At 49.8% G+C, this 144,179-nt stretch overlaps 2 protein-coding genes across 6 annotated transcripts in view; one reads left to right on the forward strand and one right to left on the reverse strand.

Annotated features, from left to right (window-relative positions):
- The window catches only part of osbpl1a (oxysterol binding protein-like 1A), a 255,127-nt gene extending 253,764 nt beyond the window's left edge, over positions 1-1,363 (reverse strand). For 2 of the 5 annotated variants that reach the window (XM_085992230.1, XM_085992229.1), the window contains exon 1: positions 1,203-1,360. The gene's annotated coding sequence lies outside the window, so the exon portion shown is untranslated. Of the gene's footprint in view, positions 1-1,202 lie in introns of all 5 variants that reach the window. The other 3 variants (XM_085992232.1, XM_085992231.1, XM_085992233.1) reach the window with 2 other exon arrangements.
- Positions 1,364-17,293: 15,930 nt separating this feature from the next.
- impact (impact RWD domain protein) lies at positions 17,294-106,378 on the forward strand. The gene is made up of 11 exons (XM_085992235.1): positions 17,294-17,469; positions 23,583-23,711; positions 24,985-25,037; positions 43,839-43,901; positions 44,610-44,695; positions 49,225-49,344; positions 55,611-55,705; positions 87,995-88,068; positions 92,292-92,382; positions 95,163-95,297; positions 100,365-106,378. The coding sequence occupies exons 1-11, from the start codon at positions 17,434-17,436 to the stop codon at positions 100,422-100,424; spliced, it is 942 nt and encodes a 313-aa protein (XP_085848361.1). The 5' UTR covers positions 17,294-17,433; the 3' UTR covers positions 100,425-106,378.
- The last annotated feature ends 37,801 nt before the right edge of the window (positions 106,379-144,179 follow it).

The following is a 144,179-nucleotide window of genomic DNA, read 5'->3' on the forward strand; positions in this document are numbered from 1 at the left end:
AGGGGCGGTGCTGAGGGAGGGCCGTGCTGTCAGAGGGGTGTGCTGAGGGAGTGCCGCACTGTCGGAGGGGTGTGCTGAGGGAGTGCCGGAGGGGCGGTACTGAGGGAGCACCGCACTGTCGGAGGGGTGGTGCTGAGGGAGGGCTGCGCTGTCGGAGGGGCAGTACTGAGGGAGCACCGCACTGTCGGAGGGGTGTGCTGAGGGAGTGCCGGAGGGGCGGTGCTGAGGGAGTGCCGCGCTGTCGGAGGGGCGGTGCTGAGGGAGCGCCGCGCTGTCGGAGGGGCAGTACTGAGGGAGCGCCGCGCTGTCGGAGGGGCGGTGCTGAGGGAGCGCCGCGCTGTCGGAGGGGCGGTGCTGAGAGCGCCGCGCTGTCGGAGGGGCGGTGCTGAGAGAGCGCCGCGCTGTCGAAGGGGCGGTGCTGAGGGAGCGCCGCGCTGTCGGAGGGGCGGTGCTGAGGGAGCGCCGCGCTGTCGGAGGGGAGGTGCTGAGGGAGCGCCGTGCTGTCGGAGGGGAGGTGCTGAGGGAGCGCCGCGCTGTCGGAGGGGCGGTGCTGAGGGAGCACCGCCCTGTCGGAGGGGCGGTACTGAGGGAGCACAATCTTTCGGATGCCCTGTCTGCCCGCTCAGGTGGACGTAAAAGTTCCCATGGCACTATTTCGAGGAAGAGCAGGGGGGTTCTCCAGTCAATATCCCTCAACCAACATCACTAAAACAGATTATCTGGTCATTATCATCACATTGCTGTTTGTGGGAGCTTGTTGTGCGCGAATTCGCTGCCGCGTTTCCTACATTACCACAGCGACCACAGGTCATCAAAACTTCATTGACTGTGAAGCGCTTTGGGACGTCGTGAAAGGCGCTATAGAAAGGCAAGTCTGTCTTTCAGATCTAAGCTTGTGATAAAGCTCTTTCTCTACAACACACACGTTTAATACTCCACGAGCAAGGCTCCTTCACAACGGGACCACTCACAACAACAACAACAATTCACCTCTGCAAGCAACACAGCAAATTAAAGCACCCGCCCCCGCCAAAAAAACACACAGCTTTGTTACAATACTCTCTGCCAGCTTCGAAGTTCTTGCACCAGATCAGTTGATTGGGCAGCAACAAAAACATCCAAAAAAATACATGTAATTATTTACTACAGCAATTGCAATGTTTGTAATGTATCTGGCATCTTGCAGCCGGGTCCTGCTTTACCTGACACAGCAAGAGCCCAGAACAACCTGCCCGGGTTGCAATCGAATGTTGCCCCGGGAGCGCGTGACCACAATGTAACAACCAATGTATCCGGCCGGGATTCCCGGGGAGGTCCCTGGCCTGCAGAGCAGCACCGAAACCGATAGAGGACAAATCTCGGATGCAGCTGACGACGCCTGAAGTCACGCCTCAAACACGAGCAGACAGCCCAATCTGCATTAAAAGCGAAAAATAAACAACGATTTTTTTTTCTGCTTATGCACAATCGTGACGCTCCCTCAGTACCGGCCCTCCGACAGTGCGGCCCCTCAGACAGTGCAGCGCTCCCTCAGTACCGCCCCTCCGACAGCGCGGCACTCCCTCAGTACTGCCCCTCCGACAGTGCGGCGCTCCCTCAGCACCGGCCCTCCGAAAGCGCGGCACTCCCTCAGTACCGCCCCTCCGACAGTGCAGCTCTCCCTCAGTACCGCCCCTCCGACAGTGCGGTGCTCCCTCAGTACAGCCCCTCCGACAGTGCAGCTCTCCCTCAGTACCGCCCCTCCGACAGTGCGGCGCTCCCGCAGTGCTGCCCCTCAGACAGTGCAGCGCTCCCTCAGTACTGCCCCTCCGACAGCGCAGCGCTCCCTCATTACTGCCCCTCCGACAGCGTGGCGCTCCCTCAGTACCGCCCCTCCGACAGTGCGGTGCTCCCTCAGTACTGCCCCTCTGACAGTGCGGCGCTCCCTCAGTACTGCCCCTCCGACAGTGCAGCAGTCCCTCAGTAATGCGGCGCTCCCTCAGTACTGCCCCTCCGACAGTGCGGCGCTCCCTCAGTACTGCCCCTCCGACAGTGCAGCACTCTCTCAGTACTACCCCTCCGACAGTGCGGCGCTCCCTCAGTACTGTCCCTCCGACAGTGCGGCGCTCCCTCAGTACTGCCCCTCCGACAGTGCGGCACTCCCTCAGTACTGCCCCTCCGACAGTGCGGCGCTCCCTCAGTACTGCCCCTCAGACAGTGCGGCGCTCCCTCAGTGCTGCCCCTCCGACAGTGCGGCACTCCCTCAGTACTGCCCCTCCGACAGTGCGGCGCTCCCTCAGTACTGCCCCTTCGACAGTGCGGCGCTCCCTCAGTACTGCCCCTCCGACAGTGCGGCGCTCCCTCAGTACTGCTCCTCCGACAGTGCAGCACTCTCTCAGTACTACCCCTCCGACAGTGCGGCGCTCCCTCAGTACTGTCCCTCCGACAGTGCGGCGCTCCCTCAGTACTGCCCCTCCGACAGTGCGGCGCTCCCTCAGTACTGCCCCTCCGACAGTGCGGCACTCCCTCAGTACTGCCCCTCCGACAGTGCGGCGCTCCCTCAGTGCTGCCCCTCCGACAGTGCGGCACTCCCTCAGTACTGCCCCTCCGACAGTGCAGCGCTCCCTCAGTACTGCCCCTCCGACAGTGCGCCGCTCCCTCAGTACTGCCCCTCGGACAGTGCAGCACTCCCTCAGTACTGCCCCTCCGACAGTGCAGCGCTCCCTCAGTACTGCCCCTCCGACAGTGCAGCGCTCCCTCAGTACTGCCCCTCCGACAGTGCGGCACTCCCTCAGTACTGCCCCTTCGACAGTGCGGCGCTCCCTCAGTGCTGCCCCTCCAACAGTGCGGCACTCCCTCAGTACTGCCCCTCCGACAGTGCGGCGCTCCTTCAGTACTGCCCCTCCGACAGTGCGGCGCTCCCTCAGTGTGCAATAGCAAAATACTGCGGATGCTGGAAATGTGAAATAACAACAGAAAATGCTGGAAACAATCAGCAGGTCAGGCAGCATCCGTGGAGAAAGAGAAACAGAGTTAACATTCTGACGAAGGGTCTTTGAGCCGATCTGAACCGTTAACTCTGTTTCTCTCTCCAGGAATGCTGCCTGACCTGCTGAGTGTCTCCAGCATTTCCAATTGTGTGTCGGGTGGGTTGTGTTTCGAACTGTTAATTATCAATAATATTAAGAAAGCCGTTTGTGTAAAGAGAATCTTCCTGCACTGATGCTGATAGAGGGTTGCCCCAGCCCTCCAGGATTGTCTTGGAGACTCGAGGAATCAAAGATTAATTCATTAATTGCAGTAACGATATCCCCGCAGTCTCATAAATCACGGGACAAGCTCTTAAAAATCACGAGATTTGGCCTAGAAATCCTGAGTTGCTATTTGTTCCAAACATAACCCAAGATAGGTTGAGAGTTGGTTTATAAACCTCATTAATTAATGGCTTTATCTATTCTAACAGATCACAGCTCTTTACTAAAACTATATGACTGCGTCTGAAAATGCTTTACAAAATACTGCTTCACCACGCTGCTACGTTTGGGTTCTCCTCCTGAGTTTCAGGCGGGTGATTTTTTATTAAGCGTCGGGTAAGCGCGGAATGATGATATTCTAAACAAAAATGAAACCTTGGAATGCCCGCTCTTTCAAAGACTCAGCGGGGCGCGCGATGCTGACGTGCGGTGGGTGGTGTTTGGGCTCGGGCCGCTGTGGGCTCGGTACACGGGCCCGTCCCTGGGGTGACAGCCGCAGTCCAGCTCCGTGGCTCACTGTGGGCTGTTGCCCATTCCCATCGCAGCGCCAACAAGCTGCCTGTGCCCTCTTCAGTGAACCAAGCAATACGGTGCAGGATGCTCGCCCAACTGCTGCGCACGCTCAGTATTTACCGAGCGCTTCAGGCCACATGCTCCGAAGTGGCAGAATAAGTTCGACAAAGGAGTCCAACGGGGCGAGCTCCCAGTTATTATAATTATAATTGTGTCGATTGGGCTTATATTCGCTGCAGTTTAGAAGAATGAAAGGGGATCTCATTGGAACTTATAAAATTCTAACAGGACTAGACAGACTAGATGCAGGAGGGATGTTCCCGATGGTCGGGGAGTCCAGAACCAGGGGTCACAGTCTAAGGATAAGGGGTAAGTCATTTAGGACAGAAATGAGGAGGAATTTCTTCACCCAGAGAGTGGTGAACCTGTGGAATTCTCTACCACAGAAGGCAGTAGAGGCCAATTCATTAAATATATTCAAGAAGGAGTTGGATATATTTCTTAAGGCTAAAGGGATCAAGGGATATGGGGAGAAGGCAGGGACAGGGTACTGAATTTGGATGATCAGCCATGATCGCATTAAATGGTGGAGCAGGCTCGAGGGGCCGAATGGTCTACTCCTGCTCCTATCTTCTATGTTTCTATGTTGATATATATTTTTTTAATACAAGTATTTTCCCTCGCGATTCGTGGAGGGGAGCTCCGGGGCCGGGTCCCCAGCAGCGCGAGCCACAGGTCAGGCTTGCGCGCCGAGAGAGCGCTGGGCGCGCACACGCCGCAGGAATGGAACACCCGCTACCGAAGGTTCCGTTCCCCATGCGCGCGTCCCCGGGGAGCGTTCCAATCCCCGGCGGCCCAAGCTGATCGGCGCTGCTGTGCACCGGCCAATCGGAGTGCTGCCATGCTCTCCGACTCCTGCCCAGCCTCAAGGCTTCCTGCCGCTTTTTGATGGACATTCGAGTCGGTCCGCTGCTGGTCGCGGGAACCAGCGGGAATTATGATGCCATGAGACGGGAACTGAGTAGGTCTGATTGGACAACGTTCCTGGGAGGACTGGAGGTAGATAAACAATGGCAAACATTTAAAGATAGAATGACAAAATTGCAAAAATTGTTTATACCAATCTGGCATAAAAGGAAATCTAAAAAGGTGACTCAACCGTGGATAACAGGGGAAATTAGAGACAGCATAAAATCCAAAGATAGGGCGTATAAAATAGCCAAAAAAAGCGCCAGAGCGGAAGATTGGGAACAGTTTAAGATAGAGCAAAGGAGGGCAAAGGGCATGATCAAGAGGGGCAAAATAGCTTACGAAAACAAGCTGGCGGAAAATATAAAAACTAACTCCAAAAGCTTTTATAAATATATCAAAAGGAAAAGACTGGTGAAAACCAAAGTTGGTCCATTGCAGTCAGATACGGGGGAATATATAATGGGAAATAAGGAAATGGCAGATCAACTAAATGCATACTTTGGGTCAGTCTTTACGAAGGAAGACACAAAAAACCTCCCTGGGATATCGGGAAAAATAGGAACATTGGCAAAGGAGGAACTGACGCAAATCAATATCTCTAAGGATATGGTGTTAAGGAAGCTAAAGGGATTGAAGGTGGACAAATCCCCAGGGCCTGATAACATGCATCCTAGGGTACTGAAGGAGGTGGCCCTAGAGATAGCGGATGCACTAAGGATGATTTTTCAGAATTCATTAGACTCGGGAACAGTGCCGATGGATTGGAGGGTAGCTAACGTTACCCCACTATTCAAAAAGGGGGGTAGGGAAAAAGCAGGTAATTACAGACCTGTAAGCCTTACATCAGTTGTGGGCAAAATGCTGGAGTCCATCATTAAGGATGAAATAGCGGAGCACTTAGCAAATGGGGACAGGATAGGACAGAGTCAACATGGATTTACAAAGGGTAAATCGTGCTTGACTAATCTATTGGAATTTTTTGAGGGAGTAACTGGTAGAATAGATGGGGGAGAGCCAGTAGATGTGGTGTACCTGGACTTCCAAAAGGCCTTCGATAAGGTCCCACATAAAAGATTAGCATGGAAAATTGAGGCTCATGGGATAAAGGGGAAAGTTTTGGCGTGGATAGGGAACTGGCTGTCAGATAGAAAACAGAGAGTTGGAATAAACGGCTCATTTTCTGAATGGCAGGCAGTAACAAGTGGGGTACCACAGGGATCTGTCCTGGGCCCCCAGCTGTTCACAATTTACATTAATGACCTGGATCAGGGAGTCGGATGCAGCATTTCCAAATTTGCAGACGACACTAAACTAGGAGGGGGGGTGGGCTCAGAGGAAGAGACCAGGAAGCTCCAGAGCGATTTGGACAGACTGGGCGATTGGGCGGATAAATGGCAGATGCACTATAATGTGGACAAGTGCGAAGTTATCCACCTTGGGTGCAGGAACGGGAGGGCAAATTATTATTTAAATGGCAATAGATTGGGAGAGGGGGAAGTACAGAGAGACCTGGGTGTTCTTGTACACCAGTCACTGAAGGCGAGCATGCAGGTGCAACAGGCGGTCAAGAAGGCAAACGGTATGCTGGCCTTCATAGCAAAAGGGTTAGAATACAGGAACAGGGATACCTTGCTGCAGCTGTACAGGGCACTGGTGAGACCACACCTCGAGTACTGTGTACAGTTTTGGTCGCCTCATCTGAGGAAGGATGTTCTTGCCATGGAGGGGGTGCAGCGGCGATTCACCAGGCTGATACCAGGAATGGCGGGAATGACCTATGAGGAGAGACTATGTAGTTTAGGGATGTACACACTGGAGTTTAGAAGATTGAGAGGGGACCTCATAGAAGTGTATAAAATTCTGACAGGTCTAGACAGACTGGATGCAGAAGGAATGTTTCCCTTGGCGGGTGAGAACAGAACTAGAGGACATAATTTAAGGATAAGGGCTAAACCATTTAGGACAGAGATGAGGGGGAATTTCTTCACTCAGAGAGTGGTGAACCTGTGGAACTCATTGCCACAGAGGGCAGTGTACGCCAGCTCATTAAATATATTTAAGAGGGAATTAGATATATTTCTACGGGCAAAAGGGGTTAAGGGTTACGGAGAGAAGGCGGGGACGGGATACTGAATTAAAGGATCAGCCATGATCTCATCGAATGGCGGAGCAGGCACGAAGGGCCGAATGGCCTACTCCTGCTCCTATCTTCTATGTATCTATGTATCTATGTAAACGCGTTTACCACGAGCTTGGAACGAAACCCCGCAAGATTTCAGTGTTGAATCAGGAGTGAGGCTTCATTTGACTCAGCAATCGCGTCCCTCACGATCAATTCGCGAGAGTTGGCAGCGGTCGGTGTTCCCGTTTAAGCTGCCCGGCTGCGCAGCGCTCCAGAGGTCCCGCGCAGGCCGCTCGCCGGCTTCACAATGGAAAGATCGCGCACGCACGGGAATTTGAATGTGCCGCCCAGACCATTAAAGGGGCCGCGCACCCAAAAAAAAATTCGAGGGAACACTGGTTGTCAATACTGTGATGGTTTTAGCAAAAGGCCCAGAGGAGAGCTGCGAGAATTAATCTTATCTTAATGATAAGCTCAAGGACCTTGATCTATTTACTTTAGTAGACTTACAGGTGACCTGATAGAGGTCTGTAGAATAACGAAAGGCTGGTTAGTGTCCCTATCAATAGATTATTCCAGTTTAACAGATTGGGGAGGACCAGGGGAGACGAGTTTAAACTGTGTAAGATTGGGAATAGACTGGGTGTTGGGCCATTCTTTCCCCCCCCCCCCTCCAGAGATCAGTGAGCCTCTGGAATATGTTGCCGGCCGGTGTGGTGGGTGCCGACTCTCTGCCTTCGAGAGGGAGCTGGACCAGTGCCTGACCGGGGCCGAGATCGCATTATGTAGAAGGCAAGTGAGTTTATAGATAACACGCGGCCCGTGTGATCTGGACTGGTTTTGAACGATTGAGGGGATCGGAGAGGACATTTCCCTTGAACTCATCCATAACTCGGCTGCCCGTGTCCCGTTCACCCATCGCCCCCCTGTGCTCACTGTCCTACATTGGCTCCTGGTTAAGCAACGCCTCGATTTTAAAATTCTCGTCCTTGTTTTCAAATCCCTCCATGGCCTCGCCCCCTCCCTATCTCTGTAATCTCCTCCAGCTCCACAACCCCCCGAGATTTCTGCACTCCGCCAATTCCGGCCTCGTGCATCCCCAATTTCCATCGCTCCACCATTGGCGGCCGTGCCTTCAGTTGTCTGGGCCCCAAGCTCTGGAATTCCCCCCCTTAGCCTCTCCGCCTCTCTCTCCTCCTTTAAGACACTCCTTAAAACCTATCTTTTTGACCAAGCTTATGGTCACCTGTCCTAATATCTCATTACGTGGCTCGGTGTCAAATTTTGTCTGATAATCGCTCCTGTGAAATGCCTTGGGATGTTTTACTATGTTAATGGCGCTATATAAATACAAGTTGTTGTTGTTACTGCCCCTGGTTTTTTTCTCTGTTTTTTTGCCTCTCTCAGGACATTACGTAGCGGGGAAGGAGGGGGGGTTTGCGGGGAGAGGGGGAGGTCGGGGAAGGGAGAAGTGTCTAGTCCTGATGCTCTGGCCATCATGAGGTGGGGAGATCGCTTGATGGACCCGCTGGTCTTTTCCTGCCTGTCAATGTTGTATGTTCGTATGTCCTGGACATTACTGCAAGTATCCCGGGAGATAAAGCGTAGGGGCATTTAAAAATAAGTGTTGTATTTTTTCATTTTCCTTCAATACTTTTGTTTATTAGTTATAAGAATATTGGAGGTGAGGGCTAAAAAGGCTGTTCGACCGAGTGGGTCAGTCAGAGGTGGGAGGTCATGTGATGCAACCTCCAGGAATACGTCCAATCAGAGCTGGCGACCCTAATGGTACATATATAGCACACATTTTATATAATCAGTGCGTGTGATGTGTTATCTTCATAGACGTTACTGCTACAAGAATGAATGTGGGAAAACAGCGTAATTTATTCATCGGAATAAAACCCAACTGTAATTTTGTAACCTAAGGATGGATATACTTGCCTCGGAGGCGGTGCAACGAAGATTCCCTAGGCTGGTTCCTGGGATGAGAGGGTTGTCCCATGAGGAGAGATTGAGTAGATTGAGCCTATACTCTCTGGAGTTTAGAAGAATGAGAGGTGATGTCTGACATGAATCAACTGAGCGGCCTGCGGGTGGCGCTGTCCAGGGAGAGTATAAATACTCGGGCATGGGCCCAGCTTGCGCAGGACATTCTTAACAGGAACTAGTGAAGGACACAACGAGACCTCCATGTTGTAAAACAGTTGATTAAAGCTTTGTTTAACGCTTAGACCAAGTGCCTAGTAGTTTTCTTATGTCAATCTCATTGAAACATATAAGATTCTGAGGGGGATTGACAGGGTAGATGCAGAGAGGTTGTTTCCCCTGGCTGGAGAGTCCAGCATCAGGGGGCATAGTCTCAGGATAAGGGGTCGGCCATTTAAGGTGGAGATGGGGAGAAATTTCTTCACTCGGAGGGTTGTGAACCTTTGGAATTCTCTACCCCAGAGGGCTGTGGATGCTGAATAATTTGTCGAGTATATTCAAGGCTGAGATTGATAGATTTTTGGATATTAAGGGAATCAAGGGATATGGGGATCGGGCGGGAGTGGAGTTGAGGTCGAAGATCAGCCATGATCTTATTGAATGATGGCGCAGGCTCGAGGGGCCGAATGGCCTCCTTCTGTGCTGTATCATTCTATGATTCTAATAGTAACTATCGGTGTACGATGTGCAACAGAGGCTACTGCTATTAAATTCCCATCCATCAGATGGGGCGAAATAATCGACCCCACTTTTGTCAGTTCTGAACCATCCCCTTTTGCCTTGCACCATCAATTTAATCTCTCCCGCCTTCCACCCTATCACAGACCTTCCCTTGTGTTCTTTCCTCCCCTCCCCCCTCTGTACTTAAAACCTGTTACATCTCTAACTTGTTTTTCATTCATGGGATGTGGGCGTCGCTGGCAAGGCCGGCATTTACTGCCCATCTCTAATTGCCCTCGAGAAGGTGGTGGGGAGCCGCCTTCTTGAACCACAGAGGGGCAGTTAAGAGTCAACCACATTTGCTGTGGGTCTGGAGTATAGGCCAGACCGGGTAAGGGCAGCAGATTTCCTTCCCTAAAGGACATTAGTGAACCAGATGGGTTTTTACGACAATCCGGTAGTTTCATGGTCACCATTACTGACACTAGCTTTTTAATTTCAGATTTATTTAATTAATTGAATTTAAATTCCCCAGCTGCCTGTGGTGGAATTTGAACTTGTGACGAAGGGTCACCGACCTGAAACGTTAACTCTGTTTCTCTCTCTCCACAGATGCTGCCTGACCTGCTGAGTGTTCCCAGCTTTTCCTGTTTTTATTTCAGATTTCCGGCATCCGCAGTGTTTTGCTTTTGTTAGTCAGGCTGTTTGACACAGCGCATGGTTGAGAACCACAGTCCAGCGGTAGAAACAAGGACAGCCATAGTCTGGAATTGAGCATGAGCCGATTGTACGGGGTACTGAGTTTGGATGATCAGCCATGATCTCATCGAATGGCGGAGCGGGCTCGAGGGGCCGAATGGCCTACTCCTGCTCCTATCTTCTATGTTTCTATGTTTTTATGTTTCTTTGCACTCTGAATGCACTGAAACGTTAGGACCTTGTGTACTATAATGTGCTTTAGTCACGTGTGCATATTGCAATCTTACACTTTTCCAGCTGGGTGGAAACGCAGGAGCTAAGTGATGGTTAAACATGTGATGTTTAATATCCTCAGTGTAAACAGCCGGGCAATTCATGAATGGCAAAATGAGTAATGGTCAATTTCACACTGGGGGAAAACATCACGTGACTGAGTCACATGACATGCCCTATTTATAATACTTATTGCATGTTTTCCGCTAAGAAAAAGCAATTACTATTTTTGTAGTCCTGAGAAAATCAATTGAAACTACTTTGTGAGATCTTCAGGGGATACATTTCTGTTTAAAAATAACTCGTGTCTAAAGAGCTGTCTACATTAGGAAAATGCTAGAAATAACAAGAGCAAAAACAGCTTGAAAACCTATTACTGCACCTAGAATCCTAGAATCATACGTCACAGAGGGAGGCCATTCGGCCCATCGTGTCTGTGCCGGCTCTTTGAAAGAGCTCTCCAATTAGTCCCACTCCTCCCCCCTGCTCTTTCCTCATAGCCCTGCATATTTTTTTCCCTTCAAATATATATCCAATTCCCTTTGGAAAGTCACTATTGAATCTGCTTCCACCGCCCTTTCAGGTAAAAGAAAGAACTTGCATTTATATAGCGCCTTTCACAACCTCAGGATGTACCAAAGCGCTTTACAGCTAATGAAGTACTCTTGAAGTGCAGTCACTGTTGTAATGCAGGAAACACGGCAGCCAATTTGCGCACAGCAAGCTCCCACAAACAGCAATGACCAGATAATCTGTTTTTAGTGGTGATGATTGAGGGATAAATATTGGCCAGGACACCGGGGGAGAAATCCCCTGCTCTTCTTCTAAATAGTGCCGCGGAATCATTTATGGCCACCTGAGAGAGCAGTCGGGGCCTCGGTTTAACATCTCATCTGAAAGACAGCACCTCCGACAGTGCAGCACTCCCTCAGTACTGTGCCTCCAACAGTGCGGCGCTCCCTCAGTACTGTCCATCCGACAGTGCAGCGCTCCCTCAGTACTGCCCCTCTGACAGTGCAGCGCTCCCTCAGTACTGCCCCTCCGACAGTGCAGCGCTCCCTCAGTACTGCCCCTCCTACAGTGCAGCGCTCCCTCAGTACTGCCCCTCTGACAGTGTGGCGCTCCCTCAGTACTGTCCCTCTGACAGTGCGGCGCTCCCTCAGTACTGCCCCTCCAACAGTGCGGCGCTCTCTCAGTACTGTCCCTTCGACAGTGTGACGCTCCATCAGTACTGGCCCTCCGACAGTGCTGCACTCCCTCAGTACTGCCCCTCCAACAGTGCAGCACTCCCTCAGTACTGCCTCTCCAACAGTGCGGCGCTCCCTCAGTACTGACTCGCCAACAGTGCTGCACTCCTTCAGTACTGCCCCTCCAACAGTGCGGCACTCCCTCATTACTGTCCCTCCGACAGTGCAGCACTCCCTCAGTACTGCCCCTCCAACAGTGCGGCACTCCCTCATTACTGTCCCTCCGACAGTGCAGCACTCCCTCAGTACAGTCCCTCTGACAGTGCAGCACTCCCTCAGTACTGTGCCCCCAACAGTGCAGCGCTCCCTCAGTACTGTCGGTCCGACAGTGCAGCGCTCCCTCAGTACTGCCCCTCTGACAGTGTAGCGCTCCCTCAGTACTGCCCCACTGACAGTGCAGCGCTCCCTCAGTACTGCCCCTCCGACAGTGCAGCGCTCCCTCAGTACTGCCCCTCCGACAGTGCAGCACTCCCTCAGTCCAGTCCCTCTGACAGTGCAGCGCTCCCGCAGTACCGCCCCTCCGACAGTGCAGCGCTCCCTCAGTACTGCCCCTCCGACAGTGCAGCGCTCCCTCAGTACTGCCCCTCTGACAGTGCAGCACTCCCTCAGTGCAGTCCCTCTGACAGTGCAGCGCTCCCTCAGTACTGCCCCTCCGACAGTGCAGCACTCCCTCAGTACAGTCCCTCTGACAGTGCAGCGCTCCCGCAGTACCGGCCCTTCCGACAATGCGGCACTCCCTCAGTACCGCCCTTCCGACAGTGCGGCGTCCCTCAATACCACTCCTCCAACAGTGTGGCGCTCCCTCAGTACTGTCCCTCCGACAATGCAGCGCTCCCTCAGTACTGCCCCTCTGACAGTGCGGCGCTCCCTCAGTACTGCCCCTCCAACAGTGCGGCACTCCCTCAGTACTGTCCCTCCGACAGTGTGACGCTCCATCAGTACTGGCCCTCCAACAGTGCGGCACTCCCTCAGTACTGCCCCTCCGACAGTGCGGCGCTCCCTCAGTACTGCCCCTCCGACAGTGCTGCACTCCCTCAGTACTGCCCTTCCAACAGTGCAGCACTCCCTCATTACTGTCCCTCTGACAGTGTGACGCTCCATCAGTACTGGCCCTCCAACAGTGCGGCGCTCCCTCAGTACTGCCTCTCCAACAGTGCAGCGCTCCCTCAGTACTGACTCTCCGACAGTGCTGCACTCCCTCAGTACTGCCCCTCCAACAGTGCGGCACTCCCTCATTACTGTCCCTCCGGCAGTGCAGCACTCCCTCAGTACTGCCTCTCCAACAGTGCGGCGCTCCCTCAGTACTGACTCTCTGACAGTGCTGCATTCCCTCAGTACTGCCCCTCCAACAGTGCGGCACTCCCTCATTACTGTCCCTCCGACAGTGCAGCACTCCCTCAGTACAGTCCCTCTGACAGTGCGGCGCTCCCTCAGTACCGGCCCTTCCGACAGTGCAGCGCTCCCTCAGTACCCGCCCTTCCGACAGTGCGGCGCTCCTTCAGTGCCACCCTTCCAACAGTGCGGCACTCCCTCAGTACCGCCCTTCCGACAGTGCGGCGTCCCTCAATACCACTCCTCCAACAGTGTGGCGCTCCCTCAGTACTGTCCCCCTGACAATGCAGCGCCCCCTCAGTACTGCCCCTCCGACAGTGCGGCGCTCCCTCAGTACTGCCCCTCCGACAGTGTGACGCTCCATCAGTACTGGCCCTCCAACAGTGCGGCGCTCCCTCAGTACTGCCCCTCCGACAGTGCTGCACTCCCTCAGTACTGCCCCTCCAACAGTGCAGCACTCCCTCAGTACTGCCTCTCCAACAGTGCGGCACTCCCTCATTACTGTCCCTCCGACAGTGCAGCACTCCCTCAGTACAGTCTCTCTGACAGTACGGCGCTCCCTCAGTACCGGCCCTTCCGACAGTGCAGCGCTCCCTCAGTACCGCCCTTCCGACAGTGCGGCGCTCCTTCAGTACCACCCTTCCAACAGTGCGGCGCTCCCTCAGTACCGCCCTTCCGACAGTGCGGTGCTCCCTCAGTACTGCCCCTCCAACAGTGCGGCACTCCCTCAGTACTGCCCTCCAGCAGTGCAGCATTCCCTCAGTACTGCCCCTCCGACAGTGCGGCACTCCCTCAGTACTGCCCCTCCAACAATGCGGCCCTCCCTTATTACTGCCCCTCCGGCAGTGCGGCGCTCCCTCATTACTGCCCCTCCGACAGTGCAGCGCTGCCTTAGTACTGCCCCTCCGACAGTGCAGCGCTCCCTCAGTACTGCCCCTCCAACAGTGCGGCACTCCCTCATTACTGCCCCTCCGACAGTGCGGCGCGCCCTCATTACTGCCCCTCCAACAGTGCGGCGCTCCCTCAGTACTGCCCCTCCAACAGTGCGGCGCTCCCTCAGTACTGCCCCTCCAACAGTGCGGCGCTCCCTCAGTACTGCCTCTCCGACAGTGCGGCGCTCCCTTATTACTGCCCCTCCGGCAGTGTGGCGCTCCCTTATTACTGCCCTTCCGGCAGTGCGGCGCTCCCTCATTACTGCCCCTCCAACAGTGTAGCGCTCCCTCAGTACTGCACTGGATTGTTAGCCTAGATTTTGTGCTCAAGTCTTTGTTCTTTCATTGCAATTGACAGAAAAGTCAGAACAGCCAACCTCCTCTAATTAGTTTCAAAAGTTGCAATATTGTGATCTCAACTTAAAAAAAGCACAAAATAACAACAGAAAATGCTGGAAATACTCAGCAGGCCAGGCAGCCTCCGTGGAGAGAGAAACAGAGTTAACGTTTCAGGTCTGGGGCCCTTCATCAGAACTGGAAAAAGCTGGAGATGTAACAGATATTAAGCAGGTGCAGAGACGGGGGGGGGGGGGGGGGCGCGGTGGTGGCGGGGGTTTAGGAGGGGAGGAAGAAATAGAAAGAACATCCTGTACTTTTGTAAGAGGCAGGAAAGATAAAATGTTGCAAATGGGAATGGCAAAAATGTTATCTTTCCTGCCTCTTACAAAAGTACAGGATGTTCTTTCTATTTCTTCCTCCCCTCCTAACCCCCCCCCCACCCCCCTGTCTCTGCACTCAATGTTGAGTCCGGCAGGCTGCAAAGTGCCCAATCGAAAGATGAGGTGCTGTTCCTCGAGCTTACGTTGAGCTTCATTGGAACAATGTAATAGGCCGAGGACAGAGAGATCAGAGTGGGAGTGAAGCTTTCACAACAATTTCACAACAATTTCAGATAATTATCCCTGCCCCCATTTTTCATGCAGTATGATTTTTGCCATTCCCATTTGCAACATTTTATCTTTCCTGCCTCTTACAAAAGTACAGGATGTTCTTTCAATTCCTTCCTCCCCTCCTAACCTCCCCCCCCCCCCAATCTCTGTACCTGCTTAATATCCGTTACATCTCCAGCTTTTTCCAGTTCTGATGAAGGGTCCCAGACCTGAAACGTTAACTCTGTTTCTCTCTCCACGGATGCTGCCTGGCCTGCTGAGTATTTCCAGCATTTTCTGTTGTTATTTCAGATTTCCAGCATCCGCAGTATTTTGCTATTAAAAAAAGCACAATTGGTTTAAAGAGTATTTCCCCTTTAAATTTTTACCAATGATAGAAAATGGTTGCTGCCCTCTACTGGATTAAATTGGTTCTGTTTTTAACCTATAGATAATTTAGTTCCAATTGTCAGAGAATAGATATCGGCTGCAACACTACAACATGCATTACAACAGTGACTACACTTCAAAAAATACTTCATTGGCTGTAAAGCGCTTTGGGACATCCTGAGGTCATGAAAGGTGCTGTAGAAAGGCACGTCTTTTCTTTTGTAAAGGTCATGGCAAACTTGATATACCACCATTAAACAAAGACGGACTTGCATTTCACGCAAGCGTGGAACTCTCGCCCACAAAAAGCAGTAGAAGCTAGCTCAATTAATCATTTTAAATCTGAGATCGATAGATTTTTGCTAGACAAGGGTACAAAAGTTATGGAGCCAAGACGGGTGGATGGAGTTAGGATACTGATCAACCATGATCTAATTGAATGGTGGAACAGGCTCAGGGGGCCAAATGGCCTCCTTCTGTTCCTATGTTCCTAATTCCATTTTGAAAGTTACCATTGAATCTGCTTCCACCGCCCTTTCAGGCAGCGCATTCCAGATCACAACAGTTCGCTGCATAAAAAAAAATCTCCTCACCCCCCCCCCCTCTGGTTCCTTTGCTAATTATCTTAAATCTGTTGTTACTAGATATTTGCCTCAGACTGAAATAGCACTCAATCCCGAATACATAGGAACAGGAGGAGGCCATTCAGCCCTTCGAGCCTGTTCCGCCATTCAATGAGATCAGGGCTGATCTACGACCTAACTCCATATACCCGCCTTTGCCCCCATATCCCCTAATACCTTCGGTTAACAAAAATCTATCAATCTCAGATTTAAAATTAACAATTGATCTACCATCAATTGCCATTTGTGGAAGAGAGTTCCAAACTTCTACCACCCTTTGTGTGTCGAAGTGTTTCCTAACGTCACTCCTGAAAGGTCTGACTCTAATTTTTAGACTCTGCCCCCTAGTCCTAGAATCCCCAACCAGCGGAAATAGTTTCTCTCTATCTACCCTATCTGTTCCCTTTAATATCTTGAAAACTTCAATCAGATCACCCCTCAACCTTCTAAATTCCAGGGAATACAACCCTAATTTGTGTAATCCCTCCTCGCAACTTAACCCTTGAAGTCCAGGTATCATTCTGGTAAACCTACGCTGCCCTCCCTCCAAGGCCAATATAACCTTCTGAAGCTGTGGTGCCCAGAACTGCTCACAGTACTCCAGGTGTGATCTAACCAGGGTTTTGTACAGCTGCAGCATAACTTCTACCCCCTTGTATTCTAGTCCTCTCGATATAAAGGCCAGCATCCATTAGCCTTTCTAATTATTTTTTGTACTGTTCATGACATTTTAATGATCTAAGTCTCTTTGGACCTCCACTGTTTCTAGCTTTTAACCATTTAGAAAGTAACCTGTTCTATCCCTTTTGGGGCCAAAGTGGATGACCTCACATTTGCTTACATTGAAATCCATTTGACACAGTTTTGCCCATTCACTTAATCTATCATAGAAACATAGAAGATAGGAACAGGAGTAGGCCATTCGGCCCCTCGAGCCCTTTGTAATTGTATGCTTTCAACTGCACTGCCTACAATGTAATTATGCGACCATTTGCCAGCAAATTCAAGCTTTTTTTAAAAAACAATCTTTCACTTTTTCTCAACACCAGAAAACAAACTATTTCCTTTTGCTAATACCTCAGCAACATGTAGGGAACTGGTGAAGGTTGGTTTATATTGATGCAATTTATATTGTTAAGATTTATAATGTATACATTTTGAGTTAATTCGGATAAAACCATGCATATTCAATGCGACAAGCCATTAATGGATAACTAGTCAATGTTAGAATTGAGCTAGCTTGGCTGGCGGACCTGTGTCACTCTGTGTGGACTGGCTGCAGCCTCCAGGCGGAAGTTGCCCGGCGCTGGGGTCGTGACCGATGACGCGCAGTGAATACGGTCTATACGCTGACAGCGAAGGGGCGGGGCCGTGGCGGGGCATGCGCAGTGGCTGCGGAAGTGCCGGCCCATCCGTGGCACAAAACCCGGCTCCCGGTGCTGGCTGAAAGACATCAATGTGGCTCCTCCCGGGGCAAGGCTGGGGGCGGAAAGACATCCACAAATACACAGAGCAATGAATGGCGGAGTCTGAGGAAGAAAACCTTCAGAAACAAGTGAGCAACTCACACTGGGGTGGGACACCTGGGAGGGACTGAGTGTATATTTATACACTCAGGGATATACCTGTTTATACACTGTATGAATAGAACTGCGTTTATGTGTTCAACCATAAATGTATTTTGATGCTTTGGCAACATAAGATGTACCTTATCATGCCAATAAAGCGATTTGAATTTGAAAAAAATTTGATAGGAGCAGGAGTAGGCCATTCGGCCCCTCGAGCCTGCTCCGCCATTCAATGCGATCATGGCTGATCATCCAAATTCAGTACCCTGTCCCTGCTTTCTCCCCATATCCCTTGATCCCTTTAGCCTTAAGAAATATATCCAACTCCTTTTTGAATATATTTAATGAATTGGCCTCAACTGCCTTGTGTGGCAGAGAATTCCACAGGTTCACCACTCTCTGGGTGAAGAAATTCCTCCTCATCTCTGTCCTAAATGGCTTACCCCTTATCCTTAGACTGTGACCCCTGGTTCTGGACTCCCCCGCCATCGGGAACATCCTGCATCTAGTCTGTCTAGTCCTGTTAGAATTTTATAAGTTTCAGTGAGATCCCCTCTCATTCTTCTAAACTCCAGCAAATATAAGCCTAATCGACCCAATCTCTCCTCATACGTCATTCCTGCCATCCCAGGTATCAGTCTGGTGAATCTTCGCTGCACTCCCTCCATGGCAAGAACATCCTTCCTCTGATAAGGCAACCAAAACTGCACACAATACTCAAGGTGTGGTCTCACCAAGACCCTGTACAACTGCAGCAAGACATCCTTGCCCCTGTATTCAAATCCTCTCACTATGAACGGCAACATACCATTTGCCTTCTTAACCACCTGCTGCACCTGCATGCTTACCTTCAGCAACTGGTGCAGAAGGACACCCAGGTCTCGTTGCACTTCCTCTTTTCCCAATCTATTGCCGTTCAGATAATAACCTGTCTTCGTGTTTTTGCCACCGAAGTGGATAACATCGCATTTATGCACATTGGGCAGATGCATGGCAAATGCAGTATAATCACCCAACCTGTCCAAATTATACTGGAGTTTCTCTGCATCCTCCTCACAGCACACACGCCCACCCAGCTTTGTGTCGTCTGCAAACTTGGAGATATTACATCTAGTTCCCTCGTCTAGATCATTTATATATATATTGTGAATAGCTGGGGTCCTAGCACCAATCCCTGCGGTACCCCACTAGTCACTGCCTGCCACTCGGAAAAAGACCCGTTTATTCCAACTCATTGCTTCCTGCCAACCAGTTCTCTATCCAAGTCAGTACCTTGCCCCCAATCCCATGTGCTTTAACTTTGCACGCTAATCTCTTATGCGGGACCTTATCGAAAGCCTTCTGAAAGTCCAAATACACCACATCCACTGGTTCTCCCTTAGGGGGGGGGGGTAGAACGGGGAGGGGGACACCGGGGGGGGGGTAGAACGGGGAGGGGGACACCGGGGGGGGGGGTAGAACGGGGAGGGGTGACACCAGGGGGTGGGGTAGAATGGGGAGGGGGACACCGGGGGGGGGGGGTAGAACGGGGAGGGGGACACCGGGGGGGGGGTTGGGGGGGGTAGAACAGGGAGGGGCGGCACGGGGGGGTGGGTAGAACGGGGAGGGGGACACCGGGGGGGTTTGAACGGGGAGGGGGACACCGGGGTGGGGGGGTAGAACAGGGAGGGGGACACCGGGGGGGTTGAACGGGGAGGGGGACACCCGGGGGGGGGGGTTGAACAGGGAGGGGGACACCGGGGGGGGGGGTAGAATGGGGAGGGGGACACCGGGGGGGGGGGGGACACCGGGGGTGGGGGGTTGAACGGGGAGGGGGACACCGGCGGGGGGGGGTGGGTAGAACGGGGAGGGGGACACCGGGGGGGGGGGGGTTGAACGGGGAGGGGAACACGGGGTAGGGGCGTGGAACGGGGAGGGGGACATGGGGGGCTAGAACGGGGAGGGGGACATGGGGGGGGTAGAACGTGGAGGGGGACGGGGGGGTAGAGCGGGGAGGGGGACACGGGGTGGGGGACACGGGGTGGGGGGCGGGGGTCGACATAGAGGCCATGGGATCCTTTACGTCCACCTGGTTTAACGTCTCATCTGAAAGACGGCACCTCCAACAGTGCAGCGTTCCCTCAGTACTGCCCCATCTAGGGTTTTGAAAGAGGTGGCTATAGAGATAGTGGATGCATTGGTTGTCATTTTCCAAAATTCCATAGATTCTGGAATGGTTCCCGCAGATTGGAAGGTAGCAAATGTAACCCCACTATTTAAGAAAGGAGGGAGAGAGAAAAAGGGGAACTACGGACTAGTTAGCCTGGCATCAGTAGTAGGGAAAATGGTAGAATCTATTATTAAAGACGTGGTAACAGGGCACTTAAAAAAATAATAATAGGATTGGGCGGAGTCAAATCAGATTTATGAAAGGGAAATCATGTTTGATGAACCTGTTAGAGTTTTTTGAGGTTGTAACTAGCAGAATCGATAAGGGGGAACCAGTGGATGTGGTGTATTTGGATTTTCAGAAGGCATTTGATAAGGTGCCACACAAGAGGTTATTCAACAAAATTAGGGCTCATGGGATTGGGGGTAATATACTAGCATGGACTGAGGATTGGTTAACGGACAGAAAACAGAGAGTAGGAATAAACAGAACTGCCCCGCCTCCAAGGCCGCCAGAACATCTGAGGCAGCCAAAGCTGGCACCGCCGCCGCTCCTCCCTCCGATACTGGCCGCGTGGCCACGGCTCCCGATGCCGGGGGCCAACGCCATCACGGCCTCCGGCGGGGGGGGGAGGGAGAGCGTCCGGCCAGGAGAAAGTCGCGGAGAAAGAAGAAGCACCTTAGGGCGGGTCCGCTCGTGGAGTGAGACGGTGACGAGCTTCCGGAGCTCACGCCCACGTACCTGGCAGAAATAGCCGCGGAATTCCAGAGGGGTCGGGGGGGGGGGGGTGGACCTCGTGCCCTGGGAACGTGACCACAACCGCTGAGGTGGAACAACCAGGAACTGCGGTCAGCCTCGGGGCCCGAGGAACCCAAAGAAAACCCTGTTTAGCATGGGGGGGGTGGAGGGGGAGGCCTCGGAAGACATGGAGGTCTCCCAGCCTCCGGATCCCTCGGCGGGGGGGGGGGGGGGAAGGAGGAATAAACGGGTCATTTTCGGGTTGGCAGGCTGTAACTAGTGGGGTACCGCAAGGATCAGTGTTGGGCCTCAGCTATTCACAATCTACATCAATGATTTGGATGAGGGGACCAAATGTAATATATCCAAGTTTGCTGATGATACAAAGCTGGGTGGGAGTGTAAGTTGTGAGGAGGATGCAAGGAGGCTTCAAAGGGATAGAGACAGGCTAAGTGAGTGGGCAAGAACATGGCAAATGGAATATAATGTGGAGAAATGTGAAGTTATCCACTTTGGTAGGAAAAATAGAAAAGCAGAGTATTTTTTAAATGGTGAGAGATTGGGAAATGTTGGTGTTCAGAGGGACCTGGGTGTCCTTGTACACGAATCACTGAAAGTTAACATGCAGGTACAGCAAGCAATTAGGAAAGCAAATGGTATGTTGGCCTATATTACAAGAGAATTTGAGTATAAGAGTAAAGACGCCTTACTGCAATTATATAGGGCCCTGGTGAGACCACTCCTGGGCTTGACAGGGTAGATGCAGGGACGATGTTTCCCCTGGCTGGGGAGTCTAGAACCAGGGGTAAGGGGTGACCATTTAGGACTGAGATGAGGAGAATTTTCTTCACTCAGCAGGTGGTGAATCTTTGGAATTCTCTACCCCAGAGGGCTGTGGAGGCTCAGTCGTTGAGTATATTCAAGACAGAGGTCGATAGATTTTTGAATATTAGGGGAATCAAGGAATATAGGGATAGTGCAGGAAAGTGGAGTTGAGGTCGAAGATAAGCCATAATCTTATTGAATGGAGGAGCAGGCTCGAGGGGCCGAATGACCGACTCCTGCTCCTATTTCTTATGTTGTTCTGACAGTGCGGCGCTCCCTCAGTACTGCTCCTCCGACGGTGCGGCGCTCCCTCAGTCCCGCCCCTCCGACGGTGCGGCGCTTCCTCAGTCCCGCCCCTCCGACGGTGCGGCGCTCCCTCAGTCCCGCCCCTCCGACGGTGCGGCGCTCCCTCAGTCCCGCCCCTCCGACGGTGCGGCGCTCCCTCAGTCCCGCCCCTCCGACGGTGCGGCGCTCCCTCAGTCCCGCCCCTCCGACGGTGCGGCGCTCCCTCAGTCCCGCCCCTCCGACGGTGCGGCGCTCCCTCAGTCCCGCCCCTCCGACGGTGCGGCGCTCCCTCAGTCCCGCCCCTCCGACGGTGCGGCGCTCCCTCAGTCCCGCCCCTCCGACGGTGCGGCGCTCCCTCAGTCCCGCCCCTCCGACGGTGCGGCGCTCCCTCAGTCCCGCCCCTCCGGCGGTGCGGCGCTCCCTCAGTCCCGCCCCTCCGGCGGTGCGGCGCTCCCTCAGTCCCGCCCCTCCGGCGGTGCGGCGCTCCCTCAGTCCCGCCCCTCCGGCGGTGCGGCGCTCCCTCAGTCCCGCCCCTCCGACGGTGCGGCGCTCCCTCAGTCCCGCCCCTCCGACGGTGCGGCGCTCCCTCAGTCCCGCCCCTCCGACGGTGCGGCGCTCCCCCAGTCCCGCCCCTCCGACGGTGCGGCGCTCCCCCAGTCCCGCCCCTCCGACGGTGCGGCGCTCCCCCAGTCCCGCCCCACCGACGGTGCGGCGCTCCCCCAGTCCCGCACCTCCGACGGTGCGGCGCTCCCCCAGTCCCGCCCCTCCGACGGTGCGGCGCTCCCCCAGTCCCGCCCCGCCGACGGTGCGGCGCTCCCCCAGTCCCGCCCCGCCGACGGTGCGGCGCTCCCCCAGTCCCGCCCCGCCGACGGTGCGTCGCTCCCCCAGTCCCGCCCCGCCGACGGTGCGGCGCTCCCCCAGTCCTGCACTGGGGTGTCAGCCTAGATTTTTATGCTGATGTCTCTGGAGTGGACCTTGAACCGGCAACCTTTTGACTCCGAGGTGGGTGTGCTGCCCACTGAGCCACGGTGACAGCGTATATATGGCACACGCTAAATAAAACACTGTCAGATCAGTGAGGCAGCACAACACGCCAGCATGGAGACTGGGCGGAGGTTCGAATGTGATGGACTTTGAGCAGGGAGTAGGTGAGATCACGAAACGTAAGTGCCCAGATTTTGCTGAAACAGTAACAGAGTTGAAAGACGTGCGCCATTATTGAAGAGCAACTTGCGGCAAGGAGGCGATTCACCGTGAATTGCGAATTGTCGCAAGTTGCCGGATGACCTCCGCTGTTAGCCTCGTGAAAGCGGCAGCTCACCCTCAGCCTCCCCAAGAGTCTCGTGGAGTTGCTGCATTTGCGCATTAATTACCTGTTAAACTCGCCGCCAGACGTTAGGTCTGGTAATTAACAGCGTAAGTACCCTTTTAATGTGATAGTTGCTAATGACTGCCAGATAATGAAGCAGTCCATGCCCGCATGCAACAAGACCTGGACGACGTTCAGATAAAAAAAAAATCAACCTCTCTGGCCCAGAAAGGGAACAATTAAAAGTGTGGAATCTCATTTCTTCAGGTGGTGAATTGTTGGCTATTTAAAAAATGTCAAATTTTAAATCTATACCTTTTTTTCTTATTTTTCTTTAGTCTCTTTTTTTCCCCCCTCACTCTCTCTCAATCCAATCTTTCTTTCCCTCTTTTTATTTCTCTTTCTGTGCCTGATTTGACTCTTAGTTCACCTGGTTTCCTGCTCTGTTTCTTTCGCTATCCTGAAACCTCATTGGTTAAGGAGCTGGACTGTTGGTCCTGTCGTTCACCGAGGGCCGCGATGCCCCGCACAGCTCGCACTTCCAGCGACTTTGTGGGCAAAAAATTTCAAAACCTGAATGTGCACAAACAAGTCTAAAGAGCTCCCGCTCCAGCAATACATGGGATAGTACTTTCTGGCCTCCACATACCAGGTTTGTGTTGGCAGGAATCCTGGTTGGAAATTTCGGCCTTTGCTGTTCAAAGTGAAACCAGATACAAGTTGCAGTAGAGAAGAAATTTGTGTTGAAATAACATTGCCGTTGTTTCTGATGTAATTCACTTTCCCCTTTTCAGATTGACGAGATCGAAGCACTGTCGTCGATTTACGAAGATGAATGGTGTGTTATTGATGAGGCTTCAAGAATATTTTGTATTAGGATTGTGGATGAATTGGAACACCCAAAATGGACGCTTTGTTTACAGGTACTCACTCAAATTGCTCCCTCCTCTTTCCCCCCCACCCCAAAAAAAATACAGCTCAAAGCTGGATCAGACAACCCATTAGAACCAACAACAGCAACAACTTGTACAGCGTCCCAAGGTGATTCACAGGAGTGATTATCAAACAAAATTTGACACCGAGCCACATAAGGAGATATTAGGGCTGGTGACCAAAAGCTTGGTCAAAGAGGGAGGTTTTAAGGAGCGTCTTAAAGGAGGAGAGAGAGGCGGAGAGGTTTAGGGAGGGAATTCCAGAGCTGAGGGCCCAGGCAGCTGAAGGCACGACTACCAATGGTGGAGCGATTATAATCAGGGATGCTCAAGAGGCCAGAGTTGGAGGAACGCAGAGATCTCGTAAGGTTGGAGGAGATTACAGAGATAGGGAGGAGCAGCGAGGGCCATGGAGGGATTCGAAACGAGGATGAGAATTTTAAAATCGAGGCGCTGCCGGACCGAGAGCCAATGTAGGTCAGCGAGCACAGGGGATGATGGGTGAACGCGACCTGGTGCGAGTTAGGACACGGGAGCAGAGTTTTGGATGAGCTGAAGTTTACGGAGGGTGAAAGTTGGCAATCGGCCCAGAGAGTTACAAACTTTTAGTTACAAACGTTTCTGAATTCAATGGTAGGAGGCTCGAAGCGAGAAAAAAAATTAAGAACTGGATTAAAAAAGCGTGGTGCAGTTGTTGAAAGAATTAAAATACTTTTTTTCTTTATCATTTTATTTCTTTAAAAATCTAGATGAGGAGACGCTCGTCCACAATACCGAAGTTGGATTTTTAGTGCCAGTGCTTGCAATATTCTATACACTTGTAACTCTTTACCCAGTGACTGGTGAGAATGTGGAACTCGCTGCCACAGGGAGTGGTTGAGGTGAATAGCACAGATACATTCAAGGGGAAGCTGGATAAACACATGAGGGAGAAAGGAATAGAAGGATATGCTGATTGGGTGAGATGAAGAGGGGGTGGGAGGAGGCTCGTGTGGAGCATAAACGCCGGCACGGACGGGTATGGTAGCATCACCACCACCTTCTCAAGGGGCGATTAGGGACGGGCAATAAATGCCGGTTTTGCCAGCGACGCCCACATCCCGTGAATGAATAAAAAAAATAAAAATTGGGCCGAACGGCTGTTTCTGTGCTGTAAATCTCGTAATTCTATGTTTAAAAAAAAATGATTACTTTCCTGTGGATTGCTCTGTAATACGGTGTGCCCTGAAACGTGTAATCAACATTGACATTCCTTGCCGTCTAGGTGATGCTTCCTCCTGAATACCCGGCTGCTGCTCCACCTGTCTACCAGTTAAAGTAAGCGTTTTATACCTTTGTGCGCTTATAATTCTGTTTTAACTCGCGAGATCGTTCCCATCCTTGACCACACCGACTGAGGGCGGTGACTTGCGCTGTTGGCGGGGAGTCGGGAGGCGCGTGAGTAGAGGCGCAGCGTATGACGGGTGGCCGATCCGATACCGCCCGTTTCTGCGTCGCCGCCCGAGACGTCTCCAAGCACACACGGCTCTCGCCGGTGAACAGGAAAATGCTGGAGCCACGCAGCATCTCTGACCAGAGAGAAGACAGGTTTGAGTGTAGACCATTCGCCCGAACGTGCGAAGGGAAGATAAGTGAGACTGAACAAAAACAAAAGGCCAGGATGGGAGAGAATAACAGGTGGAAGTGGAATCTGGAGTTACTGGGATTAATAAAGTAAGACCCACATTTCTACAGCACCTTTCACACCCTCAGGACGTCCCAAAGCGCTTTACAGCCAATGAAGTACTGTTTTCAAGGCAATTTGCGCACAGCCAGGTCCCACAGACCGCAAAGTGATAACCAGATCATCTGTTTTTTAGTGATGTTGATTGAGGGAGAACTCCCCTGATCTTCGAAATAGAGGCCATGGGATCTTTTGCGTCCACCTGAGAGAGCAGACGGCCCCTCCGACAGTGCGGCGCTCCCTCAGTACTGCCCCTCCGACAGTGCGGCGCTCCCTCAGTGCTGACCCTCCGACAGCGCAGCGCTCCCTCAGTACTCCCCCTCCGACAGTGCGGCGTTCCCTCAGTACTGCCCCTCTGACAGTGCGGCGCTCCCTCAGTGCTGACCCTCCGACAATGCAGCGCTCCCTCAGTACTCCCCCTCCGACAGTGCGGCGTTCCCTCAGTACTGCCCCTCCGACAGTGCAGCACTTCCTCAGTACTCCCCCTCCGACAGTGCGGCGTTCCCTCAGTACTCCCCCTCCGACAGTGCGGCGTTCCCTCAGTACTGCCCCTCCGACAGTGCAGCACTTCCTCAGTACTCCCCCTCCGACAGTGCGGCGTTCCCTCAGTACTCCCCCTCTGACAGTGCGGCGTTCCCTCAGTACTGCCCGTCCGACAGTGCAGCACTTCCTCAGTACTGCCCCTCTGACAGTGCAGCTCTCCCTCAGTGCTGCCCCTCCGACAGTGCAGAGCTCCCTCAGTACTGCCCCTCCGACAGTGCGGCGCTCCCTCAGTACTGCCCCTCCGACAGTGCGGCACTCCCTCAGTGCTGCCCCTCCGACAGTGTGGCGCTTCCTCAGTACTGCCCCTCCAACAGTGCGGCGCTCCCTCAGTACTGGCCCTCCGACAGTGTGGCACTCCCTCAGCACTGGCACTGGGAGTGTCAGCCTAGCTGAAATTTGTTTGGATGTTAGACTCAGTAATTTTCTCAGTGAGATACATAGAAACATAGAAGATAGGAGCAGGAGTAGGCCATTCGGCCCCTTGAGCCTGCTCCGCCATTCAATGAGATCATAGCTAATCATTCAAATTCAGTACCCTGTCCCTGCTTTCTTCCCATATCCCTTGATCCCTTTTGCATTAAGAAATATATCCAACTCCTTCTTGAATATATTTAATGAATTGGCCTCTACTGCCTTCTGTGGTAGAGAATGCCACAGGTTCACCACTCTCTGGGTGAAGAAATTCCTCCTCATTTCTGTCCTAAATGACTTACCCCTTATCCTTAGACTGTGACCCCTGGTTCGGGACTCCCCGACCATCGGGAACATCCTTCCTGCATCTAGTCTGTCCAGTCTTGTCAGAATTTTATAATTCTCATTCTTCTAAACTCCAGCGAGTACAAGGCCAATTGACACAATCTCTCTTCATACGTCATTCCTGCCATCCCAGGTATCAGTCTGGTGAATCTTCGCTGCACTCCCTCCATGGCAAGAACATCCTTCCTCAGATAAGGCGACCAAATCTGCACACAATACTCAAGGTGTGGTCTCACCAAGGCCCTGTACAACTGCAGCAAGACATCCTTGCTCCTGTACTCGAATCCTCTTGCTACGAAGGCCAACATACCATTTGCCTTCTTAACCACCTGCTGCACCTGCATACTTACCTTCAGCGACTGGTGCACAAGGACACCCAGGTCTCGTTGCACTTCCCCTTCTCCCAATCTATTGCCGTTCAGATAATAATCTGCCTTCCTGTTTTTGACACCAAAATAATGAAGAGGGTTCAAAAACAACAGAAAAAGAGCCAAGTAAAGCAACAAAAAAAAAAAGGCCTTATAAAGAGGGAGACAAAAAATATAAACAATTCCAAAATGGAAGAGGATGAAGTAGAAGATGAATCATAGAATGGTTGCAGCACAGAAGGAGGCCATTCGGCCCATCGAGCCCGTGCCGGCTTTCTGTAAGAGCACTTCAGCTAGTTCCACTCCCCCGCACTTTCCCCACAGCCCTGCAAATTTTTTTTCTTCAGGAACTTCTCCAATTCTCTTTTGAAAGCCACGATTGAGTCTGCCCGCACTGCCCTTTCAGGCAGTGCATTCCAGATCCTAACCACTTGCTGCTTAAAAAAGGTTTTGTAGTGTATGTACCTTTAAGAGGAACTATGTTTTTGAAGCCCCTGTATACTGTAGTACCAGTAGTGACCACTCGGGTATATAAGCCTGTGTAGCGTCTTGTGTTGTTAGTTCACCTCCAGACTTTGTTCAGTAAACACTTGTTAAATCAACTCTTGCATTCCGTGTCTCCATTAACACACGGATCTAACAGTGGCGACGAGTTAGAAACGAACTTACCTGCAATTCGGCAGCACCTCAAGGGGATCGATTCCTCAGACGAAGGTCGAAGCCAGAAGCAAGAAAAAAAAATAACTCGAAAACGAGGGCCAGGCTTGGTCTCCAGTCTGTGGTTTCCCCAGCTAAACGGGCTGGTGGCAGGTAGTGCACTGATCCTTCCTGGGCTGCGGCGGGCTAGAGCTCGATCGGGTGGCTCTGCAACGGGGCCGGGCAGCGAGTCGGGAAGCAGAAGCAAAGAGAGAGAGAGGGTGGAGCACTCAGGGCGCGTCCGGTGCTGCGAAGCAGGTCGGCGTTCGGACCGAGCAGAGGGAGGGGAAAGTCCCAGAGGGTCTGCTCCATGACGGGAACGGTTCTTCAATTACGGAGAGAATATTGAAGCGATATATAAAAAAAAAATAGAAATACCGCGAAAAGCTGCAGGTCGCAACGGGAACCGCAGAGAACAGCGTTGGCAGCAGCGGCGGGAAAGCGCGGGAGGCGCCATCTTAACTCGGCGGGGAAGAAAGAAAAGCGCGGGAAGCGCCATTTTAGATTTTCAAGATGCCGAAGACTGGCAATATTACTGCTTTCGATAGTGATATAGAAGATTGGACCACATATGTGGAAAGAGTGGCGGTATATTGCAAGGCGAATGAGGTAGCGGATGATAAAAAGGCAGCGGTACTTCTAAATCTGATGGGCGCAAGGACATACGGGCTGTTACGAAACTTGATTACTCCAGCCAAACCGATGGACAAGAATTTTAATGAGATTGTTGATACCTTACAGGAGCACTTAAACCCAACACCGCTGCTGATAGCGGAACGATTCAAATTCTTCAGGAGGAATCAGCACAAGAATGAAAGTAACGCTGATTACCTCACGGAATTACGAAAGCTGTCAAAGCACTGCCAATTCGGGGCAGGACTGGCAGATTCTCTACGAGACAAATTCGTCTGCGGTCTCCTAAGCGAAGGAACACAGAAAAGACTACTTTCTGAAAAAGATTTGACACTGGACAAGGCTTTCAGTGTGGCTGTATCATACGAAGCAGCAGCAAGAGGAGCTGCAGAGATACAGCAAAAGCCACAGGACTTCGGCACCCATGAAATGACACGGGGTTTCGAGAGATGTTATCGCTGCGGCAGACCCACCCATGACCAGAAGGACTGCTGGTTCAAGGACAAAGCATGCAGGCAATGCGGAAAGATGGGACACATTGCACGTGTATGCAGATCTGGAAAGAAATCCGCTGACAGTAAAAAGGTCAATAAGGAAAAGTACAGAAAGGTACAAATGATGACGGACAGTAGCTCCGAAGACCAGAAGAGCGATAGTGACTCCGGAAACAAGAGAGTAAGCTGTCTCAAATTACATAATGTAATTGCCAAAGAAGATTACCAGACCATTTGGGTTACCCTCACGATAGCGGGGTCCCCAGTCAAAATGGAGCTAGATACAGGATCAGCTCTGATCGTCATGAGTCGACGGGATTACGAGCGCTATTTCCGCATATACCTTTGAAAGACACATCCATTGTCTTGAAGACATATACGGGGCAGAAAGTATACCCCAGAGGGAAAATAAGGGTGCCTGTTGTATACAACGGCAAGGAAATACAGAAGTTGTATTTATACATTCTGCAAGATGGTGGTCCACCGTTGTTGGGACGTGAATGGATCAGAAAGATACGTTTAGACTGGCACTCCATTCAGGCACTGACGGTGACCAGTAAGAAAAAAAATGATGATGACGTCATACCTGGACGATTAAAAGAAATCTTGGCTAACGCCAAAGAAGTGTTTCAACAGGAACTAGGAACCCTGAAAGGCGCCACCGCCTCAATAAAAGTGGAAGATGCGGCAATTCCCAAGTTTTTTAAGGCAAGGCCGGTGCCATACGCAATTCGTCCAGCCGTCGAGGCAGAGCTGGAGAATTTGGAAAAAGCAGGCGTGTTATCCAAGGTAGATTGGAACGAGTGGGCAACACCCATCGTCCCGGTCATGAAGAAAACGTTGAATAATGATAAATATGAAGAACAGAGAAAAGTTCGCATCTGTGGGGACTTCAAGGTGACTGTAAACCCGGTTCTTCACACGGTACAGTATCCTCTTCCGAGGATAGAAGATATTTTCACCTCACTATCCGGAGGGAAACGTTTCACCAAAATTGATTTAGCACAGGCATATCTACAGATGGAGGTTGAGGAGGCCTCTAAAAAGTATCTCACGATAAACGCACACAAAGGCCTGTACCAGTACAATCGACTGGTTTTCGGAGTGGCATCAGCTCCGGCTATCTGGCAAAGAGCTATGGAGCAAATCCTGCAAGGGATTCCGGGGACTCAATGCTACCTAGACGACATCCTTGTAACAGGAGAAAACAACAACGAGCACCGTGCCAACTTGGAGCAGGTGCTCACGAGGCTGAGAGAACGGGACCTACGAGCAAATCGCCCCAAGTGCGAATTTTTCCAGAAACAAATATCATATTGTGGCCATGTCATTAACGAAGAAGGGTTGCATAAGTCACCTGAAAAAATTGAAGCGGTCGTAAAGGCCCCAGCGCCTGAAAATGTCTCACAATTAAGGTCTTTCCTGGGATTAGTAAATTACTATCATAAATTTTTACCAAACTTGTCGACGGTTCTGCACCCGCTTAACGCACTGCTACAAACGGGAGTAGTTTGGAAATGGAGCGAAGACTGTAAACGTGCCTTCCATAAATGCAAAGGCTTGATCACGTCCAGGGAAGTGTTGGCTCATTACAACCCATCATTGCCAATCAGACTGGCGTGCGATGCATCCCCTTACGGCGTGGGAGCGGTATTATCGCATAGATTCCCTGATGGCTCGGAGCGGCCGATAGCTTTTACGGTCACGCTCATTGAACTCAGCTAAGCGTAACTATGCCCAGATCGACAGGGAGGCACTCAGCCTGGTGTGGGGGGGTGAAGAAATTCAACCATTACCTACACGGACAAAAATTTACCTTGTTGACTGACCATCAACCCCTCGTCTCCATATTCAACCCTAAAAAGGGCGTTCCCATTATGACAGCGCAAAGGCTACAGAGGTGGTCCCTTTTCCTAGGGGCACACCAATATGACATAGAATACAAAGGAACAAAACAGTATGGGAATGCTGACGGGTTATCGCGCCTACCGTTGCCAATGGTGGAAGAGGCACCTACAGTGGACCCAGTGGAGATATTCCACTCGACCATAGTGGAATGTCTACCGGTGACAAATTCTACCATTGAAAAGGAAACGCGAAATGACCCGACTCTCTCACGAGTCTACGATTTAACGGTGAAGGGATGGCCAGCACATGGCGAACCACTGTTGCCAGCATTCTCGCAAAGAAGAGAACAGCTGTCAGTGTGCCGAGGAACCTTGCTGTGTGGATCCAGAGTGGTGATTCCACCCAAACTCAAGGATAGAGTGCTAAAGGAGCTTCACGAGGGGCATCTGGGTGGAGTGAAAATGAAGAACTTAGCCAGAGCATTTGTGTGGTGGCCAGGTATCGATGGAGACATCGAAGAAATGACCAAGAGCTGTCTAGGATGCCAGAAGGTCCAAAACGCCCCACCACAAGCCCCTCTACATCCATGGGAGTGGCCCTCATCTCCATGGCAAAGGGTACATATCGACTTTGCTGGTCCATTTATGGACTCAATGTTCTTAATCGCGGTGGATGCACACTCCAAGTGGCCGGAGGTAATAAAGATGTCCTCCACCACCACGGAAAAAACCATCACAGTATTAAGGACCATATTCGCCAGGAATGGGCTGCCTGAACAGATCTGTTCTGATAATGGACCGCAATTTGTATCCGAAGAATTCAGGAAGTTCTTAAAAAAAACAATGGGGTTAAGCACTACACGTCCGCCCCATACCATCCCGCCACCAATGGATTGGCTGAAAGGTTTGTCCAGACCTTCAAGAAGGCCATAAAGGCCATGGGTAATGAAGACATAAATCTACAACATAAGGTAGATAACTTCTTGGTTGCGTACAGGAATGCAACACATGTGGTTACAAACCAAACCCCCGCCATGATGTTTTTCAATAGAAGCCTAAGATGCCAGCTGGATTTGGTCAAGCCAAACGTCAGAAGGGACGTAGAGAACCGGCAATTTCAAAGCATGAATGAAAGGCCAACTAGAACCTTCCAGATAGGTCGACCAGTTTTGGCCCGGGACTACCGTACCGAGAAATGGCAGCCTGGAACTATTTGCACACGACTAGGACCGCTGATGTATACCGTGGACATTGGAGAAAGCATAATAAGGCGCCATGCTGACCAGATCATAGAGTCATCCGAAAAAGGACAACCTACACCACAACTCTATACGCCTAGTGATGAAGCAGAGATACCCATAGTATCTACCTCCGATCCGGTGATACTGGAACCAGATGAACCCGACACTGGCATTGAAGCCGAATCGACCTTGCCAAAAGAACCTACTACACCACCGAGGCGTTATCCGAACCGAGTCAGGAAGCCTCCAGAGAGACTGAATTTGTAATTGATGAACTTCAGCAAATGTGTATATTATTGTTCTTGTAAAAATGTTATTTAATGATTACTTAAAATGTTATGTACGATTTATCTAAAAGGGGAGGAATTGTAGTGTATGTACCTTTAAGAGGAACTATGTTTTTGAAGCCCCTGTATACTGTAGTACCAGTAGTGACCACTCGGGTATAAGCCTGTATAGCGTCTTGTGTTGTTAGTTCACCTCCAGACTTTGTTCAGTAAACACTTGTTAAATCAACTCCTGCATTCCGTGTCTCCATTAACACACGGATCTAACAGGTTTTCCTCCATGGATGGAAGAAATAGCCAAGGAAATCGTGGAGAGTTGAAGTCTGAAGTTGCCAAAGTTGATGTTCAGACCAGAGGGGTACAGAGTGCCCAGGAGAAAGACGACACGTGGACCTGGGATCCTGGGCGCAACGTGACCAAAACCCCTGAACGGACAAAGTCGGCGGAAACTCGCCACGACGACCTGGGGGTGTGGCCAGTTTTGTGGGCGGTGACTACTTCCGGGTGATATACCTATCAATTCATCCAATGAAAAGCGACGAGTTAAGAAAGTAACTATAGGTTTTTATTGGCTAAATAACAGAGCCCACCCTCGTGGGTGATCGGATCCAACAAGGAGGAATACCAGCCAGTCGACCACCTTTATACCTGGGCAGGTAGGTGGAGCCATGGGCGGAGTCAGCAGTGGTCAGCCCAGGTATAACAGCGTGACAAGAGGCGACCTCGTATAGTGATACAACAGTGTGAACAGTGATAACCATAGAGTAACGATATAACAGTGATAACTATAGTGTAACGATAGTGAACGACAAAAGTGGTTTACCACATTCACCCCTTGTTTAGATTTGAGTCCGGCGGGGTGATGTGTACTACCAGTTCTGGTATGTCAGTCTGTCCGGAGGCCTCGTAAGCCTTTCCGATCGTCGCAGCGGCGGTGTTGCATTCTCCGGTGGTGATGCTGGTGTCTGCGTGGTCGGCGAGGGCTCGTGGGGTTCCGGCATGCCGTCTACCTGAGCTGGAATCGGGGGGGGGGGGGGTGAAGGTGGTGTCTCCGGAATGCCCGAGGGTGCGAGGTCTCGCAAGGAGACTGTGTCCTCCCGCCCGTCTGGGTATGCCACATAGGCGTACTGAGGGTTGGCGTGCAGGAGGTTCACCCTCTCGACCAGGGGGTCCGTTTTATGGGCCCTCACGTGCTTTCGCAGCAGGACGGGCCCCGGAGAGGTCAGCCAGGTTGGTAGTGTGGTTCCCGTAGTCGACTTCCTGGGGAAAACAAACATTCGTTCATCGGGGGTGGCGTTAATGGCAGTGCAAAGTAGTGACTGGATGGAATGCAGCGCTGCGGGGAGGACTTCCTGCCAGCGGGAGGTTGGGAGGCCCTTAGACTTTAAGGCTAAGAGGACGGCCTTCCATACCGTTGCGTTCTCTCTTTCCACCTGGCCGTTCCCTCGGGGGTTGTAGCTGGTGGTCCTGCTTGCGGCAATACCTCTCGCTAGTAGGAACTGACGGAGTTCCTCGCTCATGAAGGAGGAGCCCCGGTCACTATGTATATAGTTTGGGAACCCGAACAAGGCGAAGAGGTCGTTCAGGCATGTAATGACCGTGGTACTGGTCATGTCTGGGCAGGGGAAGGCAAAAGGGAAACGGGAGTACTCATCAACAATGTTGAGGAAGTACACATTACGGTCAGAGGACGGGAGGGGCCCCTTAAAGTCGATGCTCAGGCGCTCGAAGGGGCGGGTGGCCTTGATCAGGCTTGCTCTGTCCGGCCTAAAGAAGTGCGGTTTGCACTCGGCACAGGTCTGGCAGTTCCTGGTCATGGTCCTGACCTCCTCGATGGAGTAGGGCAGGTTGCGGGCCTTAATGAAGTGGTAAAGTCTGGTGACCCCGGGGTGGCAGAGGTCGTTGTGGAGGGTCTGAAGTCTATCACTTTGCGCGCTGGCGCATGTAATTCGTGACAGAGCATCAGGGGGTTCGTTCAGCTTACCTGGCCGGTACAAGATATCATAATCATAGGTGGAGAGCTCGATTCTCCACCTCAAGATCTTGTCATTCTTGATTTTGCCCCTCAGCTTGTTATTAAACATAAAAGGGACCGAACGCTGGTCGGTGAGGAGGGTAAATCGTTTGCCTGCCAGGTAATGCCTCCAGCATCGTACCGCCTCCACAATCGCCTGGGCCTCCTTCTCGACCGACGAGTGTCGGATCTCAGGGCCCTGGAGGGTCCTTGAGAAGAAGGCCACAGGTCTCCCCTCCTGGTTAAGGGTAGCGGCTAGGGCGAAGTCGGATGCATCGCTCTCCACTTGGAAGGGGATGGACTCATCCACTGCGTGCATTGTGGCCTTGGCAATGTCTCCCTTAATGAGGGAGAAGGCTGCGCACGCTTCCTCCGTAAGGGGGAAGGATGTGGACTTCATGAGGGGTCTGGCTTTGTCTGCATAATTGGGCACCCATTGGGCATAGTAGGCGAAGAGCCCCAGGGTTCTCTTCAGAGCCTTTGGACAGTGGGGGAGGGGTAGCTCCATGAGGGGACGCATTCTTTCAGGGTCGGGGCCGATGACTCCGTTCTCTACTACACAGCCGAGGATGGCAAGGCGCGAGGTGTTAAACACACATTTCTCCTTATTGTAGGTGAGGTTCAGCCGTTGGGCCGTACGGAGAAATCTCTCCAGATTAACGTCACGGTCCTGCCGGTCGCGGCCGCAGATGGTGACGTTATCTAGGTAGGGGAACGTGGCGTGCAGCCCGTTCTGGTCAACCATCCGGTCCATCTCCCTTTGGAAGACCGAAACCCCGTTGGTGATGCCGAAGGGAATCCTAAGGAAGTGGTAGAGGCGGCCATTCGCCTCGAAGGCGGTATACTGGCGGTCCTCAGGGCGGATAGGGAGTTGGTGGTAGGCCGACTTAAGGTCGATGGTAGAGAATACTCGGTATTGTGCGATCTGATTGACCATATCAGATATGCGGGGAAGTGGGTATGCGTCCAGCTGGGTGTACCTGTTTATGGTCTGGCTGTAGTCGATGACCAGGCGGTTTTTATTGCCGGTCTTAATGACCACGACCTGGGCACGCCAGGTGCTGGTGCTCCCTTCGATGATGCCCTCCTTCAGGAGACGCTGCACCTCAGAGCTAATGAAGGCTCTGTTCCCGGCGCTGTACCGCCTGCTCTTGGTAGCGACGGGTTTGCAGTCGGGGGTGAGGTTAGCGAACAGGGAAGGTGGCGGGACCTTGAGGGTGGATAGGCCGCAGGTGTTACGCGGTGGGCGGTTTAAAATCTGCTGGTTGTCGACTGTGAGTGGGGGGAGGGGTCTGCCGTATGCTAGCGTGACGCTTTGGAGGTGGGATTGGAAGTCTAGCCCTAGTAGGACGGCAGCGCATAGCTGGGGCAGGACGAGGAGTTTAAAATTTTTATACTCCGTACCCTTAACCGACAGGGTCACAACACAGTAGCCGCTGATGCCTGTGGCGTGTGACCTCGATGCCATCGAGATCCGGTTGCGCGTTGGCTGGACAGGGAGGGAGTAGTGGCTCACCGTGTCTGGGTGGATGAAACTCTCCGTGCTTCCGCTGTCGAACAGGCAGGTCGTGGCGTGGCCGTTTACTTTGATGTCCATCATGGACTTGGACAGGTGATGCGGGCGGGCTTGGTCCAGTGTGACGGAGGCTAGTGTATAGCTGAGCGAGTTGCTGTAGTCTGCGGGTGAGGCGGTAGTCGGGTCTAGAGGCACGGTGGCGGTCGAGCATGGTGGGTAAAATGGCGTCTCCCACGAGGTTGGACAAAATGGCGGAGAAGATGGCTGCCCCCGTAACTCACATGAGGCACTGCTGGTGTCGGTTGCCTGGATCAAAGATGGCCGCCCCCATGACTCACGTGGGGATGCTGGCCTCTGTTGCCTTGATGGAAGATGGCCGCCCCCACAGCTCGCATGAGGCACTGCTGGCCTCTGTCGATCCCCCTCTGCAGGCCTTTGCGAAGTGGCCTTTCTTCAAGCAGGTCGAGCAGGTCGCGTTTTTGGCAGGGCAGCGCGACCTCTGGTGTTTCGCCTGGCCGCAGAAGAAGCAGCCGGCGGCCCGATCGCGGGGGTCCGATGTCGGAGCCGGTACCGGGGGTGGTGGTCTCGATCGGGTCCGGGACGCCGACGCTGAGGTAGGTCCCAGGGGGGTTGCTGCGAGGGGTATTGCGGTCGGGGTCGGTCCCATGTCCCAGGGTCGCGAGTTACAGTACCTTGAGCATGCCTCGAGGTCCCGATGGGCCACTTCTAGAGAGCGAGCGAGGGCTGCAGCTTTGTCCAGGTCGAGGTCCTTTGCTTCCAGTAGTCTTTGCCGTGAGTAGTCGGACCGCAGGCCTTTCACGAAGGCATCGCGGACATTGTCTTCAGTATTTTCTGCCGCCGTTACTGCTTTAAAGTTACAGTCTCTGCCGAGTGCTTGTAGCACCCGTAAAAATTCATCCACCGGCTCTCCTGGCTGTTGTGGGCGGGATCTTAGGAGGTGTCTGGCATACATGGAATTTACCGGGCTCTGGTACTGTCTTTTCAGCCGGTTGATGGCGTCCTTGTATGTTTTAAAGTCCCGGATGAGTGCGAATACTTTAGGGCTCACTTGAGCGGTCAGAACTCTTAGCTTGGATCTCTGAGGCACGCCGGATTCTCCCAGGTAGGACTCGAAACAGCTCAGCCAGTGTTCGAAGTCGAGGGCTGAGTTTGCAGCCAGTGGGTTTAGATCCAGGTACGGTGGTCTGAGGGCTCGCAGCCAAGCTGGCTGCTGTGGCTGTTGTAGCTCGGCGCCTGGCTGGTCGTTTTGCTGCTCGCTTTGCTGCTCAGGGAACGAGATTTTAAAAATTTAGCCAATAAAATTGATATACCTATCAATTCATCCAATGAAAAGCGACGAGTTAAGAAAGTAACTATAGGTTTTTATTGGCTAAATAACAGAGCCCACCCTCGTGGGTGATCGGATCCAACAAGGAGGAATACCAGCCAGTCGACCACCTTTATACCTGGGCAGGTAGGTGGAGCCATGGGCGGAGTCAGCAGTGGTCAGCCCAGGTATAACAGCGTGACGAGGCGACCTCGTATAGTGATACAACAGTGTGAACAGTGATAACCATAGAGTAACGATATAACAGTGATAACTATAGTGTAACGATAGTGAACGACAAAAGTGGTTTACCACACCGGGCAAATGGACTCCTGAACCACCGTAAAAGATCGCGGATACTCGGGTTTAAAGCGGTTATGGGCGCAACTCGTTTGCATTTAAAATTTCCGCAATCTTTAACCGCTATTTCATGTGATTCCGCAGGGAATAGAACATAAGAATTAGGAGCAGGAGTCGGCCATACGGCCCCTCGAGCCTGCTCCGTCATTCAGTAAGATCATGGCTGATCATCAACCTCAACTCCACTTTCCCGCCCGATCTCCATATCCCTTGATTCCCCTAGAGTCCAAAAATCTATCGATCTCAGCCTTGAATATACTCAACGACTCAGCATCCACAGCCCTCTGGGGCAGAGAATTCCAAAGATTCACCACCCTCTGAGTGAAGAAATTCCTCCTCATCTCAGTCTTAAATGGCCGACCCCTTATCCTGAGACTATGCCCCCTAGTTCCAGACACTCCAGTCAGGGGAAACAACCTCTCGGCATCTACCCTGTCAATCCCCCTCAGAATCTTGTATGTTTCAATGAGATCACCTCTCATTCTTCTAAACTCCAGAGAGTATCGGCCCAATCTACTCAATCTCTCCTCATAGGACAGCCCTCTCATCCCAGGAATCAATCTAGTGAACCTTCGTTGCACTGCCTCCAAGGCAAGTATATCCTTCCTCAGATAAGGAAACTAAAACTGTGCACAGTACTCCAGGTGTGGTCTCACCAAGGCCCTGTACAATTGCGGATACCTGGCTGGCTATCATACGGGAAACTCCCGGCCTCGATGTCCGTCCGTCAATAGTTGCCTCCATTAAGGCTACCAACTCATAGAAACATAGAAACATAGAAGATAGGAGCAGGAGTAGGCCATTCGGCCCTCCGAGCCTGCTCCGCCATTCAATGAGATCATGGCTGATCATCCAAATTCAGTACCCTGTCCCTGCCTTCTCCCCATATCCCTTGATCCCTTTAGCCTCAAGAAACATATCCAACTCTTTCTTGAATATATTTAATGAGCTGGCCTCCACCGCCCTCTGTGGCAGAGAATTCCACAGGTTCACCACTCTCTGGGTGAAGAAATTCCTCCTCATTTCTGTCCTAAATAGCCTACCCCTTATCCTTTGACTATGACCCCTGGTTCTGGACTCCCCGGCCATCAGAAACATCCTTTCTGCATCTAGTCTGTCCAGACCTGACAGAATTTTATAGGTTTCGATGAGATCCCCTCTCAATCTTCTAAACTCCAGTGAGTATAAGCCCAATCGACAAAATCTCTCCTCGTACGTCATTCCTGCCATCCCAGGTATCAGCCTGGTGAATCTTCGCTGCACTCCCTCCATGGCAAGAATGTCCTTCCTCAGGTAAGGTGACCAAAACTGCACACAATACTCAAGGTGTGGTCTCACCAAGGCCCTGTACAACTGCCGCAAGACATCCTTGTTCTTGTACTCGAACCCTCTTGCTACGAAGGCCAACATACCATTTGCCTTATTAACCGCCTGCTGCACCTGCATGCTTACCTTCAGCAACTGGTGCACAATAACACCCAGGTCTCTTTGCACTTCCCCTTCTCTCAATCTATTGCCATTCAAATAATAATCTGCCTTCCTGTTTTTGCCACCAAAGTGGATAACCTCACATTTATCCACATTATAGTGCATTTGCCATGTTCCTGCCCAATCACCCAAGCTGTCCAAATCGTACTGGAGTTTCACGACATCCTCCTCACAGCTTACCCTCCCACCCAGCTTTGTGTCGTCTGCAAATTTGGAGATATTACATCCAATTCCCTCGTCCAGATCATTAATATATATTGTGAACAGCTGGGGTCCTAGGACCGATCCTTGTGGTACCCCACTAGTCACTGCCTGCCACTCGGAAAACGACCCGTTTATTCCAACTCTTTGCTTTCTGTCCGCCAACCAGTTCTCTATCCAAGTAAATACCTTGCCCCCAATCCCATGTGCCTTAATTTTGCACGCTAATCTCTTATGCGGGACCTTATCGAAAGCCTTCTGAAAGTCCAAATACACCACATCCACTGGTTCTCCCTTATCTATTTTACCAGTTACATCCTCAAAAAATTCCAGTAGATTAGTCAAGCATGATTTACCTTTTGTAAATCCATGTTGACTTTGTCCGATCCTGTCACTGCTTTCCAAGTGCTCTACTATTACATCTTTTATAATAGACTCTAGCATTTTCCCCACTACCGATGTCAGGCTTACCGGTCTATAATTCCCCGCTTTTTCTCTACCACCTTTTTTGAATAGTGGGGTAACATTAGCTACCCTCCAATCCATGGGTACTGTTCCAGAGTCTATCGAGTTCTGGAAGCTGACCAGCAATGCATCTACTATCTCTAGGGCCACTTCCTTAAATACCCTGGGATGTAGACCATCAGGCCCTGGGGATTTATTGGCCTTCAGTCCCATCAATTTTCTTAACACCATTTCCCTACAGATACTGATTTCTTTCAGTTCCACCCTTTTATGAGACCCTATGTTCCGCGGTATTTCTGGGAGGTTATTTGTGTCCTCCTTTGTGAAGACAGAACCAAAGTATGTATTTAGTTGGTCTGCCATTTCCTTGTTTTCCATTATAAATTCCCCTGATTCTGACTGTAAGGGACCTACGCTTGACTTCACCAATCTTTTTCTCTTCACATATCTATAAAAGCTTTTACCGTCAGTTTTTATGTTCCCTGCAGGCTTACTCTCATATTCTATTTTCCCTTTCTTAATTAATCCCTTTGTCCTCCTTTGTTGAATCCTAGACTGCTCCCAATCCTCAGGATTATTGCTTTTTCTAGCCAATTTATATGTCCTCTCCTTGGATCTTATGCTATCCCTAATTTCCCTTGTTAGCCACGGTTGAGTCACCTTTTTTGTTTTATTTTTATGCCAAACTGGGATGAACAAATTCTGTAGCTCATCGATTCCGGTCTTTGAATGTTTGCCATTGCCTATCCACCGTCAACCCTTTGAGTGCCATTCCCCAATCAATCCTACCCAACTCGCTCCTCAGACCATCGTAGTTTCCTTTATTTAAATTGAGGACCCTAGTCTCTGAGTCAACAACTTCATTCTCCATCTTAATGAAGAATTCGATCATATTATGATCGCTCCGACCCAAGGGGCCTCGTACAACAAGATTGCTAATTAATCCTTTCTCGTTACATAATACCCAGTCTAAGATGGCCTGATCTCTGGTTGGTTCCTCGACATATTGGTCCAGGAAGCCATCCCGTAAACACTCCAGGAATTCCTCCTCCACAGTATTGTTACTAATTTGGTTAGCCCAATCTATATGTAGATTAAAGTCACCCATGATGACTGCTGTGCCCTTATTGCACGCTTCTTTAATTTCCCTTTTAATGCCATCCCCAACTTCCGCCTTACTGTTTGGAGGTCTATATACCACTCCCACTAATGTTTTTTTCCCCTTGGTATTTCTCAATTCTACCCATACAGATTCCACATCATCAGAGCTAATATCCTTCATTACAATTGTATTAATCCCTTCTTTAACCAGTAATTCTACCCCAGCTCCCTTTCCTTTTTGCCTATCTTTCCTGAATATCGAATACCCCTGGATGTTGAGTTCCCAGTCTTGGCCATCCTTGAGCCACGTTTCCGTAATCCCAACCAAATCATATTCGTTTACCTCTATTTGCGCAGCCAATTCATCCACCTTATTACGAATGCTCCTCGCATTAAGACACAAAGCCTTCAGCCTTGTTTTTTTAACACTCTTAGACCTATTAGAATTATTATTTATTGTGGCCATGTTTGATTTAAACCGTTGATTTCTCTGACTGCCACTTTTGTTTTTCTCCTTCCTATCTTTTGCTTTTATCCCTGTTTCCCTTTCCTCTGTCTCCCTGCTCAGGTTCCCAACCCCCTGCCATTTTAGTTTAACCCCCCCCGAACAGTGCTAGCAAACACTCCCCCTAGGATATTTGTCCCGTTCTGGTTGGACATATTCCTGGAGGAGTCATTCCATGAGCTCACGCCATTGGTTGCCCAACACATCATTCCTCGTGCTGTCCAGTCTTCCCATGGCCAATTGGAACGCGAACAGACTCTTCATTACCCTTGAGACTGCGTGCAGTTCTGGTCCCCACATTACAGGAAAGATGTGATTGCACTAGAGAGGGTACAGAGGAGATTTACGAGGATGTTGCCAGGACTGGAGAATTTTAGCTATGAGGAATGATTGGATAGGCTGGGGTTGTTTTCTTTGGAGCAGAGGAGGCTGAGGGGAGACCTGATTGAGGTGTATAAAGTTATGAGGGGCCTAGATAGAGTGGATAGGAAGGACCTATTTCCCTTAGAGAGGTCAATAACCAGGGGGCAGCGATTTAAAGTAATTGGTAGAAGAATTAGAGGGGAGTTGAAGAGAACTTTCTTCGCCCAGAGGGTGGTGGAGGTCTGGAACTCTCTGCCTGAAAGGGTGGTCGAGGCAGAAACCCTCATCACATTTAAAAAGTACTTGGATATACATTTGAAGTGCCGTAACCTACAGGGCTATGGACCAAGAGCTGGAAAGTGGGATTAGGCTGGATAGCTCTTTGTCGGCCGGCACAGACACGATGGGCCGAATGGCCTCCTTCCGTGCTGTAAACTTCTATGATTCCACCCGATTGGATGATTTGTGACTTGCTTTTTCCCATCTCCAATACTGTCGTAACTAATGAAAAAAGTGTTCAAAGAAAATGAGGGGAAAAAACCCGCAATATTTTTAATGCCCTTCTGTTTTTATTTCCCCCCCCCCCGTGTTTTTGCTCGTAGCCGTGTGCATGAGATTAATCTTTAATTCCTGAAGACTCCAGGACAATCCTTGCCTTCCATTAAGATTTTAAACCCGGTGCCCCCAACATCAAACCAACTTTATCTTGACTCAGAATTTTACAGCACAGAAACAGGCCATTCGGCCCAACAGGTCTGTGCCGGCGTTTATGCTCCAGAAGAGCCTCCTCCCACCCCTCTTCATCTCACCCTATCAGCAGATCCTTCTATTCCTTTCTCCCTCATGTGTTTATCCAGCTTCCCCTTAAAGGCATCTCTGCTATTCGCCTCAACCACTCCCTGTGGTAGCGAGTTCCACATTCTCACCACTCTCTGGGTAAAGAGATTTCTCCATAAGTCCCTATTGGATTTATTAGTGACTATCTTATATTTATGGTCCCTAGTCCTGGTCTACCCTATCAAAAGGAATTTCCCTTGCAGTCTGGCTGTCTTCTGTCTTCCATTTTAAGAACTTAAGAATTAGGAGCAGGATTCGGCCCCTCGAGCCTGCTCCGCCATTCAATAAGATCATGGCTGATCTTTGACCTCAACTCCACTTTCCACCCCCGATCCCCATATCCCTCGATTTCCCCTAGAGTCCAAAAATCTATCGATCTCAGTCTTGAATATACTCAATGACTGAGCCTCCACAGCCCTCTGGGGTAGAGAATTCCAAAGATTCACCACCCTCTGAGTGAAGAAATTCCTCCTCGGGGAAACAGCTTCTCTGCATCTACCTTGTCTAAGAATTTTGTACATTTCAGTGAGATCACACCTCATTCTTCTAAACTCCAGAGAATATAGCCCCATTCTACTCAATCGCTCCTCATAGGGCATCCCTCTCATTCCAGGAACCTAGTGAACTTTCGTTGCACTCCCTCTATGGCAAGAATATCCTTCCTTAGGTAAGGAGACCAAAACTGTGCACAATACTCCAGGTGTGGTCTCGCAGACAATTACCGCAAGACTTTCTTATTCTTGTACTGCAACACCCTTGCAATAAAGGCCAACATGCCATTTGCCATCCTACTTGCTTGCTGTACCTACAAAGAGAGCAGCCTCCATTTTAAGACCTCTTATTTTTGGTCACAATAAAGATCATCGAACAGTACAGTACAGAAGGAGGCCATTTGGCCCATCCAGTCTGTGCGGCTCTTTCGAAGAGCAATCCAGTTAGTCCCACTCCCCCGCTCTCTCCCCATACCTCTGCAATTTTTTCTCCTTCAAGCATTTATCCAATTCCCTTTTGAAGGCTACTATTGAATCTGCATCCACCACCCAATCAGGCAGCGCGTTCCAAATCCTAACCACACTTTGCGTAAAAAAGTTTTTCCTCATGTCACCTCTGGTTCTTTTGCCAATCACCTTAAATCTGTGCCCTCTGGTTATCGACCCTTCAGCCATTGGAAACAGTTTCTCTTTATTCACTCTATCTAAACCCATCATGATTTTGAACACCTCTATCAGCCTTCTCTGCGCTAAGGAGAACAACCCCAGCTTCTCCAGTCTCTCCACGTAACTGTAATCCCTCATCCCTGGAACCATTCCAGTAAATCTCTTCTGATTTTAATTAATTTCTGTTTGATTTCAGTGCTCCTTGGCTGAGAGGACAGGATCGAATCGTTCTTTCTAACAGCTTGGAGGAAATCTATCTGTGAGTTGATCTGATAATTTCAGTGCAAATTAAAATGAATGCTCTCTTATACCTATAAATTTTCACATTAGAGTGTCAGCAGTGGGTCGTCCTCTCGCCTCCGAGTTAGAAGGTTGTGGGTTCGAGTCCCACTCCAGAGACTTGAGCACAAAAATCTAGGCTGACACTCCAGCGCAGTGCTGAGGGAGCGCTGCACTGCCGGAGGGGCAGTACTGAGGGAGTGCTGCACTGTCGGAGGGGCAGTGCTGAGGGAGCGCCGCACTGTCGGAGGGGCAGTACTGAGGGAGTGCTGCGCTGTCGGAGGTCGCGTCTTTCAGATGAGACGTTAAACCGAGGCCGCGTCTGCCCCCTCAAGTGGACGTAATAAATCCCACGGCACTATTTTGAAGAAGAGCAGGGGAGTTATCCCTGGTGTCCTTGGGCCAATATTTATCCCTCAACCAACATAACACAAACAGATGATCTGGTCATTGTCACAGTGCTGTTTGTGGGAGCTTGCTGTGCACAAATTGGTTGCCGCATTGACTACATTTCAAAAGTACTTCATTGGCTGTAAAGTGCTCTGTGCTGTCCTGAGGTTGTGAAAGGCGCTATAGAAATGCAAGCCTTTTTCTATTTTATGATTCTACAATAGTCCGTAGGTTTGATAATGTGCAATTGAAGTTATGGCTGGGTGACTGAACTTTTGATTTGGTCAATCTGTTTCAGGCAAAATTCGGGAGAATGTATCCTGTTCCTCTGGGTGGGAAAGATTCGAGATTTTTTACTGGTGAAATCGCAATCAGCTGATGCAGGTAATGCTGGCATCCTGTTACGTGCCGTTACTTGTTTACTGTGACTATCTCTGCAGGCACATGTAAAGACCGGCAAGTCAACAACCTGTAGTTTTCACTAATCACCTGGCAGTAGTCCAAGTGTTTCTAAACATCTTTCTCCTTTACCAACCTACACGAGTCGTAATAATACAGAGAAGTTTGGAGTCCTCAGAAAGAGATCAGTAACATCCTGGAACTCGGAACTGTCCACCTGGCTGTCCTCTGTTCCCAGCACTGAGCTACTGGGAAACTAGTCTAGACGTGATTGATATACACACGTACATATATCTGTATACATGTATAGTGTGTGTAGGATATATATCTCCATCTCTATATCTATCTATCGAGCGTGGTCAAAGCTTCGATGTTGGGGATGTTGGCCTGAGCGAGAACACTGACGTTGGTGCGCCTATCCTGCCAATGGATTTGTAGGATCTTGCGGAGGCAGCGTTGGTGGTACCTCTCCAGTGCTTTGAGGTGCCTGCTGTAAATGGTCAGCTCCGATGAACGGGTCACATTGTCAGCATGCCCGATACGAGACTCCCAAAACAAGCGCTCTACTCGGAGCTCCGACACGGCAAGAGTGCCCCAGGTGGGCAGAGGAAACGCTTCAAGGACACCCTCAAAGCCTCCTTGGAAAAAGTGCAACATCCCCACCGACACCTGGGAATCCCTGGCCCAAGACCGCACAGAGTGGAGGAGAAGCATCCGGGAAGGCGCCGAACACCTCGAGTCTCTTCACCGGGAGCAAGCGGAAGCCAAGCGCAGGCAGCGCAAGGAGCGCACGTCAACCCAAGCACCCCACCCACCCACCCCTTCAACCACCGTCTGCCCCACCTGTGACAGAGACTGTAGGTCCCGCATTGGACTCATCAGTCACCTGAGAACTCACTTTTAATGTGGAAGCAAATCATCCTCGGTTCCGAGGGACTGCCAAAGAAGTGTGTAATATATATACACGCCCATGCGCGCTCCCCCCTCGCCCGTGCGCGCTCCCCCCTCGCCCGGCAAATGGTTCGGTGTCCAGAAGGACTTTCTGTAAATATCAAAGAATTGGGAACACTCCGTGGTCCATAGTTGCGCTGTAGACTCACTGGTCCCTCTGGATCCTGGAATCGGTGAGGCAGCATCCTCTGAGCCCGCTTCTGTTGTACCCCAAGAAGACGACGTTCTCGAATGGACAGTGGTTGAGTGCGTGTCTCTGATACTCGTGTCCTTGGGCAGTTGTCCATGTGGTGATTTTTTTTTTTCACCATTTCTCCATCGTTGCTGTTCTTTAAGATTTCACCAGAATGATACCGGGGCTAAAAGGGTTAAATTACGAGGACAGGTTGCACAGACTGGGCTTGTATTCCCTTGAATATAGAAAATTAAGGGGTGATCTAACTGAGTTGTTGAAGATGATTAAAGGAGTAGACGGGGAGAAACTGTTTCCAGTGGCAGGAGGGTCGGTAACCAGAGGGCACAGATTGAAGATAATTGGCAAAAGAACCAGAGGCGAGATGTGAATTTTTTGACGCAGCGAGTTGTTGTGATCTGGAATGCGCTGCCTGAAAGGGCGGTGGAAGCAGATTCAATAGTGACTTTCAAAAGGGAATTGGATAAATACTCGAAGGGGAGAAAATTGCAGGACTATGGGGGAAGAGTGGAGGCGGGGCGGTGGGCCTAATGGGAGAGCTCTTTCAAAGAGCCGGCACAGGCACGATGGGCCGAATGGCCTCCTTCTGTGCTGTATGATTCTATGATCAATAGGACATGGCAAGCACTGTGAATCCTATCATCAGATCGGCAAAGCATTGTAAAGACAACTTGAAGCATTCGGATAACACAGCAAACTGTGACTAGTAATGGGTGGAAAGAGCCCAAGTGAGAAGATTGTCTGCTGGTGAAGGAATAGATGATTGTCTACATGGAAACGTTTGGATCTGAATTGGGGAAAGAAACAATGCCCCGGATTTTGCAGTAAATAAGGGACAGTGGCAGCATGGATACAGAATTGGCTAAGTGACAGGAAACAGAGAGTAGTGGTGAACGGTTGTTTTTCGGACTGGAGGAAGGTATACAGTGGTGTTCCCCAGGGGTCGGTTCTAGGACCACTGCTTTTCTTGATATATATTAATGACTTGGACATGGGTGTACAGGGCACAATTTCAGAATTTGCAGATGACACAAAACTTGGAAGTATAGTGAACAGTGAGGAGGAGAGTGATAGACTTCAGGAAGACAGACAGGCTGGTGGAATGGGTGGACACGTGGCAGATGAAATTTAACACAGGAAAGTGCGAAGTGATACATTTTGGTAGGAAAAACGAGGAGAGGCAATATAAACTAAAGGATACAATCCTAAAGCGGGTGCATGAACAGAGAGACCTGGGGGTATATGTGCACAAATCATTGAAGGTGGCAGGGCAGGTTGAGAAAGAGGTTAAAAAAGCATACGGGATCCTGGGCTTCATAAATAGAGGCATAGAGTACAAAAGCAAGGAAGTTATGATGAACCTGTATAAAACACTAGTTCGGCCTCAACTGGAGTATTGTGTCCAATTCTGGTCACCGCACTTTAGGAAGGATGTGAAGGCCTTAGAGAGGGTGCAGAAAGATTTGCAAGAATGATTCCAGGGATGAGGGACTTCAGTTACGTTGATAGACTGGAGAAGCTGGGGTTGTTCTCCTTAGAGCTGAGAAGGTTGAGAAGAGATTTGATAGAGGTGTTCAAAATCATGAGGGGTCTAGACAGAGTAGATAGAGAGAAACTGTTCCCATTGGCGGAAGGGTCGAGAACCAGAGGACACAGATTTAAGGTGATTGGCAGAAGAACATAAAAACATAGAAAAACAGGCGCAGTGTCGGCCATTCGGCTCTTCGAGCCTGCTCCACCATTCAATATGATCATGGCTGATCCTCTATCTCAATACCACATTCCTGCTCTCTCCCCATACCCCTTGATACCTTTTGTGTCTAGAAATCTATCTATCTCCTTCTTAAATATATTCAATGACTTGGCCTCCACAGCCTTCTGTGGTAGAGAATTCCACAGGCGACATGAGGAAAAACGTTTTTAACGCAGCGAGTGGTTATGATCTGGAATGCACTGCCTGAATGGGTGTTAGAGACAGATTCAATCACGGCTTTCAAAAGGGAATTGGATAAGTACCTGAAGGAAAAAAATTTGCAGGGCTACGGGAAAGGGCGGGGGAGTGGGACTATCTGAAGTGCTGTTGCAGAGAGCCGGCACGGGCTCGACGGGCCAAATGGCCTCCTTTTGTGCTGTAACCATTCTATAATTCTGTGAGAAGAATTAGCAGGAGTCAGCCATTCGGCCCCTCGCGCCTTCTCCGCCATTCAATAAGATCATGTGTGATCTTCGATCTCAATTCCACTTTCCTGCTCAATCCCCATATTCCTCGATTCCCTTGGAGTCCAAAAATCTATCTATCTCGGCCTTGAATATACTCGACGACTGAGAATCTAACAACCCTTTGGGGCAGAGAATTCCAAAGAGCCATCTGAGTGAAGAAATTCCTCCTAATCTCAGTCTTAAATGGCCGGCCCCTTATCCTGAGACTGTGCCCCCTAGTTCTAGACACTCCAGTCAGGGGAAACAACCTCTCAGCATCTACCCTGTCAATCCCCTTCAGAATTTTATGTTTCAATGAGATCACCTCTCATTCTTCTAAACTCCAGAGAGTATCGGCCCATTCTACACAATCTCTCATCATAGGACAACCCTCTCATCGCAGGAATCAATCTAGTGAACCTTCGTTGCACCGCCTCCAAGGCAAGTACAGGAAACTCTTTGGTATCCGGCACCGACGGGATCGGGATGGTGCCGGTTGATTAAAAATTCCGGATGACGGAGAGGGTTATCTACCAAGGCTATTTTTAACAAACAAAAATTAAAAAATCAAGAAATGTGCAGTATAATTGGGTACTCACCTGCAGAATGTTGCATTAAAGAGACTCCCGGCAGCGCGGGAGAGTCAGACTCCTGTTATTGAGGTGTTCCGACTTCCGACAGCGCCAAGAAGCCGAGTAGTGTCAGTTTGGAGAACTACCCCCACTGACTAACTCGGCCACCGCGGGAGACTCGGACTCGGCAACATTTCCGGTTATTGAGGTGTTGTTTTCGGAGTATGAATTTTGCCGGTTAATAGAAAATTCCAGATATTTAGGTGCTGTTTAAACGAGAGTTTCCTGTATATCCTTCCTTGGATAAGGAGACCAGGACTGTGCACAGTACTCCAGGTGTGGTCTCACCAAGGCCCTGTACAATTGTAGCAAGACTTCCTTACTCTTATACTCCAACCCCCTTGCACTAAAGGCCTACATGCCATTTGCCTTCCTTATTGCTGGCTGTACCTGCATGCTAGCGTTCTGTGTCTCCTGTATGAGGACACCCAAAATTGACGGTGAGGTTATCGGCGCTCGCCGTTATTCAAGAGTAAATCGGACAGCAACTTTTTCAAAAGTGGACTTTGTTTCTGACACCTGTGTGTTCTATGTTCCAGTTCCAGAAATACGGAAGAGAACAGAAGGGGCTGCAGTGAATTATCAAGATGATGATTTCATTATCTGTCAGTCACCTGCTCAAGTTACAGCGACGGGAGCTCTTTCTGAAAGCTCGGAAGGTAAGCTGTGAAGAGACATTTTCTCTTTCCAAGCGAGTTGGTTTAGATTACTGTACACTCAGCAGCAACAACTTGTATTTATATAGCGCCTTTAACGTTGTAAAACACCCCACTTAGTCCCGCTGTTTCCCCACAGCCCTGCAAATTCCTCCTCTTAAAGTATTTATCCAATTCCCCTTTTGAAAGTTACTATTGAATCTGCTTCCACCGCCCTTTCAGGCAGCGCATTCCAGATCACAACAACTCACTGCATTTAACATAAATTCTCCTCATCTCCCCCTCTGGTTCTTTTGCCAATTACCTTAAATCTGTGTCCTCTGGTTACTGACCCTCCTGCCAGTGGAAACAGTTTCTCGCTAGCTACTCTATCAAAATCCTTCATAATTCTGAACACCTCAATTAAATCTTCCCTTAACCTTCTCTGCTTGAAGGAGATTGAAACTGTAGTGTATGTACCTTTAAGAGGAACTATGTTTTTGAAGCCCCTGTATACTGTAGTACCGGTAGTGACCACTCGGGTATATAAGCCTGTGTAGCGTCTTGTGTAGTTAGTTCACCTCCAGACTTTGTTCAGTAAACACTTGTTAAATCAACTCCTGCATTCCGTGTCTCCATTAACACATGGATCTAACAGTGGCGACGAGTTAGAAATGAACTTACCTGCAATTCGGCAGCACCTCAAGGGGATCGATTCCTCAGACGAAGGTCGAAGCCAGAAGCAAGAATAAATAAATAAATAAATAAATAACTCGAAGAAACTCGAAAACGAGGGCCAGGCTTGGTCTCCAGTCTGTGGTTTCCCCAGCTAAACGGGCTGGTGGCAGGTAGTGCACTGATCCTTCCTGGGCTGCGGCGGGCTAGAGCTCGATCGGGTGGCTCTGCAACGGGGCCGGGCAGCGATTCGGGAAGCAAAGAGAGAGAGAGGGTGGAGCACTCAGGGCGCGTCCGGTGCTGCAAAGCAGGTCGGCGTTCGGACCGAGCAGAGGGAGGGGAAAATCCCAGAGGGTCCGCTCCACGACGGGAACGGTTCTCCAAGTAACGGAGAAACTATTGAAGCGATATATAAAAAAAAATAGAAATACTGCGAAAAACTGCAGGTCGCAACGGGAACCGCGGAGAACAGCGGCGGCAGCGGCGGGAAAGCGCGGGAGGCACCATCTCAACTCGGCGGGGAAGAAAGAAAAGCGTGGGAGGCGCCATTTTGATCCATCGGGGACGGAGGAAAAGCGCGGGAAGCGCCATTTTAGATTTTCAAGATGCCGAAGACTGGCAATATTACTGCTTTCGATAGTGATATAGAAGATTGGACCACATATGTGGAAAGAGTGGAGGTATATTGCAAGGCGAATGAAGTAGCGGATGATAAAAAGGCATCGGTACTTCTAAATCTGATGGGCGCAAGGACATACGGGCTGTTACGAAACTTGATCACTCCAGCCAAACCGATGGACAAGAATTTTAAGGAGATTGTTGATACCTTACAAGAGCACTTAAACCCAACACTGCTGCTGATAGCGGAACGATTCAAATTCTTCAGGAGGAATCAGCACAAGAATGAAAGTAACGCTGACTACCTCACCGAATTACGAAAGCTGTCAAAGCACTGCCAATTCGGGGCAGGACTGGCAGATTCTCTACGAGACAAATTCGTCTGCGGTCTCCTAAGCGAAGGAACACAGAAAAGACTACTTTCTGAAAAAGATTTGACACTGGACAAGGCTTTCAGTGTGGCTGTATCATACGAAGCAGCAGCAAGAGGAGCTGCAGAGATACAGCAAAAGCCACAGGACTTCGGCACCCATGAAATGACACGGGGTTTCGAGAGATGTTATCGCTGCGGCAGACCCACCCATGACCAGAAGGACTGCTGGTTCAAGGACAAAGCATGCAGGCAATGCGGAAAGATGGGACACATTGCACATGTATGCAGATCTGGAAAGAAATCCGCTGACAGTAAAAAGGTCAATAAGGAAAAGTACAGAAAGGTACAAATGATGACGGACAGTAGCTCCGAAGACCAGAAGAGCGATAGCGACTCCGGAAACAAGAGACTAAGCTGTCTCAAATTACATAATGTAATTGCCAAAGAAGATTACCAGACCATTTGGGTTACCCTCACGATAGCGGGGTCCCCAGTCAAAATGGAGCTAGATACAGGATCAGCTCTGACCGTCATAAGTCGACGGGATTACGAGCGGCTATTTCCGCATATACCTTTGAAAGACACATCCATTATCTTGAAGACATATATGGGGCAGAAAGTATACCCCAGAGGGAAAATAAGGGTGCCTGTTGTATACAACAGCAAGGAAATACAGAAGTTGTATTTATACGTTCTGCAAGATGGTGGTCCACCGATGGTGGTCCACCGTTGTTGGGACGTGAATGGATCAGAAAGATACGTTTAGACTGGCACTCCATTCAGGCACTGACGGTGACCAGTAAGAAAAAAAATGATGATGACGTCATACCTGGACGATTAAAAGAAATCTTGGCTAATGCCAAAGAGGTGTTTCAACAGGAACTAGGAACCCTGAAAGGCACCACCGCCTCAATAAAAGTGGAAGATGCGGCAATTCCCAAGTTTTTTAAGGCAAGGCCGGTGCCATACGCAATTCGTCCAGCCGTCGAGGCAGAGCTGGAGAATTTGGAAAAAGCAGGCGTGTTATCCAAGGTAGATTGGAGCGAGTGGGCAACACCCATCGTCCCGGTCATGAAGAAAACGTTGAATAATGATAAATCTGAAGAACAGAGAAAAGTTCGCATCTGTGGGAACTTCAAGGTGACTGTAAACCCGGTTCTTCACATGGTACAGTATCCTCTTCCGAGGATAGAAGATATTTTTGCCTCACTATCCGGAGGGAAACGTTTCACCAAAATTGACTTAGCACAGGCATATCTACAGATGGAGGTTGAGGAGGCCTCTAAAAAGTATCTCACAATAAACACACACAAAGGCCTGTACCAGTACAATCGACTGGTTTTCGGAGTGGCATCAGCTCCGGCTATCTGGCAAAGAGCTATGGAGCAAGTCCTGCAAGGGATTCCGGGGACTCAATGCTACCTAGACGACATCCTTGTAACAGGAGAAAACAACAACGAGCACCTTGCCAACTTGGAGCAGGTGCTCACGAGGCTGAGAGAACGGGGCCTACGAGCAAATCGCCCCAAGTGCAAATTTTTCCAGAAACAAATATCATATTGTGGCCATGTCATTAACGAAGAAGGGTTGCATAAGTCACCTGAAAAAATTGAAGCGGTCGTAAAGGCCCCAGCGCCTGAAAATGTCTCACAATTAAGGTCGTTCCTGGGATTAGTAAATTACTATCATAAATTTTTACCAAACTTGTCGACGGTTCTGCACCCGCTTAACGCACTGCTACAAACGGGAGTAGTTTGGAAATGGAGCGAAGACTGTAAACGTGCCTTCCATAAATGCAAAGGCTTGATCACGTCCAGGGAAGTGTTGGCTCATTACAACCCATCATTGCCAATCAGACTGGCGTGCGATGCATCCCCTTACGGCGTGGGAGCGGTATTATTGCATAGATTCCCTGATGGCTCGGAGCGGCCGATAGCTTTTGCGTCACGCTCATTGAACTCAGCTGAGCGTAACTATGCCCAGATCGACAGGGAGGCACTCAGCCTGGTGTGGGGGGTGAAGAAATTCAACCATTACCTACACGGACAAAAATTTACCTGGTTGACTGACCATCAACCCCTCGTCTCCATATTCAACCCTAAAAAGGGCGTTCCTATTATGACAGCGCAAAGGCTACAGAGGTGGCCCCTTTTCCTAGGGGCACACCAATATGACATAGAATACAAAGGAACAAAACAGCATGGGAATGCTGACGGGTTATCGCGCCTACCATTGCCAACGGTGGAAGAGGCGCCTACAGTGGACCCAGTGGAGATGTTCCACTCGACCATAGTGGAATGTCTACCGGTGACAAATTCTACCATTGAAAAGGAAACGCGAAATGACCCGACTCTCTCACGAGTCTACGATTTAACGGTGAAGGGATGGCCAGCACATGGCGAACCACTGTTGCCAGCATTCTCGCAAAGAAGAGAACAGCTGTCAGTGTGCCGAGGAACCTTGATGTGTGGATCCAGAGTGGTGATTCCACCCAAACTCAAGGATAGAGTGCTAAAGGAGCTTCACAAGGGGCATCTGGGTGTAGTGAAAATGAAGAACTTAGCCAGAGCGTTTGTGTGGTGGCCAGGTATCGATGGAGACATCGAAGAAATGACCAAGGGCTGTCTAGGATGCCAGAAGGTCCAAAACGCCCCACCACAAGCCCCTCTACATCCATGGGAGTGGCCCTCATCTCCATGGCAAAGAGTACATATCGACTTTGCTGGTCCATTTATGGACTCAATGTTCTTAATCGCGGTGGATGGACACTCCAAGTGGCCGGAGGTAATAAAGATGTCCTCCACCACCACGGAAAAAACCATCACAGTATTAAGGACCATATTCGCCAGGAATGGGCTGCCTGAACAGATCTGTTCTGATAATGGACCGCAATTTGTATCCGAAGAATTCAGGAAGTTCTTAAAAAAACAATGGGGTTAAGCACTACACGTCCGCCCCATACCATCCCGCCACCAATGGATTGGCTGAAAGGTTTGTCCAGACCTTCAAGAAGGCCATAAAGGCCATGGGTAATGAAGACATAAATCTACAACATAAGGTAGATAACTTCTTGTTTGCGTACAGGAATGCAACACATGTGGTTACAAACCAAACCCCCGCCATGATGTTTTTCAATAGAAGACTAAGATGCCGGCTGGATTTGGTCAAGCCAAACGTCAGAAGGGACGTAGAGAACCGGCAATTTCAAAGCATGAATGAAAGGCCAACTAGAACCTTCCAGATAGGTCAACCAGTTTTGGCCCGGGACTACCGTACCGAGAAATGGCAGCCTGGAACTATTTGCACACGACTAGGACCGCTGATGTATACTGTGGACATTGGAGAAAGCATAATAAGGCGCCATGCTGACCAGATCATAGAGTCATCCGAAAAAGGACAACCTACACCACAACTCTATACGCCTAGTGATGAAGCAGAGATACCCATAGTATCTACCTCCGATCCGGTGATACTGGAACCAGATGAACCCGACACTGGCATTGAAGCCGAATCGACCTTGCCAAAAGAACCTACTACACCACCAAAACCTACTACACCACCGAGGCGTTATCCGGACCGAGTCAGGAAGCCTCCAGAGAGACTGAATTTGTAATTGATTAACTTCAGCAAATGTGTATATTATTGTTCTTGTAAAAATGTTATTTAATGATTACTTAAAATGTTATGTACGATTTATCTAAAAGGGGAGGAATTGTAGTGTATGTACCTTTAAGAGGAACTATGTTTTTGAAGCCCCTGTATACTGTAGTACCGGTAGTGACCACTCGGGTATATAAGCCTGTGTACCGTCTTGTGTAGTTAGTTCACCTCCAGACTTTGTTCAGTAAACACTTGTTAAATCAACTCCTGCATTCCGTGTCTCCATTAACACACGGATCTAACAGAAACCCTTCAAAATTTTAAGCCAAGCTTTAAATCAAAAGTCATTTTAAAATATAATCGCTAACCATTTGTGGTTAATAGCTAAGGAATCTTGAAATGTGACGAGGACTCCATTCTGGATTGTTATTCAGATTTTAAAATTGGGGGAGTAAATGTGCAGGGCTGTGGGGAAAGAACAGGGGGTAGTGGGACTAATTGGCGAGCTCTTTCAAAGAGCCGGCACAGGCACGATGGGCCGAATGGCCTCCTCCTGTGCTGTACGATTCTGTGAAATTTTTATAAGAACATAAGAATTAGGAGCAGGAGTCGGCCATACTGCCCCTCGAGCCTGCTCCGCCATTCAATAAGATCACGGCTGATCATCCAAATTCAGTACCCTGTCCCTGCCTTCTCCCCATATCCCTTGATCCCTTTAGCCTTAAGTTATCAATCTCTGTCTTGAATATACTCAACGACTCGGCACCCACAGCCCTCTGGGGTAGAGAATTCCAAAGATTCACCACCCTCTGAGTGAAGGCATTTCTCCTCATCTCAGTCCTAAATGGTCGACCCCTTATCCTGAGACTGTGACCCTTGGTTCTCGACACTCCAGCCAGGGGGAAACAGCCTCTCAGCATCTACCCTGTCGAGCCCTCCAAGAATGACTGCAGTAGCACAATGCACGTAACAGAAACGCAGTTTTACACGTGACTCAGTGCGTGACTCTTCTGTCATCTTCCAGATGAACAACTCCCGCCAGTGACCCATGGGGAGCCGATCACCGATCGGAGGAGTACGTTCCAGGCACATCTCGCTCCCGTAGTGACGCCAAAACAGGTTTGTGCCGGTGGGAATTGATGGGAGAAGGGAGTTCCAGGAATTCAGAAAATCTTACTTTATTTAACTATGCTAGCTGATTTGCAAAAAAAAAATAGCAAAGCGCATATGTACTTGAAAAGGAAAATATGCAGGATCAGTAAGCAGGGGACACAGATTTAAGGTTATTGGCAAAAGAACCATAAGAACATAATAGGAGCAGGAGTCGGCCATACGGTTCTTCGAGCCTGCTCCGCCATTCACTAAGATCATGGCTGATCTTCTACCTCAACTCCACTTTCCTGCACTATCCCCATGTCCCTTAATTCCCCAAAATCTATCGATCTCTGTCTTGAATATACTCACCGACTGAGCCTCCACAGCCCTCTGGGGTAGAGAATTCCAAAGATTCACCGCCCTCTGAGTGAAGAAATTTCTCCTCATCTCAGTCCTAAATGGCCGAGCGAGTTGTTGTGATCTGGAATGCGCTGCCTGAAAGGGAAGCCGATTCAATAGTAACTTTCAAAAGGGAATTGGATGGATACATGGAGGGGAAATGTGCAGGGCTATGGGGGGAGTGGGACTAATTGGAGAGCTCTTTCAAAGAGCCGGCACAGGCACGATGGGCCAAATGGCCTCCTTCTGTGCTGTACGATTCTACGATCTCTCATGGTATTGTTTATTGGATAGTTGGGAGGTTACGTTTTATAAGGCAGTTGAAATTGGTGTGGCATTGCTCATAAGTGAGACAACAGGGTTTGTGGTGAGAGATTAATGTAAGAATTGAAGAGGTTTGAGAGGATTTGAAGCGGGTTCGGAAAGTGAGGGGTGGTGAGGTGCTGGAAAGAAAAGTATTGCGGTTTTGTAGCGGGACTTGGGGTAAAGTAGTGAAGCGGGGGGGGGGCAGTGAGCAGTTGAGGAGGTGGATGAAGTAATGGTACGGTGCAACATAGGAACAGGAGGAGGCCATTCAGCCCCTCGAGCCTGTTAAAGTCAATTAGATCATGGCTGATCTGTACATAAGAACATAAGAAATAGGAGCAGGAATAGGCCCCTTGGCCCCTCGAGCCTGCTCCGCCATTCAATAAGGTCATGGCTGATCTTGGGTTCAAAGCCACTTCCCCGCCTGCTCCCCATAACCCTTCACTCCCTTATCTTGCAAAAATTTGTCTATCTCCACCTTAAATGTATTTAATGACCCAGCCTCCACGGCTCTCTGGGGTAGAGAATTCCACAGATTTACGACCCTCTGAGAGAAGAAATTCCTCCTCGTCTCAGTTCTAAAAGGGCGACCCTTTATTCTGAGACTGTGCCCCCGAGTTCTAGATTTCCCCACGAGGGGAAACATCCTCTCTGCATCTACCTTGTCGAGCCCCCTCAGTATCTTATGTTTCAATAAGATCACCTCTCATTCTTCTAAATTCCAATGAGTATAGGCCTAGCCTGCTCAACCTTTCCTCATAAGTCAACCCCTTCATCTCGGGTTTAACCCAGTGAATCGGTGTGGCTGTATCTTGACTCCATGTACCCGCCTTGGTTCCGTAACCCTTAATAATCCTAATGGAGGGATTTTAACACACGGACGAAAATGTTAAATTTGAGGTGTTGCTGAACCACGAGCCGGTGTAGGTCCGCGAGCACTGGGGTGTTATGCGAATGGGACTCGTTGCAAGTTAGGATATGGACAGCAGAGTTTTTGAATGAGCTCAAGTGAGCTAAATAAGTTAACGTGAGTTAAATGACTTTGAGGTATTTCACATACCAAAGCATTGTTGGTTTACGGTCTAATATAAAATCTGCTAATCCAGCTTCGAAAAAGTTAGTATCTCTTTTAAAAATAACATAAGATTTACCAAAAACGTTTTATAAGTACTTTCACTTTCATCTTTGAAGGTATTAAAAGGTAGAAATGTTGCCCGGCAGCAGATTGACACAGGGACACAGAGACAGGGCCCAAAGCCTGGGACTCGATTTAAAATGTTGCCCGGCAGCAGATTCACAAAGGGACAGAGAGACAGGCCCAAAAGCCTGGCACTCGATTTAAACCGCCCGGCCCAAAACAGCCCTGGCAAAGCCGGGCTCCCCCAGCTGGTATTTGTATAACTAGAGTTTACTTTATATACAGTAATTACAGGGTATATGGTAATCACCAAATCCAGAAATTAAAATCTACAACAGTCGATGTTGCCCTTGTACTGTTAACTCACCATTGCTCAAACATTATTGAGCACTAATTCAGTGAAAACCTTTGAAAAATTCTCAGTGAATTCAGACATTTTCCACACATCCTTTATCATACATTAAAAGAAAGACTTGCATTTCTATAGCGCCTTTCACGACCACAGGATGTCCCAAAGCGCACTACAGCCAATGAAGTACTTTTTTGAAGTGTAGTCACTGTTGTAATGTGGGAAAAGCAGCAGCCAATTTGCACACAGCAAGCTCCCACAAACCGCAATGTGATAATGACCAGATAATCTGGTTTTTTTTTTAGTGATGTTGGTGGAGGGATGAATAATTGCCATGACACAGGGGATAACTGCCCTGCCCTCTTTGAAATAGTGCACTGGGATCTTTTACGTCCACCTGAGAGAGCAGTCTGAGCCTCGGTTTAACGTCTCATCCGAAAGACATTAATCAGATGACACCGCCTAATTGACTCTCTCAATATGGAAGAGACCGAAACGCACATTACTCAAACAACCAGGATCTAACCACCAATTTGAGGAAATCAGTTATAATCAGCTGAAGGAAAACATTCTTTCGTGGCTTTCAGCCCCGTATCCTCACCATCAACAAGACCGCCTACTTCCACCTCTAATATCGCCCCTCTCCGCCCCGGCCTCAGCCCATCCGATGCGTATTTGGACTTTCAGAAGGCTTTCGATAAGGTCCCGCAATAGAGATTAGCATGCAAAGTTAAAGCACATGGGATTGGGGGTAAGGTACTGACTTGGATAGAGAACTGGTTGGCAGACAGGAAGCAAAGAGTTGGAATAAACGGGTCTTTTTCCGAGTGGCAGGCAGTGACTAGTGGGGTACCACAGGGATCGGTCCTTGGATCCCAGTTATTCACAATATATATTAATGATGATCTAGACGAGGGAACTAGATGTAATATCTCCAAGTTTGCAGACGACACAAAGCTGGGTGGGTGTGTGTGCTGTGAGGAGGATGCAGAGAAACTCCAGTATGATTTGGACAGGTTGGGTGACTGGGCAGATGCATGGCAGAGGCAGTATAATGTGGATAAATGCGAGGTTATCCACTTTGGTGGCAAAAACAGGAAGGCAGATTATTATCTGAATGGCAATAGATTGGGAGAAGGGGAAGTGCAGTTGTACAGGGCCTTGGTCGCCTTATCTGAGGAAGGATGTTCTTGCCATGGAGGGAGTGCAGCGAAGATTCACCAGACTGATACCTGGGATGGCAGGAATGACGTATGAGGAGAGATTGGGTCGAATGGGCTTATATTCGCTGGAGTTCAGAAGAATGAGAGGGGATCTCATTGAAACTTATAAAATTCTAACAGGACTAGACAGACGAGATGCAGGAAGGATGTTCCCGATGGCGGGGGAGTCCAGAACCAGGGGTCACAGTCTAAGGATAAGGGGTAAGCCACTTAGGACAGAGATGAGGAGGAATTTCTTCACCCAAAGAGTGGTGAACCTGTTGAACTCTCTAACACAGAAGGCAGTAAAGGCCAATTCATTAAATATATTCAAGAAGGAGTTAGATATATTTCTTAAGGCTAAAGGGATATGGGGAGAAAGCAGGGACAGGGTACTGAATTTGGATGATCAGCCATGATCTCATTGAATGGCGGAGCGGGCTCGAGGGGCCGAATGGCCTACTCCTGCTCCTATCTTCTATGTTTCTATGAGTCCCTCGTCCATGCCCTTTGTCGCCTCCAGACGCGGCTGTTCCCAGGCTTTCCAGTCATCCATGCTCCGTAAACATCAGCTCATCCAGAGCCCTGCTGCCTTTATTCCAGCCGGCACCAAGTCCTGCTCACCCACCGCTCCTGTCCTGGCCTTCTATGCCCGTGCATTCCACACCCTCGCAACTGTCCTAAGAATGTATTTTTTTTCTGGTTTCACTTTTAAGTAACTTGAGAGAGAAGAGCTGTGTATTTACATAGTGTCTTGTCTTGTCGTGTCCTTGGGATGTGGCCAGGCGCTTTATAGAATCACAGAATGGTACAGCACAGGAGGAGGCCATTCGGCCCATCGTGCCTGTGCCCGCCCTTTCAAAGAGCTCTCCAATTAGTCCCACTCCCACCCTGCTCTTTCCCCAGAGCCCTGCAAATTACAATTAACTTCTCTTCGGAGATGTGTTCATAAACAAAGACCTTCCTCATCAATAATTGAAAAAATTTCATTATCTCTTAACTCATATTAGTAATAGATTTATTTGACCAATGAAATGCTTTTTGAAGAGTTTGTTGAAATATTAAATGCCCAAAGGTTCCACGGGAGCCTTCCCAGGTCGTAGACTGACACAGCACAAAGGGAGGCCATTCGGCCCATCGTGCCTGTGCCGGCTCTTTGGTAAAGCTATCCCATTAATTCCACTCCCCCCTGCTCTTTCCCCACAGCCCTGCAAGTTTTCCCCCTTCACGTATTTCTCCAATTCCCCTTTTTGAAAGTTACTATTGAATCTGCTTCCACCGTCCTTTTAGGTCATCGCAACGCGCGGAGTTTAAAAAAAAACCAAATTCCGCTCGTCTCGCCTTTACATCCAGTTACTTAAATTTCAAGTATAGTCACCGTTGTGTAGGCAAACGCGACGGCCTATTTGGTTTGCACAGCGCGATCCCACAAACAGCAAGTGAGGTGAACGGCCAGTTTTAAAAACACACATGTTTTGGTTTGGTGGCAGAGGGAAGAATATTGGCCGGCACGCCTGGTGAACTCTAAACCAGCTTTAAACTCCAGCTGTGCTGCCGTTCTTGGAGAAGGCTCGAGAGGCAGCAGCAAATCCGAAAGGTTTACTTCTTTCTCGGGCTGGGCTGCAGAATTGCTGCCGCAGCCTCGCGGGGATAAACCCCCCCCCCCCCCCCATGAGGTATTTTCGGGCAAAACCAGAATCTCGCAAGCAGCTACCAAGGACACGTAACGCATGCAGCTTTCCTCGGGCATTTCTCCCGCAAATCGGAAACCTTCAGGGAAATCTAAGGTTCAGCATCTTTTTGACACTCCAGATTTATTGAGATTTTTGTCCTCGGCCACATGGGAGACTGGGGAGGTTTTTTTTAAATTCTTTAACGCTCATCATTTCATTATGCTATTTTATGTGATAGCCTACTCCTGCTCCTATTTCTTATGTTCTTATCCGTGCACTGGCAGAGATGTAGGCGTTTGAAAGTGGAAGTTAAGGTACTGTTTATAGAATCACAGAATCTTACAGTGCTGAAGGAGGCCATTTGGCCCATCGAGCCTGTGCCAGCTCTTTGAACGAGCTCTCCAATTAGTCCCACTCCCCCCTGCTTTTTCCCCACAGCCCTGCACATTTTTCCTTTTCAAGTATTTATCCAATTCCCCTTTTGAAAGTTACTATTGAATCTGCTTCCACCGCCCTTTCAGGCAGCGCATTCCCGATCACAACAACTCGCTGCGTAACAATATCTCTCCTCATCTCCCCTCTGGTTCTTTTGCCAATTACCTTAAATCTGTGTCCTCTGGTTAGCGACCCTCCTGCCACTGGAAACAGTTTCTCCCTCTCTACTCTGTCAAAACCCCTCATAATTTTGAATGCTTCTATTAAATCCCCCCTTAACCCTTCTTTGCTCTAAGGAGAACAGCCCCAGCTTCTCCAGTCTCTCCACATAACTGAAGCCCCTCATCCCTGGTACAATTCTCGGAAATCTCCTCTGCACCCTCTCCAAGGCCGTGACATCCTCCCTAAAGTGTGGGGCCCAGAATTGGACACAATACTCCAGCTGGGGCCGAACCAGTGATTTATAAAGGTTTAATAATAATAATAATTCAACTTTATTGTCATTGTACAACGAAATGTGATCTTGCAAGCTCCCATGAGTCCAGTACAAATAACATTAACATTAAACGTAAATAGCACCGTCCTGGGAGAAGCAAAGTCACTGCGTCTGTGCGCGCCGCCATTCCATTTCCACCATTCCTCCTGTCCGACAATCTTCAGCCCAACGCCCGGGCCCGCTCACCAGCCGCCCCTCCCGGGGCTCCTTCCGTGACCTTGTCACCAACCGCTCCTCCTCGGGGCTCTTTCCGTGACCTTCTGCACCTGGTCTTCCCTGCTGGTCACCCCTCCAGGTACTAACCAGGCCTGGCTCTGCTTAGCTTCCAAGCCTTGCCAGTGACCCTGTCCCTAGTCCCAAGAACAGGGCTTCCTTCCTTTTGTACTCATTTACACATAACTACTACAACAACAACTTGTATTTATACAGCGCCTTTAACGTAGTAAAACCTCCCAAGGTGCTTCACAGGAGCGATTATCAGACAAAATTTGACACCGAGCCACATAAGGAGATATTAGGACAGGTGACCAAAAGCTTGGTCCAAAGAGGTAGGTTTTAAGGAGCGTCTTAAAGGAGGAGAGAGAGACAGAGAGGTTTAGGGAGGGAAGCCCAGGCAGCTGAAGGCACGGCCGCCAATTGTTGAGTGATTAAAATCAGGGATGCTCAAGATGCCAGAATTGGAGGAGTGCAGATATCTTGGAGGATTGTGGGGCGGGAGGGGGTTACAGAGATAGGGAGGGGTGAGGCCATGGAGGGGTTTGGAAACAAGGATGAGAATTTTGAAATCGAGGTGTTGCTTAACTGGGAGCTAATGTAGGTCAGCGAGCACAGGGGTGATGGGCGAACGGGACTTGGTGCGAGTTAGGACACGGGCAGTCGAGTTTTGGATGAGGTGACATTTACAGAAGGTAGAACATGGGCGGCCAGACAGGAGTGCGTTGGAATAGTCAAGTCTAGAGGTAACAAAGGCATGCATGAGGGTTTCAGCAGCAGATAAGCTGAGGCAGGGGCGGAGTCGGGCAATGTTCCGGAGGTGGAAATAGGCTTTCGGTAGCTTATCTTGCGGTCAAATACGACGCCAAGGTTGTGAGCGGTCTGGTTCAGCCTCAAAGTTGCCAGTGAGAGGGATGGAGTCGGTGACCAGGGAACGGAGTATGTGACGGGGACTGAAGACGATGGCTTTGGTCTTCCCAATATTTAATTGGAAGAAACTTCTGCTCATCCAGTACTGGATGTCGGACAAGCAGTCTGACAATTGAGACAGTGGAGGGGTTGAGAGAAGAGGTAGAGCTGGGATGTTGTCAGTGCACATGTACATTTCGGATGATGTCGCCGAGGGGCAGCATGTAGATGAGAAATAGGCGGGGACCTTGGGGGGTAGATAGATCCTTGGGGGACCCCCAGAGGTAACGATGCTGGGTTGGGAAGAGAAGCCATTGCAGATGATTCTTTGGTTACAACTGGCTGGATAAGAATGGAACCAGGCGAGTGCAGTCCCACCCAACTGGACGAGGGGTTCGAGGAGGTTGGTGTGGTCAGCCAGGTCACGATGGGCGAAGAGGGCTAGTTTACCAAGGTCACAAGTTGGAAAAACATCCCAAGTCACTTGCAAGCAAGGAAAAATGGTTGCTGAGCCAAAGGAGCGGCGATCAAAAGCTCTGTTGAAGAGGAGGGTTTGAAAGGAAGAGGGGCAAGGCCTTTAGGGAGGGAATTTCAGAGCATGGGACCTTGGCAGCTATAGGCATGGCCACCAATGACAGGGTGAAGGGGGGATGCACAGGAGGGTCGAGTGGGAGGAACGGAGAATTCGATGTGCAAGCTCTAAGACTCAAGGAGGTTACAGAGATGGGGAAGGGCAAAACCAGGAAGAGATTTAAACAGAAGGAAGAGAATTTTAAGTTTGAGGCTTTGGGGGAATCAGAAGCCACTGCAGGGTTACTAAGGGTAATGGACGATTGAGATTTGGTGCACGACACCCATAGCAGAGCCTTGGCTGAGGTGAAGTTTATGGAGGATGGGAGGCACTGCAGGATTTGAGTCCGGAAGTGATGATAAAGCAAGGATGAGGGTTTCGGCAGTAGATGGGCTGAGGTGGGCGATGTTCCAGAAGTGGAAATTGGTGGCCTTGGTGATGGAGATGATATGGAGTCAGAAGCTCAACTTTGGGGTCAAACAGGACACCAAGGTTCCAAACAGTCCGGTTCAGCCGGAGGCGGTGGCCATGGTGGGTGATGGGATCGGTGGTGAGGGAATGGACTTTGTGGCAGGGGCCGAAGACATTGGTTTCAGTCTTCCACTGGAGTTTTTAAAATTTGTTCCTTGGTAATGGGCATCGCTGGCAAGGCCGGCATTTATTGCCTATCCCTAGTTGCCCTTGAGAAGGTGGTGGTGAGCCGCCTTCTTGAACCGCTGCAGTCCGTGTGGTGAAGGTGCTCCCACAGTGCTGTTAGGGAGGGAGTTCCAGGATTTTGACCCAGTGACGATGAACGTTGGTCGTGAAAGGCGCTGTAGAAATACAAGTCTTTTTGTTCTATACTTTTTTTTTACATTTGGCAACCATAAGGTGAATGAATTTGCAGTTTTCTTGTCAAATACCGGAACCCCTGTAGGTAATTGGCTAAAGAACCAGAGGGGGAGATGAGAATTTTTATGCAGCGAGTTGTTGTGATCTGGAATGCGCTGCCTGAAAGGGCGGTGGAAGCAGATTCAATAGTAACTTTCAAGAAGGGGAATTGGAGAAATACTCAAAGGGCAAAAATGTGCAGGGTTGTGGGGAAAGAGCAGGGGGGAGTGGGACTAATTGGAGAGCTCTTTCAAAGAGCCGGCACAGGCACTGTTGTATCCGTGTGTTAATGGAGACACGGAATGCAGGAGTTGGTTTAACAGGTGTTTACTGAACACAGTCTGGAGGTGAACTAAAAGATACAAGACACTATACAGGCTTATATAGCCCGAGTGGCCACTACCGGCATTACAGTACGCAGGGGCTCTTAAAGGCACATACACCACAATTCCTCCCCTTTTAGACAACCAGTACATAACATTTTAAGTAATCATTAATTAACATGTTTACAAGAACAATAATCTACACATTTGCTGCAGTTAATCAATATAAGTCAGTCTCTCTGGAGGCTTCCTGACTCGGTCCGGATAACGCCTCGGTGGTGTAGTAGTTTTCGGTGGTGTAGTAGGTTCTTTTGGCAAGGTCGATTCGGCTTGAATGCCAGTGTCGGGTTCATCTGGTTCCAGTATCACCGGATCGGAGGTAGATACTATGGGTATCTCTGCTTCATCATTAGGCGTATAGAGTTGTGGTGTAGGTTGTCCCTTTTCGGATGACTCTATGATCTGGTCAGCATGGCGCCTTATTATGCTTTCTCCAATGTCCACGGTATACATCAGCGGTCCTAGTCATGTGCAAATAGTTCCAGGCTGCCATTTCTCGGTACGGTAGTCCCGGGCCAAAACTTGTTGACCTATCTGGAAGGTTCTAGTTGGCCTTTCATTCATGCCTTGAAATTGCCGGTTCTCTACGTCCCTTCTGATGTTTGGCTTGATCAAATCCAGCCGGCATCTTAGTCTTCTATTGAAAAACATCATGGCGGGAGTTTGGTTTGTAACCACATGTGTTGCATTCCTGTATGCAAACAAGAAGTTATCTACCTTATGCTGTAGATTTATGTCTTCATTACCCATGGCCTTTATGGCCTTCTTGAAGGTCTGGACAAACCTTTCAGCCAATCCATTGGTGGCGGGATGGTATGGGGCGGACATGTAGTGCTTAACCCCATTGTTTTTTAAGAACTTCCTGAATTCTTCGGACACAAATTGCAGTCCATTATCAGAACAGATCTGTTCAGGCAGCCCATTCCTGGCAAATATGGTCCTTAATACTGTGATGGTTTTTTCCGTGGTGGTGGAGGACATCTTTATTACCTCCGGCCACTTGGAGTGTGCATCAACCGCGATTAAGAACATTGGCCTAGAAATTCAGTAAGGCGCTGCAAGCTTTGCACCCAGTTACCGCCTAAAGAGGGTTTCTGCGCCAGTATAGGAGGTTGCGCTGATATTGAGCTCGGCGGTAATGGCGGCGGTAGCCGGTAGCGCTGCGCCGGCACCGATGACGTCATCGGTGTGCGCAGTGCCCCGTTTCCGCCCCGATGCCGGCCCGACGCCCATATTCAGTTGCCGCCGCCTCCTCCGTGGCAGCCGCTACTAACATCCGGAGACCAGGGCCTTACTGCAGCCTTAGTGGGGCGCATAAAGGTGGAGGTGCGGCCGGCCGCTTTTTCGGCGGCCGCCTGCCCGCACCTCCTTCCCCGGCCTCCTCCACCACCCCCCCCGCGGCATTGCCGGCTGCTTTCCGCGAGCCCGGCACTTCTCCGTGGTGCCGGGCTCATTTGCCGGCACAATCCAGCGGCGATCTCCCCGTTGCAGGCACCTCCACCTTAAGAGAAGGAAGAGGCCTGCAGTACCGCAGCCTGCTGCACCGCATCGGGTGGCGCAGCGGCACTTAGAGCGCTGAAATTCAGTTTCTGCGCCCCAAGCGGGGGCGGGCACACCCTGGAATAGCGGCCGGTTCCGACTTGGGGCACAAAAAGCGAATATCGGACGGTCGCACATGGCTCCGCGCCCAGCGCTAACTTTTGGCCGTTAGCCAGCTGGCGGGGCCATAGTGAATTTCTAGGCCATTGAGTCCATAAATGGACCAGCAAAGTCGATGTGTACCCTTTGCCATGGAGATGAGGGCCACTCCCATGGATGTAGAGGGGCTTGTGGTGGGGCGTTTTGGACCTTCTGGCATCCTAGACAGCCCTTGGTCATTTCTTCGATGTCTCCATCGATACCTGGTCACCACACAAACGCTCTGGCTAGGTTCTTCATTTTCACTCCACCCAGATGCCCCTCGTGAAGCTCCTTTAGCACTTTATCCTGGAGTTTGGGTGGAATCACCACTCTGGATCCACACATCAAGGTTCCTCGGCACACTGACAGCTGTTCTCTTCTTTGCGAGAATGCTGGCAACAGTGGTTCGCCATGTGCTGGCCATCCCTTCACCGTTAAATCGTAGACTCGTGAGAGAGTCGGGTCATTTCTCGTTTCCTTTTCAATGGTAGAATTTGTTACTGGTAGACATTCCACTATGGTTGAGTGGAACAACTCCACTGGGTCCACTGTAGGTGCCTCTTCTACCGTTGGCAACAGTAGACGCGATAAACCGTCAGCATTTCCATGCTGTTTTGATCCTTTGTATTCTATGTCATATTGGTGTGCCCCTAGGAAAAGGGACCACCTCTGTAGCCTTTGCGCTGTCATAATGGGAACGCCCTTTTTAGGGTTGAATATGGAGACGAGGGGTTGATGGTCAGTCAACAAGGTAAATTTTTGTCCGTGTAGGTAATGGTTGAATTTCTTCACTCCCCATACCAGGCTGAGTGCTTCCCTGTCGATCTGGGCATAGTTACGCTCAGCTGAGTTCAATGAGCGTGACGCAAAAGCTATCGGCCGCTCCGAGCCATCAGGGAATCTATGCGATAATACCGCTCCTACGCCGTAAGGGGATGCATCGCACCCCAGTCTGATTGGCAGTGATGGGTTGTAATGAGCCAAAACTTCCTTGGACATGATCAAGCCTTTGCATTTATGGAAGGCACGTTTACAGTCTTTGCTCCATTTCCAAATTACTCCCGTTTGTAGCAGTTCATTAAGAGGGTGCAGAACAGTTGACAAGTTCAGTAAAAATTTATGATAGTAATTTATCAATCCCAGGAACGACCTTAATTGTGAGACATTTTTAGGTGCTGGGGCTTTTATGACCGCTTCAATTTTTTCAGGTGACTTATGCAACCCTTCGTCGTTAATTATGTGGCCACAATATGATATTTGTTTCTGGAAAAATTCGCACTTGGGGCGATTTGCTCGTAGGCCCCGTTCTCTCAGCCTAGTGAGCACCTGCTCCAAATTGGCAAGGTGCTCATTGTCGTTTTCTCCTGTTGCAAGGATGTCGTCTAGGTAGCATTGAGTCCCCGGAATCCCTTGCAGGACTTGCTCCATAGCTCTTTGCCAGATAGCTGGAGCTGATGCTACTCCGAAAGCCAGTCGATTGTACTGGTACAGGCCTTTGTGTGTGTTTATCGTGAGATACTTTTTAGAGGCCTCCTCAACCTCCATCTGTAGATATGCCTGTGCCAAGTCAATTTTGGTGAAACGTTTCCCTCCGGATAGTGAGGCGAAAATATCTTCTATCCTCAGAAGAGGATACTGTACCGTGTGAAGGACCGGGTTTACAGTCACCTTGAAGTCCCCACAGATGCGAATTTTTCTCTGTTCTTCAGATTTATCATTATTCAACGTTTTCTTCATGACCGGGACGATGGGTGTTGCCCACTCGCTCCAATCTATCTTGGATAACACGCCTGCCTTTTCCAAATTCTCCAGCTCTGCCTCGACTGCTGGACGAATTGCGTATGGCACCGGCCTTGCCTTAAAAAACTTGGGAATTGCCGCATCTTCCACTTTTGTTGAGGCGGTGACGCCTTTCAAGGTTCCTAGTTCCTGTTGAAACACTTCTTTGGCGTTGGCCAAGATGTCTTTTAATCGTTCAGGTATGACGTCATCATCATTTTTTTTTCTTCTTGGTCACCGTCAGTGCCTGAATGGAGTGCCAGTCTAAACGTATCTTCCTGATCCATTCACGTCCCAACAGCGGTGGACCACCATCTTGCAGAACGTATAAATACAACTTCTGTATTTCCTTGCCGTTGTATACAACAGGCACCCTTATTTTCCCTCTGGGGTATACTTTCTGCCCCGTATATGTTTTCAAGATAATGGATGTGTCTTTCATCAAAGGTATATGCAGCAATAGCCGCTCGTAATCCCGTCGACTTATGACGGTCAGAGCTGATCCTGTATCTAGCTCCATTTTAACTGGGGACCCCGCTATCGTGAGGGTAACCCAAATGGTCTGGTAATCTTCTTTGGCAATTACATTATGTAATTTGAGACAGCTTAGTCTCTTGTTTCCGGAGTCGCTATCGCTCTTCAGGTCTTTGGAGCTACTGTCCGTCATCATTTGTACCTTTCTGTACTTTTCCTTATTGATTTTTTTTCTGTCAGTGGATTTTTTGTTTCCAGATCGGCATACACGTGCAATGTGTCCCATCTTTCCGCATTGCCTGCATGCTTTGTCCTTGAACCAGCAGTCCCTCTGGTCATGGGTGGATCTGCCGCAGCGATAACATCTCTCGAAACCCTGTGTCATTTCATGGGTGCCGAAGTCCTGTGGCTTTTGCTGTATCTCTGCAGCTCCTCTTGTTGCTGCTTCGTATGATTCAGCCACACTGAAAGCCTTGTCCAGTGTTAAATCTTTCTCAGAAAGTAGCCTTTCCTGTGTTCCTTCACTTAGGAGGCCGCAGACGAATTTGTCTCGAAGAGAATCTGCCAGTCCTGCCCCGAATTGGCAGTGCTTTGACAGCTTCCTTAATTCGGTGAGATAATCAGCGTTACTTTCATTCTTGTGCTGATTCCTCCTGAAGAATTTGAATTGTTCCGCTATCAGCAGCGGTGTTGGGTTTAAGTGCTCCTGTAGGGTATCAACAATTTCCTTAAAATTCTTGTCCATCGGTTTGGCTGGAGTGATTAAGTTTCGTAACAGCCCGTATGTCCTTGCGCCCATTAGATTTAGAAGTACCGATGCCTTTTTATCATCCTCTATTTCATTCGCTGTGCAATATACCTCCACTCTTTCCACATATGTGGTCCAATCCTCTACATCACTACCGACAGTCTTAGGATCCTGAAAAAAAAATGGCGCCTCCCGCGCTTTCCTTTCTTCCCTGCCGAGAAAAAATGGCACCTCCCGTGCTTTCCTGCCGCTGCCGCTGCTGACAACGCTGTTCTCCGCGGTTTTTATTTATACAGATATTTTTAATAGTTGCAGACTCGTTCCCGCCGGACTCTCTGGGACTTTTCCCTCCCTCTGCTTGGTCCGAACGCCGACCTGCTTTGCAGCGCTGGCCGTCTCCCGAGTGCTCCACCCGCCGCCTCTGTTTGCCTCCGCCTTCGCTGCTCGGCCCCGCTGCAGAGCCAGCCGATCGAGCCCCAGCCCGCCGCCCAGGAAGGATTATTGCAGTACCTGCCACCAGCCCGGCTAGCTGGTGAAACCACAGTTTTTTCTTTTTTTTTCTTCAACCTTCATCTGAGGAATCGATCTCCTTGAGGTGCTGCCGAATTGCAGGTAAGTCCGTTTCCAATTCGTCGCCACTGTTGTATCCGTGTGTTAATGGAGACACGGAATGCAGGAGTTGGTTTAACAGGTGTTTACTGAACACAGTCTGGAGGTGAACTAAAAGATACAAGACACTATACAGGCTTATATAGCCCGAGTGGCCACTACCGGCATTACAGTACACAGGGGCTCTTAAAGGCACATACACCACAGGCACGATGGGCCGAATGGCCTCCCTCTTGTGCTGCGTCATTCTATGATTCTGGGACTGCCCCTTTTGGAAACTTTGGCCATTTGATATTTCCACAAACTCTTCAAAAGCATTTCACCGGTAGAATAAATGTTTTTTGCTAATGAGTTTAATAATGAGTTAAGAGATGATGAAAACATGTTTATTATTACAAGGAAAGTCTTTGTTTATAAACACATCTCCAAAGAGAATTTAATTGCTATTTTATGAGCTCTTTAGGAACTTTTTTGATTTGAAAAGAGATTTTAATTTCTCCCGGCTTACTGCAGCCCATACTACATTAACCTGACATTTGCATCCTTGCCTTTTGCATTAGCTCATAATGATGACAAGAGATCAAATTAGGCCTTCGGAATCAAAGGAGAAAAGCTGATTTGATGCTTCATGAATACTTTTATGTCCATTTAGAATTGGAACCTTTTGTATAATTTATGAAGTTGTAACAAAATGCGCCAGTGAGGGTGAAAAGCAGCCAATTAGAGACCTAATGAAAAGTGTGCTTATCTTGGAGAATTAAGAGCTGACTGTACAAAATACATCATTAAATATTCAGGGTAATTTATTTCCATTAAATGTAGATTTTTAAAATAAAAAAAACAAATTTCTTTTGTGAATTTGCTTATTTTTTATAGATTGACTTAGCAAATAAGATCATAAGAATTAGGAGCAGGAGTCGGCCATTCGGCCCCTCGAGCCTGCTCCGCCATTCAATAAGATCATGGCTGATCTTCGACCTCGACTCCACGTTCCCGCCCGATCCCCATATCCCTCGATTCCCCTAGAGTCCAAAGATCTATCGATCTCAGCCTTGAATATATTCAGTGACTCAGCATCCACAGCCCTCTGGGGCAGAGAATTCCAAAGATTCACAACCCTCCGAGTGAAGAAATTCTTCCTCCACCTCCGTCCTAAATGGTTGGCCCCTTATCCTGAGACTAGAAAGAAAGACTTGCATTTATATAGCGCTTTTCACTTCCTCATGCCCCCATAGTCCTAGAGTCGAGTACATAATCCAGTCTGGTACTTCAGTGCAGCACTGAGGGAAGACTACATCATCAGAGGTGCCATCTTTCGGACGAGACGTTATCTACCTCTCCGGACAGCCGTAAAAGTTACTGTGGTGCTACTCAAAGAAGAGTGTGGGGCAGGCTTTAATGGTGTCCTAGGCAACATTTGTCCCTCAACCAACACCCCTGAAAACAGATTAAATCATTTTTTCTTTTATTCGTTCATGGGATGTGGGCGTCGCTGGCAAGGCCAGCATTTATTGCCCATCACTAATTGCCCTTGAGACTGTGGTGATGACCCATTTGTTAATTAATAGCTCACTAAGAGCACAATTGGGCACGTTCCCTTTGTTCACTATTTATAATGAAATCATAAATGTATTTTAAAATGACGTCTTTTATGATTTTATTATAAGCAGTAAACAGCAATTGGAGCAAATCTCCCAACATGGCGATTTTTATATGCCATGTTCCTTTGAAGTTCATTTGTCCTACATTAACTAACCCCACTTTTCTTCAGTAAAGAACCTGCATTTCTACACCTTTTACCACCTCAGGACGTCCCATAACGTTTCCCAGACAATGAAATACTTTCTGAAGTGTAGTCACTGTTGTAATGTAGGAAATGCGGCAGCCAATTTGCGCACAGCAAGCTCCCACAAGCAGCAATGTGATGATGACCAGATCATCTGTTTTTAGTGATGTTGATTGAGGGATAAATATTGGCCAGGACACCGGGGATAACTCCCCCTGCTCTTCTTCGAAATAGTGCCGTAGGATTTTTTCTATCCATCTGAGAGAGCAGACGGGACCTTGGTTTAACGTCTCATCTGAAAGACGGCACCTCCGACAGTGCAGCACTCCCACAGCATTGCTCTTTTAAAAAAATTTGTGGGCGTCACTGGCAAGGCCAGCATTAATTGTCCATCCCCTAATTGCCCTTGAGAAGGTGGTGGTGAGCCACCTTCTTGAACCGCTGCAGTCCGTGTGGTGAAGGTGCTCCCACAGTGCTGTTAGGGAGGGAGTTCCAGGATTTTGACCCAGCGACGATGAAGGATCGGCGATATACTTCCAAGTCAGGATGGTGTGGAACTTGGAGGTGGTGATGTTCCCATGCACCTGCTGCCCTTGTCCTTCTAGGTGGAAGAGGTTGCGGGTTTGGGAGGTGCTGCCGAAGGAGCCTTGGCGAGTTGCTGCAGTGCATCTTGAGAGCGTCAGCCTAGAATTTGAGCTCATTTCTCTAGAGTGGGGCTTAAAACCATGGCCTTCTCACTCGGTGGGGTGAGTGCTACCCCACTTGAGCCACGGCTGAAACACAACCTCTTCCCAAATTGCTGTAAGCTTTTCCATTTATCTATATCAAAAAATCAAAGTACAGTATTATTATATAAATATAAGGACAGAGTGGATGACTTCAAAATCAGAAAATCACAGAATAGCACAGCACAGAAGGAGGCCATTCGGCCCATCGAGCCTGCGCCGGCTTTTCGAAGAGCAATCCAGTTAGTCCTGCTCCCCTCGCTTTTTCCCCATATCCCTGCAATTTTTTCTTCCTTCCAGTATTTATCCAATTCCCTTTTGAAAGCTATTGATGAAACTGTTTCCACTGCCCTGTTGGGCAATGCATTCCTAAAATGGGGAATGAATTGGATCTGTGGCCCTGAAGGATGTGCAGTCCAACCCGAGGCAGCAGAGGTGAAGAAACCCCTTTGAGAACGGCTTTTGAAATAGAATGGCAGATAACGATCGTATTTTTGGTCAAAATCCAGGTCCGGATTTTCCTCGCGCTCAGATACCCGGCTAATGAGACGCCGGGGGCACAGAAGCTTAAGGAGGAATCTAATCGAGATTTCCAGATTCACTGAGTTGATTTATAAGTGTAGAAGCACATCATAACCCCACTCATGACTGTCATTCTGTCATGAAAGGGTGAGCCATGTGATGATGTAATTATCAATCGTACACATGGAATCAATTGTTGACTCTGGAATAGCTTATTTTTTGTTCCTCCAGATTTCGGCCTGATTGTAATATCATGACTAAATTGGAATGCTCTTCAAAGAGCCGGCACAGACACGACGGGCCAAATGGCCTCTTTCTGTGCTGTGATAATATGATGAAAGTGTAGATCAGCATGGGTTGAATAAAACTAGGGGAAGGGAAATTAACGTGAATCACAACTACTGTGCGGGGTCGATGGAAAGGAAGACTAGCTCTTGTAGAAAGTGTTTTATCAAGTCCCGGGAACACCTCAGTTATACAAGAATTAGGAGCAGGAGTCGGCCACATGGCCCTTCGAGCCTGCTCCGCCATTCAATAAGATCATGGCTGACCTTCGACCAAAACTCCACTTTCCCGCCCATTTCCCTTGATTCCCCTAGAGTCCAAAAATCTATCGATCTCTGTCTTGAATAGACTCAACGACTGAGCCTCCACAGCCCTTTCGGGTAAAGAATTCCAAAGATTCACCACCCTCTGAGTGAAGACATTTCTCCTCATCTCAGTCCTAAATGGCCGACCCCTTATCCTGAGACTGTGACCCCTGGTTCTAGACTCCCCAGCCAGGGGGAAACATCCTCCCTGCATCTACCCTGTCAATCCCCTTCAGAATCTTGTATGTTTTAATGAGATCACCTCTCATTCTTCTAAACTCCAGAGAGTATCGGCCCATTCTACACAATCTCTCCTCATAGGACAACCCTCTCATCCCAGGAATCAATCTCGTGAACCTTCGTTGCACCGCCTCCAAGCCAAGTATATCCTTCCTTAGGTACAGAGAGCAAAACTGTGCACAGTACTCCAGGTGTGGTCTCTCCAAATCCCTATACAATTGTAGTAAGACTTCCTTGCACTTGTACTCCAACCACCTTTTTTTAATTTGTTTATGGGATCAGGGCGTCGCTGGCAATGCCAGCATTTATTGCCCATTCCTAGTTGCCCTTGAGAAGGTGGTGGTGAGCCGCCTTCTTGAACTGCTGCAATCCGTGTGGTGAGGGTACTCCCACAGTGCTGTTAGGGAGGGAGTTCCAGGATTTTGACCCAGCGACGATAACGGATCGGCGATATACTTCTAAGTCAGGATGGTGTGTGACTTGGAGGGGCACTTGGAGGTGGTGGTGTTCCCATGCTCCTGCTGCCCTTGTCCTTTTAGGTGGAAGAGGTCGCGGGTTTGGGAGGTGCTGCCGAAGAAGCCTTGGCGAGTTGCTGCAGTGCATCTTGTAGATGGTACACACTGCAGCCACGGTACACCGGTGGTGGAGGGAGTGAATGTTTAAGGTGGTGGATGGGGTGCCAATCAAGTGGGCTGCTTTGTCCTGGATGGTGTCGAGCTTCTTGAGTGTTGTTAGAGCTGCACTCATCCAGGCAAGTGGAGCGTATTCCATCACACTCCTGACTTGTGCCTTGTAGATGGTGGAAAGGCTTTGGGGAGTCAGGAGGTGAGACACTTGCCGCAGAATACCCAGCCTCTGACCTGCTCTTGAAGCCACAGTATTTATGTGGCTGGTTCAATTACGTTTCTGGTTAATGGTGACCCCCCAGGATGTTGCTAGTGGGGGATTCGGCGATGGTAATGCCATTGAATGTCAAGGGGAGGTGGTTAGACTCTCGCTTGTTGGAGCTAGTCATTGCCTGGCACTTCTGTGGCGCGAATGTTACCTGCCACTTATCAGCCCAAGCCTGAACGTTCTCCAGGTCTTGTTGCATGTGGAGTTGCGAATGGCGCTGAACACTGCAGTCATCAGCGAACATCCCCATTTCTGTCCTTATGTTGGAGGGAAGGTCATTGATGAAGCAGCTGAAGATGGTTGGGCCTGGGACACTGCCCTGAGGAACTTGTGTAGCGATGTCCTGGGACTGGGACCTTCAACAACCACAACCATCTTCCTTTGTGCTAGGTATGACTCCAGCCAGTGGAGAGTTTTCCCCTTGATTCCCATTGACTTCAGTTTTAGTAGGGCTCCTTGATGTCAGACTCGGCCAAATGCTGCCTTGATGTTAAGGGCAGTCACTCCCACCTCACCTCTGGAATTCAGCTCTTTTGTCCATGTTTGGACCAAGGCTGAAATGAGGTCGGGAGCCGAGTGGTCTTGGCAGAACCCAAACTGGGCATCAGTGAGCAGGTTATTGGTGAGTAAGTGCCGCTTGATAGCACTGTATATGACACCTTCCAATACTTTGCTGATGATTGAGAGTAGACTGATGGGACGGTAATTGGCCGGGTTGGATTTGTCCTGCTTTTGCCCTTGCAATAAAGACCAACATACCGCTTGCCGAACCTGCATGCTAACTCTGTTTCCTGTACAGCGACACCCATATCTCTCTCAACACCAACATTTAATAGTTTCGCACCATTTCTATTCTTCCTACCAAAGTGAATAACCTCGCATTTCCCCACATTATACTCCATCTGCCACCTTATTGCCCACTCACTTAACCTGTCTATATCTCTGCAGGCTCTTTGTGTCCTCCTCACAGCTTACTGTCCCACCCAGCTTTGTATCGTCGGCAAACTCGGCTACATTATCAAAGTGCAGTTGACTATTCTTTTATTGGCAGACGTGGCAGCCATTTTAGGCATAGCAAGATCCTACAGCCAGCAATGGGATGAATGGGCAGCTTATTTATTTACTTGCGGTGACGTTGCTCGAGGGTGGAATGTTGGCAGGACACGGGTGTATTTCCTGCGCACTCACATGTAGTTCCTGGGGATAGTCAATATCTATCTAAATTTCCAGGACAGACAAATGGGCCTTGGTCAACACGAGGCTTTCTTAGTGCTATGAATGGACCTTTAGTTTAGATTGTGCTGGTGCATACGTTGTGTTCTAACAGATTAGGGAAATCCCTGACAACAACACCTTGCATTTATATAGCGCCTTTAACGTGGTAAACCATCCCAAGGCGCTTCACAGGAGCGTAAATCAGACAAAATTTTACACCGAGCCACATGAGGAGATATTAGGGCAGGTGACCAAAAGCTTGGTCAAAGAGTTGGGCTTGAAGGAGGGGAGAGAGGCGGAGAGATTTAGGGAGGGAATTCCAGAGCTTAGGGCCCAGGCAGCTGAAGGCACATCTGCCAATGGTGGAGCAAAGGAAATCTGGAATGCTCAAGAGGCCAGAATTGGAGGAGCGCAGAGATCTCGGGGGAGTTGTAGGGCTGGTGGAGGTTACAGTGATAGGGAGGGGGGGGGGTGAGGGATTTGAAAACCAGGATGAGAATTTTGAAATCGAGGCATTGCCAGACCAGGAGCTGAGGTAAGGCACGAGTTCCATCTTTCTCCCAGTTTATATCCCGTTTCCCTTCCGGCCATGTCGTTTGCTCACTCTGGTCTAGGGTCAGCAATTCCACTATCACATCTTTCTTGTATTGTCGCGATGCCAACCCACTTGCTCAATATGCAAACTTGCCTGAGGATTGTGTGAAGATCGTAATCTCACCATCTGCTCTTACTGATCAATAGCCCTCATACAGTAATCAAATGGTCAACAGTCCGAACAATGGGATCAGATGGGCAGTAGCCCAAACAATGGGATCAGATGGTCAGTAGCCCAAACAATGGGATCAGATGGGCAGTAGCCCAAACAATGGGATCAGATGGTCAGTAGCCCAAACAATGGGATCAGATGGTCCACTCATCAGTACCTCGCACAATATGATCAAACAGGGTTTTAGTTTTCTGTTGCATCACCCGAAACTTATTCTATCTTGCTGTCGTATCATCCGAAACTTATTAACCCTATGTTTGAATTCTACTATTCCCACCCTGCTTCCTTACACTTCCATCACTTCAAAGTTAGTCCGACAACAGCTTCCCTGTGAGCTCCGCCAGCGAGAAGGACAAGAGCAACAATATCGGGTTAACGCCATAACCTGCAGGTTCCCTTCCAAGTTGAGCACCACCCTGACTCTCCTTCATCGTCGCTTTGTCCGAGTCCTAGAATCATAGAATGGCTACAGCACGGAAGAAGGCCATTCGGCCTGTCGAGCCTGTGTCATCCTGGACATCTTCACCTGATGCCATTGTTGGGGAACCATCAGGGCAATGTCTGTAGCAATTCAAGAAGGTGGTCCACACCCCTCCATCAGCTCAGGGCAGCTAGCGATGGGCAATAGATGCCCCGGCCTTGCCATTCATTGATTATGCATTAAGGGCCTGGAGTGCAATATAATCTCAGCTGCCATTTGGGTAAAACGGGACTTGGTGCAAGTTGGGACACGGGGCAGCAGAGTTTTAGATGAGCTCAGGTTTACGGAAAGTGGAAGATGAGAGACCGGCCGGACCGGAGCGCATTGGAGTAATCGAGTCTGGAGATGACCAAGGCGGGGATGAGGGTTTCGGCAGCAGGGGCGGAGGTGGAAGTAGTCGGACTTGCCGATGGAGATGATATGTTGCGGGGGCGGGGGGTGGGGGGGGGGTCAGGTTCAAATAGGAGGCAGAGGTTGCAAACAGTCTGGCCCAGCCTGAGACCGTGACCGGGAGGAAGATGGAATGCAGGATATATTAGCGATTCAACCGTAGAAATGGTCTGTGAATGATGGTAAACTGAGGCTCGAGGCAATAACTGAAAGGAACACAATAGAATTTGCTGTACTTCTCCAGCTCAACAACAGCAACTTGCATTTATATAGCGCCTTTAATGTAGTAAAACGTCCCAAGGTGCTTCACGGGAGCGATTATCAGACAAAATTTGACACCGAGCCCCATAAGGAGATATCGAAGAGGCAGGTTTTAGGGAGCATTTTAAAGGAGGAGAGACGGAGAGGTTTAGGGAGGGAATTCCGGATCTTGGGGGCCCAGGCAGCTGAAGGCATGGCCGCCAACGGTGGAGTGATGGAAATCGGGGAAACGCGAGAGGCCGGCGTAGCGCAAGCCTCTGAGAAGCGCAAACTGATGACGGTCACGCTTTTGTGCGGAGGAGCGTGAAAGAAATATTTGCCCAATTAAAAGTTGAAGTTATCTACTGTTTATTCTATTGTTTCAATACATACTGAATTGGAGAGAAAGAGAGAAAGTCGTGCATTTCTATAGCGCCTTTCACAACTTCAAGATGTCCCAAAGGGCCTTGCAGACAATGAAGTACTTTTAAAGTGTAGTCACTGTTGTAATGTAGGAAACGCGGTGGCCAATTTGCGCACAGCAAGCTCCCACAGACAGCAATGTGATAAATGACCAGGTACAGGAAACTCTCGTTTAAACGGCACCTAAATATCTGGAATTCTCTCTTAACCGGCAAAATTCATACTCCGAAAACAACACCTCAATAACCGGAAATGTTGCCGAGTCCGAGTCCGAGTCTCCCGTGGTGGCCGAGTTAGTCAGTGGGGGTAGTTCTCCAAACTGCCACTACTCGGCTTCTTGGCGCTGTCGGAAGTCGGAACACCTCAATAACAGGAGTCTAACTCTCCCGCGCTGTATACAGTCGTTTACTGTATAAGTTTTGTTTTACTGTTAAGTAATTAAAGAGTTATGGATTACCCTCAACTGGCAGTACTGTATTTAATCAAGCATCTTCCATCATCCATTTAACACAACATTCTGTAGGTGAGTACCCAATTACTGTGTACTGCAGATTTCTTGATTTTTTAATTTTTGTTTGTTAAAAATAGCCTCGGTAGATAACCCTCTCCGTCATCCGGAATTTTTAATCAACCGGCACCATCCCAGTCCCGTCGGTGCCGGATACCAGAGAGTTTCCTGTACACTGTTTCAGTGATTTTGATTGAGGGATAAATATTGGCCCAGGACACCGGGGGGGAGAACTCCCCCCTGCTCTTCTTCGAAATAGTGTCCTGGGACCTTTTACATCCTCCTGCGAGGGCAGAAGGTTTAACGTCTCATCCGTCAGTGCGGCTCTCCCTCAGCACTGCACTGGGAGTGCCGGCCTAGATTTGTTTTTGTGCTCCAGTCCCTGGAGTGGGACTTGAACCCACAACCTTCTGACTCAGAGGCGAGGGTGCTGCCCAGTGAGCCACGGCTGAAGTTGGAGCGGAGACGGTTAAGCAATGGTGCAGGTGCTCGACGGGAGATTCAGGTGCTGTCGCTCTGTTGCTCCGCGACACGAGAGACGGCTAAATGAACAGAGTGGGAGCCATCTGCTTTATCAGATGGCTATAAATACTGCAGGGGTTCGCCGAAGAAATAGACCCAGAAGGCTCGCAACAAGAAAGCTGAGCTGCTGTTTACTAATTAGTGAAATCGTTCCCTTCTCCCATCGCTGGTGCATCAGGGATTTATATTAAAACGCTCAGTACTGTTGCTGCCTCTTTCCATGCAAATTTCACCATCAGTCAAGTCCCACACCAGAGCTTTGAGCCCATCATCTAGGCCGACACTCCAGTGCAGTGCTGAGGGAGTGCTGCACTGTCGGGGGTGCCGTCTTTCAGATGAGACGTTAAACTGTGGCCCCGCCTGCCCTCTCGAGTGGACGTAAAAGATCCCATGGCACTATTGCGAAGAAGAGCAGGGGAGTTCCCTCAACAAACATCGCTAAAACAGATTTTCTGGCCATTTACCTCATTGCTGTTTGTGGGAGCTTGCTGCGCGCAAATTGGCTGCTGCGTTTCCTACATTACAACAGTGACTACACTTCAAAAAGTACTTCATTGTCTGTGGGTCTGAAGTCACATATCGGCCAGACCGGGTGAGGACGGCAGATTTCCTTCCCTAAAGGACAGTAGTGAACCAGATGGGTTTTTACAACAATCTGATAGTTTCATGGTCACCATTACTGATACTAGCTTTTTATTCCAGATTTATTTAATTAAATTAATTTAAATTCCGCAGCTGCCGTGGTGGGATTTGAACTCATGTCTCTGGATCATCAGTCCAGGCCTCTGGATTACTAGTCCAGTAACATAAGCACTATGCTACTGTTAATAACCATTAATGACCCAATATGTGTCGGCAAGATTGCTTCACTTTTAATGATGTGGTACATCAACCATGGAAGGAAATGTTGGTCTGTGTATCACTGAACAGAAAATGCTCTTCCGCGAGAGATTAGCCAGAAAATTGGATACCGAAAACCATGAAAGGGTCTTCTCACTCCCAGTGTGCATAAGCACAATTGCACAGTTCTATAGGGGCACTTTAGCAATGGCCACCCCATCCACCACCTTAAACATCCACTCCCTCCACCACCGGCGCACCGTGGCCGCAGTGTGTACCATCTACAAGATGCACTGCAGCAACTCGCCAAGGCTTCTTCGGCAGCACCTCCCAAACCCGCGACCTCTACCACCTAGAAGGACAAGGGCAGCAGGCGCATGGGAACACCACCACCTGCAAGCAACACACCATCCTGACTTGGAAATATATCGCCGTTCCTTCATCGCCGCTGGGTCAAAATCCTGGAACTCCCTCCCTAACAGCACTGTGGGAGCACCTTCACCACACGGACTGCAGCGGTTCAAGAAGGCGGCTCACCACCACCTTCTCAAGGGGCAACTAGGGATGGGCAATAAATGCCGGCCTTGCCAGCGACGTCCACATCCCAGGAATGGGTTAAAAAAAATGGGGAAAGCTGCCAAGACTAAACATACTTGGAATTTTTTTGCAAAACTGTCATATATTTTACCCATCACAAGCCTGTCAGCTGTCGGTCACTGATCTCCCTACAAGAGGCAAGTTTTACTAACTCTTAACTGTGACTGCAGTCGGTGTTTCACTTTAGAACGGGCGTCAGCTGTGCTCAGTGAGTCGCACTCTCATCTCTGCGTCAGAAGGTCGTGGGTTCAAGTCCTGCTCCAGAGACTTGATCCCATAATCTAGGCTGACACTCCCAGTGCAGTGCTGAGGGAGTGCTGCACCGTCGGAGGTGCCGTCTTTCAGACGAGACTTTCAACCGAGACCCCGTCTGCTCTCTCAGTTGGACGTAAAAGATCCCACGGCCACTATTTCGAAGAAGAGCCAGGAGAAGTTCTCCCCGGTGTCCTGGGGCCAATATTTATCCCTCAATCAACATCACTAAAAAACAGATTATCCTGGTCATTATCACATTGCTGTTTGTGGGAGCTTGCTGTGCGGAAATTAGCTGTCACATTTCCTATATTGCAACAGTGACTGCACTTCCAAAAGTACTTCATTGGCTGAAAAGCACCTTGAGATGCCCTGAGGCAAGTTCTTTCATGTAAAAAAAATCTGATTTCCAGAGAGGAGGAGGATCTGGAAAGAGTATAACTCACAAGCCTGTTTAACTTTGCTAATAGTTATTAATTTTATACAGTCACTTCAGTCACTTACCAGCAAGATCCCACAAAGGGGAACTGAGATATATGACCAGTTAATCAATTCTGATAGTGATGGTTGCGGGATAAATGTTGGGAGACCTCCCCAGCTCTTCTTTGAGTAGTGCTCGCTGATCTACATTGGCTCCCGGTAAAGCAACGCTTCGAATTTAAAATCCTCATCCTTGTGTTCAAAATCCCCCCACCTCCCTATCTCTGTAACCTCCTCCAGCCTTACAACACCCGAGATCTCGGCGCTCCTCCAATTCTGGCCTCTTGCGCATCGTGATTTTAATCGCTCCGCCATTGGTGGCCGTGCCTTCAGCTGCCGAGGCCCTAAGCTCTGGAAATCCCTCCCTAAACCTCTCCGCCTCGCTACCTCTCCCTCCTCCTTTAAGACGCTCCTTAAAACCTCCCTCTTTGACCAAGCTCCTGTCCTAATATCTCCTTATGTGGTTCGGTGTCATAGTTTGGTCTTGTAACACTCCTGTGAAGCGTTCTTGAGGCGTTTTAGCACGTTAAAGACGCTATATAAAGACAAGTTGTTGTTGTTGTTGATCCCAAGCCATAGATAGCTGGCATGTGTGTGATGGCTCCTTTCTCCTTTGGATTTTTGCAATCTGGTTAAGGGTACGGTAGCATAGTGGTAACGTTACTGGACTAGTAACCCAGAGGCCTGGACTAATGATCCAGAGACATGAGTTCAAATCCCCCACCACGGCAGCTGGGGAATTTAAATTCAGTTAATTAAATAAATCTGGAATTAAAAAGCTAATATCAGTCATGGTGACTGACGTAAGAAAACTACTAGGCACTTGGTCTAAGCGTTAAACAAAGCTTTAATCAACTGATTTACAACATGGAGGTCTAGTTGTGTCCTTCACTAGTTCCTGTTAAGGACGTCCTTTTTTAAAAATTCATTGATGGGATGTGGGCGTCGCTGGCTAGGCCTGCATTTAGTGCCCATCCCTAATTGCCCTTGAGAAGATGGTGGTGAGCCACCTTCTTGAACCGCTGCAGTCCATATGGTGTAGGTACACCCACAATGCTGTTAGGAAGGGAGTTCCAGGATTTTGGCCCAGCGACAGTGAAGGAACGGCGATACAGGTCCAAGTCAGGATGGTGTGTGGCTTGGAGGGGAACTTGTAGGTGGTGATGTTCCCATGCGTCTGCTGCCCTTGTCCTTCTAAGTGGTAGAGGTCGCGGGTTTGGAAGGTGCTGTTGAAGGAGCTTTGGCGAGTTGCTGCAGTGCATCTTGTAGATGGTACACACTGCAGCCACAGTGCGCCGGTGGTGGAGGGAGTGAATGTTGAAGGTGGTGGATGGAGTGCCAATCAAGCGGGCTGCTTTATCCTGAATGGTGTCGAGCTTCTTGAGTGTTGTTGGAGCTGCACTCATCCAGGCAAGTGGAGAGTATTCCATCACACTCCTGACTTGTGCCTTGTAGATGGTGGAAAGTCTTTGGGGAGTCAGGAGGTGAGACACTCGCCGCAGAATTCCCAGCCTCTGGCCTGCTCTTGTAGCCACAGTATTTCTGTGGCTGGTCCAGTTCAGTTTCTGATCAATGGTAACCCCCAGGATGTTGATAGCGGCCTGCGCAAGCTGGGCCCGTGCCCGAGTATTTATACTCTCCCTGGACAGCGCCACCCGTAGGCCGCTCGGTATTATTTCATAAGTCTTTCTTTCATGAATGACTGATTCATGTCAGTGACCATGAAACTACCAGATTGTTGCAAAAACCCAACTGGTTCACTAATGTCCTTCTCGAGGGCAATTATAGGGATGGGCAATAAATGCCCGCTTTGCCGGCGACGCCCACATCCCGGGAACGAACAAAAAAATAATCTGCTCACTTCTTGACTGATAACGCCAAGTGTTTAGCACAGATCCCAGACAGACTTTGGCAGTCTAACTCAATTCAGACGCAAAACTTGTTAATATTTGCGTTAATAGGTGAAGATTCCATCACGCACCATGTATTAGCAACAAAGTAAATCGTGCTAACCAGACCTTTTCAGCATCCTATCTGATCATTATGCTATTTCTTGGCAATCAATTCCAGATTGTGTCTTTGAAAAAACTTGCAGTGAACAAAAAACATAAAGGCATTCCTAGGAGTCATTGCATCTCCGGATTCCGATGGCAGTTGGAAAGTGCCGAAGCTTTGCTTTGCTAGTTTATGATGCACTTTGAGCCCCGTGGTGATATTATTGCCTTGTAATTACTCCAGTGTATCTGTTATTCTCTGCTTAATTTGACATGTTAGAGCATAACCCGGTGAAAAGAGCCTGCAATAACCATCTTTGAGATTGACTTCATATGCTCTCCCCATAAGACTCTAGTTTTGAGGTCGTTAAAATGGTTAGCACTGATGATAAGCGTACATCGTAGGTAGGTGATCTTCGAGATCAGGTTAGTGCACTGCTAGTGCTAAAGGAGACAGCAATGGGTACCTGGGAATCATTGCAAAGCTAGCAGCAGCTGTCATCGTAGACACGAACGGCCCCTACGTATCGTATGGTTGATGTGCATGACCTCCGCAATGAGGGGGCGTTGACAGTTGTGCTGTAAATACCGAAACATAGGAGCAGAAGCAGTCCATTCGGCCCCTCGCGCCTGCTCCTCATTGAAACTTATAAAATTCTAACAGGACTAGACAGACTAGAGGCAGGAAGGATGTTCCCGATGGCTGGGGAGTTCAGAACCAGGGGTCACAGTCTAAGGATAAGGGGTAAGGCATTTAGGACTGAGATGAGGAGGAATTTCTTCACCCAGAGAGTAGTGAACCTGTGGAATTCTCTACCACAGAAGGCAGTAGAGGCCAATTCATTAAATATATTCAAGAAGGAGTTGGATATATTTCTTAAGGCTAAAGGGATCAAGGGATATGGGGAGAAAGCAGGGACCGAGCACTGAATTTGGATGATCAGCCATGATCTCATTGAATGGCGGAGCAGGCTCGAGGGGCTGAATGGCCTACTCCTGCTCCTATCTTCTATGCTTCCGCCATCCAGTGAGATCATGGCTGATCTGTATCCTAACTCCACCCACCCGCCTTGGTTCCATATCCCTCAATACCGGTGGCATAGTGGTTAGCACTGTTGCCTCACAGCACCAGGGAACCGGGTTCGAATCCGGCCTCGGTGTGGAGTTTGCACATTCTCCCCGTGTTTGCGTGGGTTTCCTCCGGGTGCTCCGGTTTCCTCCCACAGTCCAAAGATGTGCGGGTTAGGTTGATTGGCTATGATAAATTGACCCTTAGTGTTAGGGGGATTAAATATGTGGGGTTACGGGGATAGGGTGGGATATGTGTTGGTGTAGGGGTTACGGGGATCGGGTGGGATATGTGTCGGTGCAGGCTCGATGGGCCGAAATGGCCTCTATCTGCACTGTGGGGTTTCTGTGATTCTGTGAATACCCTTGTCTAGCAAAAATCTATCCATCTCAGATTTAAAATTATTAGTTGAGCCCCAGCACCGACTGCTTTTTGTGAGAGAGAGTCCCACACTTCCACCACCCTTTGTGTGAAGAAGTGTTTCCTAACTTCTCTCCCGAGTGGCCTGGCTCCGATGTTAAGGTTGCGTTCCCTTGCCCTGGACTCCCCCCACCAGCAGAACAAGTCTCTCTCTATCCACCCCATCAATTCCATTCAAAATCCTAAAAACCGCAATCAAATCACCCCTTAGCCTGCTATATTCCAGGGAATACAAGCCTAGTTTATGTGATCTCTCCTCATAATCTAACCCTTGGAGCCCCGGTCACATTCTGGTGAATCTGCGCTGCACTCCTTCCAAGGCCAGTACATTGTTTCTAAAATAACAACAGAAAACGCTGGAAAAACTCAGCAGGCCAGGCAACATCCGTGGAGAGAGAAACAGAGTCAATGTTTCAGGTCAAAACCCTTCTTCAGAACTGAGAAAAAAGCAGGAAATGAAACAGATTAAAAAGCAAGCTTGGGGGCTGGGAAATGGGGGAGGGGATGAAAGAACAAAAGGGAAGGTCTGGGAGCGGTGAAGAGACATTAAGAGATATTCAAGGCGAGACGAGATGGTAATAGGACAGGTAAAGAGACAAAGGATGGCTCTAGATGAAGTGTGAAATGCGCTGGCAGAGTGAGAGACAGCTGCCATGTGGGAGGGAGAAAAAAGGAAAAGGCACAAACCAAAAGTGTGGATAAAAAATATATAAAAATATAATAGGGGCCGAGGTTATGATCGGAAATTGTTGAACTCGATATTGAGTCCGGAAGGCTGTAAAGTGCCTAATCGGAAGATGAGGTGCTGTTCCTCGAGCTTACGCTGAGCTTCCGTGGAACAATGCAAGAGCCCGAGTACGGTGAGGTCTGAGTGGGAATGGAGCGGGGAATTAAAATGACATTGTTTCTAAGGTGGGGTGGGGTGCCCAGAGCTGTACACAGTGCTCCAGATGTGGCTTAACCAGGGCTTAGTGTAGCTGCGGCAGAACTTCCTCCCCTTTACTCCAGCACTTTCTCTATAAAGGCTAACATTCCATTAGCCTTTGTGACTGATAATCCACAATCCATTACCAAACTAATATGACTGCATAGAAGTTAATAGGTTTATCTTCAATAATCTTATAACCTAGACTTGACTGTTCCAACGCACTCCTGGCTGGCCTCCCACGTTCTACCCTCTGTAAACTTGAGGTCATCCAAAACTCGGCTGCCCGTGTCCTAACTCGCACCAAGTCCCCTTCACCCATCACCCCCTGTGCTCACTGACCGACATTGGCTCCCGGTTAAGCAACGCCTCGATTTTAAAATTCTCATCCTTGTTTTCCAACCCCTCCATGGCCTCGCCCCCCCCTCCCCCCTTCCAATCTCTGTAATCTCCTCCAGCCCCACATCCCTCCGAGATATCTGCACTCCTCTAATTGTGGCCTCGATTTTAATCGCTCCACCATTGGCGGCCGTGCCTTCAGCTGCCTGGGGCCCTAAGCTCTGGAATTCCCTCCCTAAACTTCTCCGCCTCTCTTTCCTCCTTTAAGACGCTCCTTAACACCTACCTCTTTGACCTATCCCTATATCTCCTTATGTGGCTCGGTGTCAAATTTTGTTTGATAATCGCTCCTGTGAAGCACCCTGGGACGTTTACTATGTTAAAGGCGCTATATAAATGCAAGTTGTTGTTGTTTTCTGTTTTTACTTCCAAAGTACTTCATTTGGGACATCCTGAGGTTGTGAAAGGTGCTAAAGAAATGCAAGTCTTTCTCATTTTTCATTTTAATAACCATAAACCTTTAGATAATAATTGATATTACAATGAGGTTTATTATTACATTTTACAGTAAAAAAAAATTTCAACAAAACTATACGGAAGACGAGACTGTTGACCCTTTCTATACTTGACACACAATTGGAATAAATCGCTACCAACAACAACAGCTTGCATTTTTATAGCGCCTTTAACGTAGTAAAATGTCCCAAGGGATAAATATTGGCCCCAGGACACCGGAGAGAACTCCCCTGCTCTTCTTCGAAAAAGTGCCGTGGGATCTTTTACGTCCACCTGAGAGAGCAGAGGGGGACTCGGTTTAACATCTCATCCGAATGACGGCACCTCCGACAGTGCAGCACTCCCTCAGTACTGCCCCTCCGACAGTGCGGCGCTCCCTCAGTACTAACCCTCCGACAGTGCTGCGCTCCCTCAGTACTGCCCCTCCGACAGTGCGGCGCTCCCTCAGTACTGCCCCTCCGACAGCGCAGCGCTCCCTCAGCACTGCCCCTCCGACAGTGCGGCGCTCCCTCAGCACTGCCCCTCCGACAGTGCGGCGCTCCCTCAGTACTGCCCCTCCGACAGTGCGCCGCTCCCTCAGTACTGCCCCTCCGACAGTGCGGCGCTCCCTCAGTACTGCCCCTCCGACAGTGCGGTGCTCCCTCAGTACTGCCCCTCCGACAGTGCAGCACTCCCTCAGTACTGCCCCTTCGACAGTGCGCCGCTCCCTCAGTACTGCCCCTCCGACAGTGCGGCGCTCCCTCAGTACTGCCCCTCCGACAGTGCAGCGCTCCCTCAGTACTGCCCCTCCGACAGTGCGGCACTCCCTCAGTACTGCCCCTCCGACAGTGCGCCTCTCCCTCAGTACTGCCCCTCCGACAGTACGGCACTCCCTCAGTACTGCCCCTCCGACAGTGTGGCGCTCCCTCAGTACTGCCCCTCCGACAGTGCAGCGCTTCCACAGTACCGCCCCTCCGACAGTGCGGCGCTCCCTCAGTACTGCCCCTCCGACATTGCGGCACTCCCTCAGTACTGCCCCTCCGACAGTGCGGCGCTCCCTCAGTACTCCCCCTCCGACAGTGCGGCGCTCCCTCAGCATTACACTGGAGTGTCGGCCTAGATTTTTGTGCTCAAGTCTCCTGAGTGGGACTTGAACCCACACCCTTCTGACTCAGAGACGAGAGTGCTACCCACTGAGCCACGCCTGACACCGACCCTATTAAAACAGTTGGTAATGGAAATATAACCACTATTTTCCATTGGTTGCATTTTATTTCTGTAATTTGATGATTTGTGTAACACGCCATTAACTTGTGGAAATCGGAGGTTTAGACGTCTGGCTGTTTTTGCTTCCGCTTCTCTGTAGGTGAAACTGCTTCTTCAGAAATTGTACGAGAACAAAAAGATTGCCAACGCCACACACAATATCTACGCTTACAGGTAGAGGAAAGACCAATTGTTTTAATAATCTTAGAATCCTATAATAATTAAATAATGGCCTACAAGGCACAAGTAAGGAGTGTGATGGAATACTCTCCACTTGCCTGGATGAGTGCAGCTCCAACAACACTCAAGAAGCTCGACACCATTCAGGATAAAGCAGCCCGCTTGATTGGCACCCCATCCACCACCTTAAACATTCACTCCCTCCACCACCGGCGTACCATGGCTGCAGTGTGTACCATCTACAAGATGCACTGCAGCAACTCGCCAAGGCTTCTTCGGCAGCACCTCCCAAACCCGCGACCTCTTCCACCTAGAAGGACAAGGGCAGCAGGCGCATGGGAACACCACCACCTCCAAGTTCCCCTCCAAGTCACACACCATCCTGACTTGGAAATATATCGGCCGTTCCTTCATCATCGCTGGGTCAAAATCCTGGAACTCCCTCCCAAACAGCACTGTGGGAGCACCCTCACCACACGGACTGCAGCGGTTCAAGAAGGCGGCTCACCACCACCTTCTCAAGGGCAATTAGGGATGGGCAATAAATGCCAGCCTTGCCAGCGATGCCCACATCCTGTGAACGAATAAAAAAAAATACGGCAGCTGGGGAATTTAAATTCAATTAAATAAATCTGGAATAAAAAGCTAGTATCAGTAATGGTGACCATGAAACTACCGGATTGTCGTAAAAACCCATCTGGTTCACTGATATCCTTTAGGGAAGGAAATCTGCCGCCCTTACCCGGTCTGGCCGATATGTGACTCCAGTGGTTGACTCTTAACTGCCCTCTGCCACTCAGTTGTATTCAAGAAGGCAGCTCGCCACCACCTCCTCGAGGGCAATTAGAGATGTGCAATAAATGCCTTGTCCTCGAGGCCCACATCCCGTGAATGAATAAATAAAAAAAAGGCTAGAAACTGAACTGTGAAGATCACTTAAAACGATTCATTCCTGTAAATCATAGAATCGTTCAGCACATTCGGCCCATCGTGCCTGTGCCGGCTCTTTGAAAGAGCTCTCCAATTAGTCCCACTCCCCCGCTCTTTCCCCACAGCCCTGCAAATTTCTCCTTTTCAAGTATTTATCCAATTCACTTTTGAAAGTCACTATTGAATCTGCTTCCACCGCCCTTTCAGGCAGCGCATTCCAGATCACAACAACTTGCTGCGTAAAAAGATTCTCCTCATCTCCCCACTGCTAATGACCTTAAATCTGTGTCCTCTGGTAACCGACCCTCCTGCCACTGGAATCTCTTATCAGAACCCTTCATAATTTTGAAGGCCTCTTTTAAATCTCCCCTTAACCTTCTCTGCTCTAAGGAGAACAATCCTGGCTTCTCCAGTCACTTTTCATAACTGAAGTCCCTCATCCCTGGTACCCATTTCAATTTACTACAGATAGATTGGAGTCCTCAAATCTGGTATAATTCAGTGTTTTGCTAAGTATCAATATAATAATCTAAAAGTAAAATACTGCAGCGGCTGGAAGTCTGAAATATAAACAGACAGTGCTGGAAATACTCAGCAGGCCAGGCAGCATCTGTGGAGAGAGAGAAACAGAGTTCACGTTTCAGGTCGATGACCCTTCGTCAGAACTGGAAAAAGTTAGAGATGTAACAGATTTTAAGCAAGTAAGTGGGGAGGGAGAGGGGGGAGGAGAGGAAAGAACAAAGGGAAGGTCTGTGATAGGGTGGAAGGCGGGAGAGATTAAATGACACAAGGGATGATGGTGCGAGGCGAAAGGAGATGGTAATGGGACAAGTAAAGAAACAAAAGATGGCTCTAGAGGAGGTGTAAATGGGAATGGCAGAATCAGCACCTGCTGCCGTCCGAAATAATGGGGGCCGAGGTTATGATGTGAAACTGTTGAACTCAGCGCTGAGTCCGGCAGCCTGTAAAGTGCCTAATAGAAAGACGAGGTGCTGTTCCTCGAGCTTGCGTTGAGCTTCACGATTTGATTTGATTGACAGAAAGCTAAGGGCTCGTTTATGGCACAATCATAGAGTCAGCGCACAGTGATTCCCACCTTGTAGCGATGCTGAAATTGCAGTAAATATGTCTGTTGTTGGGGCTGTGAGACCCCTTACTCTCCCGAAGACAAAGTTACAAAGCACTTGGGTTGAGAATGCAACAACAACTTGTATTTATACAGCGCCTTTAACGTAGTAAACCGTCCCAAGGTGCTTCACAAGAGCGTAAATCAGACAAGATTTGCCACCGAGCCACACAAGGAGATATTAGGGCAGGTGACCAAAAGCTTGGTCAAAGAGGTCGGTTTTAAGGAGCGTTTTAAAGGAGGAAAGACTTGCATTGACACAGCACCTTTCACGACCACCAGACGTCTCGAAGCGCTTTACAGCCAATGAAGTACTTTTTGGAGTGTGGTCACTGTTGTAATGTAGGAAACGCGGCAGCCAATTTGCGCACAGTAAGCTCCCACAAACAGCAACATGATAGTGACCAGATCATCTGTTTTAGTGAGGGATAAATATTGGCACAGGACACCGGGGCTAACTGCCCGCTCTTCAAAATAATAACCGTGGGAACTTTCATGTCCACCTGAGACGGGACATCGGTTTAACTTCTCGTCCGAAAGACAACACCTCTGACACTGCAGCACTCTCACAGTAATGCCCCTCCAACAGTGTGGCACTCCCTCAGTACTGCCCCTCCGACAGTGCGGCGCTCCCTCAGTACTGCCCCTCCGACAGTGCGGCACTCCCTCAGTACTGCCCCTCCGACAGTGCAGCGCTCCCTCAGTACTGCCCCTCCGACAGTGCAGCACTCCCTCAGTACTGCTCCTCCGACAGTGCAGCGCTCCCTCAGTACTGCCCCTCCGACAGTGCGGCGTTCCCTCAGTACTGACCCTCCGACAGTGCAGCGCTCCCTCAGTACTGCCCCTCCGACAGTGCAGCGCTCCCTCAGTACTGCCCCTCCGACAGTGCAGCACTCCCTCAGTACTGCCCCTCCGACAGTGCAGCGCTCCCTCAGTACTGACCCTCCGACAGTGTGGCGCTCCCTCAGTACTGACCCTCCGACAGTGCAGCACTCCCTCAGTACTGACCCTCCGACAGTGTGGCGCTCCCTCAGTACTGCCCCTCCGACAGTGCGGCGCTCCCTCAGTACTGCCCCTCCGACAGTGCAGCGCTCCCTCAGTACTGCCCCTCCGACAGTGCAGCGCTCCCTCAGTACTTCCCCTCTGACAGTGCAGCGCTCCCTCAGTACTGACCCTCCGACAGTGCAGCGCTCCCTCAGTACTGCCCCTCCGACAGTGCGGCGCTCCCTCAGTACTGCCCCTCCGACAGTGTGGCGCTCCCTCAGTACTGCCCCTCCGACAGTGCAGCGCTCCCTCAGTACTGCCCCTCCGACAGTGCAGCGCTCCCTCAGTACTGCCCCTCCAACAGTGCGGCACTCTCTCAGTACTGCCCCTCCGACAGTGCAGCACTCCCTCAGTACTGCCCCTCTGATAGTGCAGCACACCCTCGGGACTGTTTTCTGCATTACAGGCACTAAATAAATACAAGTTGTTGTTGCAAACATAGCATTACCACTCTTAACCGCAGTTGCTAATATTAAAAAACAATTAAGATTTTAAAAAATTAGTTCTCGGTATTTGCCGTTGCTGATTCTAAGCTCTAAGTGACTCCAGTGTAGAAGTTTACACTTCTAGTTATATGTTGAGCGTTCTATAAATAGGATGACTACAGTGTGACGATTAGATTGATTCCTGGGATGAGAGGGCTGTCCTGTGATGAGAGATTGTGTAGATTGGGTCTATACTCTCTGGAGTTTAGAAGAATGAGAAGTGATCTCATTGAAACACAAGATTCTGAGGGGGATTGACAGGGTAGATGCTGAGAGATTGTTTCCCCCTGGCTGGAGAGTCTAGACCTAGGGGGGGCATAGTCTCAGGATAAGGGGTTGGCCACTTAGGACTGAGATGAGGAGGAATTTCTTCACTCAGAGGTTTGTGAATCTTTGGAATTCTCTGCCCCAGAGGGCTGTGGAGGCTCAATCATTGGGTATATTCAAGGCTGAGATCGATAGATTTTTGGACTCTAGGGGAATCGAGGGATATGGGGATCGGGCGGGAAAGTGGAGTTGAGGTCGAAGATCAGCCATGATCTTATTGAATGGTGGAGCAGGCTCGAGGGGCCGAATGGCCGACTCCTGCTCCTAATAATTCTTATGTTCTAATGTGAGGATTAATTGTTTAGGATATACTGCGAGGACAAACACACATTCCTGCAGGACTGCGACGATGATGGAGAGACAGCAGCTGGCGGGCGCCTTCTGCATCTGATGCAGGTAACAGAGGGGTTCATAACATTTAATAGAGGTCCTTTGTCGCTGTGGAAATATGGGCTGTTGTTATCATCAATGTTCCCTGTCATTTGTTTTTTTTTGGGTGCGCGGGTCCTTTAACTGGCTGCGTGGCCCATTCAGTTTTTCGCACGGGCACGGTTATTACCAGTGTAAAGCCGGTGAGCGGCCGCGCAGATTAACGGGAATGTCGGTTGCCATATAGTTTTACCATCCAGCTTCCTTAAGGTAGAGATCTAATTATATTGTTTCACTGTCATGATCAATGATTCATCAAATCATACAGCGCGGCGGGAGGCCATTCGATCCATCATGCCTGTGCCAGCTCTTTAAGAGCATAAGAACTAGGAGCAGGAATCGGCCATTTGGCCCCTCGAGCCTGCTTCGCCATTCAATGAGATTTTGACTGATCTTCTACTTCATCGCCACTTTCCTGCACTATCCCCATATCCCTTGATTCCCCATGAGTCCAAAAATCTATCAATCTCTGTCTTGAATATACTCAACGACTGAGCCTCCACAGCCCTCTGGGGTAGAGAATTCCAAAGATTCACCACCCTCTGAGTGAAGAAATTTCTCTTCATCTCAGTCCTAAATGGCCGACCCCTTATTCTGAGACTGTGACCCCTGGTTCTAGACGCCCCAGCCAGGGGAAACATCCTCCCTGCATCTACCCTGTCAAACCCTGTAAGAATTTTGTATGTTTCAATGAGATTGTATGTATGAAAGAGCTCTCCAATTAGTCTCACTCCCCCTTGCTCTTTCCCCACAGTCCTGCAAATTCCTCCTCTTAAAGTATTTATCCAATTCCCCTTTTTGAAAGTCACTATTGAACCTGCTTCCACCGCCCTTTCAGGCAGCGCATTCCAGATCACAACTCGCTGCGTAAAAATATTTTTCCTTAAATCTGTGTTCCCGATCCTCCAGCCAGTGCAAACAGTTTCTCCTTATTTACTCTTATCAAAACCCTTGCATTATAATTAATGAATGAATCAAATCTATCTATTTCCGCCCATCCCCTCTATTTTCGCCTCGGCATTCTGCTTATTCTTGGTTAGAGAAATCAGAACAATTTCAATAGATGCCACTGTTGGTCAATAATTCATGAGATAAACCCAGTCTCAGTAGCGAGTCAGACAGGATTGGTGTTTTAAAATGTGCATGCTGTACAATACTGACTTCTCCCAGTTCAACACAAACAAGCAGCTCTAATTTTCCTAGCCCCTTCCTACGCTGATTTATTCAACTGTATCATGTTTAATTAAATTGTTACATATCAAAGAAGATTAGAGACACAGAGAGCAGACAGAATACATGCCGACCGAACGAGTAAAATCACAGCTTCCCTTTCACAAGTCATTAGCAATCAAATTAAATGGTATTATGAAGGGTTTTGATAGAGTAGTGAGTCCAATTCTGGGCACCACACTTTAGGAAGGATGTCAAGGCCTTGGAGAGGGTGCAGAGGAGATTTACTGGAATGGTACCAGGCATGAGGGACTTCAGTCATGTGGAGATTTTTTGGGCTTTTTTTGCCAATTATCTTAAATCTGTGTCCTCTGGTTACCGACCCTCCTGCCAGTGGAAACAGATTCTCCTTATTTACTCTATCAAAACCCCTTCATGATTTTGAACGCCTCTATTAAATCTCCCCTTAACCTTCTCTGCTCTAAGCAGAACAACCCCAGCTTCTCCAGTATAAAAAGCAGACAATGCTGGAAATACTCAGCCGGTCAGGCAACATCTGTGGACAGAGAAACAGAGTTAACGTTTCAGGTGGATGACCGTTCGTCAGAACCATTTATTTCAGATTTCCAGCATCCGCAGTATTTTACTTTTGTATTAGTGCAGCTTCTCCAGTCTCTCCATATAACTGAAGTCCCTCATCCCTGGTACCATTCTGGTCAATCTCCTCTGCCCCCTCTCCAAGATCTTCACATCCTTCCTAAAGTGCGGCGCTCAAAATTGGTCACAATACTCCAGCTGGGGCCTAACCAGTGAATTATAAAGGTTTTCTTATAAGAACATAAGAAATAGGAGCAGGAGTCGGCCATTCGGCCCCTCGAGCCTGCTCCGCCATTCAATAAGATCATGGCTGATCCGATCTTGGCCTCAACTCCACTCCCCTGCCCGCTCCCCATAACCCTCAACTCCCTTATCGTTCAAATATCTGTCTATCTCCACCTTAAATATATTCAATGGCCCAGCCTCCACAGCTCTCTGGGGAAGAGAATTCCACAGATTCACGACCCTCTGAGAGAAGAAATTCCTCCTCATCTCCGATTTAAAAGGGTGCCCCCCCCCCTTATTCTGAAATTATGCCCCCTAGTTCTAGATTACCCCACGAGGGGAAACATCCTCTCTGCATCTACCCTGTCAAGCCCCCTCAGAATCTTATACAATAAGATCACCTCTCATTCTTCTAAACTCCAATGAGTATAGGCCCAACCTGCTCAACCTTTCCTCATAAGACAAGCCCTTCATCCCAGGAATCAACCTCGTGAACCTTCTCTGAACTGCCTCCAATGCAAGTATATCCCTCCTTAAATAAGGAGACCAAAACTGTACGCAGTACTCCAGGTGTGGTCTCACCAACGTCTTGTACAGTTGTAACAGGACTTCCCTACTTTTATACTCCATCCCCCTTGCAATAATGTGACATTTTTATAAATTGATCTTGTCTTTCATGAATATTTCTACCAGCAACAGGGTTATCAATAAAGATTAAAAGACTCTCTTTCTTATGTATTGTTTTGCTTCAACAGATTTTAGACGCACGCAATGTGCTGGTGGTAGTTTCACGGTGGTATGGGGGTATTCTGCTTGGCCCAGACCGCTTCAAACATATCAATAACTGTGCAAGAAATATACTCGTCGATGAAGGTTACAGCGAATTGGTGGTAAGACCTAACACTTAATACAAAACAGCTCAGAATGAGGTGGGGATGTGAATGACTGCAGATGATAACAGAACTGGGAGGTTATAACTATCAGGAAAGGTTGAACAGGCCGGGGCTCTTTTCTCTAGAAAAGAGAAAACTGAGGGGTGACCTGATCGAGGTCTTTAAAATTACGAAGGGGTTCGATAGGGTAGACCTAGAGATGTTTCCACTTGTGGGGGAATCAAAAACTAGGGACCATAAATATAAGACAGCCCCTAATAAATCCAATAGGGAATTCAGGAGAAACTTCTTCACCCAGAGAGTGGTGAGAACGTGGAACTCGCTACCACAGGGAGTGGTTGAGGAGAATAGTATCGATGCATTTAAGGGGAAGCTGGATTAACACATGAGGGAGAAGGGAATAGAAGGATATGCTGATGGGGTGAGATGAAGAGGGGTGGGAGGAGGCTGGTGTGGAGCATAAACACTGGCACGGACCAGTTGGGCCGAATGACCTGTTTCTGTGCTGTAGTTTTTATGTAATTGAGCTGCTGGCTTTATGTCTCAACTAATCCAGCTCAGGCAAATACAGTGGGCTATTGGTGAAAGTTTAAACACTGTAAAAATGATTCAGTGCCGTCTCCCATCTATCCTCGCTGCCAGTCTCAGAGTTGCAGTGACTTTAAAACATTTCACAACAACAACTTGTATTTATACAGCGCCTTTAATGTAGTAAAATGTCCCAAGGTGCTTCACAGGAGCGATTATCAAACAAAATTTGACACCGAGCCACACAAGGAGATATTAGGACAGGTGACCAAAAGCTGGGTCAAAGAGGTTGGTTTTCAGGAGCGTCTTAAAGGAGGAGAGAGAGGCGGAGAGGTTTAGGGAGGGAATTCCAGAGCTCGGGGCCCAGGCAGCTGAAGGCACGGCCGCCAATGGTGGAGCGATGGAAATCCGGGGATGCTCAAGAGGCCAGAATTGGAGGGTTGTAGGGCTGGATGTCAGGGTAGCTGACATGAGATTTGATGTAGGAGACGGTGTACTAAGGCTGGAGTTATGACATCATGTTGCAGAAGAGTAAAATGAGAAAAGGGGAAAAAAGACAGACTTGCATTTCTATAGCGCCTTTCAGGACGTCCCAAAGTGCTTTACAGCCAATGAAGTACTTTTTTTGAAGTGTGGTCACTGTTGTAATGTAGGAAACACGGCAGCCAATCTGCGCACAGCAAGCTCCCACAAACAGCAATGTGATAATGACCAGATAATCTGTTGTTGTGATGTTGATTGAGGGATAAATATTGGCCCAGGACACCGGGGAGAACTCCCCTGCTCTTCTTCAAAATAGTGCCCTGGGATCTTTTACATCCACCTGAGAGAGCAGACGGGGCCTCGGTTTAACATCTCATCTGAAAGATGGCACCTCCGACAGTGCAGCACTCCCTTAGTACTGCCCCTCCGACAGTGCGGCACTCCCTCAGTGCGGCCCTCCCTCAGTACTGCCCCTCCGACAGTGCGGCCCTCCCTCAGTACTGCCCCTCCGACAGTGCGGCGCTCCCTCAGTGCGGCCCTCCCTCAGTACTGCCCCTTCGACAGTACAGCGCTCCCTCAGTATGGCCCTCCTTCAGTACTGCCCCTCCGACAGTGCGGCCCTCCCTCGGTACTGCCCCTCCGACAGTGCGGCGCTCCCTCAGTGCGGCCCTCCCTCAGTACTGCCCCTTCGACAGTACAGCGCTCCCTCAGTATGGCCCTCCCTCAGTACTGCCCCTCCGACAGTGCGGCCCTCCCTCAGGACTGCCCCTTCGACAGTACAGCACTGCCTCAGTGTGGCCCTCCCTCAGTACTGCCCCTCCGACAGTACAGCGCTCCCTCAGTGCGGCCCTCCCTCAGTACTGCACTGGGAGCGTCAGCCTAGATTTTTGTGCTCCAGTCTCTGAAGTGGGACAACCTTCTGACTCAGAGGCGAGGGTGCTGCCCACTGAGCCACGGCTGAGCCAGTTAAATGAGTTTGACTTTGTACCTTGGTGTGCTGTACCGGACCCGGGAGTGTTTGACAATGACACTGGTTGTGAAACATGTTCTATATCCCAGCACGAACTAAGATAAGGGCAAAAAATTAGCCGAAAGGGTAAGTAACAAAAAAAACATTTCTCAGAAAGTGCATCTTCCAGGTAGTCTGCATGCTGCTGTGGCGTTCAAGCCTAGTTTAATGTCCAGACTTGTAAATGTGTAAAGTAGAACTGAAAGTTTTATTCACTTTACTATATATAGAATCATCAAATAGCCCAGCACAGAAGGAGGCCATTCGGCCCATCCAGTCTGCGCCAGCTCTTTCGAAGAGCGACCCAGTTAGTCCCACTCCCCCGCTCTTTCCCCATACCCCTGCAATTTTTTCTGCTTCAAGTATTTATCCAATTCCCTTTTGAAGGCTGCTATTGAATCTGCCTCCACCTCCCGATCAGGCAGCGCGTTCCAAATCCTAACCACTCGCTGAGTAAAAAAAGTTTTTCCTCCCGTCACCTCTGGTTCTTTTGCCAATCACCTTAAATCTGTGATAACAACAGAAAATGCTGGAAACGCTCAGTGGGTCAGGCAGCATCCGTGAGAGAAACAGAGTTAACGTTTCAGGTCTGGGACAGATTTTAAGCAAGTGCAGAGGCAGGGAAAGAAGGGAGAGGGGAGGAAAGAACAAAAGGGAAGGACTGTGATAGGGTGGAAGGTGGGAGAGATTAAATGTTGTAAATGTGAATGGCAGAATCATCAACAGCTGCTGCCTGGAAAAATAGTGGCCGAGGTTATGATCTGAAATTGTTGAACTCAATGTTGAGTCCGGGAGGCTGTAAAGTGCCTAATCGAAAGATGAGGTGCTGTTCCTCGAGCTTACGCTGAGCTTCATTGGAACAGTGCAAGAGGCCGAGGACAGAGAGGTCAGAGTGGGAGTGAAGCGGTGAATTAAAGTGGCAGGTGACCGGAAGCTCAGGGTCACCCGTACGGACTGAACGGAGGCGTTCTGCAAAGCGGTCACCCAATCTGCGTTTGGTCTCCCCAATGTAGAGGAGACCGCATCGTGAGCAGTGAATACAGTATACTAGATTGCAAGAAGTACAAGTAAATCGCTGTTTCACCTGGAAGGGGTGTTTGGGGCCCTGGACAGTGGGAAGGGGGGAGGTATAAGGGCAGGTGTTGCATCTCCTGCGCTTGCACGGGAAGGTGCCGGGTGAAGGAGAAGGGCTGCTGGGGGTGATTGAGGAGTGGACCAGGGTGTCGCGGAGGGAGCGGTCCCTTCGGAATGCTGAAAGGGGAGGTGAGGGGAAGATGCGTTTGGTGGTGGGATCACGTTGGAGGTGGCGGAAATGCCGGAGGATGATCCGTTGAATGTGGAGGCTGGTGGGGTGAAAGGTGAGGACAAGGGGAACCCTATCGTGGTTCTGGGAGGGAGGGGAAGGGGTGAGAGCAGAAATGCGGGAAATAGAACAGACACGATCAAGGGCCGTGTCAACCACAGTAGAGGGGAATCCTCGGTTGAGGAAAAAGGAAGACATGTCGGAAGCACTAGTATGGAAGGTGGCATCGTCAGAGCAGATGCAGCGGAGGCGGAGAAACTGGGAGAATGGAATAGAGTCCTTACAGGAAGCGGGGTGGGAGGAAGTATAGTCCAGGTAGCTGTGGGAGTCAGTGGGCCATGTAGTGAATGTTTGTCAATAGCCTATCCCCAGAGATGGAGACAGAGAAGTCGAGCAGAGAAGGGAAGAGTCGGCGATGGACCATGTGAAGGTGGGGGAAGGGTGGAAATTGGAAGCAAAGTGAATGAAATTTTCTAGTTCAGGGTGAGAGCAGGAAATGGCACCGATACAGTCATCAATGTACCGGAAAAAGAGGTGAGGGAGGGGACCTGAGTAAGACTGGAACAAAAAATGTTCTACATATCCCACGAAAAGGCAGGCATAGCTAGGACCTATGCGGGTTCCCATAGTAACACCTTTAATTTGGAGGAAGTGAGTGGAGTCAAAGGAGAAGTTGTTCAACGTGAGAACAAGTTCAGCCAGGCGGAGGAGGGTGGTGGTGGATGGGGACTGGTCGGGCCTCTGTTCAAGGAAGAAGCGGAGCGCCCTCAGGCCATCCTGGTGGGGGATGGAGGTGTAGAGGGATTGTACGTCCATGGTGAAAAGGAAGCGGTTGGGGCCAGGAAACTGGAAACTGTTAAAGTGGCAGAGGACATCGGAAGAGTCGCTGATGTAGGTGGGAAGAGACTGGACAAGGGGAGAAAAAATAGAGTCGAGATAGGAAGAGATAAGTTCCGTGGGGCAAGAACAGGCTGAAACGATGGGTCTACCAGGGCAGTCCTGTGTGTGTATCTTGGGAAAGAGGGAGAAGCGGGCTGTGCGGGGTCTGTACCCTCTCGTTATCCACTCTTCAACCATTGGAAGCAGTTTCTCATTATTTACTCGACCTAAATCCTTCATGATTTTAAACACCTCTATCAAATCTCCTCTTAGCCTTCTCTGCTCCAAGGAGAACAATCCCAGTTGCAATTGAAATTAAATTATAAACGTTAACATCAATTACTCTTAGTTCTTTTAAATTACCTACTGTATCACAAAGGCCTTGCGGGTTATTATTGTTTCATAACATCGTGAATTCTAATTTCTTTATGATATATGTATTGTGCATGGCTGTTCCCTCTATAGTTATTAGTAAGGGACGTGAAGTAGGCACTGTATTTGTACAATTTTTTATTTATTTATTGGAATTGTACGTCAGTGATATCTCAGTAAGGTAGCACAGCCCTTCAGTATCAATAAGAGTCGAGTCACTTATAGGTATCCTCTGACCTTTTCTCGATTGCTCGGTTAAACAGCAGGTTTGCTGCACATAGGAACAAGAGGAGGCCATTCGGCCCCTCGACCCTGTTCCGCCCTTCAGTTAGATCACGGCTGATCTGTATCTTTACTCCACCTGTACCCCCCTTGGTTCCGTAACCCTTAATACCCTTACCCAACAAAACACAGGAACAGGAGGCGGCCATTCGGCCTAACTTAGTTTCACCAACTGCATGTTTCAGTCGCCTTATTTTTTTAATTTTAGGATGAGGGATCAAAGACGTCAGCAAAGAGCAAGAAGCCAAGGAGCAAGAAAGGAAAATGACCAGAGGAAGCATCGCAGATATTTTATAATTAATGAGCGAACGTGAGATCGGCCGATACTCTATATTTTTTTAAAATATCCCCTTCATTTCATGACTGAAAATCGAACAAGAGGCAGTAACAAAATAAACATTGCTGAATCCACTCGCTTCCGCCGTTCTTTCATATTTCACAGCTCTGCCTCCTCGGCCCCTGACAGTCATGTGGTTGCCACTGCCTCCACGGTCCCTCAGGATAATTCAGAAACCAAGACATTTATTTGCTTTAAGTTGCCCCTGGAGTCCGGGACAAAAACATTGAAGCCTTGAGTTAAAAAGCCGTTTGCCCGCCAGCATCAATGTTTAAAGGAAGCGGTTGAAATTCATTGCATGTGTAATACTCAAACACGTGCGGATTAATATTTGGAAATGGCCGGCGAATGTCGGGCTGTCTGTAGACTCTGCACAAAGAAGCAAGATGATATTCACTCAAAACAGTCGTAAAAGGAGTCAAGCTTCCTCGCACGAGCAGCGCGGATCTCGGAGGAAGTGGCCGGGTTTCTACAGCAATGCACAACCTGCACATGCAGCTCTGAGCTCTGGTAATCTGGCCCTTGACGCCCAGTTATGGAATCATAGCAGCACAGAAGGAGGCCATTCGGCCCATCGTGCCTGTGCCGGCTCTTTGGTCGAGCTCTCCAATTAGTCCCGCTCCCCCCTGCTCTTTCCCCACAGCCCTGCAAATTTTCCCTTTTCAAGTATTTATCCAATTCCCTTTTGAAAGTCACTATTGAATCTGCTTCCACCGCTCTTTCAGGCAGCGCATTCCAGATCACAACAACTCGCTGCATAAAAAAATTCTCATCTCAATTCCCTTAAATCTGTGTCCTCTGGTTACTGACCCTGCTGCCAGTGGAAACAGTTTCTCCTTATTTACTCTATCAAAACCCCTCATAATTTTGAATGCCTCTATTAAATTTCCCCTTGACCCTCTCTGCTCTAAGGAGAACAACCCCAGCTTCTCCAGTCTCTCCACACAACTGAAGTCCCTCATCCCTGATACCATTCTAGTAAGTCTCCTCGGCACCCTCTCCAAGGCCTTGACACGAGCATCATCAAACAAAATGTGGTGACATCAGGACAGGTGACCAGAAGCTTGGTCAAAGAGGGAGGTTTTAAGGAGCGTCTTAAAGGAGCAGAGAGAGGTAGAGAGGGAATTCCAGAGATTAAGGCCAGATATTCGGTCGTTTTCCATGTAGTTTGGCTGCTACAGCCATTTATTCTCTGCTGGTGAATATGCTTGGCCCAGATCGCTTCCAATATATCGATAATTGCACAAAAAATATACTCGTCGATGAAGTTTACAACGAATTGGCTGTGAGACTTAACACTTAATATAAAATAGCTCAGAATGTAGTGGTGATGTGAATAACTACAGATAAGAACATAAGAATTAGGAGCAGGAGTCGGCCATTCGGCCCCTCGAGCCTGCTCCGCCATTCAATAAGATCATGGCTGATCTAAGATCCCAACTCCACTTTCCTGCCCGATCCCCATATCCCTTGATTCCCTTAGAGTCCAAAAATCTATCGATCTCAACCTTGAATATACTCAACGACTCAGCATCCACAGCCCTCTGGGGCAGAGAATTCCAAAGATTCACAACCCTCTGCATGAAGAAATTCCTCCTCATCTCAGTCTTAAATGGTCGACCCTTTATCCTGAGACTATCAAAATGTACTATCTCACACTTATCTATATTGAAGTTCATTTGCCAAATACCCATTCTGCAAGTTTATTAAGGGTAGGGAAAGGGGAAAAGGGAATGGAGTTTTTACAGTGTGTTCAGGGCTGCTTTCTTATCCACTGTGTAAGAAGCCCAACAAGAGAGGAATCGCTGCTGGATTTAGTAATGGGAAATTAACCGGGGTAGGTAAGAGAAATAAGCATAGGGAACATCCAGGCAATAGCGATCACAACATAAAATAAGGCTTAAAATAATGATTGAGAAGGACAGAAGACAAAGATCAAAGTAATGGATTGGAAAAAAGATAATTTTGAGGGGATGAGAATGGAACTAGGGAATATAAATGGAAAAAATGTTGACAGAGATAGAACTGCAGTGGGAAATATTTTAAAAGGTGATCAATAGAGTCCAAGAGAAAAATATTCTGCTAAAAACAGGAACGATCTGGCCAATATGGAAACACCATGGATGAATAAAGAGATCAGGGTAAAATTTAAATTAAAGAAAAAGACATGCAATAAGTACATAGACAATAAAGAGAATGAGAATGCAAAGAGGTTCATAAAGAAGTAAAAAAAAATTAGGAATGCAAAGAGGAACTACAAAACTAAATGATCAAGGAATATAAAAAGAAACAGTGAAGTATTCTACAGCCACATGAATAACAAAAGAAAATCAGAATAGGGATAGGGCCACTAAGGAATGCACAAGGTAAACTCACAGGTAATGACAGCGAAATGGCAGAAATATTGAATAGTTACTTTGCCTCGGTATTTACCGGGGAGACTAACAAGGACATGACAATGGAAAAAGAGATCAAAAAAAGATATAATAACATTTAATGTAGAAAGGGGGGGGAGAGATAATTAATAGATTAATCAAACTTAGAGAGGCTAAAACACCTGGTCCGGATAAATTGCATCCGGGCATATTAAAAGTTGTTAGGGAAGAGTTAGCAGAGGCACTATATATTTAGAAAGTGGGAAAGGGCCAGAGGACTGGCGGACAGCCATTGTGATTCCTATATATAAAAAGGAAAATAGAACAAGTCCAGGGAACTATAGACCAGTTAGCTTAATGTCGGTGAAAGAAAGACTTGCATTTATATAGCGCCTTTCACGGCCACCGGACGTCCCAAAGTGCTTTACAGCCAATGAAGTACTTTATTGGAGTGTAGTCACTTGCAATGTAGGAAACGTGGCAGCCAGTTTTCACACAGCAAGCTCCCACAAACAGCAATGTGATAATAACCAGATAATCTGTTTTTTAGTGATGTTGATTGAGGGAGAAATATTGGCTAGGACACTACCGGTGGTAGGAAAGATAATGGAATCTTGACTCAAAGATATAATAGAAAAATATCTAGAAACCAAAAGTATAATAAAGAATAGCACGGATTTCAAAAGGGAAGATCATACTTGACCAGACTTACTGAATTCTTTGAAGAAGAAAAAGAAAAAGTAGACCAGGGTAAAGTAGTAGATGTAATATATTTGAATTTTCAAAAGAACTTCAGTAAGATACCATATAGTAGACTCATGACTATGGTCAGAGCATATGGAATCAGGGAAGAAGGAGCAGAATGGATAGCACCTCCCAAACCCGCGACCTCTTCCACCTAGAAGGACAAGGGCAGCAGGCGCATGGGAACACCACCACCTCCAAGTTCCCCTCCAAGTCACACACCAGCCTGGCTTGGAAATATATCGCTGATCCTTCATCGTCATTGGGTCAAAATCCTGGAACTCCCTCCCTAACAGCACTGTGGGAGTACCTTCACCACACAGACTGCAGCGGTTCAAGAAGGCGGCTCACCACCACCTTCTCAAGGGGCAATTAGGGATGGGCAATAAATGCCGGCCTTGTCTTCACCCTGAAAATCTTGTAGTGTTGTCGATTTAAGCAAATTGCTTTTCTCTTGTGAATGTCTCTTTCTGCCGACAATTGCAACTGGGACCCTTCACCTGACCAGATACAATTGAAATAAATTCTTTGTCCTTTAGGAAGCAAAAGAAAATGGGAGTAAATAAAGTAACAAATTAAGAAGCGTGGCCTGGAGGTTCCGCTCGGTTGCGCTGGTTCTTTTTGGCACAATTCCGCCAAAATCGGCCAAATCGGTGCAGAAGATCGCGGAATTTCAGGCACAAATTACGTGCAGCGCGAGTCGAGTTTCCGCGATCTGTTGTGCTGGTTTAAAAAACAACGTTCTAGAAGCCGGCCCCGCCCACAAAACTGGCCACGCCCCCAGATTGAAATAATCACCACGGCGAGTTTTTGCTAATTGTGCCCTTGCGTTAGCGAACCTTCGAGGAGGCTCTTAAACTTTTTTTGGGGGGTGGTGGGGGTGGGGGAGGTGGTGGATGCGCACAAGGACACCAATAGGCAAGCTTTAAAAGCTTTTGAATGTAATTTTTTTAAACGGCACAGAAGGAGGCCATCCGGCCCATCAAGTCCGTGCCGGCTCTCTGTAGAGCAACCCAGTCAGTCCCATTCCCCCGCTCTATCCCCGTAGCCCTGCAAGTTTATTTCCCTCAAGTGCCTATCCAGCCTCCCCTTTAAAACATTGAGTGTCTCCGCTTCCACCACTTCCGTCGGCAGCGAGTTCCAGGTCCTCACCACTCGCTGCGTAAAAAGGTTTTTCCTCACACCCCCCCCCTGTATCTCTTGCCCAAAACCTTAAATATGTGTCCCACCATCAACTAGTAGGAACAGCCTTTCCCCGTCTAGCCTATCCAAACCCGTCATAATCTTGTACACCTCTATCAAATCACCCCTCAACCTCCCTTGCTCTAACTAGTAAGTGGTTCTGCATTGGTTTTTAACGTAATTTTCAGTTATTCAGAATCGGATTACTCACAGCTCACTCGGAGGTCGAACTCCAAACCATCGTCAGCACCTTCACCGAAGCGTACAAGAGCATAGGCCTTACACTAAACATCCGTAAGACAAAGGTCCTCTACTAACCTGCCCCCGCCACACAGTACTGTCCCCCGATTATCAAAATCCGCGACAAGGCCTTGGACAACGTGGGCCACTTTCCATACCTCGGGAGCCTACTGTCAACAAGGGCAGACGTCGACGACGAAGTCTAACACCGCCTTCAGTGTGCCAGTGCAGCCTTCGGTCGCCTGAGGAAGAGAGCGTTTGAAGACCAGGACCTCAAACCCAGGATTAATCTCATGGTCTATAGAGCAGCAGTGATACCCGCCCTGCTGTATGCCTCAGAGACATGGACCATGTACAGCAGGCACCTCAAAGCACTGGAGAGGTACCACCAACGCTGCCTCCGCAAGATCCTGCAAATCCATTGGCAGGATAGGTGCACCAATGTCAGTGTTCTCGCTCAGGCCAACATCCCCAGCATCAAAGCTTTGACCACGCTCGATCAGCTCCGATGGACGGGTCACATTGTCCGCATGCCCGATACGAGACTCCCAAAACAAGCGCTCTACTCGGAGCTCCGGCACGGCAAGAGAGCCCCAGCTGGGCAGAGGAAACGCTTCAAGGACACCCTCAAAGCCTCCTTGAAAAAGTGTAACATCCCCACCGACACCTGGGAATCCCATGCCCAAGACCGCACAAAGTGGAGGAGAAGCATCCGGGAAGGCGCTGAACACCTCGAGTCTCTTCGCCGGGAGCAGGCGGAAGCCAAGCGCAGGCAGCCCAAGAAGCGCACGTCAACCCAAGCACCCCACCCACCCGCCCCTTCAACCACCGTCTGCCCCACCTGTGACAGAGACTAGGCCCCGCATTGGACTCATCAGTCACCTGAGAACTCATTCTTAACGTGGAAGCAAGTCATCCTCGGTTCCGAGGGACTGCCTAAGAAGAAGACTCACAGCTGGTGGACTAGACAGTGATTAACAAGTGCTTATTTTTGGTGATAGACCCATTTTCGGCTGTATTAGTCAAACTGCACCGGGTGACCACTCTTAAAAGATTCAAGGAATATTTTATAAAGCAAAGATGAAAACAAATTACCTTCTGAAACGCTGCCCGATTTCGCTGGTTCCAGGCAGATTTTGCGTTCGGCGATATGCAAATGAGTTTGAGCGGAACCTGAGGGGGGCGACCCTTCTCAAAACAAGCGCAAATTTGGCCGCAATTTGCGCTCGGATTGCCAAATGCGGCCAAAGCGGAAACTCTGCCCCCATGTATTTCTTAGCCATATTTTTACTCTGAACTATGTTCACATTCTGAATCAAACAGATAAAAATTGACGTCCTCCTAGATCTGTTCAATTCATTCCATACATTACTAACATGCAGGCAAATGGACTCGTAATATTGGGCTAGATTTGCTGGAATGGGGCATCTCGCGTCGCGTCCCATTAGTTAGACTTTTTCCCTCACCCTTCAGCATGTTTTGCGCCGTGACTCGCTGGGAGGTGCGAGCCGGTAACGGGGTGGCGAGGGCAATGGGGCATCTGGGACCTTGGTGAACGACGGGACCAACAGCCTGTCTCCTTAACCAGTGAGATTGAAGGAGCGAGAAAGAAACAGAGGAACGACGGGGAAGGAAACCGGGTGAATTTTAGAGTCGAATCGGGTACAGAAGGAGAAATAAAGAGAGGAAAAGAAAGACTGGGTTAAGTAAGAGAGGGTAAAAAGAGACAGAAAAGAAAAAGTAAGGCAAAAAATCAAAAATTTTAAATGGAATCTTTTAAAAATCTCAAACAACAATTTACTACCTGCAGGAATGAGAGTCAACAGTTTCAGTTGTTCCCTTTACATAAGAACATAAGAAATAGGAGCAGGAGTAGGCCATTCGGCCCCTCGAGCCTGCTCCGCCATTCAATAAGATCATGGCTGATCTGATCCTAACCGCCAATCTACTATCACAGAACCATCTCCTGAATCTAACAGAATTAGACACACGAAATAGGAGTAGGATCAGGCTACACGGCCCCTGGGCCCGCTCCGCTACCCACAGGGCCATGTCCGATCCGAACCTAGACTCATGTCCAAATTCCTGCCCGCTCCCCGTAACCCTTAATTCCCTTTACTTCTAGGAAACTGTCTATTTCTGTTTTAAATTTATGTAATGATGTAGCTTCTACAGCTTTTTGGGGCAGCATATTCCATGGACCTACCACCCTCTGAGCGAAGTAGTTCCTCCTTATCTCAGTTTTGAAAGAGCAGCCCCTTATTCTAAGACTATGCCCCCTAGTTCTAGTTTCACCCATCATCGGGAACATCCTCCCCGCATCCACCCGATCCAACCCCTTCACAATCTTATATGTTTCAATAAGATCGCCTCTCATTCTTCTGAACTCCAATGAGTAGAGTCCCAATCTACTCAACCCCTCCTCATATGTCCATCCCCTCATCCCCGGGATTAACCGAGTGAACCTTCTTTGTACTGACTCGAGAGCAAGTATGTCTTTTCTTAAGTATGGACACCAAAACTGTATGCAGTATTCCAGAGATTTCTGGGCTGGAGAGATCGATTGGCATTGCATTAACAATTAACAAGTTGTTAAAAGGGCAGGAATGACGTATGAGGAGAGATTGGGTCGATTGGGCTTATATTCGCTGGAGTTTAGAAGAATGAGAGGGGACCTCATTGAAACTTATAAAATTCTAACAGGACTAGACAGACTAGATGCAGGAATGATGTTCCCGATGGCGGGGAGTCCAGAACCAGGGGTCACAGTCTAAGGATAAGGGGTAAGCCATTTAGGACAGAGATGAGTAGAAATTTCTTCACCCAGAGAGTGGTGAACCTGTGGAATTCTCTGCCACAGAGGGCGGTGGAGGCCAGTTCATTAAATATATTCAAGAAGGAGTTGGATATATCTCTTAAGGCTAAAAGGATCAAGGGATATGGGGAGAAAGCAGGGACAGGGTACTGAATTTGGATGATCAGCCATGATCTCATTAAATGGTGGAGTAGGCTCGAGGGGCCGAATGGCCCACTCCTGCTCCTATCTTCTATGTTTCTATGTCCTTACGCTCTTTAAAACCAGCCCTAACTTTCTGCGGCGAGTTTAATGGACAACTAATGTGCAAATCCAGCAAGTTCTTAGAAGTAGAGGGGAGGCTAAGAGCGAGATGCAAAGCAAACAGCGGAGCAACGTAAACCGACCAGCAAGTTCTGGAGATTCGCAACTCACGGCGAAGTTCTTAATCCCCTGAACTTGCTGGCGGATTTGCGCATTAACAACGGCGTGCGTCGTTAACACACCGTTACTTTTTCCAGCAAGATTTGGCCCAGTGTAATTATTTGTGCAAATAAACCTACCAGACGATTACCATGATATTTGTGAGGATTTTATAGTTTACAGCTTCACAATTAGTTTTCCAGCAGTTAAGGAATATGTTAAGGCTTTGATGTTGGAAGTCAAAACCCTAGGGAGACAAGAGATCTGCATTCAGATGAAATAATGAAGCGTAGACAATAGTTTTATTATTTCAGCAAAGTCCAGCCAATATACAGTATGTACAAATTCCCACTGTGTTCAATTATACAGAATAATAATGCATCTCATTTTGAGCATTACTTTCTGAAGACAATTCAATGCAACTCCATCGACTAATGTGACGCATTTGGACTGGCAGAGGTTTGGGGCATTTCGGATAGAAAGTTATTGCTGTCAATTCTTTTCAGTGACAGAGCTCCAAATAAAACTTCATTATGTAGGTTGAGAAAATGTTATAGATTCCCCTGCGTAGCTTAAGCCTCGTATCTGCTGGGGCTGCGTCACAGAGGAAGGAAAAATAATTACAAACCAACAGCACAAATTTCAGAGAGGAAGATTGCTCGACACACCTGAGAATTCTTTCATAGAAAGAATCATAGAAGTTTACGAGACAGAAGGAGGCCATTCGGTCCATCGAGTCCGTGCCGGCCAACAAAGAGCTCTCCAGCCTAATCCCACTTTCCAGCTCTTGGTCCGTAGCCCTGGAGGTTACGGCACTTCAAGTGCATATCCAAGTACTTTTTAAATGTGATGAGGGTTTCTGCCTCTCCCACCCTTTCAGGCAGTGAGTTCCAGACCCCCACCACCGTCTGGGTGAAAACATTTCTCAGCTCCCCTCTAATCCTTCTACCAATTATTTTAAATCTATGCCCCCTGGTTATTGAATTCTCTGCTAGGGGAAATAGGTCCTTCCTATCCACTTTATCTAGGCCCCACATAATTTTATACACCTCAATCAAGTCTCCCCTCAGCCTCCTCTGTTCCAAAGAAAACAATCCCAGCCTATCCAACCTTTCCTCGTAGCTAAAATTCTGCAGTCCTGGCAACATCCTCATAAATCTCCTCTGTACCCTCTCTAGTGCGATCACATCTTTCCTGTAATGTGGTGACCAGAACTGCATGCCACACTCTAGCTGAGGCCCAACTAGTGTTTTATACGATAGCACATTTCACACTTCATCTAGAGCCATCTTTTGTCTCTTTACCTGTCCTATTACCATCTCGTCTCGCCTTGAATATCTCTTAATGTCTCTTCACCTCTCAGACCTTCCCTTTTGTTCTTTCATCCCCTCCCCCATTTCCCAGCCCCCAAACTGGCCTTTTAATCTGTTTCATTTCCTGCTTTTTTCTCAGTTCTGAAGAAGGGTTTCGACCTGAACCGTTAACCCTGTTTCTCTCTCCACGGATGTTGCCTGGCCTGCTGAGTTTTTCCAGCATTTTCTGTTGTTATTTAGTGTTTTATACAGTTAAAGCATAACCGCCCTACTCTTGTATTCTATGCCTCGGCTAATAAAGGCAAGCATTCCGTATGTTTACTTAACCACCTTATCTACCTGGCCTGCTACCTTCAGGGATCTGTGGACATGCACTCCAAGGTCCCTTTGTTCCTCTACACTTCTCAGTGTCCCACCATTTATTGTGTATTCCCTTACCTTGTTAGCCCTCCCCAAATGCATTACCTCACACTTCTCCGGATTGAATTCCATTTGCCACTTTTCTGCCCACCTGACCAATCGATTGATATCTTCCTGCAGTCTGCAGCTTTCTTCCTCACTATCAACCACACGGCTGATTTTTGTATCATCTGCAAACTTCTTAATCATGCCTCTGACATTGAAGTCTAAATCATTGATGTATGCCACAGAAAGCAAGCGACTGAGTCCTGAGCCCTGCGGAACCCCACTGGAAACAGCCTTCCAGTCACAAAAACACCCGTCGACCATTACCCTCTGCTTCCTGCCACTGAGCCAGTTGTGGATCCAATTTGCCACTTTCCCTTCGATCCCATGGACTTTTACTTTTTTGACCAACCTGCCATGTGGGGCCTTGTCAAAAGCCTTGCTAAAATCCATGTGGACTACATCAAATGCACTAGCCTCATCGACCCTCCTCGTTACCTCCTCAAAAAATTCAATCAAGTTAGTCAGACACGACCTGCCCTTAACAAATCCATGCTGACTGTCCTTGATTAATCCGTGACTTTCTAAATGACCATTAATATTGTCCCTTGAAATTTTTTCCAATAATTCTGCCACCACCGAGGTTAGGCTGATTGGCCTGTAATTACTCAGTCTATCCCTTTCTGCCTTTTTAAACAATGGCACGATGTTAGCAGTCCTCCAGTAGCCAGGCATCACACCTGTAGCCAGAGAGGATTGAAATATGATGGTCAGAGCCTCCGCTATTTCCTCTCTTACTTCTCTTAACAGCCTGGGATACATTTCATCCGGGCCTGGCGATTTATCAACTTTCAAGGATGTTAAACCTCTTAATGCTTCCTCTCACTATGTCTATCCCATCTAATATTTCACACTCTTCCTCCTTAAGTACAATGTCTGCATCGTTCCCTCTTCTGTGAGGACAGACGCAAAATATTCATTAAGAACCATATCCACATTTTTTGCCTCCACACACAGGTTACCTTTATGGTCCCTAATAGGCCCTACTCTTACTTTAGTTATTCTCTTGCTCTTTTATCTATTTATAAAACATTTTTGGGTTTTCCTTGATTTTACTTGCCAATATTTTTTCATGCTCACTCTTTGTTTTCCTAATTTCCTTTTTATTTTCACTCCTGCACTTTCTATACTCCTCTTTTTGCCTTATCCTACCCTGTATGCCACTTGACATCCAGGGGGCTCTAGATTTGTTAGTCCCACACTTTTTCTTTAAGGGAACATACTTGCTCTGAACCCTCACTATCTCCTCCTTGAATGCCTCCCACTGCTCTGACACTGACTTACCTTCAAGTAGCTGTTTCCAATCCACTTTTGCTAAATCACATCTCAGCTTAGTAAAACTGGCCTTTCCCCAATCGAGAACCTTGACACCTGGTCTATCTTTGTCCTTTTTCATACCTACGCTAAATCTAACTGAATTATGGTCACTAGCACCAAAATGCTCTCCCACTGATACCCCTTCCACCTGCCCAGCTTCATTCCCTAAAACTAAGTCCAGAACTGCCCCCCCTCTTTTGTTACATATTGGCTACAAAGTTCTCCTGAATGTATTTTAAGAATTCTGCGCCCTCTATTCCTTTTACACTAATTCTATCCCAGTTAATGTTAGGGTAGTTGAAATACCCTACTATTTCTGCCCTATTGTTTTTGCACTTCTCAGAAATTTGTCTACAGATTTGCTCTTCTATCTCCCTCGGACTGTTTGGGGGTCTGTAGTACGCTCCCAGCAGTGTGATCGCCCCTTTCCTGTAATGTGGTGGCAGAAAAAGAAGGAAAAGGACTCGCATTTCTACAGCACCTTTCACGACCTCAGGACGTCCAAAAGCGCCAATGAGGTACTTTTCTTGAAGGGCAGTCAATGTTGTAATGTAGGAAACGTGACAGCCAATTTGCGCACAGCAAGCTCCCACAAACAGCAATGTGATAATGACCAGATCATCTGTTTTTAGGTGTCGGTTGAGGGATAAATATTGGCCCAGGACACCAGGGGTGGGCGGGGGCAGAACCCTCCGACTCTTCTCCGCAATAGTGCTGCGCGATCTTTTACCTCCACCTGATCTCTCATCCGAAAGACGGCTCCTCCGACAGTGCAGCACTCCCTCGGTACTGCACTGAAGATTTAATAGAGGCGTTCAAAATTATGAGGGGTTTTGACAGAGTCAATAAGGAGAAACTGTTTCCACTGGCAGGAGGGTTGGTAACCAGAGGACACAGAATTAAAATGATTGGTAAAAGAACCAGAGAGGGAGATGGGGAGAATATTTTTTACGCAGCGAGTTGTTGTGATCTGGAACGCACTGCCTGAAAGGACGGTGGAAGCAGATTCAATAGTAACTTTCAAAATGGAATTGGGTATAGACTTGAAAAAGAAACATTTGCAGGGCTAATGGGGAAAGAGCAGGGGGGAGTGGGACTAATTGGAGAGCTCTTTCAAAGAGCCGGCACAGGCACGGTGGGCCGAATGGCCTCCTCCTGCGCTGTGTGATTCTGTGTTCCTCTGTACCTGCTGACAGGACAGACCAAACTCCGGTCACTTGTAGATTATCTGCTTCCCAGTGATTCTGTTTTCAATCTACTTCCCATCAGCAATGATCAATACCTCTGTTTCCTGGGCTGTAAACATATCACAAGGCACTTCTTTTACTGAGCGCAAAAAAAACACACGGCAAAATGTCTGGCTCATTTATTCTGCTCACACAGAGGTTTGCAATTATCTTTGGTATATTAAAACATTAGCGTACTGAAGAACATTAAGCGTTCATTCTCTGTTATTCTGCTGCACCATGCCATCCATTAGCTGTTAATTCTCTGTAACTATCTTCACTAATCAAGAGTTATGTGAAATTATTAAGAAACCCACTTATCATTGAACAGTTCAAGTTTGTTAATTAACCTGCAGCTTAACGTAAGAAGCTTTGCTCTTTTGTTAATTTATTATTAATTATTAAATAAGTATTAATGACTACCGAGGAGTCATCATACCTCAGTATTTGGATCGAGGGTATAGAGTGGTATAATTACCATGAGGGAACAGGTATGGTGTCCATTAATTTTACAGTAAACACCGAGAACTTGGTGGAATTTTTAAATTCAGTTTTGAATAATTTCCTTCATGATCACAGTTGTCAGTGTAGAAGTAGTCAGAGAGATCGTATATGGTCAGAGCGGGTGTATATGGCCAGAGCGATCATATATGGTCAGTGCGGACGTATATGGTCAGTGTGGACGTATATAGGCAGTGTGGACATATATGGTCAGAGCGGACGTATATGGTCTGAGCGGACGTATATGGTCAGAGCGATCGTATATGGTCAGTGTGGATGTATATGGTCAGTGTGAGTGCATATGGTCAGTGTGAGTGTATATGGTCAGTGTGATCGTATATGGTCAGTGTGGATGTATATGGTCAGTGTGGGCGTATATGGTCAGTGTGGGCGTATATGGTCAGTGTGGATGTATATGGTCAGTGGGCGTATATGGTCAGTGTGGGCGTATATGGTCAGTGTGGGCGTATATGGTCAGTGTGGGCGTATATGGTCAGTGTGGACGTATATGGTCAGCGTGGACGTATATGGTCAGCGTGGGCGTATATGGTCAGTGTGGGCGTATATGGTCAGTGTGGGCGTATATGGTCAGTGTGGACGTATATGGTCAGTATAGACATATATGGTCAGTGTGGGCGTATATGGTCAGTGTGGGCGTATATGGTCAGAGCGGGCATATATGGTCAGTGTGGGTGTATATGGTCAGTGTGGACGTATATGGTCAGTGTGGGCGTATATGGTCAGCGTGGGCGTATATGGTCAGTGTGGGCGTATATGGTCAGTGTGGGCGTATATGGTCAGTGTGGGCGTATATGGTCAGAGCGGGCGTATATGGTCAGTGTGGGCGTATATGGTCAGTGTGGGCGTATATGGTCAGTGTGGACGTATATGGTCAGTGTGGGCGTATATGGTCAGTGTGGGCGTATATGGTCAGAGCGGACGTATATGGTCAGAGCGGACGTATATGGTCAGTGTGGACGTATATGGTCAATGTGAACGTATATGGTCATTGTGGACGTATATGGTCAGAGCGGACGTATATGGTCAGAGCGGACGTATATGGTCAGTGTGGATGTATATGGACAGTGCAGACATGTATATTGAGCACGGACATATATGGTGCGTGCATTCCATGTTGTTGAAGTGTGATGATGTCCACACTGAAAACAATCGTGAAAAAATCACTGAGAATTTATTTGCAGCAGATTTTATATTAAAACCCAGGTCACTGATATGCATTCTTCAGGGAAAAAATGATGGAATCGCAGAATAGAATCCCTAAAATCTATCAATCCCAGGCAATTGAAATAACATAAAATTAATCAGTCTCTGTAAATCAATGGCCATAATTATCAAATAGACAGATTTGCGGCGTGTGGTGTCCAGAACGCCGGGAAACAGACTGCAATCCCAGCAAATTAAAATGGAATTTCATCTAATTAGCCCAGAGTTTCTGCTAGTTTGCGACGGCAATCCGGCTGAAATTGGCCAAACCAAAGCGCAACAGATCGCGGAATTTTAAGCGCAAATTACGTCCAGCGTAAATCGTGTTTCCACGATCTTTTGCGCTAGTTTAAAAAAGAAATCAACGTGCTGGAAACTGGCCCCGCCCACAAAACAGGCCACGCCCCCAGATGGGAATAACGAGCGCGGCGAGTTTCCGCCGAGTACGCCCGTTCGAGGCTCTTCAAATTAACTCGTTTTATTTAGGCGCACGGGCTCTAGTTTGCACATTTTAAAAGTTTTTAAATATTAAAAGATATTTCATTTACTAAGAAACTGACTACACCAATGAAACTAGTAAATGGGTCAGTATAATTTTATTAAGTCATTTTCAGTGATTTAAGTTTAAGCTTTAAAACAGGTGGAGGAAGGACACTGATTAAAATTGCTTATTTTTGGTGATGAACCCATTTTCAGCTGTATTAATAAAACTGCACTGGGTTACCGCTCTGAAACACATCAAGAATATTTTTTAATCGAAAGAAAATAAATAAACGATTACGTTCTATCCCGCTGCCCGATTTATTTTTATTCATTCATGGGGATGTGGGCGTCGCTGGCAAGGCCCAGCATTTATTGCCCATCCCTAATTGCCCCTTGAGAAGGTGGTGGTGAGCCGCCTTCTTGAACCGCTGCAGTCCGTGTGGTGAAGGTGCTCCCACAGTGCTGTTAGGGAGGGAGTTCCAGGATTTTGACCCAGCGATGATGGAGGAATGACCGATATATTTTCAAGTCAGGATGGTGTGTGACTTGGAGGGTAACTTGGAGGTGGTGGTGTTCCCATGTGTCTGCTGCCCTTGTCCTTCTAGGTGGAAGAGGTCGCGGGTTTGGGAGGTGCTGTCGAAGAAGCCTTGGCGAGTTGCTGCAGTGCATCTTGTAGATGGTACACACTGCAGCCACGGTGCGCCGGTGGTGGAGGGAGTGAATGTTTAAGGTGGTGGATGGGGTGCCAATCAAGCGGGCTGCTTTGTCCTGGATGGTGTCGAGCTTCTTGAGTGTTGGAGCTACACTCATCCAGACAAGTGGAGAGTATTCCATCACACTCCTTACTTGTGCCTTGTAGATGGTGGAAAGGCTTTGGGGAGTCAGGAGGTGAGACACTCACCGCAGAATACCCAGCCTCTGACCTGCTCTTGTAGCCACAGTATTTATGTGGCTGGTCCAGTTAAGTTTCTGGTCAATGGTGACCCCCAGGATGTTGATGGTGAGGGATTCGGCGATGGTAATGCCATTGAATGTCAAGGGGCGGTGGTTAGACTCTCTCTTGTTGGAGATGGTCATTGCCTGACACTTGTGTGGCGCGAATGTTACCTGCCACTTATCAGTCCAAGCCTGAATGTCGTCCAGATCTTGCGCTGGAACATTTTCCATTTGTGATTATGCAGATGAGTTTAAGGTGGAAATTGAACCATAACTTTGTTTCAGAAAGTAATTTCAAGCGCGCTTTGCGCCCAGTTTTCCAATTGTTCCCAACGCGGAAAATCTACGCCACTGTCTCCCAGCTCAACACGTTATTCTGTGCAAACTCCTTCACAATATAGCAATCGGGGAGGTTTTACATCGAAACATAGAAAAATAGGAGCAGGAGTCGGCCATTCAGCCCTTTGAGCCTGCTCCGCCATGCAATATGATCATGGCTGAACCTCTATCTCAATACAGGAAACTCTTTGGTATCCTGCACAGACGGGACCGGGATGGTGCCGGTTGATCAAAAATTCCGGATGACGGAGAGAGTTATCTATCGAGGCTATTTTTAACAAAGAAAAATAAAAAATCAAGAAATGTGCAGTATACAGTAATTGGGTACTCACCTACAGAATGTTGTGTTAAATGGATGGTGGAAGATGCTTGATTAAGTACAGTACTGCCAGTTGAGGGTAATGCAATGCAATGACTACCAGCAGCGTGGGAGACACACAGTACCCCTGTAAAATGGCGGATCAGAAGAGGCTACCCGCAGCGCAGGAGAATCAGACTCCTGTTATTGAGGTGTTCCGACTTCTGACAGCGCCAAGAAGCCGAGTAGTGTCAGTTTGGAGAACTACCCCCACTGACTAACTCAGCCACCGTGGGAGACTCGGACTTGGACTCGGCAACATTGCCGGTTATTGAGATGTTGTTTTCGGAGTGAGAATTTTGCCGGTTAAGAGAGAATTCCAGATATTTAGTTGCCGTTTAAACAAAAGTTTCCTGTACCATATTCCCGCTTTCTCCCCATACCCCTTGATGCCTTTTGTGTCTAGAAATCTATCTCCTTCTTAAATATATTCAGTGACTTGGCCTCCACAGCTGTCTGTGGTAGAGAATTCCACAGGTTCACCACCCTCTGAGTGAAGACATTTCTCCTGCAGACACTGGCCTGTCACTTCTGTGATCTGGACTTGAATCTTACCCAGATTAATGAGCAAAGCCTTTGTAACATTTGCATACTGAATTATCATTGGCCCGCAGGCATCTGTAAGGAATACCTATTATATTCACATGTGATCACATGCTGAGTTGTCATTGGCCTGCAGGCATCTGTAAGGGGTCCTGGCTCCATCTTGTCCCCACTGTGCTGTATGATTGAGAGCACAGACCTGATGCTTCATAAAAGAGTTTAAACTGTAATACTCCGTTGTCCTGCAATTTATTATTTTGTACAAAGTGTGCAAAACAAGACAGTCTTTGTCTGGCGTTAGCTGTATGGGTGCTACATTGGGGAGGCTTGATCCAGTTTTAAGTAGCCATGGACCCACAGCACAAAACTCTCCCTAATGTGGCACTAAGTGAGGAGGATAGTAACAGACATCAGGAGGACACAGTCGGACTGGTGAAATGGGCAGACACATGGCAGATGAAATTCACCGCAGAGAATTGTGAAGTGACGCATTTTGGTAGGAAGAATGAGGAGAGGCAGTATAAACTAAAGGGTACAATTCTAAAGGGGGTGCAAGAACAGAGAGACCTGGGGGTGTGCGTACACAAGTCTTTGAAGGCGGCAGGACAAGTTGAAAAGGCTGTTAAAAAGGTATATGAGACCCATGGCTTTATAAGTAGCGGCATAGAGTAGAAAAGCAAGGAAGTTATGCTAAACCTTTACAAATCACTGGTTAAGCCTCAGCTGGAGTATTGTGTCCAATTCTGGGCACCATAGAATGGTTACAGCACAGAAGGAGGCCATTCGGCCCGTCGAGCCCGTGCTGGCTCTCTGCAAGAGCACTTCAGCTAGTCCCACTCCGGAGGGGAAAACACAAACAAATCATAATGACACAGTACTAACTAAGGCAAATACAGGCATATTATACTCTACAAAGATCATCATGAAATGGGGAAACACACGGAACATCGAGGGACAACAACTCATGTTAATTATACCCGTAAATGTCCACCCCCTTAAACCTATCTAGATCTGATTATGAAGGGCCAGAAACATGTTCATCAATCCAACGAGGAAGTGCAAGGTTTTGAAACAGGTCTGCGTTTGATCCTTTCAGGCGTCCCAGTGTCATGGAGGAGACGGTACTCCGCCAGCTCAACGTTGCGTATAAGAATTGTAGAGGTCAGGAAACACCTCCCCAGAAGGGAAAGGTGCATGAGGCAAAACCCGCAGCCCCAAGCAAGAAGGAGTGGCGTCAGGAGGGGAATCGCCCTGCCCAAGCCAAGCTCAATTGCTACGGGTGTGGGAAGGATGGACATTGGCGCAAGGACTGTAGAAATCCGTGGAAGGATAATAAGGGAAAATTTCCCGCAGCCCAAGCCCAAGCCCAGACCGCCGCCCCAGCACCAGCCCAAACCCAAGCCGTAGCTCCTGCCCCAGCACGAGGAGTTGGTGCAGCTATGGATCCCGCTGCGATTGAATCAATCTTAGGGACAATGCGGTCTCTGATGATCGTGCAGGGGAAGATAGCCGTCACCACCGGTCTTGTCGTTCCCAAAACCCCGACCGCTGTGCCCAAATGACTAGAGCTGGCGCAGCCCGTTTACTTGTGTGCGCTGCGATATGATGTATGGAGGCGACCCCTCGTGGAATTGGAGGTGGGGGAGGTGAAGGGGCTCTATCTGTTGGATACGGGGGCATCGGGCACCGTGATCCATACAGATGACCCTGTCACCTCACCTCTGTCCACCGGGGTTCCCTATCTTCTATCGGGCTTCACAGGCGAAGAACAGGCTGGCGTATATTCCATTCCCCTCTCCATTCGTTTAGGACCACTTCACACCACGTGGAAGTGTACGCTAATGAAATGGGAGGTGGGAGGTGGAACATGTGGTGTATGTAACCTGTTCCACCTTAAGAGAACTTAAGCCTGTTCCACCTTAAGAGATGTACTACTTTCTCTGGCTGCTGTATACGTAATACCGGTGGTGACCACCGGTATATAAGCACTGTGTAGTAATATTGTATTTAGTATAGTCCTGACCTCCAACCAGTAAAGCCCTGTTGAACTTTAATCTTGTAGTCTGTGTTAGTAATTACAACTAGAACACACAGACCTAACAGTGGCGACGAGTCCGATTCTTACCCTGCGGCAGTTTATATCCACGGCGGCTTCGTCCACAGAACGGACGTCGAAGAGAGGCTTCCACCCTCATCACCCTGCTGGAAGACACGTCGCGCGGCAGACATCGAGAAACCAGAGTGCAGAAGACATCCTGAACTCGAAGCCTCCATCAGCGGCTGTCAGCTATCTTCTTTCTACCTCGGTGGTGGGTAAGCCGGGCAGCGACGCGACCAGAAAGTCGGCCGCGTTGGCTGTACAGACGGGGAGGGAAGACGGAGGAATAAGGGCGGTGAGATCGATCGCGACCGGAGATAAGGGCCGGGCCGCATTCGGGCCGAAAGGCGCAGCGCGGGGACATCGATCGTGGCTGGTGATAAGGGCCGGGCCGCATTCGGGCTAAAAAGGCGCAGCGTCTGGGGCAACTGAAGGCGCGAGAGCCGCGGTGAAGCGGAGACAGCGTCGGGGGACGGGTGAAGACTGCCAAGCGCGGGAAAACCGCCATTTTGTAGGCGGAGGACGAAGACAAGAGCGGGAAGCTGCCATCTTGGATAAAAATTAAAATAAATTAAATTGCAACGATGCCTAAACATGGGAACATTAATACCTTTGATAGCGACATCGAAGATTGGGCCATGTATGTAGAACGCATACAAAATTATTGTAAAGCAAATAAAATCCCAGATGAAGAGAAAGCACTAACATTATTAAACTTAATGGGTGCGAAGACATACGGGCAATTGAAACACCTTTTATCACCAGATGAACCGGCGGATAAGACGTTCGAGGAGATTGTTACTGTCCTGAAAAATCATCTAAACCCCACGCCGCTGATGCAAGCGGAACGATTTAAATCTTACAGCAGAAGGCAGCTGAAGGATGAAAGCAATGCTGAATATTTAATGGAATTGCGTAAGCTAGCAAACTACTGTCAGTTTGGAACGAGACTGACAGAGGCGCTACGAGATAAATTTGTGTGTGGTTTATTAAAAGAAGATACACAAAAGCGACTGCTCAAGGAGAATGAGCTGACGCTTGAGAAAGCGGTCACTATGGCAGCAGCACACGAAGCCGCAGCGAGAGGCACGGCAGTAATGCAGCTACGGTCACCGGAACTCAGTACAAATAAATTGGGTTTGAGTACTGTAAAATGTTATCGTTGTGGAAAGACAACGCACGATCAGAACCAGTGTTGGTTTAAAAACCAAGAATGCAGAACGTGTGGCAGGCTTGGCCACATAGCTAAAGTATGCCGGTCAGGAAAGAAGACCAGCAACAAAAAGTCACCGCAAGGAAAATACATAAAGGTACACAAGGTGACAAAGAACAGTTCGACCGAACAGAAGTCAGATTCAGACGCTAGCAGTAATGAACTGGGTAGCTTAAGAGTACACAACGTTGGTAAGGATGCAGATCTCCAGACAATTTGGGTCACCCTTCAGATAGCAGGAGTCCAAGTAAAGATGGAATTGGACACTGGATCGGCATTGACGGTCATGAATAAGAAAGATTACAAAAGGTTATTCCAACATATTCCCCTACGAGATACGGAGATTATATTGAAAACATACACGGGGCAAAGAGTGTACCCCATCGGAAAGATAGAGGTAAAAGTGGTCCACAAGGGTGAAGAAAGCCAAGTAATGGACTTATATGTGCTACCTGAAGGAGCTCCACCACTACTGGGATGGGAGTGGATTAGGAAAATGAATATGGACTGGCATTCCTTGAAGGCACTAACGGTAGATTCCGGGGAAACAGATGTCAAACCTAAACGATTGTCCAAAATATTGGATGATGCTAAAGAGGTGTTCCAGCAGGGACTGGGAACACTGAGAGGAATTACGGCAAACATCAAGATTGATGAACATGCACACCCAAAAATTTTTAAAGCCAGACCGGTACCCTATGCAATACGACCTACTGTAGAAGCGGAACTGGAAGCGCTAGAACGTTCAGGTGTACTGTCTAAGGTAGATTGGAGTGAATGGGCTACACCCATTGTTCCCGTTATGAAACGTCCTTCGAGCAACAAGCCAGGAGAACCAGGGAAGGTTCGCATCTGTGGAGACTTCAAGATCACCGTTAATCCGGTGCTTCACATGGTGCAGTATACGCTTCTGCGGATTGAGGATATTTTTGCTTCGTTGCCTGGCGGGAAACACTTCACCAAGATAGACCTGGCGCAGGCGTACTTGCAGATGGAGGTTGAAGAAGAGTCACGCCAATACCTCACGATCAACACGCATCGAGGTTTGTACCGGTACAATAGGCTAGTTTTTGGAGTGGCATCGGCTCCAGCAATTTGGCAGAGGGCCATGGAGCAGGTATTACAGGGAATTCCAGGCACACAATGTTACCTGGACGATATTCTGATTACAGGTGATGGTGATGAAGAACACCTCGCAAACTTGGAACTGGTGCTCAGCAGACTGAAAGAGTATGGACTTAGAGTTAATCGGCAGAAATGTGAGTTCTTCCAGAAGCGGATCTCGTACTGTGGTCATGTCATTGACCGGGAGGGGCTTCATAAGTCTCCTGACAAGATAGAGGCAGTTGTAAAGGCTCCCGCTCCGGATAATGTCTCTCAGTTGAGGTCGTTTCTAGGATTGATTAACTATTACCATAAATTTCTACCAAATCTATCCACGGTACTGCACCCGCTAAACGCTCTTTTACAGAAGGGGGTACCATGGGAATGGAGTGAAAACTGTAAGAAGGCATTTCGCAAAAGCAAAGAATTGATCACCTCAGAGGAAGTGTTGGCTCACTTCAACCCGACACTGCCTATTCGGTTGGCTTGTGATGCTTCTCCATATGGTATTGGGGCAGTACTCTCACACAAGTTGCCAAATGGCACGGAAAGGCCAGTCGCGTTTGCATCCAGATCATTGACCTCCGCTGAGCGCAACTATGCGCAGATCGATAGTGAGGCTCTCAGCCTTGTATGGGGAGTGAAGAAGTTTAATCATTACCTGCAGGGCCAAAAATTCACACTTCTGACAGACCATCAGCCGTTGGTATCCATTTTTAACCCTAAGAAGGGTGTTTCAATGATGACAGCACAGCGTCTCCAGAGATGGTCCCTTTTCCTAGGGGCACATCAATATCAAATAGAATTCAAAGGTACGAAGCAGCATGGCAATGCTGATGGGCTGTCGCGCCTGCCACTACCTGAAGAAGAAGAAACGACGAAAGTTGACCCTGTTGAGTTATTTCATTCGACCATCATCGAGTGTTTACCAGTCACCAATGCAAGTATTGAAAGAGAAACCAGGAACGACCCGACACTGTCCAGAGTCTACGAGGTGACAGTGAAAGGATGGCCAACACGTGGTGATCCTCTGTTACCGGCATTCTCGGCAAGGCGAGACCAGCTGTCCGTCTGCCATGGCACTTTGATGTACGATACAAGAGTGACTATTCCTCCCAAGTTAAGGGAAAGAGTTCTAAAAGAACTGCATGAAGGTCATCTGGGGGGAGTTAAGATGAAAAGTCTTGCTAGGGCTTATGTATGGTGGCCGGGTATTGACCAACAGATAGAGGAGTTGACGAAAAGCTGCGCTGGGTGCCAAAAAGTGCAAAATGCACCTCCGATCGCACCACTACACCCATGGGAATGGCCTTCAGCCCCATGGCAACGCGTACATATTGACTTTGCTGGTCCATTCATGGACTCCATGTTCCTAATTGCGGTGGACGCACATTCCAAATCGCCAGAAGTGATCAAGATGAATACCACTACTTCAGAAAAGACAATTGCGGTGTTAAGAACAATATTCGCAAGGAACGGATTGCCAGAACAGATCTGCCATGATGTTTTATAACAGGAGGTTGCGGTCCAGGTTGGACTTGTTAAAACCAAATGTGCGGAGGGGAGTGGAAAACAAACAGTTCCGGCATATTAATAACAAGACCACTCGAAGTTTCGACGTAGGACAACCAGTGTTGGCAAGGGGCTATGGAAACGAAAAATGGCAGTCCGGAACAATTCGGGCCAGACAAGGACCTCTGATGTACACAGTAGATATTGGTAACAATGTGATAAGGCGTCATGCGGATCAACTGGTAGAATCGAGAGCAAGGGTCGAACCCATGGTTGCGACAGAGACAACTGTGGAAGACGTTAATGAACCTGAAGCATCTACCTCGGCAGGGAATGTACCTGATGATGATAACACCCAATGCATGGGAGACCAACTAGAGGAGTCACCTCAGCAACAGGAATCAGAGACCACTGAAAGGCGTTATCCAAACCGAATCAGAAGGCCTCCTGAGAGACTGAACCTTTGAACTGTTTATACCTGAAGTTATATATGTTATGTTATGTTAAATGGGGATATGACTGTTAAGCTAAAAAGGGAGGATTGTGGTGTATGTAACCTGTTCCACCTTAAGAGAACTTAAGCCTGTTCCACCTTAAGAGATGTACTACTTTCTCTGGCTGCTGTATACGTAATACCGGTGGTGACCACCGGTATATAAGCACTGTGTAGTACTATTGTATTTAGTATAGTCCTGACCTCCAACCAGTAAAGACCTGTTGAACTTTAATCTTGTAGTCTGTGTTAGTAATTACAACTAGAACACACAGACTTAACAGAACAGGAGTCCTTGGAGCCGATTTCTTGGTAGCGCACGGGATCCTCGTGGATCTGAGAAATCACTGTCTCTGGGGAGCGGGCACGGGGGAACAAGGAGTCGGGGGGGTCAAGGCAAACCCACCGAAAGCACGGGTCGACCGGCGGGAAGTCAAATTCCTGGGTCTGAGCCTCCGCGCTGGCGAGAGAGGCACAGGCCAGGATAGACAGGAATCGGTGCAAGATCCACCGGTCCCCGCCAGTCGCGCAGTGGAGGTACCCCGACGCAATAAATGGTTTCACATCAAGCGGTGCAAACTGTTTAAGCCAGGTGCAAGAATACCAGCAACCGAAGCCAGGTCTGAGGGTAAAGATCCTCAGCCTGAGGCGTGCAAAAAGTCACAGACCACACAAGCTGGCGCTGTAGCCTGCTTGGAAGGAGAAGCTGTCCCGCCCACCTGGGGGGAGGTTTCCCCTATGGCCTGGGACTCGGACGAGGAGGAGCCTGAAGATCAAGGCCCTCCCCCGATCCGAACGCTATCGGAGCCGAGGAGCCCGAACAGCTGGGCCACGTCCTTGATACGATTCTGGAGGAGGTGGAGTCGGAGGACGGAGATCCCGCCCTCGACTCAAGTTTGGGGGAGGTAAAAATTGGGGGCGGAGATCCTCCACCTGTAGGGACAGGTGAGGAGGAGTTGTCTGCCACAGACCCAAATCCCAAAGGGGCAGAGCCTGAGTGAAGGGAGCCGAAGCCGGCAGTCGTGGAGGAGCCACGGGCTGTGAGAGCCAAGGTCCCACCCAAAGGGTGCTTCACCAAAGGCACCCCCTCGCAGGTCGCCTCGGGCGCCCCAGCCAAGGAAGCCCTGGCCCGATCCCCCCCCCCTTCAGTAAACGCAGACTTGGGAAACCCCTGGCAGAACGCAGTCCCCAGTTGACAGCAAAAGGCTGCGAGGAACCCAAGCCACAGGTCACTGCAGCCCCGCCACAGGGAGCGGCAAGCTGCAGTCCAATCAGGGATTAGGCAAGCCGCCCGGGGACGGGCGGCGCTGTACATAAGTTTAAGTTTTAAGTTTCAGTTGTGTATATATTAAAGTAATTAGAGTTATAAGTAGTTTTGAATCTGCCCAGTACGTGTGTTTGTTTGGATCGAGGTCGGGAGACCCGATCATGTCTTCACCTAAGCCAAAATCTCTCGGGAGCCTGGCGGCATTATTTAATTTTGTTGCAGGAACCAGGAGAAAGATGAGCAGGATCCTTGTCGTGGCCGTGATGATCGGGTACAGTGTGGCCTATCGGGGCCGCACTAAGGACTCCACGGTGTATGGGTGCTCTGGCGACAGAGGCCCCATCGCGATTGATGGAACTGGCCCGCGGGACGCTGAAGAGACTGCTGCCTACTTCCATGAAGGAAGATGGCCAGGCTGGCTGGGGTCGAACTCTACTGAATACTCCAGTCAGACGGGGTTTGCATGCAGAGAGACATCTCTGATGTGCCCCAGGGTGCGGATCATAGCACCCAGAGTCAGCGTTACCGTCGGGAAGAAGATTTGCCTGGTCTGCAAGGGACATGTACCTTTGAATCGCTGGTGGTGGCTGCGCAAGTTGAGCAGCACCATGAAGAACTCCACAGTCGAGTGGGAAAGATTGGGTAACAACACCCATCGGACTATTATGGGGACTCATGGGGGGTTGAGTGTCTGTTCGGACAAATGGTGGGAACCAGACGAGGGGATCTACATCTGTATGTGGGGTTCAGAACGCGCTTGCCCCACAGGCGTCTCCATCTTTTTCCAAAGGCAGTGGCAAGATGCCGGGAGAGGAATGAGGTGGGACGTCAGCACACGGGCGTGCGGAGTCCCATACTCTCAGATCCCAGTAAACGCCACTGAGCTCATCACCCGCCCCCGCAAGCCCCTGCCCACGATTCCGGTAGCCAAAGCCCACAAGGAAGGGTGCCCCACCACTATCAAGGGACCCGGGAACAGATTGGTATTAGTACCCACAGGTCAGGTGCTGTACCAAGGGGTACACTACATGGTGGCTTCGGTGATTTTAAACCTCACCGAGGTGTGCTTGCCTGAGTGGTGCCCCAAGGAAACGGAACAATTGTACCAGGTCCTGTTAACAAACATGTTTAAACAGTTTTACGAATTCGACTTTGCCGATGCCGACAGAGCCGAATTATACACCACACCACATGAGGTCTTGGACAGGATAGGGAGGCAAAGAAGGGGTGCAGTAAATTATATTTTCACAGCTTTTAATACAGGAACTTCCGTCATCAACACACTGGATGACGTGGAGCTGCAAACCCAGATCAATGGTTTGAAAACACAGTTAAGAAAGATACTGACTGACGAGAACAAGGTAGTGGGTTCTGAGTTACATGAGGACCAGGCCATGACACTACACTTAAAAGAAATTATAGCTGAGCTGGAAAAACACGCCAGAACGGTAAATGCTCTCATCAGGGAGGATCGGAATGCGTCCGATCAGGCTGCGCAGAACGAAGCTTGTGTACTGTATGGGGCGTGGTTACTGGGTGAGGGCCGCAGTAACCTGGAGGATTTGAAACAAGGTTTAGTCCCCTCCTGGATCAGCGACAAGCACCTCGCAGCCCTCCACCCTTTTGCGAATGCATTGAGTCCGTGCCAGCTCAGACTAGCTTCAGAAGCCTACCCAGTCCCAGTGGACTGTGGACGGTCTAATCACACCATTATGGGTATAGTGGTAAGAATGCCGGTGATGGGAAAGACAGATAAACCCGCATCGGAATACAGGGTGGAGAACATTGGAGTCATTCAGGTGGGTGCGCACATTCGCTACACGGGGGTCCCACCTTACGTCATTCGATGGGAGCATGCAATGATGGGTACTGACCTCTCGGGGTGCTGGAGCCGGGGAGCACACATCATCCTGTGTCCCCAGCACTTGAATGCCCATTCAAAACCACAGTGCGGGTTCAGAACTGCTGGCACGGAGCCTATAAATTGCACCATGGAGGCAATGGCACAAGGCCATGTGCCCCCGCAGGTGGCATATATAGGAGGTGGGACATACTGTGTCACCACTGCAGCGCCCCACTACCAGCATGGACAGCACGGTGACAGCAGCTTCTGTTTCAAGCCCAGGGCAGAAGTTCAAGTGGCCCAAGAGCGAATTGTCCCCATTCCTGAACCTTCCACGGTTCACATCACTGTTATAGAGAATTTCACTGATCTGCAGCGATTCGTTGCACATTTTGGGTATATCATTCCCCCTCTCCCTGAACACCTCACCAAGATATTAAAAGCCGTTGTTGTTTCACAGAAACATTTCTATACACTGGAGCAGAAGACTTTAGAGATAGGGGCAGACATATTGGATATAGTGACCCCACCGTGGTGGGACCTGTTCACTAGTATAGAAGTCCCTTCTTGGATTAGGATAGCCTCCCACATTCTTGTAGTGTGCCAGGTTATCATTGTAGTTTATTTACTGTTTGTACACTGTAAAAAGGTCAAACATTCGCAAAAGTATGAGAACAGAGGGGAATGGAGGGAGCATTATGTGCGGGTAGAAGAAGAGACACCCGTTTAGATTTTTGCTGCTCTGTATAAAGTTAAAGTTTTCCCTCCCTCCTCTGTATTATTTTGATATGTATTCATGTGCATTTGATTTTTTGTGTGTGTACTTTATTTTTATTCTTGAAGTTTATTAGATGTGTTGTTATTATTAAAAGATAGTGTGTATGCACCAGGTGATGTAGGGGTATTAGGCCCCCCTCCACGCCTGGAAGTGAGTATGTCAAATTTCACATCTGAAGTATTGCCATCTATAGATGCTTAATGCACACTAGGTTTTCTGAAATGGGAAATGCATGTGTCGTGGGGTCATAGATAGGTAAATACTGGGGGTGGTTTGATTATGGAAAGTCAGAAAATTTTGCTCACCCAGAATTATGATACTTCAAGCAAGTTACAGTATCATCAGGGGGGAGTGTAGGATTCACAAAATTGAACTTTATATTATAAAGGGTCGAATGGCAGAAGAGGCCATGATTTTAAAGACTGTTTTAAAAGAAGCCTAGGAAAAAGGGGCATTCAAAATGGCCACCAGACCCCGTGACCAACTTATTAGGACACTATAAAATGGTTCCTGCAGTCCTCAGACAGCTTTGTGGATTCAGCCCACAGTAAGTTCTGGAAGCCGTTTCTGAGAGAACGAAACCAGACACCCACATATACATATAGATTGGATGCAGATCCAGTCAAGATCGGCCTGTAGATAAAGGCCATCTAAATGTTTACCCAGACAAAAGGGAACAGTTTCATATTCATGAGAAGAGCATCAAGGGCCCGTTAAGGACATCACCAGGACATTAAAAACAATGAAGGTCATTCCAGACCAGAGATGGCCCGCTACCGGCCATCCAAGAACAGTTTAAAATATAATAACTACCCCGTTGTGCTCCCAGCCCGCCAAAATTAAAACAAAAGACTAACCTGATTTGGCGCGAGATAAGGGCTTCTGATGAGAAGTATATCTGGGAACCCAGAGGTAGAAAGTGATCGTCGTGGAAAACGGGAGGAAGCCATAAACGGAGCGGCCATCATTGGAGAGGAAGAAGAAGAAGACGGTTCGAGCCGGCGTCCCGCCCCGGGGTAAAACATCGGGAGATCATCGACCAACCCCGGGCCATTGACGAAACGAGAGGCCATCGACCCGCTCCGGCTCGGGAGAAGAGATAAGAAGAAACTGAAGAAATGATGGGGGCCAGCCCAAGGCTCCTCTGACCGAGGTCGAGCAAACGATCCCCGACCCTGCCGACATCCAGACCAGCCGGTGTGCAGCCGTCCCCGACCCCCACCTCAGGAGAGAGGTGTGGCGCAGTTCGCTGGGGCTCCAACAACCACGTGGAGACGGGACGCCTGAAAGGATCAAACGCAGACCTGTTTCAAAACCTTGCACTTCCTAGTTGGATTGGTGAGCATGTTTCTGGCCCTTCATAATCAGATCTAGATAGGTTTAAGGGGGTGGACATTTAAGGGTATAATTAACATGAGTTGTTGTCCCTCGATGTTCCGTGTGTTTTCCCCATTTCATGATGATCTTTGTAGAGTATAATATGCCTGTATTTGCCTTAGTTAGTACTGTGTCGTTATGATTTGTTTGTGTTTTCCCCTCCCATGTACCCTCTTATTTGCTTGTATCTTGATTTGTTTTACATTATGCAATAAAATTTCATTTCGTTTCATCAAACTTGGTCTATAAGAGTTTTCTCTACATTGTAGTTCCTGCCCCCAAGTCCAGAGTACAGAATCTAAGGGGCGAGTGGGTCGAACCACTCACGGTTTTCCTGTGCAAGAGAGAGAGGCCTCTAGAGAGAGAAACCTCTGCGATCTAAAACCCCTTACACAACCGCCCTTTCCCCATAGCCCGGCAATTTTTTTTCCTTCAGATACTTAGCCAACTCCCTTTTGAAATCCATAATTGAAGCTGCCTCCACCAGTCAGGCAGTGCATTCCAGGTCCTAATCACTCGCTGCGTAAAAAAGTTTTTCCTCATGTCGCCTTTGGTTCTTCTGCCAATCACCTTAAATCTGTGTTCTCTGGTTCTCGACCCTTCTGCCAATGGGAACAGTTTCTCTCTATCTACTCTGTCTAGACCCCTCTTGATTTTGGGCAGCTCCATCAAATCTCCTCTCCACCTTCACTGCTCTAAGGAGAACAACCCCAGCTTCTCCAATCTATCCACGTAACTGAAGTCCCTCATCCCTGGAATCATTCTTGTAAACCTTGCACCACACTTTAGGAAGGATGTCAAGGCCTTGGAGAGGGTGCAGAGGAGGTTTACCAGGATGGCACCAGGGATGAGGGATTACAGTTATGTGGAGAGACTGGAAAAGCTGGGACTGTTCTCCTTGGAGCAGAGAAGGTTAAGGGGAGATTTAATAGAGGTGTTCAAAATTATGAAAGGTTTTGATAGAGTAAATAAGGAGAAACTGTTTCCACTGGCAGGAGGGTCGGTAACCAGAGGACCCAGATTGAAGGTAATTGCCAAAAGAACCTGAGGAGAGATGAGGTGATCTGGAATGCACTGCTTGAAAGGGCGGTGAAAGCAGATTCAATAATAACTTTCAAAAGGGAATGGGATAAATACTTGAAGGGGAAAAATTTGCAGGGCTAATGAGGAAAGAGCGGGAGAGTGGGACTAATTGGAGAGCACGTTCAAAGAGCCGGCACAGGCACGATGGGCTGAATGGCCTCCTTCTGTGCTGTATGATTCTATGAATACTACTTTGTATCTAACCATATTGAATTTTGAGGAAATCCTTAGGTATGTGCCTTGTAGTCGCTGTATTATCGCTACTCCCTATGCCGCTTGTCCCTCATGGACTAGAACCTTATCTCATCCTGCCCACTTTAGTAGACCTTCTAATCTCCCCTCAATGTGCACTCGTCCAGCTCCAGGTAGACAGATCACCATTCCGTTGGCCTTGACACACACGGCTATCTACTTTCTTGGTCAAAGAATATCCTGGCTGGCCTCCCACATTCTACCCTACGTAAGCTTGAGGTCATCCAAAACTCTGCTGCCCCGTGACCTAACTCGCACCAAGTCCCGTTCATCCATCACGCCCTCTGCTCGCTGACCTACATTGGCTCCCGGTCCAGCAATGCCTCGATTTCAAAATTCTCATCCTTGTTTTAAATCTCTCTACGGGCTCGTCCCCCCTCCCTATCTCTGTAATCTCCTCCAGCCCCACAAACCCCCGAGATGTCTGCCCTCCTCCAGTTCTGGCCTCTTGTGCATCCCCGATTATAATCGCTCCGCCATTGGGAACTCAACATCCAGGGGTATTCAATATTCAGGGAAGATAGGCAAAAAGGAAAGGGAGGTGGGGTAGCATTGCTGGTTAAAGAAGGGATTAACACAATTGTAAGGAAGGATATTAGCCCTGATGATGCGGAATCTGTATGGGTAGAACTGAGAAATACTAAGGGGCAGAAAACGTTAGTGGGAGTGGTATATAGACCTCCAAACAGTAAGGCGGAGGTTGGGGATGGCATTAAAAGGGAAATTAGAGAAGTGTGCAATAAGGGCACAGCAGTCATCATGGGTGACTTTAATCTACATATAGATTGGGCTAACCAAATTAGTAACAATACTGTGGAGGAGGAATTCCTGGAGTGTCTAAGGGATGGTTTCCTAGACCAATATGTTGAGGAACCAACCAGAGATCAGGCCATCTTAGACTGGGTATTATGTAACGAGAAAGGATTAATTAGCAATCTTGTTGTACGAGGCCCCTTGGGCCGGAGCGATCATAATATGATTGAATTCTTCATTAAGATGGAGAATGAAGTAGTCGACTCAGAGATTAGGGTCCTAAATTTAAATAAAGGAAACTACGATGGTCTGAGGCGCGAGTTGGGTAGGATTGATTGGTGAATGTCACTCAAAGGGTTGATGCTGGATAGGCAATGGCAAACATTCAAAGACTGAATGGATGAACTACAGAATTTGTTCATCCCAGTTTGGCATAAAAATAAAACAAAAAAGGTGACTCAACCGTGGCTAACAAGGGAAATTAGGGATAGCATAAGATCCAAGGAGAGGACATATAAATTGGCCAGAAAAAGCAGTATACCCGAGGATTGGGAGCAGTTTAGGATTCAACAAAGGAGGACAAAGGGATTAATTAAGAAAGGGAAAATAGAATATGAGAGTAAGCTAGCACGGAACATAAAAACTGACTGTAAAAGCTTTTATAGATATGTGAAGAGAAAAAGATTGGTGAAGTCAAGCATAGGTCCCTTGCAGTCAGAATCAGGGGAATTTATAATGGGGAACAAAGAAACGGTATGTTGGCCTTCGTAGCGAGAGGGTTTGAGTACAGGAACAAGGATGTCTTGCTGCAGTTATACAGGGCCTTGGTGAGACCACATCTTGAGTATTGTGTGCAGTTTTGGTCGCCTTATCTGAGGAAGGATGTTCTTGCCATGGAAGGAGTTCAGCGAAGATTCACCAGGCTGATACCTGGGATGGCAGGAATGACGTATGAGGAGAGATTGGGTCGATTGGGCTTGTACTCGCTGGAGTTTAGAAGAATGAGAGGAGATCTCATTGAAACTTATAAAATTCTAACAGGACTGGACAGACTAGATGCAGGAAGGATGTTCCCGATGGTCGGGGAGTCCAGAACCAGGGGTCACAGTCTAAGGATAAGGGGTAGGCCATTTAGGACAGAAATGAGGAGGAATTTCTTCACCCAGAGAGTGGTGAACCTGTGGAATTCTCTACCACAGAAGGCAGTAGAGGCCAATTCATTATGTATATTCAAGAAGGAGCTGGATATATTTCTTAAGGCTAAAGGGATCAAGGAGTATGTGGAGAAAGCAGGGACCGGGTACTGAATTTGGATGATCAGCCATGATCGCATTGAATGGCGGAGCAGGCTCAAGGGGCCGAATGGCCTACTCCTGCTCCTATCTTCTATGTTTCTATGTTTCTACGTGCCTTCAGCTGCCTGGGCCCCAAGCTCTGGAATTCCCTCCCTAAACCTTGTAAGGGTCACAAGGATCCCAAGGACACAGCAGGGTCCCAGAAAGCTGCGGATCGCCCGAGCTAAGAAGGGGGCATTTCCCCAGAAACCTGTTTAAACTGTGTGATTTTGAAATGTGTGTGCGTGGTAATTTCTAGTTTAAGCTGAGGGGAAGGTGGGGGTCTCCCAGTTGGGGAGAGGCCATACGAGAACCTCTACCCAGAGTTGGAAGGGGTCCCCGGACCCCGGAAAGGAGGAATTTTTGGATCCCATGAAAAACATTTTCTTTAAAAAGGCAACACATCATTCTCAACCGACAGAACATTCCAGAAGGAAGGGTGAACTGGGGGCCATTAGCATCTAAAGGCCCTGGTCACCCCAACCCAAAACACCAGATGCAACACCTCTACAGGGCAAGCGCTCAACCCAAAACAAACCTCACAAAGAGGGAACAGACTGGTCAGAGCCAGGAGCTTCCAAAGCCAAACAAGACAAAGGAAAAGGATTAACGGACAACCTAGTCTACACTTCGCACCTACTCACACTTTGAGCACCGGACCGGACACAAAGGGACAGCCATCACCGCACCATTATTGGTATCTAAAGACAAAGGACTCTCAAGCCCAGATACAGTATAACTGGGGTGAGAATCTCACAGACAGCATGTGCGTGTGGAGGCAGAGTCGAAGGAACGCCCGACGAGAAGGAAGGAAGAAGAAGCCCGCGGACCACGGAGGCATCGGAACCAGAGACCGGAGAGCGAGGGGGGAGAAAAGCGCGCTGTTCCGGACCGAAAGCGTTTTCAAAGCCGTACGGAAGGGGACTGTGAGTATGAGCTTTCCTCAATGAGGATCACCCCACTTAGTGATAGGAGGATGGGAGGCTTGTGGTAATAGGAATAGGGTTGAAGGTCATTTTAGTTCGGTTTCACCCTATGTTTTCCCTTCCCAGAACGATTGGTTAAGTTTAAAGTTCTATGTTTAAGGTGCTGTTTTAAGAACTTGTTCAGGTTTAAAGACATCAAGGAACTTTCAGTGGGAAGTGCTGTGTGGAGTTCGGTACTGAGATTATTGCCTTGCCTGTGTTTCACGTGTCCAAATAAAGTGAGTTGTATCTTTTATCCGGTGTCTGCTTCTGGTTACTGCAATTTGAATCTGTCACAAATGTCCAAGCTGTAATTCGCGTTGTAGAACAGTAGTGGGGGAAGTGGGATTCAAAACCTCACGCCAGTAATTTGGGGGATGAGCTGCAATTGGGAATGAGCAGTTAGATTAAGTGGGACAGGCTGAAACTCTGCCTGGGGTTGTATCTGGTATAAACAACCAAGAAGCACTTACTCAGAGAAATTCTCTGAGGACTGTGATTTGCTATAAACAGTCAAAAGCCCCAAACTCCTCAGGGACTGTACATCAGCCTGAGGTACCCAGGACTACCTGGGTGTAAGATAACCCCCCTTACAACCTCTCCGCCTCTCTCCCCTCCTTTAAGACGCTGCTTAAAACCTATATAAACGCAAGTATTTGTTGTTGATGCAGGTGAAAGTGAGGAGCTGAAGAGTTCTGACGAGTGTCCGAACGTTTCTGACAGATCACTGACTTCTGAAAAGGCTTTCTCATTCCTTTTTTTGTTTTGCTTTGCAATTATTGCAAACGGCACTTCACATTGACCGAGTGCACACCCTACACAAAGATTTTCAGATCCCCGCTCTCTCCTAAGGTGCTTGTTGTTGTTAAAACCACAGTCTGTCTGTAGCCTACAAACAGAGTCTTTCTCCAGTCTTTGATTCTGCGATCTTGTTTTCATTCTGCAGTGTTGAACTGTGCCTGGAATCTATTTGTTATTGTAAGGACAGAATTCCGGAACTGCGATGTGCCGACCTTAAATTGGATCCATTAATTAATGGACCTCCTTTCTTCGGACACCATCAGAAACACATTACAGGTGTTTTAAAATTGTCAGAAAGTGTGACATCTCCCCTCCCAGTGTCAGCCGTGGCTCAGTGGGCAGCACCCTCGCCTCTGAGTCAGAAGGTTGTGGGTTCAAGTCCCACTCCAGGGACTTGAGCACAAAAATCTAGGCTGACACTGCAGTGCAGTACTGAGGGAGTGCAGCACTGTCGGAGGGTCAGTACTGAGGGAGTGTCGGAGGGGCAGTACTGAGGGAGTGTCGGAGGGTCAGTACTGAGGGAGTGTCGGAGGGTCAGTACTGAGGGAGTGTCGGAGGGGCAGTACTGAGGGAGTGTCGGAGGGGCAGTACTGAGGGAGCGCTGCACTGTCAGAGGGGCAGTACTGAGGGAGTGTCGGAGGGGCAGTACTGAGGGAGCGCCGCACTGTCGGAGGGGAAGTACTGAGGGAGCGCCGCACTGTCGGAGGGGCAGTACTGAGGGAGTGCCGCACTGTCGGAGGGGCAGTACTGAGGGAGTGCCGCACTGTCAGAGGGGCAGTACTGAGGGAGTGCCGCACTGTCGGAGGGGCAGTACTGAGGGAGTGCCGCACTGTCAGAGGGGCAGTACTGAGGGAGTGCCGCACTGTCAGAGGGGCAGTACTGAGGGAGTGCCGCACTGTCAGAGGGGCAGTACTGAGGGAGTGCAGCACTGTCGGAGGGTCAGTACTGAGGGAGTGTCGGAGGGGCAGTACTGAGGGAGTGTCGGAGGGTCAGTACTGAGGGAGTGTCGGAGGGGCAGTACTGAGGGAGTGTCGGAGGGGCAGTACTGAGGGAGCGCTGCACTGTCAGAGGGGCAGTACTGAGGGAGCGCCGCAGTGTCGGAGGGGCAGTACTGAGGGAGTGCAGCACTGTCGGAGGGGCAGTACTGAGGGAGCGCCGCACTGTCGGAGGGGCAGTACTGAGGGAGTGCAGCACTGTCGGAGGGGCAGTACTGAGGGAGTGTCGGAGGGGCAGTACTGAGGGAGCGCTGCACTGTCAGAGGGGCAGTACTGAGGGAGTGTCGGAGGGGCAGTACTGAGGGAGCGCCTCACTGTCAGAGGGGCAGTACTGAGGGAGCGCCGCACTGTCAGAGGGGCAGTACTGAGGGAGTGCCGCACTGTCAGAGGGGCAGTACTGAGGGAGTGTCGGAGGGGCAGTACTGAGGGAGCGCTGCACTGTCAGAGGGGCAGTACTGAGGGAGTGTCGGAGGGGCAGTACTGAGGGAGCGCCGCACTGTCGGAGGGGCAGTACTGAGGGAGTGCCGCACTGTCGGAGGGGCAGTACTGAGGGAGTGCCGCACTGTCAGAGGGGCAGTACTGAGGGAGTGCCGCACTGTCGGAGGGGCAGTACTGAGGGAGTGCCGCACTGTCAGAGGGGCAGTACTGAGGGAGTGCCGCACTGTCAGAGGGGCAGTACTGAGGGAGTGTCGGAGGGGCAGTACTGAGGGAGCGCTGCACTGTCAGAGGGGCAGTACTGAGGTAGTGTCGGAGGGGCAGTACTGAGGGAGCGCCGCACTGTCGGAGGGGCAGTACTGAGGGAGTGCCGCACTGTCGGAGGGGCAGTACTGAGGGAGTGCCGCACTGTCGGAGGGGCAGTACTGAGGGAGTGCAGCACTGTCGGAGGGGCAGTACTGAGGGAGTGTCGGAGGGGCAGTACTGAGGGAGCGCTGCACTGTCAGAGGGGCAGTACTGAGGGAGTGCCGCACTGTCGGAGGGGCAGTACTGAGGGAGTGTCGGAGGGGCAGTACTGAGGGAGTGACGCAGTGTCGGAGGGGCAGTACTGAGGGAGCGCCGCAGTGTCGGAGGGGCAGTACTGAGGGAGTGTCGGAGGGGCAGTACTGAGGGAGCGCCGCAGTGTCGGAGGGGCAGTACTGAGGGAGCGCCGCAGTGTCGGAGGGGCAGTACTGAGGGAGTGCAGCACTGTCGGAGGGGCAGTACTGAGGGAGCGCCGCACTGTCGGAGGGGCAGTACTTAGGGAGTGCAGCACTGTCGGAGGGGCAGTACTGAGGGAGTGTCGGAGGGGCAGTACTGAGGGAGCGCTGCACTGTCAGAGGGGCAGTACTGAGGGAGTGTCGGAGGGGCAGTACTGAGGGAGCGCTGCACTGTCAGAGGGGCAGTACTGAGGGAGTGTCAGAGGGGCAGTACTGAGGGAGCGCCGCACTGTCAGAGGGGCAGTACTGAGGGAGTGTCGGAGGGGCAGTACTGAGGGAGTGCCGCACTGTCGGTAGGGGCAGTACTGAGGGAGTGCCGCACTGTCAGAGGGGCAGTACTGAGGGAGTGCCGCACTGTCGGAGGGGCAGTACTGAGGGAGTGTCGGAGGGGCAGTACTGAGGGAGCGCTGCACTGTCAGAGGGGCAGTACTGAGGGAGTGCCGCACTGTCGGAGGGGCAGTACTGAGGGAGTGTCGGAGGGGCAGTACTGAGGGAGCGCCGCAGTGTCGGAGGGGCAGTACTGAGGGAGCGCCGCAGTGTCGGAGGGGCAGTACTGAGGGAGTGTCGGAGGGGCAGTACTGAGGGAGCGCCGCAGTGTCGGAGGGGCAGTACTGAGGGAGCGCCGCAGTGTCGGAGGGGCAGTACTGAGGGAGCGCCGCACTGTCGGAGGGGCAGTACTGAGGGAGCGCCGCACTGTCGGAGGGGCAGTACTGAGGGAGCGCCGCACTGTCGGAGGGGCAGTGCTGAGGGAGTGCCGCACTGTCGGAGGGGCAGTACTGAGGGGGGGCCGCACTGTCGGAGGGGCAGTGCTGAGGGAGTGCCGCACTGTCAGAGGGGCAGTACTGAGGGGGGGCTGCACTGTCGGAGGGGCAGTACTGAGGGAGCGCTGCACTGTTGGAGGGTCAGTACTGAGGGGGGGCTGCACTGTCGGAGGGGCAGTACTGAGGGAGCGCTGCACTGTTGGAGGGTCAGTACTGAGAGGGGGCTGCACTGTCGGAGGGGCAGTACTGAGGGAGCGCCGCACTGTCGGAGGGGCAGTACTGAGGGAGTGCCGCACTGTCGGAGGGGCAGTACTGAGGGAGCGCCGCACTGTCGGAGCGGCAGTACTGAGGGAGCGCCGCACTGTCGGAGGGGCAGTACTGAGGGAGTGCCGCACTGTCGGAGGGGCAGTACTGAGGGAGCGCAGCACTGTCGCCGTGGAAATACTGAGGGAGTGCTGCACTATCAGAGGGGCAGTACTGAGGGAGCGCCGCACTGTCGGAGTGCAGTATTGAGGGAGCATGGCACTGTCGGAGAGGCAGCACTGAGGAAGTGCCGCACTGTCGGAGGGGCAGTACTGAGGGGGGGCTGCACTGTCGGAGGGGCAGTACTGAGGGAGTGTCGGAGGGGCAGTACTGAGGGAGTGCCGCACTGTGGGAGGGGCAGTACTGAGGGAGTGCCGCACTGTCGGAGGGTCAGTACTGAGGGAGCACTGCACTGTCGGAGGGGCAGTACTGAGGGATCGCCGCACTGTCGGAGGGGCAGTACTGAGGGATCGCCACACTGTCGGAGGGGCAGTACTGAGGGAGCGCTGCACTGTCGGAAGGTCAGTACTGAGGGAGCGCTGCCCTGTCAGAGGGGCAGTACTGAGGGATCACCGCACTGTCGGAGGGGCAGTACTGAGGCAGTAGTTCTCGCTCAGGCCAACATCCCCAGCATCGAAGCTTTGAGCACGCTCGATCAGCTCCGGTGGACGGGTCACATCATCCGCATGCCCGATACGAGACTCCCAAAACAAGCGCTCTACTCGGAGCTCCAACACGGCGAGAGCCCCTGTTGGGCAGAGGAAACGCTTCAAGGACACCCTCAAAGCCTCCTTGAAAAAGTGTAACATCCCCACCGACACCTGGGAATCCCTGGCCCAAGACCGCACAAAGTGGAGGAGAAGCATCCGGGAAGGCGCCGAACACCTCGAGTCTCTTCGACCGGAGCAAGCGGAAGCCAAGCGCAAGGAGAGCACGTCAACCCATGCACCCCACCCACCCGCCCCTTCAACCACCATCTGCCCCACCTGTGACAGAGACTGTAGGTCCCGCATTGGACTCATCAGTCACCTGAGAACTCATTTTTAATGTGGAAGCAAGTCATCCTAGGTTCCAATGGACTGCCTAAGAAGAAGAACGGAGGGAGCGCTGCACTGTCTTGAATTCAAGACCTCATCAAACTACAGAGAATATCAGTGTTTGACTGCTTCACAGAGCTGTCAAATGATGACAATTCAACTGTCAAAAGTTTTTGACAGATGAAACGTCATACGTTGACGTTCTCTGCAACCGGCTTTTGCTTAATTGGCCTGCTAAGGCCACTGGGTGGGCTTAACAAGGTCAATCAAGGAAAAATAGCGTGGGTTGGCCAGAAGTCGCTGGAGGCGGGACTAAAACCCGCCAAGTGGAAGTACTGAGGGAGTGTTGCACTGTCGGAGGGGCAGTACTGAGGGAGTGCTGCACTGTTCGAGGGGCAGTACTGAGGGAGTGCTGCACTGTCAGAGGGGCAGTACTGAGGGAGTGCTGCACTGTTCGAGGGGCAGTACTGAGGGAGTGCTGCACTGTCAGAGGGGCAGTACTGAGGGAGCGCCGCACTGTCCGAGGGGCAGTACTGAGGGAGCGCCGCACTGTCGGAGGGGCTGTGCTGAGGGAGAGCCGCACTCTCAGAGCGGCAGTACTGAGGGAGCGCTGCACTGTCGGCGGGGCAGTACTGAGGGAGCGCTGTTCTGTCGGAAGGGCATTACTGAGGGAGTGCTGCACTGTCGGAGGCTCAGTACTGAGGGAGAGCGGCACTGTCAGAGGGGCAGTACTGAGGGAGCGCATCACTGTCGGAGGGGCAGTACTGAGGGAGTGCCGCACTGTCGGAGGGGCAATACTGAGGGAGGGCCGTACTTTGGGAGGGGCAGTACAGAGGGAGTGCCGCACTGTCGGAGGGGCAGTACTGAGGGAGTGCTGCACTGTCGGATGGGCAATACTGAGGGAGCGCCGCACTGTTGGAGGGGCAGTACTGAGGGAGCGCCGCACTGTTGGAGGGGCAGTACTGAGGGAGCGCCGCACTGTCACAGGGCAGTACGGAGAAAACGCTGCACTGTCGGAGGGGCAGTACGGAGGGAGAGCCGCACTGTCGGAGGGGCAGTACTGAGGGAGCGCCGCATTGTTGGAGGGGCAGTACGGAGGCAGCGCTGCAATTTTGGAGGGGCAGTACTGAGGGAGCGCCACACTGTCACGGGGCAGTACTGAGGGAGCTCCGCACTGTCGGAGGGGCTGTACTGAGGGATTGCTGCACTGTCAGAATCACAGTACAGAGCTAGCGCTGCACTGTCGTTGGGACAGTACTGAGGGAGCCCCGCACTGTCGAGGGGCAGTACTGAGGGAGCACCGCACTGTTGGAGGGACAGTACTGAGGGAGCGCCGCACTGTCGGAGGGGCAGTACTGAGGGAGCACCGCACTGTCGGAGGGGAAATACTGAAGGAAGGCCGCACTTTCAGAGGGGCAGTACTGAGGGAGCGCCACAATGTTGGAGGGGCAGTACTGAGGGAGAGCTGCACTGTTGGAGGGGCAGTACTGAGGGAGAGCTGCACCGTCGGAGGGGCAGTGCTGAGGGAGCGCCGCGCTGTTGGAGGGGCAGTACGGAGGAAGCGCTGCACTGTCAGAGGGGCAGTTCTGAGGGAGAGCTGCAATGTCGGAGGGGCAGTTCTGAGGGAGCGCTGCACTGTCGGAGGGGCAGTACTGAGGGAGCACCGCACTGTCGGCAGGGCATTACTGAGGGAGTGCTGCACTGTCGGAGGCTCAGTACTGAGGGAGCGTTGCACTGTCGGCGGGGCAGTACTGAGGGAGCGCCGCAGTGTTGGAGGGACAGTACTGAGGGAGAGCTGCACTGTCGGAGGGGCAGTGCTGAGGGAGCGCAGCACTGTCGGAGGGGCAGTACTGAGGGAGCGCCGTACCGTCGAAGGGGCAGTACGGAGGGAGCGCCGCACTGTCGGAGGGGCAGTACTGAGGGAGGGCCGTACCGTCGGAAAGGCAGTACTGATGGAGCGCCGCACTGTCGGAAGAGCAGTACTGATGGAGCGTTGCACTGTCGGAAGGGAAGTACTGAGGGAGCGCCGCACTGTCGGAGGGGCAGTACTGAGGGAGCGCCGCACTGTCGGATGGGCAGTACTGAGGGAGCGCTGCACTGTCAGAGGGGCAGTACTGAGGGGGCATTGCACTGTCGGAGGGGCAGTACTGAGGGAGAGCTGCACTGTCGGAGGGGCAGTACTGAGGGAGAGCTGCACCGTCGGAGGGGCAGTGCTGAGGGAGCGCCGCACTGTTGGAGGGGCAGTACTGAGGGAGCGCTGCACTGTCAGAGGGGCAGTACTGAGGGAGAGCTGCACTGTCAGAGGGGCAGTGCTGAGGGAGTGCAACACTGTCGGAGGGGCAGTACTGAGGGAGTGCCGCACTGTCGGAGGGGCAGTACTGATGGAGGGCCGCACTGTCGGAGGGGTAGTACTGAGGGAGGGCCGTACTGTCGAAGGGGCAGTACTGAGGGAGCGCCGCACTGTCACAGGGCAGTACTGAGGAAAAGCTGCACTGTCGGAGGGGCGGTACTGAGGGAGCGCAGCACTGTCGGAGGGGCAATACTGAGGTAGGGCCGTACTGTCGGAGGGACAGTACTGAGGGACCGCCGCATTGTTGGAGGGGTAGTTCTGAGGGAGCGCCGCACTTTCGGAGGGGCAGTACTGAGGGAGCGCCGCACTGTCACAGGGGCTGTACTGAGGGATTGCTGCACTGTCAGAGGGGCAGTACTGAGCTAGCGCTGCACTGTCGGAGGGGCTGTGCTGAGGGAGAGCCGCACTCTCAGAGCGGCAGTACTGAGGGAGCGCTGTACTGTCGGAAGGGCATTACTGAGGGAGTGCTGCACTGTCGGAGGCTCAGTACTGAGGGAGAGCGGCACTGTCAGAGGGGCAGTACTGAGGGAGCGCAGCACTGTCGGAGGGGCAGTACTGAGGGAGTGCCGCACTGTCGGAGGGGCAATACTGAGGGAGGGCCGTACTTTGGGAGGGGCAGTACAGAGGGAGTGCCGCACTGTCGGAGGGGCAGTACTGAGGGAGTGTTGCACTGTCGGAGGGGCAATACTGAGGGAGCGCCGCACTGTTGGAGGGGCAGTACTGAGGGAGCGCCGCACTGTCACAGGGCAGTACTGAGAAAACGCTGCACTGTCGGAGGGGCAGTACGGAGGGAGAGCCGCACTGTCGGAGGGGCAGTACTGAGGGAGCGCCGCATTGTTGGAGGGGCAGTACTGAGGCAGCGCTGCAATTTTGGAGGGGCAGTACTGAGGGAGCGCCACACTGTCACAGGGGCAGTACTGAGGGAGCTCCGCACTGTCGGAGGGGCTGTACTGAGGGATTGCTGCACTGTCAGAATCACAGTACTGAGCTAGCGCTGCACTGTCGTTGGGACAGTACTGAGGGAGCGCCGCACTGTCGAGGGGCAGTACTGAGGGAGCACCGCACTGTTGGAGGGACAGTACTGAGGGAGCGCCGCACTGTCGGAGGGGCAGTACTGAGGGAGCACCGCACTGTCGGAGGGGCAATACTGAAGGAAGGCCGCACTTTCAGAGGGGCAGTACTGAGGGAGCGCCACACTGTTGGAGGGGCAGTACTGAGGGAGAGCTGCACTGTTGGAGGGGCAGTACTGAGGGAGAGCTGCACCGTCGGAGGGGCAGTGCTGAGGGAGCGCCGCACTGTTGGAGGGGCAGTACTGAGGGAGCGCCGCACTGTCACAGGGCAGTACGGAGAAAACGCTGCACTGTCGGAGGGGCAGTACGGAGGGAGAGCCGCACTGTCGGAGGGGCAGTACTGAGGGAGCGCCGCATTGTTGGAGGGGCAGTACTGAGGCAGCGCTGCAATTTTGGAGGGGCAGTACTGAGGGAGCGCCACACTGTCACAGGGCAGTACTGAGGGAGCTCCGCACTGTCGGAGGGGCTGTACTGAGGGATTGCTGCACTGTCAGAATCACAGTACAGAGCTAGCGCTGCACTGTCGTTGGGACAGTACTGAGGGAGCCCCGCACTGTCGAGGGGCAGTACTGAGGGAGCACCGCACTGTTGGAGGGACAGTACTGAGGGAGCGCCGCACTGTCGGAGGGGCAGTACTGAGGAAGCACCGCACTGTCGGAGGGGAAATACTGAAGGAAGGCCGCACTTTCAGAGGGGCAGTACTGAGGGAGCGCCACACTGTTGGAGGGGCAGTACTGAGGGAGAGCTGCACTGTTGGAGGGGCAGTACTGAGGGAGAGCTGCACCGTCGGAGGGGCAGTGCTGAGGGAGCGCCGCGCTGTTGGAGGGGCAGTACTGAGGAAGCGCTGCACTGTCAGAGGGGCAGTACTGAGGGAGAGCTGCAATGTCGGAGGGGCAGTTCTGAGGGAGCGCTGCACTGTCGGAGGGGCAGTACTGAGGGAGCACCGCACTGTCGGCAGGGCATTACTGAGGGAGTGCTGCACTGTCGGAGGCTCAGTACTGAGGGAGCGTTGCACTGTCGGCGGGGCAGTACTGAGGGAGCGCCGCAGTGTTGGAGGGACAGTACTGAGGGAGAGCTGCACTGTCGGAGGGGCAGTGCTGAGGGAGCGCAGCACTGTCGGAGGGGCAGTACTGAGGGAGCGCCGTACCGTCGAAGGGGCAGTGCGGAGGGAGCGCCGCACTGTCGGAGGGGCAGTACTGAGGGAGGGCCGTACCGTCGGAAAGGCAGTACTGATGGAGCGCCGCACTGTCGGAAGAGCAGTACTGAGGGAGCGTTGCACTGTCGGAAGGGAAGTACTGAGGGAGCGCCGCACTGTCGGAGGGGCAGTACTGAGGGAGCGCCGCACTGTCGGATGGGCAGTACTGAGGGAGCGCTGCACTGTCAGAGGGGCAGTACTGAGGGGGCACTGCACTGTCGGAGGGGCAGTACTGAGGGAGAGCTGCACTGTCGGAGGGGCAGTACTGAGGGAGAGCTGCACCGTCGGAGGGGCAGTGCTGAGGGAGCGCCGCACTGTTGGAGGGGCAGTACTGAGGGAGCGCTGCACTGTCAGAGGGGCAGTACTGAGGGAGAGCTGCACTGTCGGAGGGGCAGTGCTGAGGGAGTGCAACACTGTCGGAGGGGCAGTACTGAGGGAGTGCCGCACTGTCGGAGGGGCAGTACTGATGGAGGGCCGCACTGTCGGAGGGGTAGTACTGAGGGAGGGCCGTACTGTCGAAGGGGCAGTACTGAGGGAGCGCCGCACTGTCACAGGGCAGTACTGAGGAAAAGCTGCACTGTCGGAGGGGCGGTACTGAGGGAGCGCAGCACTGTCGGAGGGGCAATACTGAGGTAGGGCCGTACTGTCGGAGGGGCAGTACTGAGGCAGCGCCGCACAGTCGGCGGGACAGTACTGAGGGACCGCCGCATTGTTGGAGGGGTAGTTCTGAGGGAGCGCCGCACTTTCGGAGGGGCAGTACTGAGGGAGCGCCGCACTGTCACAGGGGCTGTACTGAGGGATTGCTGCACTGTCGGAGGGGCAATACTGAGGGAGTGCTGCACTGTCGGATGGGCAATACTGAGGGAGCGCCGCACTGTTGGAGGGGCAGTACTGAGGGAGCGCCGCACTGTCACAGGGCAGTACTGAGAAAACGCTGCACTGTCGGAGGGGCAGTACGGAGGGAGAGCTGCACTGTCGGAGGGGCAGTACTGAGGGAGCGCCGCATTGTTGGAGGGGCAGTACTGAGGCAGCGCTGCAATTTTGGAGGGGCAGTACTGAGGGAGCGCCACACTGTCACAGGGGCAGTACTGAGGGAGCTCCGCACTGTCGGAGGGGCTGTACTGAGGGATTGCTGCACTGTCAGAATCACAGTACTGAGCTCGCGCTGCACTGTCGTTGGGACAGTACTGAGGGAGCGCCGCACTGTCGAGGGGCAGTACTGAGGGAGCACCGCACTGTTGGAGGGACAGTACTGAGGGAGCGCCGCACTGTCGGAGGGGCAGTACTGAGGGAACGCCGCACTGTCGGAGGGGCAGTACTGAGGGAGCACCGCACTGTCGGAGGGGCAGTACTGAGGGAACGCCGCACTGTCGGAGGGGCAGTACTGAGGGAGTGCCGCACTGTAAGAGGGGCAGTACTGAGGGAGCGCTGCACTGTAAGAGGGGC

The sequence above is a fragment of the Somniosus microcephalus genome, chromosome 7 (genome assembly GCF_052327205.1).
Source record: "Somniosus microcephalus isolate GS21.2 chromosome 7, FLI_Smic_1.0, whole genome shotgun sequence".
In the NCBI taxonomy this organism is placed as follows: Eukaryota; Metazoa; Chordata; class Chondrichthyes; order Squaliformes; family Somniosidae; genus Somniosus; species Somniosus microcephalus.

What these genes read in the sequence shown, in the direction of transcription:
- impact (XM_085992235.1), top strand. Translation starts at nt 17,434, where the DNA reads ATGGCGGAGTCTGAGGAAGAAAACCTTCAGAAACAA. An exon ending in AATGGACGCTTTGTTTACAG is followed by an intron (nt 23,712 to 24,984) that starts GTACTCACTCAA and finishes CTTGCCGTCTAG; the next exon opens with GTGATGCTTCCTCCTGAATA. An exon ending in TCTTTCTGAAAGCTCGGAAG is followed by an intron (nt 49,345 to 55,610) that starts GTAAGCTGTGAA and finishes GTCATCTTCCAG; the next exon opens with ATGAACAACTCCCGCCAGTG.